This window comes from Malaya genurostris, chromosome 1 (assembly GCF_030247185.1).
Source record: "Malaya genurostris strain Urasoe2022 chromosome 1, Malgen_1.1, whole genome shotgun sequence".
NCBI lineage: Eukaryota > Metazoa > Arthropoda > Insecta > Diptera > Culicidae > Malaya > Malaya genurostris.
Window position 1 is genome coordinate 24355415 of NC_080570.1, and position 108371 is coordinate 24463785.

The 108371-nt window shown below is 37.6% G+C and overlaps 2 protein-coding genes and 1 long non-coding RNA gene across 3 annotated transcripts; 1 reads left to right on the forward strand and 2 right to left on the reverse strand.

The window, feature by feature from the left end:
• Window positions 1-2845: 2845 nt before the first annotated feature.
• On the forward strand, window positions 2846-67151 carry LOC131435087 (uncharacterized). The gene is made up of 7 exons (XM_058602600.1): window positions 2846-3568; window positions 21581-22442; window positions 59987-60314; window positions 60373-60518; window positions 60594-61383; window positions 61598-61685; window positions 66103-67151. The coding sequence occupies exons 2-7, from the start codon at window positions 22361-22363 to the stop codon at window positions 66268-66270; spliced, it is 1602 nt and encodes a 533-aa protein (XP_058458583.1). The 5' UTR covers window positions 2846-3568; window positions 21581-22360; the 3' UTR covers window positions 66271-67151.
• LOC131435171 (uncharacterized) lies at window positions 42383-43236 on the reverse strand. Its single transcript, XR_009230465.1, has 3 exons — window positions 43135-43236; window positions 42648-43080; window positions 42383-42588 (listed from the first exon to the last, which is right to left on the reverse strand). It is a non-coding gene; the product is annotated as an uncharacterized LOC131435171 (long non-coding RNA).
• A 3950-nt stretch (window positions 67152-71101) lies between the features above and the next one.
• LOC131435074 (scavenger receptor class B member 1-like) lies at window positions 71102-103951 on the reverse strand. The gene is made up of 9 exons (XM_058602575.1): window positions 103573-103951; window positions 96222-96372; window positions 80979-81070; window positions 80405-80911; window positions 79935-80209; window positions 79598-79878; window positions 79409-79527; window positions 79226-79348; window positions 71102-71854 (listed from the first exon to the last, which is right to left on the reverse strand). Exons 2-9 carry the CDS (start codon window positions 96262-96264, stop codon window positions 71561-71563), a joined length of 1734 nt encoding a protein of 577 aa, XP_058458558.1. The 5' UTR covers window positions 96265-96372; window positions 103573-103951; the 3' UTR covers window positions 71102-71560.
• Window positions 103952-108371: the final 4420 nt, after the last annotated feature.

Below are 108371 nucleotides of genomic sequence, written 5' to 3' on the forward strand. Positions count from 1 at the left end.
CAATACTATATCAAGTGGTGGTCGCTTGGAGTAGTGTGTCAATCGCAAATTAACATACATGTCAGGCACCAATCATACACTTATTCCTCATGAATGACATTTGAGCATGTTCGTTTCCATTCTAAAGCACAACACGGAGTTTATCATTCCGGTTTTTGCAGACACAACACCGTTTGTGTTGAGCGACTCACCCTTGAAATACGCGATCTCACTAACAAAAAATACAACCTGTTGCTACAAATGGTTTTTACAACTTTTAGACTGATCTTGCGAATAGTAACAAAAAAAAGAGTTCTTGCGTTAAACTCAAATTTAGAGTAGGAGTTACTCAATATCATTGATGATAACTACTCAATTTTTGACGTTTCCATGTATCATTTGAAAATGAGTAACTAGTACTCGAACTCTGAGTAACTTTTTCTAAGCGTGTAGACTGCTATCTATATTGTATACAACATTTTCAATCCGGTAGAAGATACTACAAGAACTCGAGTCTCTCAATGCATGAACCGTGAGAGAATTTTGCTACATTTCGTCGCTCCACTTCATACTCTGAGTATTTCACGAGTAAAAATTACAGTCTGATAATGATCGTTGCTGTGTAGAATTTCCCAAAAGAGAATCGTAAGTTGACAATTATCGCAGAAAATCGAATCGATGATTCAACTTGATGATTCTAATACTAGGTGCAATATTTTTAAAACCCTTGTGTTTAGCATTTACATACATGTTCATAGACACAACTTATACAAAAGTTGAATGCACATAGTTAGAATAAGCGGCAATAGTAAAATGATTCTATCGCCATTATCAACTACCTGTATAGAATCGGATCGCGAAACGGGAATTAGCGACCGTTTGTTGCTTCAGAGAGGATCCCCATAGCAGCGAGCTAACCTTTGATTCTCAGAAATGTCATCGAGAAAAATTCGCTCTTGCACTGGTGTTAAATGAGCCATGCCGGGTTTTTGTTGTTGCGATGATATCCGTCTCTCTTTGATGGCACTGATTCAATCGTGTGAAGAGTTACCAGTGAGCGTTCTTTGATACGATAAAAGCCATCCTTGATTTCAGTAAGTATTTTTTAAAGTATATCTATAAAATTTTCGCCTTTCTCATATAGAAAGGCTATGCAATCACTGTGAAAACAAACGAATTAGTAAGTAATATATAAGAAAAGCATCATTACACCACTAGGTAGATTTTCACTTAAGTTTTCGCAATTAAATTTATTACAACTAAGTATTCCTAGAATTTCGAAATTTTGCTTTGCCGAGCCGTAATTGGTTTTTGAAATGTATAAATGGCTACTGTTGCGTGCCACGGGGGTTCGTTGCAAAGTTTCACAAAGAATCTGACAATGCAACTTAAAATTATAAAACTATAGCCAAACCAACCGAAATTTGATAAAGTTTACATAATTTTTCTGTATTGCTTGCGCACTGCTGTTTCGTACGGTGTGAGAAATGCACGGTGGGTTCGGTGGCACTTAATTGTGAGCAAAATAGCAAGCAAAGGTTGTGTTTTGTGTTGAAATAACAATGAATTGAATGCAATAAAATGGGTATTGTAAGATTCGTTCATTTTCTAACAAACTGTCGTTTATAATGGCAGTAACGTGCAACTCTGCTGAGCTCAATGCATTGATTTTGTTGAAGCAATAATGCTTTGTTGTATAATATCATAATATAATAAGTATTACTTCAGATTGTAGCAATTCATTACAGCAAATCTAAAAATTCAACCTAGACAGGCTACTGCATGAAATGTAACATTCATGGTGCCAGCATCAGAGTTCAAATGTATATACACGTTTCTGGAAAATGTATCATTATACTGAATAGAGGATCAGAACATAATTTATTTGGTAAAATTATTTTCCTTGTTTAGGAAGATGTAAGTACACAATCTATTCTGTAGAAGGAGAATCTGCGCTTGCTACTAAACTCAGGCATATACATTGTTAGCATGTTAGTCAATACATATTAATATTGAAGTTGTTAATATAGATCAAGAAGAGAAAAGGGTCAAAGGTAATTTCCATGTGGTACACCAGAGTTTGAAGATATAAGAGTCAGAAGTTCGTCCCAATTGCTAACTCTTTCCATTTGTAATCTCAGCTCGGATAGAAATTACAATAAAAACATTCGCTCCGAAACTTTTGTCCCGTGTTCCATTACTAGATCGCCGACATACCGGTAGTGCAATGCATGACACCGCCATCCAGCAGCTCTCATGTGAATGTGAATGTGTTCGAGGGGGGCAACGCCGATTGATCTTACTATACTTCGCACGTGAGAAAAAGCCGGAAGACTTTGGTTTGATTCACCGGGCAGACTCCGGCGTTCGAGCGAGCGCGCGGCATGTGAAAAGGGAAATGTAAAAAATGCAAGTTACAAAGCAAGCAACAACAACAAAAAAACGTGCTCTCGATGCTCATAACTTCGAAACCCGGGGAGCTACCGCGCAGAAGCATAATCGAGTGCAGTTTTAAAGCGAGCAGCGGGAAGAGACTTAGTGCTCTTATGAGTTCGCACGTTTCGCGCGCATATTATGGAGGCGGCAATACTGCTGCTGTTGATGATGACGATGATGATGATGATGGCATTGACGATACCCCAATGACAGCAACGTCGATGCTGTTGAGAAGGAAGGAGACAAAACAGAGAGTGAGAGCATAAGTCAAATCAAAACAGACGACCAACAAAAAAAAGGAAGGCAAAACTTTTGCTTACGCGCTGTGTTCGGGCCTAAGAAGGGGGGTTTTGTGTTGTCTGGGGTCTCCGTTTGTCGGTTGGGTTAGCTTCTGGGACCGCGATCGACACCGTCAGTCAGTTGTGATCCACGGAGCAACAGGCAGCAACCGATCGGTAGTTCGGCGAGTCCGCGTTCGTTCAGCTGAGAACTTTCGATTTCATCGAGTTGATCAAAACAACGGCGGAACTTTACTGTGATCTAAACAGTTTCCGAGAAACCGAGAAACGAGATTCACTGTTCGAATTGTTCGTCGCGTTACCGGAGGTTCCGGAAGTGTGATCATATATGACAACATTAGACTAGTGGAAACTTCGGGTGTACCGGAGGCTGGACACAGGTTCGATTCAATACCCGTTCGTCGAACGTCCGCCCAGTGTGAAAGTACTTGATTTTATTTTTGGCCAACAGGAAAGGAACAAAATCATGAATGTTTAAGTGGTAATTGGCCTTAATTTGACCTCGGCACCGGAAAATGTGCTAAATTCTGGGCCATAACTTCCGTGAGCGTCGATCAATCCTCCAGAAGACTCTACAAGGCCGCCCTTTGCCTTCGAGGGGGGGGGTTGGGAACAACAGCAACCGAAGAAAGAAGAAGTAGTAGTAGTAGAAATGATCGGTTTGGTCCAATTCAGTAGTGAAAGTCGCTAAAATTAAGCCACGAACAAGTGCTGCAAAGACTTCTTGGTGTCAACGGAACCAGACCGGGAGAAGTCGTGAAAAGTAGACCCGAGGACGGTACCATTTTCCTGTAATTTGGATTAATGTGAAACGATTGGTTTGAAGCCGACTGCCCCGACTGTTGATTGGTTCGGTAAGTAGATGGAACGATGCGGTTTGTAATTTACCCTAAAGGATGGTGTAATAAGTTCGAAGATTGTAAAAGTCCTCAACTGGCTTAGGTCAATTTTGACCTAACTGCTTTCATGATTCAACATCAATGTAATTTTGATTGTACATTTTGTTTTTCAATATCCGATGATCGGCTATATTCCACAGTTTGCTTGCCAAACGGAAAACTTTTTTCCGAAACTAAACTCGTTCCCGAGTTGTCTAGTAAGATTCAAGATCCACTACTAGATTCGATTCAGAACGGCTGTTTAGTGTATTTATTAAGGCCCTTTGCGATAAAACATTGTTAAGTTGCATTACCAGAAAACTAATTGAAGGCTATGTTGTTTATGCTAGAGTGCCTAAAACCAGAGTGACGACTTCTCATCCGTAATGTTGGCAACAATTCAAAACATTCCATTAGCTTTACATTGAATTGACAAGTCGTTTGTTCGTTTGGAACTGGTAGCTGTCATTCCAAACGAACAGCTGTCGCCACTCTGATTATAGTCACTCTAGTTTATGCTATGCCATTTAAAAAAAAACTCTGGCATCACTGTTCTGAATCCACATTCTTCTGTGTTTATTCTAGAATGTCCCCTATATTTGCTGCAGCAGGATAAAATTTTAATGTATCATAAATTCTAAGGATATTGCACAGCAGGAGAAAATCGATCGATTTTTGACCTTGTTTATTCCACCAATGCGCTAACTGTTGGATTCTGGATACTAGTAGAGCTATCTATTTTCTTGAACATTGTCCTATTTCTGCTTTCGAACTTATTGTCATTTTCATTAGTTTATTTTAAATTGGACTATTTATCAAAAGCTTGGCAATATTTCTCATTTTTTATTATTGTTTGGAACACAATACTTTGAGAAAACTTCATATCTTCATGTGTATATATTTATATTTATCTTTATAAGTTGGCACTTTATAACACAAACGTACATATTAGGCAGCTAATATTTTGTTCAGTTTCCAACAGTTCTTTTTCCAAAAGCTGAATCAAACTACTCACCTTTTGAGCCCTGGAAGGGATCCTGTTGGTTTTAATTTCCCTTGACTAAAGTGAAGCGTTCTTCAGATGGCGTGATGAGTGTCAAACAAAACAAGTGGTAATCGGATGTCAAGTCAAGTCTGGAATTTCTCCTCCGCTGTTATTCAAATATATCAGTTTTTGTCCAAAGCATGTGGCCAAGCGTTGTCATGATGAAAAATTACGAACTCGTTAAGGGTCCCGGTTTGACGGTTCAATGCATTGAACAATGGACTTACAATGGACAGTTATCGTATGTTCCAAGCCTCAACCTCAAAGTCAGTTCATGAAGTTCATGAAGTTCATGTTTCACATGTAGCGGTGGATTGTTTACATTAGAGTCACTATGCAACATATCTGGAAAGATCATAATTTTTAAATTGTGATTCAATCGACGCAATAATTTCTGAATATAATGAAAAAATCGTAATTATTTTTATCAACGATCCATAAATAACACTTGTGTCATACATTGCGTAGAAATACGACTCACCTTACTATGCAGTATTTTTAAAAAAAATTTGATCGTTGAGTTTTGTTGTTGAGAAAGTTTTTGATCGTGAATATCTTTTGTGGTATCTGATGTACTAACATATTTTTTGTTACATGCCACCGGAAATATAATCACCAATTTATGATAACATTTTTAGTTGTATGCTTTCATCACAAATAACTTAAAATTAAAGTTTTCTGAAATGATTGATATCAACAAGTATCAAAGAAGAAAACTCGTGACACCTTTCTCGTACCTGTTTAGGTATGAGAGATTAACACTTGATATATATCGTTCAATCTAGCCTGCGTAGTTAAATGAGCAGTAACATAAAGCTGTTCCAGTTCCAGTATCAATAATTCAGATCAATAGTGAATTAATTGCGGGACGTTCGCAGAGCTAATTCCGCTGAAAACAAGAGTGATGCGTCATCCTGCTGCTGGTCGTTTGCATTAGAGCAAACCACAACGACAAGTGTACTACGATGGGTAACATAATGCAAAATCAGCCCTTCTAATGGCTTTAAATGTTGTCTGAAGAATGGTACACAATTATGCGAACAATGAATTCTTCAAAACTGAAACCAGTCATTTCGCTGGAAGGCATTTCGCCGTAAGCCGTTTCACCGAATGTCGAAAGAGTCATTCTGTCGAATGCTATTTAGCTTAAAGTCATTTCGCAAAGAGGGTCTTTTAACCGAAAATCATTTCGCCGAGAGCCATTTCGAAAGGGTCATTCTGACGAATTCTTCATTAGTCTAAATATCACAATCGTACTTCTGAAATAATCTGAATGAGACTTGAATAATTTTTATAGGGTTGTTCATGACCTTAGAACGGAATTCTGAAAAAAAAAACATGTTGAGATTATTAGTGTATCTACCAGGCAATTGTGTGCGGTATTTTTCGATAACTGAGTGCCTACTTCAGCAATAAGGTGTGAAGGCAAAATACTTGACCTATTTGAAGGATTTTCAATAATTTTCGCGTTTCAAATGAATTACTACACACAAACCAACTCGCACCCTCTCATTCTGCTACTAACTCAGAAGGCGATAGCACCCAATCGAAGTCGTTCTATTGACCAAATGTCATCATAGACACACGGGAGGCATGAGATTGGAACTTGTAAGCACTTAGTTATCTCATCTTTTGACGACGAATTTTCCGTAATACTCGGAATACTCGATAATAACTTCGTTTGTGTCGAAAAACTGTTACTGAATTTAAAAAAAACCTATTTCTATTAAAAATGGGTACAAAGCTTGTTTTCTAATACCAGATTTTATATTTACGGCTGCTTTATTGACAAGAAATTAACAGGGAAGATGAAGTGTAACCGAATGAAGTTGATAGGACCAATTCGACATTAAATCGAAATTAACCGCGCACTTTTAACCACCTTTCCCTAAATAAATTAATTATGAAATATAAATGCCAAAAGCATGCTCACCAAAATAGCAGCACTCTGCTTTTGAGAAATTCGGGCAACTGACAGAAGCCAGGCAAAATTCCGGCAACTGTCAAAATTTTGTAGACGAAATTGAGTCGTTCTCAAGATCGATCTTCCTTCTTTTTCTACAACCGGTTGATTCGGAAATCTGTCGGAATTGAGTGAGAAGATGCGGATTGAATTGTCAATTCGTCTTCTTCTTCTTTTCCGATTTCGCACGTTTTCGTGCTGATTTTCAGTTTATTTTTAAATGAAAACATTACATAACTGAATAAATAAATTTAAATCTTCATGTTTTTCGGATATACAGAACTAGTAAATAACCAGTTCTTCTTAGAATTCCAACATAAACTGTTGAAATTCGCTGGAAATTAACAAAACGGCCTACCTTAGTCAGCATCATCGATTTCTCTAGCTGGAGTGTAGTGAAATGGCTTAAGTCGCCTAAATTTTACACTAACACATTCATAAAATGAGCGAATATTCAATGACTTTTATAATGTCACTGTCAATCGGGTTGATCGAGCAGCCAATTCAAGCGAAAATTCTAGCACTGAACCGATCGAGCACTTAAAAATCATGCAGTCGAGTAAGAATTCATTACGCATTCCGTCATTTCGATAATGTGGGCAAAAGCGCTTAGAATAAAGAACCGATTTTCAACGGATCTGCCAGTTTTGTATGGCTGAAATCCGGCAGAAACAGAACCGTTAATAATCGCCAATCGAAGTTCTCTACCGGAACAGGTTGTTGCATTGTTGCCATTCTCTTTTCAGAATTCTGCTAACATTCCGGTAAAACATTCTGGTAGACGCTACCAGGTGTCTGGGGGGGAATCTGCCAGATGTATGCAAGCGGGACTGCGCATCTGACTTGATACAGGCAGAGAAAAAAATGTAAAAATAACCAAATTTGGGTTTCACACAACGAATTTTTGATATTGATATAAAATCTTAATAATTTTTTACCCAGTTTCTTTTATTGAAATCTGAGTATAAAATTACCCATATTTTAACATATATGGACAGTACCCACTTTTGAAAAAGGGTCTTTAACCTATTAAATAAGTTTTTCCAGTTTTGTACTCATTTACGGGTACTTTCATTCAACCGTGTATGGGAAATGTGATGGCATTAGCGGCCCTTACACGAGCATTAAAAATGTCATTTTAAATGATGACGAGGTAATGATGTATTTCAAATTTGTTAGAAATCTCGTCATTAGCGGCTTACACGAGTCATTAAAAATGTCATTACTAAAAAATAATATCATTTTAATGAACGTGTAATGGTGCAGTAATGACGAGATTTCTAACAAATTTGAAATACATCATTACTTAGTCATCATTTAAAATGACATTTTAATGCTCGTGTAAGGGCCGCTATTCAATAGCGACCATTACACGAGACAATAGTATTGTCAATACAAGGAGTATTGACAATACTTTTGATCGTGTAGTGGAAATCTCATAGAATTGACGAAAATATTGTCAAAACTGCTCATCAATCCTACAATACTTTCTTTCCAGAGAGGAAACAGTTAGATATGTACAATGACCTCTTCTCTCAATGTTTCAATATCCAGTTGCAATGTTGAAAGCTCCAAACGCTTGATTTTTTCAAAAAACGCGGACTCAATATAGTAGTATTGACACGTGTAAGGGCCGCTAATGGCGTAGCTGAACCACAGATAACAGATAAAGCAAAGTCTTGGCATTACATTCCTTTTGTGGAATTTGGCCTTTCTGTTTCAACAGACTTCGTAGCCGATTCTTAGTGTACAGAATCATTGCATGGCTAGTACTACGGATCCTACTGGCACTAAGAATCCTTCCAGGTCGGGGCTCGAACATACGACAACTGGCTTGTAAGACCAGCGTCCTATGCATTGAATCGCCAACCCGGGACAGATAACAGATATACAGGCTAAAACAATATTTTTCAAAATCCTGTTTAAATTTCAAATTTTCTATACGTTGGAAACAATATTGCCACCTACTCGACTGTTTACCGCGACCTTTCAAAACTTTTCACTACGTTCCGGAACGATAACAAAATCCTCCTGCCTGTTACAGAAATATTCCAACTACAACAATTTTAACACTTATCACACGGTTTCCCTAAGTTTTGAAGACAACTTTTATCCATGTCGCATAAATCACTCGAGAATTCGATCGAAATAAAAAAAAAACAAACTTGTCATTTTAAACAACAGCCAAACAAAAATCTAGCGTGAAGTGAATGTTGCCCCCAAAATTCTGTCTCATGTGAAAGCGGCACCCAAGTCGTAGTGGCACCTCGTGTCGATCGTGCTGACATCTGCAGATTGAGCAAATATTACACACAATCTCACAGGGTTTTTATTTGAATCATATTCCTGTCAAAAATTTCCTGTCCGTACTCTAACCGTAACCCTGTAGTAAATTTGTCTGGAAACCCCCTCCCCAAGGCACGTTGCATTAGCATAGCAGTGTGGCCTTCGGCAGTACAAAGCAAACACAGATATCGAAATTTGACAAGCTCCGACCTAGCATCTGATTCAACGAAATCGAATTATCACCCCCGCTGCAACTAATTCCCGCCCGACCAATCGCTTAAAAATTTCACTTTTCAGTCAGTGATCGGACAGCTAACTGCACCTGTGCCGTCACCGCCGGCAGCAGAATTTGTCTCGATCTCGAATCAGGCGAAAACGCAAAATCACTCAATCCCATCAGCCGAGTCCCCCTGTCTTCTTCTCCTCCTTCGTTTGTCCGCACCAGCCCCCACCGACGGACGGTGTTGATTCAAAGAGATTAATCCGCCCTTGGATTGCATCTTTCTTATCCGCGTTCCGCTCGTCGTCGTCGTCAACGGACAACTCAATCACTGAGTCGGTTTTCATTGCGATTGAAAATTTAATTCGACAATTACCGGTCACGGTTAATTCAAGCAACAAGACGCTCGGGTGCGCGAGCCAAGTAATTTCGCTACCTGTCACAATTTGGTGGACGGAGCCGGGTTACCCCCGTTACCCGGGAGGCAGGATGGCAGGATCTCTGCAGGCGAGTTTAGTCCTCTGCAGTCCAGAGTCGAACGCAGTCAACTCATCTGTGACGGAACGATTTCTTTTATCTTCAAACATATTTTTATGATGATAGCATCAAGCGGTCCGACGTTTGCTGCGGCCAGGAGCAACCCCCGAACCGGAACTCGGAGACTAATTCCACTGCTTCTTTTTTTCATATTTCAATTATTATTTGCAACAAATTACGACCGATGCTGTGCTGTCTGCCATCGAAGGCAACAGAAATGAACTGCCACCATTGAGCAAAGATAATAATGGCATCATGATTGCGTCGTCGACGGTCGTTTTGGGATGGTCATTGTGAGACTACGTACTCTATTCGGTCTTGCATTCCCTGGCATACGAGTCAAGCTATGTCGGACCATCACAGCTTCATATTGTATAGTATTCCAGCAATGCGTTGTTGGGGCACAAATTGAAAGTGAAATGAACCGTATGCGCTGACGACGGACGGTCCGGATCCTTCGAGAACCGAAAGGGTGAGGGAGAGTCGCTTGATTGTCATGAGACGTTACTCAATAGGTCATTGTTATCTAGACACGACGACGACGACAGACAGCAGACGGAAGTTGAGGGTCGCACGATGATCGTCTTGGAAGGCCACCTCGACAGGTTGTTGTACACATGTTTGTTTAGAGCGCGGCGGTGATTATCGATTTCTGCGGTGTCCACTTCAGTCAATAGAATCCGTATTGTATTGCTGCAGCGAAAGCGTATGCGGTAATAATACGCCAAAACCGTCGCCACCGCCGCCGAACCAGACACTGGAGAAAGGGTGGTTTGCCCAATTTTATCCGGCTTTTCATTACTCCCAGTCGGTTCAATCCCACATGGCCACAAGTGAATCGGCTGAAGCTTTTGGCCCCAACCATTATTCGCTTAAAGCCAGCGTTAGATCGAAACAATGTGCTGCTTGTTCAATGATGCATTAAATTGCGGCTAGTTAGGCAGGCAATTTCTTCCAAGTCACGTATTATCCGGTTTGCGTCGATGCGTGGTGCCGCAGTTCCCGCTGCTGTCTTCGGCTGTCGACGCCGGAATCCGGAGACGACATGTTTCTGTCACGCACAGTACTATGATACTTCTATTAAAAATTATGAAGCGCAAAGGAGGGTATCGATTTTCACGCTGTGTCATGTTTGGATGACGGTATTGGCCGATTGTACTCGGCTGATCTTGGTTCCAAACAATTGAAAAAAAAAACACTTTTTAGGATGCTTCCTAGCATAAAATGTATGTCGTTTTCGCTAATACTATGTTCACACTATGATTTGAAACGTGTTTTAACTTTGATTTCGCGTTTTAGGCAAAATAACATGATTTACTTTTACGTTCTTCTTCTTCTTCTTCTTCTTCTGTTAGTGACTTTAACAGTCACTTTTTGATGGACAGGTGACAGAGACCATATGTCCACTTTTACGTTTCTCTATAAATAACATGATATCATTGTCAGTCAAGCACAACCCTGCTAGAATTTTCCGTCACGTTTCGACTATGCCAATTGACAAGCTGTTCGACAACAGCACATTTCCATCAAAGTAGCCATGTAATCATAATAAAACAAAACTGGTTTCATTAAGAGATGACTTTTTTTTTGTCATTTGCTGTTCAAAAATATTTATTTCACCTAAATGGCCAACGTTTTGCAGCAACAAACCTTCGAAACGTCGGCAATTAGTGTGTAGAACGGTAACATCATCCTGGAGAAATACCTGGCTTTTGATTATTTTCCGGATGTTGTCAACGTACTTTTTTCGTTTTTTACCTCACGAATAGAACAGAAGGCTCGTGGATAACAATCTTACTGATTATTTCTAGTTCTCGGCGTGTCTTTAATAACTTGGATGGTTTGGAAGCGAGAGCGCAGATTCTTTCAATTAATAACAATAGGACCAAATTTGCAGTTTCTGTAAATAGTCATATATTTTGTACCCAGAGGGCAAGCCCCCCTTCCGAAATCTGAAAGTTTAAGAAAAATTATGGGGCTGTTGGTCCTGTAGATTACACCGTAAAATAGTGAGGTTTTGAGAGTTACGTGATGGTCAAAATTCCACTGCCGATAAAGCACGCAGCTGCAGGCCCTACTAAGCAGAACAAAGTCAAAACCACATAAAATGGAGGATGAAACTAGGGTCAAATAAACGACAATACTAATAATACATAAAATAGTAGTTTGGTTTTTAACGTTACGACGTTTTTTAACAGTTCGGCTGAAAAGTTCGTATCGTTTAATAGAAATACAAATTTTTTTGCCAAAATTCGTTTCTATTATTCAACATAATTGCCATCAGAGGCGATACAGCGATTATAGCGATCTTCCAACTTTTCGATACCATTTTTGTAGTACGATTTGTCCTTTGCCTCAAAATAGGCCTCAGTTTCAGCGATTACCTCTTCATTGCTTCTAAATTTTTTACCAGTGAGCATTCTCTTGAGGTCTGAGAACAGGAAAAAGTCACTGGGGGCCAAATCTGGAGAATACGGTGGATGAGGGAGCAATTCGAAGCCCAATTCGTTCAATTTCAGCATGGTTTTCATCGACTTGTGACACGGTGCATTGTCTTGATGAAACAAAACTTTTTTCTTCTTCAAATGAGGCCGTTTTTTTTAAAGTTCGTCCTTCAAACGCTCTAATAACGCTATATAATAGTCACTGTTGATGATTTTTCCCTTTTAAAGGTAGTCGATGAAAATTATACCATGCGAATCCCAAAATACAGATGCCATAACCTTACCGGCCGATTGTTGAGTCTTTCCACGCTTTGGGTTCGGTTCATCGCGTGCAGTCCACTCAGCTGACTGTCGATTGGACTCCGGAGTGAAGTGATGGAGCCATGTTTCGTCCATTGTTATATATCGATGAAAAAAATCGGTTTTATTTCGATATAACAGCTCCAAACACTGCTCAGAATCATCAATTCGTTGTTGTTTTTGATCGATTGTGAGCTCACGCGGCACCCATTTTGCACAAAGCTTTCTCATATCCAAATATTCGTGAATAATATGTCCAATACGTTCCTTTGATATCTTTAGGGTGTCAGCTATCTCGATCAACTTCACTTTACGGTCATTGAAAATCATTTTGTGGATTTTTTTCACGTTTTCATCGATAACAGCCTCTTTCGGACGTCCACTGCGTTCATCGTCTTCGGTGCTCATATGACCAGTACGAAATTTTGCAAACCACTTACGAATTGTTGCTTCGCCCGGTGCAGAGTCTGGATAACACTCATCAAACCATTTTTTGGTATCGGCGGCACTTTTTTCATCAAAAGTAGTGTTTCATTTCCTTTTTTCCATTTTTTTCACAATAACAAAAGTAGCTTCACTCAAAATGCAATATCTCACAAACTAATAATCAGACAGCTGTCAAATTTATACACGTATCTTTTGAAGGTTGGTACTAACTGAAAATGGTATGGATTTAATTCTAGTGGCGCCCTCTCATAGAAACGATACGAACTTTTCAGCCGATCTGTTAGCGCCTATCGGAGTCAACGCCTGAGTAACGGTACTATGGAAATTTGTGTTTTGCTCCGATTACAGAGGTCATTCGCTTCTTCGGGCTAGAAATAACTTTCTGATCCTATGAGCGGGGTTGGGAATCGAACCCGAAGAGGTTGCGTGATTGACATCGACTTGCCCATTACGCTATATCCGTCACCAATATGGAAAAATGTTCCGTTTGACGAAGCGTTTCACTCGATATTATCGTGAGATGGAAAGCGTTATGTTAAGTTAAAGAATCTAGAAAGCGTTGCATACGATTGAAATTGAAAATTTGTTGAATAGAGGGTTCAAAATCATATGAGTTATTTTGTGGAAATTACGAATGTTGAAAACCGTTATAAGGGTTAGATTCTTGTTGAAAATCGAGTTATGGTGCGTTACTTTTGAGGAAGTTATAAACGTTACGAAGAGTTACATGCGTTACATTTTTGTAAGTTATAGGCGTTACGAAGCGTTAATTTGTGTAAGTTAAAGGCGTTACGAAGCGTTACATGTGTGACTTTTTTTTAAATCATAGGCGTTACGAAGCATTACATGTGTTACTTTTTTGTAAGTTATATGCATTATGGAGCGTTACGAAGTGTTACATATTTGTAAGTTATAGACGTTACGAACCGTTACATTCGTTACTTTTTTGTGAATCGTAGGAGTAACGAAGCGTTACATGCGTTACTTTTTTGTAAGTTATAGATGTTACGAAGCGTTTCATGCGTTACTTTTTTGTGAATCATAGGCATTACGAAGCGTTACATGCGTTTTTTGTAAGTTATCGGCGTTACAAAACGTTATATGCGTTACATTTTTGTAAGTTATAGACGTTACGAAACGTTACATGCGTAACTTTTTTTGTGAATCATATGCGTTACGAAGTATTACATGCCCGAATTGTAATTGAATTTCTCATTGAATCGGCAGACGGATCCATCGATTAATTGACCATTTGTTGCACAGACGCTTATGGGAGTTTAACATAAGCGTTGACCGATGCGACAGTCGATTTAGTAAACAGACTTAACCTTGTACAAATCGGTTAAGATGGTACAGCTATCAAGCTGTACCCGAATAATATGCCTATAGAACACAGTTGAATGTGTTACTCATCTTAGTCGCAAAACTAATCGGTCGATTTTCGTCGGTCAACTGGTCCTTTTAAGAACTGTCAAATTTTCTACGGGGCAGTTGCAGTCAGAGATGCCAAGTCTGCAGTTTTGTTGGCATACTTTTCAGTGAAATAGAAGCCCGCAGAAAATTTTTCGAATTTACAGACTTTTGCAATCCTGTGTATTTGAAATTTTTACCTTGCATCTCTGGATGCTGCTATGATCACACTTTTGATTTAGCATACTTCCATACTGTGCAGCTCGATTTGGTGTTCGAACTGTACAATAATGCGGTGAATAGGATTGCAAATGAGTGAGCTGCGGTTCTTTTAAAAATAGATGTGAGCTGTCAACTCACTTTAATAATTCGATTCACTATAACAGCTCAGGAGCAAATTGGCCATCTCTATATTGGATCAGTATTTGATAAACACTCATGACATAAGGATTGCCGAAGGCATCCACATCCACTTCCTGAAGTTCCACTCCGACCGACCAACCGATTCCGATCTGATCGTTGTCAGTGAATCTCTGATCAACCCAAAATTCCATCCAAATTATGTATGCTTAAATGATCATTTAGCGCAGCAGCGACCTCCGGCGGCAATTCCATAGCTCTTTCACTTCATCCGATCTCGTCTGATCCATCTGGTTTCGGAAAACAAATTGTAGTTAGGCAAATCACATCCAAAACCACGTGTGATGTCGTTTGTCATGCGGACACGCTCGAATCAAATTAATCCCTTTATTGTGCATTTTAATGTAACAATTTCAACATTTTTCTATGGGAATCCGAAAATGGCAAACTATTTGTTAGCGGTCCGTTTCGTTTGTCGGACAGATGACGGCACGGGACGATGCTCTCTCTCTCTAACCTTAAAAACTTCCGTGCATCCGGACCCGATGATGTTGCGTGTCCGATGGTGTTTTGTTTACAGGCTGGGGTACTCGAAGCTCCCACATAAAATGATGAATAGCTTTTATCGCATAGCCATTTCTTCGCAAATCTATTGTTTCTTGATGGCACACTCGGAAAGTTCGGAACGCCCGGCAGTGGCACACAGATGCTTATCGGGGAATGCCTCCGGTTAGCATTAGCCAAGTGGATGTTTGAGTTTGAGTTTGAATTTCGTCGGATGGAAAACAAACCAGACAAGTGTTTTATGTAAGCCCGTTGATAGGTCGGTACTTCCTCTATTGTTATGATCAGATTAGTTAATCCGTGATCCGCCCATTTATCACCGCCGATAGTGATTTGCATTTTTTGACGGCAACCGTGTTGTGGCAATCTCTTCGGCTCGTCACACTGCACACTAATTTTCTCCTGTCACATTTGTTGGCCTACTAGATATGTGACAAGGGTTTCCGAATCGGTTGATAAATGACATGCTGATGACGGCTGACGGTCGAATTCGGTAACGATTAACGACAGCTCGAGTTTCTTTGAAGCAATGACAGAAATTGAAGAGTGGCATTTAGCATCAGCTTTCATGCCTTAACGATTTCACGATCTCTCGCGGTTAAAGATTGTTGATTTGTTTTACTTGAATGATTTTTTCAGACTACAGTAACCGTTCGAATGTTCATCTCTCAGCTTTTCTTATTAATCTGACTTATTTGGAAATCAGTGAAAAATCGAGTTCCCTTTCTATCAGCATTAGCTTGCCAGTCTAGCATTACTTCGCAGATAAGTTTATTGAAACAGATCACGTTTCACGAGGGTACGGTAACCAGGTGACTACAATGATCACAATTTCATTCACAATTTCTTCCCTGATAACAATCAGTTCTAGTTTCCATCAACATTACTCGCCTTTTCTTTAACAAGCTTCATTGCTTAACTTGAACGGACGGCAGACGAGAGGAAAAAATCGATAATGATTTATTGGTTCGATTGTGAAGAAAAAACAAACGCGAAGGGATAATACTTGTTTTGCCATGAGATTCATGTTTTGGAGTAAAATATAGGCCAAACAATGGTTTGATTTACATCGAATAATAAACGAGAAACACGAGAAGTTATCGTGCTGTAGGAGCATCAAACACTTCATGATTGAATAAGAGTACGATGCAAATGTTCGAAGTAATTAATCATAACATCTGTATTCGGTAGCATTCGAGTAATTCTAGAAGTGTATAACAAGTCATCTAACCTCCCATACTCAGATTTGGATGGAACTTGACACACGTCTTCGACTCAAGACTGATTTTTCAAAAGAGCATCTGTACTTTTTATCAGCTTTGTTCAAATCTTAGTAACTCAAAATTGTTATTGCAACTTATGGGTCCAAGAGACCTTTCATTTGAATATAAGCTCGTGAAAATCGGTTCAATCATCTCCGAGAAAATCGAGTACACATTTTTGTTACGAAAACGTCCCGCGCCCGATAGTAGTTTAAATTGGAGAAAATATTCTGTATTCTGTAAGTGAAGAGAGTTGCATTTTCAACTTTTCTTGTTATGCCACAAATAACATAAAATTGTTGTGAGTAACTGAAGAGTTAATTGCCGGAAGATCTACGAAGCGTAAGAGATGCGCACGGTTTTGTCTAAGCGGACAAATAATTCTGGTCTTAGAAACAATTTTCTATACCATGGATATAAAGAAAATACCGCAGAACTTTTAAAAATTCTCATAAAAAACCGCAAAACTAAGGAAAAACTGTTGTTGACAGATGTTTTAAAAATTGATGGAACATCAATATCTGGTCTTATTTCGAAATTTCCCCGAAAGTCCCAGAGTGTCGACCTTATTTTATTTTTTTGAAATAGCACTAGATCTCGATTTTTCATACGTTTTCAAGAATGAACCAGAAAACCGCACAACTTTCAAATTTCGCATAAAAAATCCGCGTAGCTTTTAAAAATTCGCATGGAAAACTGCATAACTTTGAAAATTTACATTAAAATACCGCAAAACTCTGATAATTTGTATAAAACCCAATAAAAAGAGACTTGAGGGGAAAATGGGGAATTTCGAACAACATTTTGATTCTGACTAATAACTCCGAAATACGTAATTTTTCCAAACGTTTTATATAAAGATTAAACTAGAAGTCACATGAACCGTTTAAGAACTTACCGAATACGAAAATTCGAATTCATTTCATAGTTATAATGATTATAAAATTAAATTAAATTTTGTCATTTTGAAGAATCATGGGGAGTTTTGAATCACTTTGCAAATAAGACAATTGGAACAAATATTCATGTAAAATGTGTTTTATGACTTTTTGATGAATCAACGTAAGATTTAAATGAAACAACTGTCGACAATTTATTCTTATTTACATACAACATTATTTAGAAACATAAAAAATACACTCAGTAGTAGCAAGCTAAATTGTATGAAATAGTCACCCCTGAGATAAGACCTGACAACTGGGGGAGGGACTGCTTTTGTTCCAAAATGGACCAGTTTCTGATTGGCTGATTTATATGTTGCTACCCGAGCATTGTGAAAAGAAACAACTTTTGAAGGGTACGCGAGCAATGATGCCAAGTAACAGATCGGCTGAAAAGTTCATATCGTTTCTATGAGAGGGCGCCACTAGAATTAAATCCATACCATTTTCAGTTAGTACCACCCTTCAAAAGATACGTGTATAAATTTGATAGCTGTCTGATTATTAGTTTGTGAGATATTGCATTTTGAGTGAAGCTACTTTTGTTATTGTGAAAAAAATGGAAAAAAAGGAATTTCGTGTGTTGATGAAACACTACTTTTTGATGAAAAAAAGTGCCGCCGATACCAAAAAATGGCTTGATGAGTTTTATCCAGACTCTGCACCGGGCGAAGCAACAATTCGTAAGTGGTTTGCAAAATTTCGTACTGGTCATATGAGCACCGAAGACGATGAACGCAGTGGACGTCCAAAAGAGGCTGTTACCGATGAAAACGTGAAAAAAATCCACAAAATGATTTTCAATGACCGTAAAGTGAAGTTGATCGAGATAGCTGACACCCTAAAGATATCAAAGGAACGTGTTGGACATATTATTCACGAATATTTGAGAATGCTTTGTGCAAAATGGGTGCCGCGTGAGCTCACAATCGATCAAAAACAACAACGAATTGATGATTCTGAGCAGTGTTTGGAGCTGTTATATCGAAATAAAACCGATTTTTTTCGTCGATATATAACAATGGACGAAACATGGCTCCATCACTTCACTCCGGAGTCCAATCGACAGTCAGCTGAGTGGACTGCACGCGATGAACCGAACCCAAAGCGTGGAAAGACTCAACAATCGGCCGGTAAGGTTATGGCGTCTGTATTTTGGGATTCGCATGGTATAATTTTCATCGACTACCTTGAAGATGGAAAAACCTTCAACAGTGACTATTATATAGCGTTATTAGAGCGTTTGAAGGACGAAATTTAAAAAAACGGCCTCATTTGAAGAAGAAAAAAGTTTTGTTTCATCAAGACAATGCACCGTGTCACAAGTCGATGAAAACCATGCTGAAATTGAACGAATTGGGCTTCGAATTGCTCCCTCATCCACCGTATTCTCCAGATTTGGCCCCCAGTGACTTTTTCCTGTTCTCAGACCTCAAGAGAATGCTCACTGGTAAAAAATTTAGAAGCAATGAAGAGGTAATCGCTGAAACTGAGGCCTATTTTGAGGCAAAGGACAAATCGTACTACAAAAATGGTATCGAAAAGTTGGAAGATCGCTATAATCGCTGTATCGCCTCTGATGGCAATTATGTTGAATAATAAAAACGAACTTTGGCAAAAAAATGTGTGTTTCTATTGAACGATACGAACTTTTCAGCCGAACTGTTATATAGAAAATCAGAAAACAAGTATAATTTTAGCTCACCAATGAAAATGAAAATTTTCAGAGAATATTTCACAATCAGCAATGTGTAATTAAAATCAGCATCAAACCGTTTTTCTTCTTAGTGAATTAAAGTGTAGTAAAAAAAGATTTGGTTAATTAATGTCAATTCGAAAGTTTACGAGAAGAATGAAGTGTTGTGGTCGCACTAAGCATTTCTATCCAAACTTGACTTTTTTCCGGTTTCCAAAAGATCTGGTAATACGTCAACAATGGATTTGATGTTGCGTTCAACAAGAATGAGATATTTCGTGTTTTGTCATAAAAGCAGGAATGAGTGTGGCGTAAGTCAATGAAATATAATAACTTGATATAATAACTTATTTTCCAAATGAAATTAAACATTAGATTATTTTACTAATGGTGACATAGCGAAGAATACGTTGAGGTGAAAAAGTTGACAACAATTGATTACTCTATCCTATGCCTGAATCCAAATTTACAAATTTAAACATTCTTTAATAAAACGATTTGTAGCTTTTCGTTTGAAGACAGAAGAGGATAAATACAACGCAAAAAAAAATTAAGAGTAGAAGTATGCTCAATTAATTATATTACGTTAATATAATTAATGCATTCATTGTTCATGTTTATTTTGAATCAAAGATCGAGTCTTAAAATTTAAATTGAATAAATATTTTTTTCTCAGTGTCAAGAAATTACAAAATCTGTAAATATGGCAACACGGTAGCCGATACGTAAACAGTTAGTTGGTATTTATTTTACAGGGCGAAAACGACGAGAAGGATGATTCGGAAGGAAGAATAAGAAGCCAGTTGTCAGGTCTTGCCTTAGAGTCACCCATGAATCAGAGAACCAAATGTCATCCGATCTTTTTTTTCAGAGTGTAAATAGTATGCACACACAATTATTTTAAATAAATCAATCTGTTTTACTCTACGCAAGAGTGTTAAAAACCCAATATAGTAGTTTTTATAGGACAATAAATATTTTGGAAGCTCAAAATAATCGTAGAGAAGACAAAACACGTCTGATTGGCTTGCTGCTAATGTTCAGTGTTATATAATGACAGATAAGATTTAAATATCTTATGGTTCGAGTAATGTAAGCAGTAATTTTTGTTTTTTTTTGTGGTTTGGTTGTCATATTTGACACTTACGATAAAATCAGTAACAAATGAAATCAATTTTATGCCATTCAGCAGTGTTTTCATGTCCGCTTTCAGTTTTAAATTTGTGCTGTTGTTTAAATGCTAACGGCAGTTTTTCTGTGGTAACTGTTTTAAAATTGCACCAGCTGTTAGTCTTACTGACTGGAAGATCCATCTGCAACAACCTATAGTGTGAACAGAATTCATTATCCTATAGTTCGGGTCCTGTCTCTAAAGAGAACAATTTCTTTATTCGCAATCCCATCTGATAATCTAGCGATTTCCAGTCTGTCTTTCGTTGAGTATTGATTAGAAGTTAAGCTTCACTCAAGCAAATTGAGTAGTAAAAATCATAAGGCAAATCTTATGATGCATCAAAAATCACCAAAATCATAATTTCATAAGATTAATATGAACAATATACCTCTGCAACATACATCTCATCTATCACTATAATAGTTTTCATACGAACAACATATGAACTCCACAATATATGAGAGAAGTTATGTTTGTTATAGAAATTTCGCACAATATTCCTAAAAAGTTCGTATGAATTTCATAAGGCGTTTTATTGGAATTCCAATTTTCGTGATTTCATAAGGCGGCCTTATGATTCGCTTACGATATTCTTGTGGCTAAAAACCATACGAAATCATTATGAAATTCCATATATTTTTTGCCTGAGTGTTAGCTAATAATTATTTCATAATGAATTGAGTCATATGAATCTTCAAGAGTTGTCGAACTCAGTAGCTTTTTTGTAAGTCCGGCAGCCCGGCAGCTTCATCTAGGCCCGTGCAGGTGGCAACCCTATACACACACAGACATTTTGCTTACTCGACGAACTGAGTCGAATGGTATATGATAGTCGGCCCTCTGGTCCTCGCTTCAAAAGTCGGTTCTCACTCCTTTCTATATGCGAAAGATAAAATGTACTATTCAAATAAACACGTTTTTCGAACGAACCTGATCTTAAGCATTTACTGCTTAGCGGTTCATGTTGAACTGTGAGGTGGCATTAGTAGTTCAACAGAAACTGTTAATGCACTAATGAGTTGAAAACGTGACGTAAATTTAAAAAAGGAACTAGTTTATATCGATGAATTCGAAAGAAAATTTCTGAAAGCAAACGATGTTCAATCGTGATAAAAGAAAAGATAAAACGACAGAAATGTTCTCGAAGACGAAACGTATAACAAATGACTAAAGTCATTCAAGAACCGATTCCCGGGTTTTCCCCACATTTTCAGATCCTTGTTTTTTTTAAGCGACTGTGTGCCTAACTTTCCAGCATCCCCACTATGAACTTATCACCAACTGCAAATCAGTACCGCAAATTGACTTTACTATTTGTTTTGTATTCTATTACTTTCAGCTTTCTAGCCACAAACCGACCGTCCGACCGACCAACCAACCAACAAGAAGCAAGTGTCACGGCAAGCCATTAACGTCGGGCTGTAGCGGGGGCAAAGTGAGATCCCCCAGCGAAAAAAAGTGACTAAAAATGCAAATTCTTCCGTGGAGACAGTGAACGGACGGAAATCGCAGTGCAAAAAAAAACATATAAATATATTCAAATCCCTCCGCACGCCGGGGCAAATTATTTCCATACATGACTTCATTTCGTACCGCTTAGGGTTGAGGTGAAGAAAAAAAAAGTGCGATCAGGGACACCGAAATCCGCTGACGATGGGAATCGCTCAAGATGCCGCCCGACTAAGCTGGCGGATTTGTATTATCCTAATCTGCTAAGGGTTATGCAGATCCGTTACAAAGAATACGAACCGCGAGAGAGAGAAACGACGAAACAGAATAGCAGCCTTCCGGGCAACAGTTGCCGTTTTTGGTACCAGATGTGAATTAGAATTAGCGGGCCCCACACTTTGGCACCCACAGCCAGCCAGCCGGAATGTGTCACCGGCATGTGAATAGGGTAAAGTGAAAAAAAAAGCAAACAGCAATAATAGGAAATAATTAATTCGAACGGATAAATCTAAATTGTCGAACGAACAAGTGAAAACTATTTCGGATCCGGGTGAGCAAAAATTGCTCCGGCATCGGTTCCTGCGGCGGGGGGATAAAACGGAACACGGCCTATCTCGGTCCGGGTACGAACCGAAACTTGCGGCAGCACGAGGAAACACGGTCGGGAAACATGCAAAATGAATACAACATGTGCATGACCATTCTGTTGCTGATCGTCGGTTCTGTACGAGCGGAGCACCTGTTATTCTCGGGTGAGTAATGCGTCGGTGTCCGGATCGGAGTGTTGTGAAAAATTGTAACCCGATTCGAGTCTCCGAATCGCAAACCACAACATTTGTTTATGAATTCTGTTCGGTAAAGTAGAGATCAGATTTTGTTTTCGAGAATTTATTGTTTGTGTACTCATATACAACGTTCCCAGGTATACTAGGATTTTTGACCTCTATACCGCAATTAGGTTTTGCACGAACATGACATAACCTCACAAAAATGAACAGAATGAACTTTTTTTGACAGTCGACGTGTACTTGTTTACAGTTTAAAAGTTCATCGTTCGAATGTAAAAATTGCAAGTCGCCTCACACTCAACAGATTCATACATATATCGCTCCTTGATGCTGGAAACACATACAGGGCAATCTTTTTAGTTATTTTCACTGTGGAATACGTTTTGAACAGGCACTTTTTCGTACTTTTTTCAATTTTTAACTTGCAGTCGCAAAACAAAACAAGTACACGGCAACTGTCAAAGATGAACTTTATTCATCGGCAGTTCATTTGTGTCGTCATCGTGCAAACCCTAATACAGATATGTTGTCCCAGAATTCACCGATAATTCACTTATGATATAGATAGTTACCGATTTTAGATATTTTTTCTGGGATAGGCATTAGAAACAGGGTTGCCACATTTAAATCTGCATTTTTCAGAAGAAAAATCTGTATCGGGAGCTCAAAAACCTGTATTGAAAATCTGTATATAGAAGTGATAAGAAATCGAAGCACAACGGAATGAAAGTCTTTAGAACCCAAATTTAAAGAAACCAAAACTTTTCTTAGTCTGAATTTTATGATGTTGTAGTTGAAAATACTCTGGAAGTTGTTTTTGCGTTTGGGCCTCTCGAAATAATAATTTGACGAAAAACTTTTAAAATCTAATCTGAAAGTGTGAACTTAATTAGATTATTTTCACTTTCGTTCATTATGTATAATGCAATCGGCAATCTTTCTTCTTTACTACCTTACGTTATGGCCGAGGCCGTCATCTTTTCATCTTATCAGAAGCAATTTTTGAAAGCATAAGCAATTACGCTACACTAGTTGTAAATCAAAGTAAGCATAAACAAATCTTTATTAGCAGATAGAACATCTGTGTTTAATGTCTTTAACATACTCTTTTACATTTAGTTTCATCGTCTTTTTAACACACAATCAGAATAATGTTTTCACTTTGAAAAAATAATCAATACCATTATTTAATATATTTTAACTTGATCTTTATTCAATTGTTAATCCTCGCTATCAAAAATCTGTACAAATCTGTATTTTTTCCCAATAATCTGTAATCTGCATGTACAGAATCTTGATCACAAATTTATCTGAAAAATCTGTAAAATGCAGATTAATCTGTATGTGTGGCAACCCTGATTAGAAAAGGCTGTCGTAGGAACTTTTTTTTGCTCACTTACCCGCATAACGTTTTGGCTACCTGGGCAGCCATGGCCACCAGATGGTTACAAAAATTGATTCAGTGACGGTTGTCAAATCCAATTTGACAAACAAAGCCGAGCGTTTTCATCCTCTCACCTTCGCTGAAAATGTCAAAGATTTCATTGTGGAAAAATCCTGGTGGATACGGTTGTATCGTTTGAGTTGTATATCTGGCAGCGGTGAGGCAGTCGGTCACCAGAATGTCTGCCAGCCATATTTTTCCAGCTGGCAGCGTTTAGTCAGCCATCTGGCAGCCATGCGTATGCGGGTAACTGAGCTTCAGTGACATTTTCCTGGCAGAGTTACCATATTTACAGATTTTTATTTGAAAACACAGATTTATTTTGCCTATTTTGACACACAGATTCTGTGTCACAGAACACATAGATTTCTCCAGATTTTTATGAATATTTCATAAGAATGGTATATTATCAAATTTCATGAGTTCATTCTGTGCCACCTATACTTCACATAAGTATTACAAGAAATATTATATGGATAAAATCACATACGTTTTCACGTAGCATTGAAGTGAGGATTTGTCTGAGTGTATTATATGAGCGATCTATAATAGAACTAAAACTGAAACAAACGTATCCGCAGACGTTCTAGTTTTATTTATTCGAACAGTTCTACTGTCAAATTTAAAACTGTTTTACGAAGCCGTTCTATTTTTGCTATATTTGAAACACGAGTAATGTATGATTCAGACGATCTTGCTTCTTCCGTCACCGTCACCGGAACGTCAGCCTCCGTCAAAATTAGTCAAATGAGTTTTCCCTTTGCGCATTCACACGATCCAGCAGAGATCCGGAACGTCAACGGCAAGCTCCGTCAACATTTCTCCGAAAGAATATTTGACGGAGTGCACTCAGGAAAAAATATATGGAATATCATAATGATTTCGTATGATTTTTAGCCACAAGAATATCGTAAGCGAATCATCAGACCGCCTTATGAAATCCCGAAAATTGGAATTCCAATAAAACGCCTTATGAAATTTATACGAAATTTTTAGGAACATTGTGCGAAATTTCTATGATAAACATAAGTTCTCTCATATATTATGTAGTTCATAAGTTGTTCGTCTAAAAAATATAATAAAGATAGATAAGATGTGTATTGCAGAGGTATATTTTTCATATTTATATTATGAAATTATTATTTTGGTGATTTTTGATGCATCATAAGATATGCCTTATGATTCTCACTACTCAATTTGCTTGAGTGTGTGATTATCGCACACATGCACGATTTATATGATTACGGTATTGAGCTGACGTTTGTTGTGTATGTATTCGGTGTCAAGATCCCACTCTAAACGAAATATACCACATAGAAGTAATAAAACTTATCAGTAGATTTGCAAAGTACGTTACGTTGTTGAGTGGAACTGATTGTTTTGTTTTTTCCTCTTTTTGAAATTTATGTATTAGATTAAAAGGTAGGAAAACAACAGATCGATTGGCGTCAAAAGCTCCCAGATTTTGTATTAGTGGAATAAAATTGTGCGAAACTAAGACCTTCAAATTCAGCGTGTAAGAAAATGACATGACGGACACGGATACCCTCTCAGCAGACCGTTCAATTTTGTTGGTTTTTAGCGCTTGTTGAACGACATATTGCACGAAACATTCATTCAATTTGCTGGAACAGTTTGTTGTTTTTATTTCTCTTGCAAAAATAGTGTGAAAATGAAGTGTTACCTTTACATAGAAAGAAAATTTGTTTTTATTCTACGTAAAGTAGAAGTATTGTGCAGGTATGTATTGTTAGTTTAAACAAATAAGTGGAAAAAACTTCAGAAATTCTGCACTAAAACTAGTCCAACGGGGCTCCAACTCCTCATGTTAAAAATGACTCAACAATGGACCTCTGTCTGACGGGTTTGTTGAACGAAAAAAATGGCATTCGGTTCAACGGTCTGTTTCAAAATCGGCAAACGAAGGTCTTGTGTTGGCCTCCCGTTGAACGATTGATTGGACTTTCATTGGACCAATGATCCAACGTATTGGACCAATGAAGGACCACCGTTGAACGTTTTTTTCTAAGTGGGTAGGAAACCGGATCGTGTGAATCAGAATGACGGTGACGGACGTTGACGTTCCGGTGACGGTGACGGAAGAAGCCGGACCGTCTGAATCGTACTTAAAACGTTGCTGGGGCTGGCAGTTTCTTTCATTATAATTTCCGGATTCAAACTTTAAAACTGACATAGGGTAACAACATGGCCACTTCATATATATATATATATATATATATATATATATATATATATATATATATATATATATATATATATATATATATATATATATATATATATATATATATATATATATATATAACTTTATGGATTTCATCGATGTTAAGTAAACCATGTTGCATCAAATTGAAGCTAATCACAAGATATAACAAGATTTGGTGGATATTACAATCAATATACAATCAATCCCAAAGTGGGCAAAAATACCAAAATACCCCAGTGATTTGAAACGACGAACTTAATTCAAGAACTGCTAAACCGTTGGTCCGATACACAAAATTCACAAAAATATGCTTCATAATTTGATTACGATAAAAAATTACAAAGCCTACTACGATAAAAGTTAACTTCAAATATTTTTTCCTCTTGAAAGATAACAAAATGGTGTCTGCTACAAAGCTTTAGAACTTCTTAAGAAAAAAAAAACTTTACCTAAGTGACTGTAGGTCTAACACAACAAATTTCGGATGTATAAAGCATTTTCGATTAAAACCCCCAACAAATTCGTGTTTTTTATGCTTACTATGTTCGAGAACAATTATTAAGAATATAAAATTACATTTTTTAAAGACTGCGCACGATTTTGACTTTCCCTTACAAAGTTATTTAACATCTTAACTTTTATACATAATAACTTCAACTACTCATAGGATGTAGGGTGGCAGACCAAAATGCAAGTACACATACTTTTTGGAGAGCCTCAATCCAGTAGTAAAAAGTTACGAAATGCGTAATGTGGCACTTTTAAAATGTATGAATAACGAAACATCGAGTATTTTTAGTCTGGCAACTGCATCTACACACTCATTGAAAGCAACTCAAAATTTATAAAACTATCATCTTGCAATCATTGGTGATTTCAATAGAAATTTCTGTTTTCGATTATGACAATTCTGTATAAAATGTTCAAAACGACGTATGTAACAATGAGAGATTCTCTTTGTTTACTTTCTCTTTTGGTTATTACGGCACTCTTAGCAATCCTTCTCTCCAATTATTTACCGATAATAATAACTAAAGCTATCATCTTTTAATCTGCTCTGGAGAAATTACCGAAAAAAGCAGGAATATTTCGCAATAATCGAAAGAGAAAGTAAACAAAGAGAAACTCTCAATGTTACATACGTCGTTTTGAACATTTCATACAGAATTGAGAAATCCGACATAGGTGTTCATAGTCATTCAATTTTCACTCCAAACAAGTAATTATATCTACTATGGGATTCAACGTTTTGTAATCACTTTTGTGCTTTTCCTTTAAGAAGAAAGGTGGGTGGGAAATGTTAGAGACATAACTGGAAGGTGTCAATACTAATAAAACAGACATGCCTATCCACCACTAGTTGGTTGTGTGAATTTTGCAAACTTTCAATGCTTCGCTCGCAGAATTCTAACGATATAGCACACACGAGAGCAGAAAATTACAGGGTGGTGTAGAGGACAAGACCGATGACATTAAAAATTCAATGTTTAAATTAATTTATAATAGAAATATCCACAACAAATCGTTTGTGGTCATCTATGATTTCTAAATATACGTTTGGAATCAATAAGACTTCAGTTTCAATAACTTACTTATCAAATCCGTCTCCCAAAAAAAAATATAAAGCAATTTGAAAGAATATTCACAGACCGAAAACCGCCATTTTGGATTATAGGAATTCTAAAACTATAAATTATTGATATCTGCTCGTTGAGCGTGAATCAAAGGTATCTATGATTCCTTCAAAAATTCACTTCACTCATAATCAAGGGTTTTTACACATAATTCACTCATAATCAAGGGTTTTTACACATAACTAAAATTGTTCACTCATAACCAAGGGTTTTTACACATAATTAAAATTAAATGAAACAATTTTTATTTAGACCCGGTTTTCCTCAACCACGAATCTTATCTACTCCAATTACTCTGTTTTATTAGCATATTAGTGTGGTAAGCCCACTGTGCTCAATCACTGGAAGTGTTTCTTATTTCTATGTAACGGTTTTGCACGATACGTTTTGTGATTCTGATTCGTTGGAATTTTGCGCGTATTAAAATGACACTTAATTTCACCTTAAGGCTCGTTCAATACCAAACATCTTAGGAAACTTTAATTTAGAATAATTTGTGGTTATCTCATACTAGTGAGATTTTTATTCTAAATTTCTGACCATATTTCCGATGGTGTGGGGAAAGAATTACGTTGATGTGTTAAATACAACAAGAAATATTCACGATTAAGTTCTGCCCATTCTTGTGCAGAATGAGTTTTGAAAAGGCAGTCCTTAGTAAAGTAAGACGTATTCACGTCAAAATCATTCAAATTGGGAATTTCATGTATTGAAATATAATTGTAAACGTGACATTTTATTGTGAGTGCAAAGAACCCAAAATATAGAAATATGAAACCTCCATTTTTTATGAAATTGAGTGGTGTGTCGCTCGTTTTTTCTTGTATCAGTTGATTTCTGTCGTTTGTTAATTGATATTTAGTAATAAAAAGAAGGATGTTTTTTTTGTAGGAAAATAAACCTGTCCCAAGTTTGGCCGAACAAACAAAACAATGCCATCATTTTGCGAAACGACATCCATTTGGGTTTGACAATCGACAAACGAGACCTAAGGGGCAACAACCGAACGATGAGACAAATATTACTCCAAAACGGAACGATTCCGACGAAAAAAAATACTAACGGACTGTGAACTTCGGTCGTTCCGAGATCTCCCCCTACGCTCCGTCCTTCAGGACCGAAGTAAGCTTCTGAAGTAAAATAACGTAATGCAGTAAATAACGATTATGAGATGTCCCCGCTTGCTCAGTCGGAGCTGAGTTTTTTTTTTCGCAGTGGGGTCATCACCGCTGGATGCAATTAAAAAAGTATAAGCAAACAAAAATGGCAGTGATTAGTGGTGGACAATACGGCCAACGTGGGAGTGACCAGAGGGTGAAAAAATGTTGCATAAGCATGGAGTTGTTTGGGGTGTTTTTGTTTGGTCTTGTTGAAGGTCTCCAAAATATGAGCAGTGGATAAATGGTAAAAACTAAACCGTATACAAACGTGGAACCGGATTACCTGGGTCGCAAAGTCAACTCCCTAATTGTTCTTTTTCTTTCGTCTCTAGGATCAACATGTTTTATGTTAGTCGTAATTATCGTTTCTTTGGTTTATTTTCAGAACAAGGATGCCAGTCCAAAAGTTTGAATGTCTGCATCCTTGAAACATTTTAATGTGGCTCTGAGCTGAGATGTGCAATTCGCTGCTGAATCATTTAAAGTGAGTTGACAGCTCACAGCTCTCATTAAAAACCGCAACTCATTCATTATGAGGAGGGAACACGAGCTACGAGCTGAACGAATTTTCGGCTCTTGAAAGGCGAGTTCTAAACAAGAAGAAATGTGTATACAAGCCATGAGCTTTTTTCCGTTCCTCCCACTCAGTAGGCTAATGTACAGTCAGGGATGTCAGCTTTGCAGATATTCAACAATAACGATTCGCAGATATTTGCTAGTATGACAATTTCAAAAAATTTTTAGCTTATGAGCTGATACATCGAATCGCTTTACTTTGGTGAGCTGATCGGTTCGAAGCTGTTTCGCACACCTCTAGTTGCTGAACTGTGAATTTTAGGACAGTTTACTGCCACTGTTTTCTTTCGCACAGAGTCAAAGTCGCAGTAGTCTGGTATTTTTTAAAGTTTGAAAAGCGGAAAAATGTTTCAACTCCGAGACCCAATCGATTTACCTTGAATAATTTATTTCATTTTTCTCTTACATGTGATTACCTTAGTGTAACAATTCATCAATACAAACTGAAACACCTGGAGGCGGCGTGAAAGGCATCGATTTACCCGTCACGCTCTACCATCTACTAATTTTCATACTAAAAATTAGAAGTGCAGCTTTTTTTTAGTTTCGTATTTAATCTTGAAGTGAATTGCCCTACGGATAAAATCTGTCTAATCAAAACAATAAAAAGTGTTTTAGTTTCCTTCATTAGTTTTTATTCGCTCATCTGACCTTTTTTGTCTTTCTTCTTTCATGTTACGTCTTCTTCGTCTTTGTTGGCTCTTTTGCCTTCTTTGTCTTCGTTGTTTTTTTGTCTTTTCTGTATTATTTGTCTTCTTTGTCTTCTTTGTCTTCTTTGTCTTCTTTGTCTTCTTTGTCTTCTTTGTCTTCTTTGTCTTCTTTGTCTTCTTTGTCTTCTTTGTCTTCTTTGTCTTCTTTGTCTTCTTTGTCTTCTTTGTCTTCTTTGTCTTCTTTGTCTTCTTTGTCTTCTTTGTCTTCTTTGTCTTCTTTGTCTTCTTTGTCTTCTTTGTCTTCTTTGTCTTCTTTGTCTTCTTTGTCTTCTTTGTCTTCTTTGTCTTCTTTGTCTTCTTTGTCTTCTTTGTCTTCTTTGTCTTCTTTGTCTTCTTTGTCTTCTTTGTCTTCTTTGTCTTCTTTGTCTTCTTTGTCTTCTTTGTCTTCTTTGTCTTCTTTGTCTTCTTTGTCTTCTTTGTCTTCTTTGTCTTCTTTGTCTTCTTTGTCTTCTTTGTCTTCTTTGTCTTCTTTGTCTTCTTTGTCTTCTTTGTCTTCTTTGTCTTCTTTGTCTTCTTTGTCTTCTTTGTCTTCTTTGTCTTCTTTGTCTTCTTTGTCTTCTTTGTCTTCTTTGTCTTCTTTGTCTTCTTTGTCTTCTTTGTCTTCTTTGTCTTCTTTGTCTTCTTTGTCTCCTTTGTCGTCTGCATCTTTGTCTTGTCTTTTTTTTGTCTTCATTGGTTTGTCTTTGTTTTTTATCTTTCATGGCTTTTTGTCTTCGTGGTAAACATCTTTGTCTTTTTTGTTTCTTTTTTGCTTGTCTTTGGCTTCTTTCTTTTTGGCTTTTTTTTGGGTATTTGGCTTTGTGTTTTTGTCTTTTTTGTGTCGTCTTTGTGTTTCTGTTGTTGAGTCTTTGTGTCTTTGTCATCATGTCACTGTTTTTGTGTCATGTGCCTTCGACTTTGTATCTCGTTTTTTTGTGTCTTTGTGTTCGATTTTTATGTCATCTTCCTTGACACTCTTTTTATCTTTGTCCTTGGTTTGAAACTCTTAAGTCTTTTTTTACGCGTTTTATGCGGTTTTTCTTCGCGGATTTTCGAGGCTACGCGGTTTCCTTGGGTTGTCTTTCTTTAGTTCCAAATCGATTTAAAAAAAGGTTTTCTAAGATATTTGGCATCAAAAAATATTGATTTTATCGATTTTATCGTTACTATCGTTGGATTAATTTATATCGTTGTAGCGTTATTATTTATTCTTTTTTAAGTCCTATTTATCATTGTTATCGTTCTTATTGCTGTTATCGTTGTAATTGTTGTTAACGTTATTATCGGTAATTTTGTTATTATCTTTGTTATTGTAGCTATTGCCGCAATCGTTGTTTTCGTTGTTATCTTTATTAACGATTTTATCGTTAATATCGATGAATTAATTATTATCGTTGTTATTGTTGTTATTGTTGTTATTGTTGTTATTGTTGTTAATGTTGTTATTGTTGTTATTGTTGTTATTGTTGTTATTGTTGTTATTGTTGTTATTGTTGTTAATGTTGTTATTGTTGTTATTGTTGTTATTGTTGTTATTGTTGTTATTGTTGTTATTGTTGTTATTGTTGTTATTGTTGTTATTGTTGTTATTGTTGTTATTGTTGTTATTGTTGTTATTGTTGTTATTGTTGTTATTGTTGTTATTGTTGTTATTGTTGTTATTGTTGTTATTGTTGTTATTGTTGTTATTGTTGTTATTGTTGTTATTGTTGTTATTGTTGTTATTGTTGTTATTGTTGTTATTGTTGTTATTGTTGTTATTGTTGTTATTGTTGTTATTGTTGTTATTGTTGTTATTGTTGTTATTGTTGTTATTGTTGTTATTGTTGTTATTGTTGTTATTGTTGTTATTGTTGTTATTGTTGTTATTGTTGTTATTGTTGTTATTGTTGTTATTGTTGTTATTGTTGTTATTGTTGTTATTGTTGTTATTGTTGTTATTGTTGTTATTGTTGTTATTGTTGTTATTGTTGTTATTGTTGTTATTGTTGTTATTGTTGTTATTGTTGTTATTATTGTTATTGTTGTTATTGTTGTTATTGTTGTTATTGTTGTTATTGTTGTTATTGTTGTTATTGTTGTTATTGTTGTTATTGTTGTTATTGTTGTTATTGTTGTTATTGTTGTTATTGTTGTTATTGTTGTTATTGTTGTTATTGTTGTTATTGTTGTTATTGTTGTTATTGTTGTTATTGTTGTTATTGTTGTTATTGTTGTTATTGTTGTTATTGTTGTTATTGTTGTTATTGTTGTTATTGTTGTTATTGTTGTTATTGTTGTTATTGTTGTTATTGTTGTTATTGTTGTTATTGTTGTTATTGTTGTTATTGTTGTTATTGTTGTTATTGTTGTTATCGTTGTTATCGTATTTTGTTTATGAAACACTTTGCATTCCTCAGTACAAGTTAAACACACATCAATGAAACTATCAACTTTGTTGAAGTGAACGATGCCACATTAAAGACTGTCCCAAAAAGTATTGAAGCAACAAAAAACCGCTGCCATTTCGCTATGGTTCAGAATCTGTCAATTTTTATGGCTGCGTCCTGTTGTTTACACTCTTCTCTAACCACTTGAAATAGAATAATTCTCTAACCACTTGTGCAGTTGTTTATTCGTTTTCATTAGTTTGTTTCGAAATGCGTGGACTTTCAGCAGAACAACGTCGAAAAATTGTGTACAAAGGTGCACAGAACGCGAACTGTCAGTGAGAAAGATAGCAAAAATGGAAGTAGTAAGTGAAAAAGCCGTGCGAAATACAATCAGGAAGTTCGGTGAGGATAACACCTTTGAGGATGAACCGAAAACGGGTCGAAAAAAAGGTCCCGCTAACCCTCAGTTGGATAAACATATACTGAAGGCGTTCGAGCAAAAGAAGGAGGTTTCAGTTCGGGATGTGGCCAAAAAAGTGGGCACTTCGAAGTCAAATGTTCTTCGTCCGAAACACGAGCATCGATCAGGCCGAGGGTTCGAAAGCTGTACAATACGATTCTTGCTGGAAATTTGAACTGCATAATCATGGACGACGAAACCTACGTGAAACTCGATTACAAATCCGTGCCGGGACCACAATATTATACGGTGCGAGAAGGGCAAGTGTTCGAGACATCAATTGAAGTGGAAAAATTTGGTAAGAAAGCTATGGTCTGGCAAGCAATTTGTAGCTGCGGTATGATTTCGAAACCCTTCACTGTTCATTGAAGCAGTCAGCGAAATATACATCAAGGAATGTTTACAAAAACGACTTCTACCCATGATTCGAAGCCACAAGGATCCTGTTGTCTTCTGGCCAGATCTTGCTTCTTGCCACTACTCGAAATCAACGGTAGAATGATATACTACCAAAAATGTCACTTTCGTCCCAAAAGACATGAATCCACCAAATTGCCCACAACTTCGACCAATTGAGGAATTTTGGGCATTAACGAAGGCACATCTTAGGAAACATGTCTCGGCAGCCGAAACCATTCAACAGTTCGAATAAGATTGGAAAAAAAGTGTCAAAACTTGTCGCCAAGAAGTCTGTACGGAATTTAATCATCGTTCGCAAGGAGGTGCGCCAGCTAGTCTACAATGCACAGTGGTCCGGATCCACAATTTAGGGGGACAAAAACATTTGTAGCTTAGCCTTATACTTTAGAGCTATGATGTCTTCGGAACAAATGATCAGTGAAAGATAAGCCATATTTTGAAGCATATGGTATTAGGGTGGTCCTAATTATTAGGGTGATCCAACAATTATTTTCCGTATGTGTTGAGATAGAGGACTGTATTCTTCGGCAAAATTGTAGGAAAACTTATATCAAGCAACTTTGCCGAAAACACTATTGTAGTATCTCTAACGGTTTTAGTGTTACAGCTATTTTAATAGATCAACTTAGGGTGTTCCTAAAAAAATCAGATTTTTTGCTCTAGCTTTCTTAATATTCACTTCTCGATTTTGGTGTCTTTGAATATCTTTTAGAGTTTGTTGAAACCAATTTTTTCATGACTAGCGCATTCAGGTAGCGTTTTTCTGAACCGAAGTTATGAGCAAAACTAGTTCAAAAACAGATAATTTTTAAACTGCTATATCTAACATTGGAGCAAACGAAAAAAAAATCGGTTTCTTTCATTTGATAGAAAATACTTTCGAGCATGTTTATAGAAAAAATGGCGGAGGAGATATTTTTTAAAATTTTTTAAATTGTGTTCAAACATTGGGTTTTTTCGTTGAAAAATGCTCTTTCATGTAAGACATTTATTAGCTATACATATTAAAATAAGGTATTGCTGTCTTCTAGCGTGTTAAAATTAAAAATGTGAATTCAGCTGCATAATCGGGAAGATGGAGTACACTCACGTTGATTGTTACTCTATTCGATAATGCTATTACGGGATCAGACGTTAATAGAAATCGTTTGAATACATCCTCTAGATTCACTAAACGATTGAATTTCTGCGGATGGAACTGCCTATACTTGCGAATTGATTTATTTCGACTCTCTTGCGCTTCCTTACTGTACATTATTTGCTATCTGTTTGGTTCCCTTGCGATTGATTGTTGAGCAAGAAGGCTGGATAATCTGGAACAACAATTATCCTTCATCTGTTTCCCTTTGCTGCCCAGAATAATAATCTTTCAAAAGGAAAACACGGAACTAACACGGAAGTGGACAAAGTAAATGCAGAAATTGCAGAGCTTTCTCCCACAGTACTGGGGAAAGTATTTGTATCAACGAAGCTAGTGTTCTGCCTGAACGATACGAAAGTGTTAAACGACATAACAGGCATACACTCCCAAGCTTGGTACATATGCAAGCGCTCAGGAAAAGCTCTGAATTTTTCAAGAACTGAAACAAGTGAGAAGAATCCAAACAAATATCAATTTGGAATTTCGCCTCTACACGCAATGATTCGATCTATGGAACTTTGGCTAAAAGTGAGTTATTGTTTGCACATTGAGAAACCGACATGGCGCGTGTCCCGACAAAATTAGCATGTCAAGGAGCAAGAGACAAACATACTAACGGCATTAAAAGAGCAGCTAGGGTTACGTATTAGCAAAGACATCATATTAACAAGATATCCAGCTCGCACATTTCCAGAATAAATCATTGGAAACATCCTTTTTTGCGAGCATGGTGTCCTCAGGTGAGTCTGCATCGAATCTCGTACATAGAAGTAGGGAAGAGAAATGTCAAATTCTTGCGCGCAAAAATAGCAGCCCTGCGCACCCACACAATTGACATGATATGTTGAATGTGATGCCGTGCGATGGCGTTCCTATACTGAAGATTGATTTCGCTCCAAGCAGACAGGGTCTGGCATTGGTGAACCATTACCTGGAGGCGGCAACTCGAATGATGGAAACTGGGCCCGTAGATTTTTCAAAGAATATAACACAGTAGCGTAAATCACCGAGTTAAATGGAAATATACTTGAACGGTTTTTTATAATCTTAACGTTGATAAACAGCAATGTGAAGATTTCGGTACCTGCTTTCCAGGAGTTTACTGAGCAAACAAGAATTCGTTTTGTGGAGCTGTATGGATGGTATGCTCTGTCGCCAACTGTGCATAAACTTCTGGTGCATGGGACTGCAATTATAAAACATGCTTTGCTTCCTATTTATATGTACAGTAAGGAAGCGCAAGAGAGTCGAAATAAATCAATTCGCAAGTATAGGCAGTTCCATCCGCAGAAACTCAATCGTTTTGTGAATCTGGAGGATGTATTCAAACGATTTCTTTTAACGTCTGATCCTGTAATAGCATTATCGAATAGAGTAACAACCAACGTGAGTGTACTCCATCTTCCCGATTATGCAGCTGAAATAACATTTTTAATTTTAACACGCTAGAAGACAGCAATACCTTATTTTAATATGTATAGCTAATAAATGTCTTACATGAAAGAGCATTTTTCAATGAAAAAACCCAATGTTTGAACACAATTTAAAAAATTTTAAAAAATATCTCCTCCGCCATTTTTTCTATAAACATGCTCGAAAGTATTTTCTATCAAATGAAAGAAACCGATTTTTTTTTCGTTTGCTCCAATGTTAGATATAGCAGTTTAAAAATTATCTGTTTTTGAACTAGTTTTGCTCATAACTTCGGTTCAGAAAACGCTACCTGAATGCGCTAGTCATGAAAAAATTGGTTTCAACAAACTCTAAAAGATATTCAAAGACACCAAAATCGAGAAGTGAATATTATGAAAGCTAGAGCAAAAAATCTGATTTTTTTAGGAACACCCTAAGTTGATCTATTAAAATAGCTGTAACACTAAAACCGTTAGAGATACTACAATAGTGTTTTCGGCAAAGTTGCTTGATATAAGTTTTCCTACAGTTTTGCAGAAGGATGCAGTCCTCTATCTCAACACATACGGAAAATAATTTTTGCATCACCCTAATAATTAGGACCACCCTAATACCATATGCTTCAAAATATGGCTTATCTTTCACTGATCATTTGTTCCGAAGACATCATAGCTCTAAAGTATAAGGCTAAGCCACAAATGTTTTTGTCCCCCTAAATTGTGGATCCGGACCACAGTGCAATGGCTAAGTGGCAAATGTTGAGAATAATATTCTGTTGTTGTAGTCTAATATTATCAGTATATCGAATAAAATTTGAATATCTAACACTCGTGAATTATTTACAGCGAAATCAAAGTGCGTTCATACATTCTGGGACAGTCTTTATAATATTAATTTAGATCATCCATCGAATACAATACAAAGCAAATCAAATCCTGATCCAACTGATCAAGTCTAACTACCCGGCAGCCAGCGTAACGAATGGAAACAAGAGCAAAGAAAGTGTGCGAAAATCAGTGAAAATACAATACAAAAAACAACAAACAAACTCGATATGATGCAACTGCCGAAGACGACTATGTAAAAATCGAAAAGAACTGTCATTGGCACGGTTAATTTCGGTTACTGTTGCTACTACTTCATCATAAAACCGATGCTGTAATCATGCTTGTTACTGCCTTTCGCAGCCTCCCTCCTCATCTTGATGATCTGTGCTGGTGATAATGATGGTGCTTGGAATAATCGACAACACACGACTGACCGACCGGTTTTGCGGGATGGGGGAAGGAAATCTCGAAGAATGCTTGATTACAGTGAGTCTCACGGTAGGCAAAGGGTAGCAGCATCTTTTGAATTATTGCTGTTCGATAAAGACCAAATGTATCGTCGAAGACCATGGATATCCGTTCCACCTCCGCTCAGTCGTAGTCACTCGATAATGATAAAGGGCTTATATTATTCATTCGACAGGCGAGAAAGTGCTTTTCCCGGAGCTTTTCGATATGGTCTATTGTGCAAAACCAACAAACTGGGACCAACACTATTCGATCATGTGTGCAAACAAACAGTCTAACGTGAAACCGGAAGTGATAAAACCCTCTCACTGATATATGCTCACTTCGAAAGTCATGCACGGTGCACAGGATTGAAAGTTAATAACCATGTTTCACGGCTCTCGTTTTGCCAGGGTCTTCGATCTGCTGCATCAACGGTTGTCAGTGGCTTAAAAGTTTCGAACCCACTGGGATCTCGCGTGAGTTTAACATAATTAATTGGAACTAATATTTTATGCATTAAACTGTCTTCGTCAACCCAAACCGGCTGCAGTAAAACATATCAATTAAAAGTCCGACGGCACCACGCACTTCGTACTTCGTGGTCCCATCCATCAACCCATGTTCGCCGATGGAACGATGAGTGGCGCAATGCCACTAATGAGAAGCAAATCCTCGTACCGGCAGCTGCATGTGCGGAGGGAATATGTTAATTAGTAACCCACTCGGTTACGGAACGCGTGTCACAAGCACGAGCCAAAAATTCCGAGACGGTAGAAAAAAAAAATAATAAAAGATTACATAAGAAATGGATGATTGACTGGTTAAAAAATATCTTTCAGCCTTCAGCCGCAAAGATTTGGCGCAGGACTTTTAGCGAGCGGAAACTTTGGACAGGCACTCAGAGAAAATTTTAAATTCCTTCAGGCAGGGTTGAAAAAAGCAAAAAAAAATGCGAAAAACACGATTTTCAGCAGTCTCTAGAAATGTCTTCAACAACAGCATGTCTGAAGCTTGTTTCAGATATCTGCACAAATCTGCAAATATGGCATCCCTGCTGACACTTGACATGACACTCGTGTGCAGAATTGCCTTGTTTTTTTTTTTTTCAAAAATCTGTCTCTGGGCTTATTCATTTTCAGTGAGCAAAATAAAAGGTCTCACCACCTACCGTATAAAGACCAAAACCGTAAAGATCTGGTGAAATCTGATAAAATCTGGGAATATTTGTAAAGTCTGGCAAAAGATCAGGTTAGTTAGAGTGTCTGGCGAAGCGAGAAAAATCTGGCATTTGTCAGATAAATCTTGGAACTTGGCAATGCTGCTCGTGTTATACAAGTTTGAACATACTATGATATCCTTAGAATAAAGTTACCAAGTTTCATGACAACCAATTAAATCATTGTGTCTTGTTATAAAACCCCAAAAAACTCTCAAATCTGACAGTTCGGTAGTTATTTTCATCATTTCTATGATAAGAACTTTTGCTCTAGAGCATGATTATTTTTGACAGTTCCATACACTGATAAAAATAGAGCCGGCTAAATCATGAGGAACAAAATTTTAATTTGATGTACTCTTTCGTATCAATCAAAGAATTAGTGATATATTATTTCTAAGTAGAGTTCTGCAAAATTTGTTCTGAAGCAGAGTTTCATTTCTCAGCGTTCTGTTCAGAATCCGAAAATTGAATTCAGAAGCATCGAAATCGAGATGTAAAAATAAAGTGAATTTCATCTGTTTTAAGTTCAGATTAAATTTGGAAAAAGCAAATTTGCTGTTAGATGCATTTCTGATTCATTTCATTGTGCACTTGAATTTTAGCGTGGTACAAAACCTTAAACGCTCAAGTCGTGCTTTTATTTGGACTTCGATCGTCGGGAGGAGAACTCAGTTTCAAAATTATGTCTCAGGAACTTAGTTCCAGAATACAGGTTTAGAATTCAAAACCTGCATGTTGGAACTGGATTCCGGAACTGAATTCAGTTTCGCAACTAATTCAAAAACTAAATTGCAATTGTATTCTGAGCCTGTTCTAAGTTCGGAATGTAGTTCTTGAACTCATGTCCAGTCTCTAATTCCTGAATTCTTCGAGTCGGGTCTTTTTAGAATCATTAACATATTCCCAAAGAACTATGCGTTTGTTTGGCCAACAACTAGCATAACCAATAAATTGTGTCAGTTTTTCGCCATTTGACAGGTTGCAATTCCGTACACATGGCAACTCTGTATTGCCTGAACCGGAAGCCGAATCTGGATAAAATCCTACATCAACGTGTGGAAACATAATACTTTTTATTTAAATTTGTGTTTGTGGAGATGGGTATATCGTAATAAAGCGTAGCATACGTTACGTTTCCAAGCGTTACGAAACGTTACATACGTTACGTTTTAGCCAGCTATAGGCGTTATGAAGCGTTACATTTATGTCAATTATAGGCGTTACTTTTTTGTCAGATATAAGCGCTACATGCGTTACTTTGTTGTAAATTATAGGCATTACGTAGCGTTACATTTTTGTCAATCATAGGCATTACGAAGCGTTACTTGCGTTACTTTTTAGTCAGATATAAGCGTTACGAAGCGTTACATGCGTTACATTTTTATAAGTTATAAACGTGGCATGCGTTACTTTATTGTAAGTTCCAAGCCTTTTGAAGCATTACATTTTTGTTAGTTACAGGTGTTACGAAGTGTTATATGCGTAATTTTTTTATTATGTTATATGCGTTATGAAGCGTTACATGCGTTGTAAATTATAGGCATTACGTTGTTGTAAATTATAGGCATTACGTAGCGTTACATTTTTGTCAATTATAGGCGTTAAGAAGCGTTACATGCGTTACTTTTTTGTCAATTATAGACGTTACGAAGCGTTACATGCGTTATTTTTTACAAGTAGCAGGTGTTACGAAGCGTTACACCCGTTATTTTTGGCAAATATTTATGTTACGAAGCGTTGCATGCGTCAGGGCTTAAAATTGTCACGCATTCTCAATGACAGAATCCAATCCAACAGTCTCATTTTCAATATTTTACTGTCTCATTCGTAAATGACCGAAACCAGAACAAACGAAGAGAGACGAAGCATTTTCGATTATCATTGAAAAAAGGGGAGAGTTAAATTCTCAACGTCACTTTTTCCTCTATGACAAGACGAAATCAAACTAACGTCTTTAGGGAGCATCGGAAGAATTCCAATTCTCATTCTTTCATAGATGTATTGAAAATCTGTGATATGACAAATCGAAGTAATTACATCACAGAGCCTTTTTGGAAACCAGAACTACTACAGATTCGAGAACCAACAGGTAAACGTCATTGTGAAACCTTTTTCTGTCATTTTCGATTCTCACAGCTTCGGTTGAATATCGACGGATTTTCACTGCAAATGACTGAAAGGGTAAATGAACGAAAAAGCACGATTTTGAAATTACTGTCCCGCTCATATCATTGACTGGACATGGATTTCGTCTCATAGTTTGCAAGCGAAACTGAGAGTGACAGTAATTTCTTGTCTTTTCCGTCTATTTTGTGTCAATGAAATTACCTTTTATTAGCTTTGACATGCGTTATTTTTTGGTAAGTTGTATATGCGTTTTTTTGTTAGTTATATTTAAACGAGCCGTGGCTTGCGTTAAATTTTTTGTTAGTTATAAATGTTACCTGCATTACTTTTTTTGCAAATGGTGATGTTACGAATCGTTATTTTGTTTGTGGATGATAGGTGTTACTATGAATTCCATCAGTTATATGGTAGAAAGCATTACATACGTTACTTTTTGATAAGTTTTGGGTATTACGAAGCGTTTCATGCGTTACTTTTTTGTAAACTATAGGTTTTATGAAGTGTTACATTTTTGTAGGTTGAAGGTGTTATAAAACGTTACGTGCTAGGAAGTGTTTCAACTATTACCTTTTTTTTAAATTTACTTCCATGTAAGCATTGTACCCGTTATTTTTCGAGTAGCAAGTGTCATTAAGCGGTACACACAATACTTTTTTTTTACAAGTCATAGGTGCTACGAAACGTTTCATGCGTCGCAAAGCATTTCTTGCGCTAGTTTTGATAAATTAAATTCGATAATTTCAAACATTAGAAATGTCGCAAACGCTAGTTCACCATACTTTTAGTGTTCCTGTTGAATCCCATGATAACTAACCAAAATTTGGGCTCGATCGGTGAAACTGTAGACTTTAATAATCGGTGAAATTCAACGAGAAAGAAATCTTTCGGGGATCGCAAAACAATCCAACATTTGTAGAAAAAGTTAATAAAGAAAAATCGACCCTAAGTGACAAGCCATGTTCTTAAACTTACCGTGAGAACCTAAGAAGTCATGAAAATTGTTTTTATGTTTACATAAAATAGGATCGCTCATATCTTTTAAACTATATATTTCGAAGACATCGAAAGTCCAGTTTCACACATTAAAAAGTTAGACTTTTTTAGTCTTTACTGTGAGTTTTGGAACATGACTTCCCGAATAGAAATGAACTGCACCAAAACAGTAATATTAACTGTAACAGTACAGTAAAAATACATTATTTTACAACAAAATGCATTGTAAACCGAACACCGAAGAAACAATGAAATTTAACGTTTTAACCTCAATTTTTACTGTAAAATCGGTTTTTACAGTAAAAAAGGGGGGTGGTTATGTATCTTTACATTAAAAAAATCAAATTTTTCCATACATTTTTCTTTCAAAAACTATAACGTTTAATGTTAATTTGCAATTTGAATAAGATGTGACTTTTTATAATCTCTTGGATTCTGATGTAAATTTATTGTTCTTTCAACAAAAAGCATTGTAGTAACACTGAGCAAACCATGTTGCAACCGTATCAGATTTTATTTACCATAATATTCCATATATGGAAAATGTTTGAACAGTAGTTCATTTACTGGGTCAACATAGAAAAAACAGTTAAATTTAATTTTCAAACAATGTATTTTACTGTAATTTTGTTATTCTGCATACAATATGTACTGTTTTTACTATATAAGGACAATGAAAAGTATTCTATTAGTTCAATATAAATAAATTCAATAACTTGCCAAGTATTTTATTTCTCTTGAAACGGTAATTAAACGATATAGCACTTTAAAAATATTTTGAATGTCTTCAAAACCTGCTAGTTTCGAATGTTACGATTGGATGCGTAGATTGCTGCCTTCCTCAAATTAGCTATTATTTCTGCGAGTGCTCTATTGATTACTGCGCGATTAGCTTCAAGAGAGATGATCGAAAAATTACTCATTCCTTTATGTAAACCTACTCTCTCTTGAGCTTTTTCTGAAATGGTGTGATTGAAACAATAAAAAAAAAATGATTGAGCATTTCTATTTGCTTACTGTAGATAAATTGCAGCTTAGCTTCGTCTATTGCCGGTCTTATTAATTTATCTGTAGATTGTGCGTATTTGCGACCAGTAACCGACATTTCTCGCAAGGCTTCAGCTCCGTACATCAGCAAAGCCAGATTCTGCACAAACTGTCCAACGCTCTTCGATTCTCTGTCTATATCTTCCAGTTGCTTCACGGTTACGATAATATTTGGATCAGTCGTAAAAGTCTTTTTCAGACAGGAAAACATCGTTCCAGAACAATCAAAGGATCATTCAATTTACCAGATCGATTGGATGAACAAGCTTGATTCGGTAGCGGAGTATATATGGTGAAACGATTTGGTTTTACTGATTGAGGCAGTGCTGAGGTCGTAGCAAAGCCACTAAAATCACTAGATCCAACTAGATTGCTGCTCCCTGCTGCTTCTTTTTATTTCCACCTTCAAACAAACATATCGTTAGTTTTTGTCCGTCCTTTTTATAACTATACATACCAACACTATTCTTTTGATCAGTTTTTTTGCTACGCTTAGGCATTTTACGCTTAATTAAAGAACAATAAATGCTTGAACGCGACAGGATATCGTAAAATCTTTCTTTCAATTCAAGGTTATAATGTGTGAAGTCATGTACACTGTTAATTGTTTTGGAAAAAACACAGTCGAGTTCAATAACGTAACAACATTTTATATTGTTCAAAATTTGTCTTTTATTTATTTAATAAACTATAATATCAGAGCTAATATTTGCATTTCGATGCATTCATTGCATTAAATAAAAATCATCTTAAAAATTCACAGAAGGTCAGGTGAGTTGACATACGTAATAATATTTTTTCAGCTGCTTTAGCAGTTGAGTGGAAATTCAAGAAAAAAAATTAAGTATACTTAAAAAAATAAAATGATGTATTTACGAAGATTCGTTTGGCGGTATCGGAAAAAACTTATATTTTCCAACAATTGCCATTTTTCTATGATTGTGAATTACTTAATATCCTAAGCTTTAATAAAAAACTATGGAAAATAATGTAACAGTAAGTTTTATTCTAAGACTGTTGGTTACACATTGCTTGAAGTTGAATCTTTACAATAAAAAACAATAATTACCATGGTATATATTGTTCTTTACGCGTTTGTAAAATAAAAGTCAATGTAAATTTCTATTCGGGTTGTCACTTATAAAGAATCTTCATACTAAGCTGAGTAACTATCGTAAAGACTGTTGCTATTCTATATCCTGACATATATTTCCATTCTCCTTTTTTCATTCTATCGCTACTTTAATAATCTTTTTTTCCCCTGACTTTACTGTTCTAATTCTAATGTTTTTCGAATATGAAGAATAAAGGAAGGAAAATAAGACTTTCGAAGAGAGTCCAAAATGTGTAAAAAGAACCGAAGAATCAGAGGCAGAAGTCTTCTGAGCATAGATTTCTCTTGAATATTGCTGAAATTTGAAATAGCTCTCTTTTTTTTTTTTTTCATAAATACGTTTATTTCATAGGCAATATACATAAGTTTTTCTTCGCCGTGGCATCCACAATACATAGTAGTTTAAACCTAATACATTTCGAATATCATATTAGTATGTTGGTGCTCATTAGTTAATCTAAACACTGTTTTTATCAAGCGAGTTGCTATTTTAATTACATTAAATAAAATACATTTATTTTGTACATGATCTTATAACTATTTCAGGATTGTTTGTATCAGTTCACCACTTATATTCAATATCCTATAGTTGGCTATTGGTTGAACTCATGGAAGAGAAAACAGTTTAACATAAAATAAAATTTAAATTGGAACTCCAATGGATTTAATGAAATGATAAAGAAGTTTCATGTATGGAAGGTCACGACAAGCAAGAATGTCGCGAACTGGGACATTGGATAGTCTACCTTGGGTACGCAAGGAATTTATTAGTTGAGATCTGACATCACGAAACTCCACGCATGTCCAAACAACATGGTCAATATCGCGGTAACCTTCGCCGCAAGCACAATGATTAGTCTCGGAAAGTCCAATTCGAAGGAGATGTGCATCTAACGTGTAGTGATTGGACATGAGTCTGGACATCACACGAATGAAATCTCTACTCACATCCAATCCCCTGAACCATGCCTTTGTCGATATTTTAGGAATAATTGAGTGCATCCACCGACCCAGATCATCTTTATCCCAAGAAGCTTGCCAGCTGGCAAGTGTTCTTTGGCGAGACGCGCTATAGAATTCGTTGAAAGCAATCGGTCTCTCATAAATTTCACCCTCAATAGCACCACGTTTGGCTAAAATATCGGCTCTTTCATTGCCTGGAATGGAGCAATGAGCCGGAACCCAAACTATTGTGATTAGATAATTATTATTCAATATGTCGTTCAGACACTGTTTTATTTTACCCAAGAAAAACGGTTCATTTTTGCCAGCAGCGTTTGAGCGAATGGCTTCAATTGCACTCAGACTATCTGTGAAGAGGAAATAATGGTTTGGAGATAATGTGACGATTACATTCAAGCTATAATGAACTGCTGCTAACTCTGCTATATAAACAGATGCAGGTTCTTGAAGCTTGAATGAGGCCGAAACATTATTGTTGAACATACCAAACCCTGTCGCTTCTTCCATTCGCGATCCGTCCGTGTAAAACATTTTCTCAGAGTTAATATGCCTGAACTTACTTGAAAATATTTTTGGGATTTCCATAGAGCGTAGGTGGTCCGGGATTCCACGCACTTCGCGCTGCATGGATGTGTCGAAAAATAAAGTTGAGTCAGGTACATTTAGGAGGCTGACACGGATAGGAATATATCTTGAAGGGTTGATTTCCTGTGACATATGGTTAAAATATACTGTCATGAATTTTGTTTGAGATCGAAGCTCGACTAGTCGTTCGAAATTATTAATTACCATGGGATTCAGCACATCACATCTTATTAGCAGGCGAGATGAAAGCTCCCAAAATCGATCTTTTAATGGAAGAACTCCCGCCAGAACTTCAAGACTCATTGTATGTGTCGAATGCATGCAGCCTAAAGCAATTCGCAAACAACGGTACTGAATTCGCTCAAGTTTGATAATATGAGAATTTGCAGCGGAACGAAAACAAACGCATCCATATTCCATCACTGAAAGTATCGTTGTCTGATACAATTTTATTAGATCTTCCGGATGAGCACCCCACCAAGACCCTGTTATTGTTCGAAGAAAATTTACTCTTTGTTGGCATTTCGTTATCAGATACCTAATGTGTCCTCCCCACGTGCATTTGGAATCAAACCACACCCCGAGGTATTTGAAAGTCAAAACCTGTTCGATAATTCTTCCCATCATATGAAGCTGAAGTTGCGCGGGATCATGCTTTTTTGAAAAGACGACCAGCTCTGTTTTCTCCGCAGAGAATTCGATACCAAGATGAACAGCCCAAACGGACAATTTATCTAAGGTATCTTGCAATGGTTTTTGCAGATCAATAGCTTTGGATCCAGTAACTGAAACCACGCCATCATCTGCCAATTGTCTTAGTGTACATGGGGTTACTAGACAGCTGTCAATGTCATTCACGTAAAAATTATAGAGGAGCGGACTGAGGCATGAGCCTTGCGGGAGACCCATGTAGCTAATTCTGATTGTTGCCAAATCGCCATGTGAAAAATGCATGCGTTTCTCTGACAAAAGGTTGTGCAAATAATTATTTATAACCGCTGGGAGTCCATGTTGGTGGAGCTTGTCTGAAAGAACATCAATGGAAACTGAATCAAATGCTCCTTTAATGTCTAAAAATACAGATGCCATTTGTTGCTTTTGAGCGAAGGCAATTTGGATGTCAGACGAAAGTAATGCAAGGCAATCATTCGTCCCTTTATTTCTACGGAAGCCAAACTGAGTATCTGACAACAAACCGTTCGTCTCGACCCAAGTGTCGAGACGTCGTAGAATAATTTTTTCGAACAATTTTCTGATGCAGGACAACATCGCAATGGGTCTATATGAGTTGTGATTGGAAGCTGGTTTCCCCGGCTTTTGAATGGCGATAACTTTCACTTGTCTCCAGTCAGGTGGAACAATATTTTGCTCAAGAAACTTGTTGAACAATTCCAACAAACGTCTTTTTGCGAGGTCGGGCAGATTCTTCACCAAGTTGAATTTAATTCTGTCCAATCCAGGAGCGTTATTGTTACAAGACATGAGTGCTATGGAAAATTCCATCATTGAAAAGGGGCTATCAATGGAATCATCATTTGAAGAAGACTCCCTAACAATGCTATGCGTAGGAACGGAATCTGGACAAACTTTCCTCGCAAAATCAAATATCCATCGATTCGAGTACTCCTCACTCTCATTTCCTACGTTACGATTCCTCATTCGTCTGGCCGTATTCCAAAGAGTGCTCATTGAGGTTTCTCTTGACAAACCTTCCACAAAATGTCTCTAATAGCTGCATTTCTTAACCCGAAGTATGTTCTTGTACTTGGTTTCTAAAACCAAGAATTTTTCAAAATTCTGAGGAGTTCCTCCTCCTCGTTTTAAAAACGTCTTGAAAGCATTTTGTTTCGCGTGTTTAGCATCTGAGCACTCTTTGTCCCACCAAGGATTTGGAGGTCTTCTGTTAGACGATGGACCAAGAAATCGTTTGGTTTGGGCTTGTTCTGCGGCCTCCAGAATCGAACAAACGAGGAAGTCATATTCTTCAAGTGGGGGAAGCTCTTCCATTGAAGTTAAGACACTTGAAATATTACTTTGGTATTTAATCCAGTCAATATTTTTTGTCAAATCATATGGAATATTAACTGAATTAGCAATGCCTTTGTTACTGCTAATTGAGATGATGATTGGTAAATGATCGCTACCATGTAAATCAGGAAATACTTTCCAGGTGCAATCTAGTCGAATTGAAGTCGAACAAAGAGATAAATCTAATGCACTTGGACGTGCAGGAGGTCTTGGGATCCGTGTCATGCTACCCATATTTAGTACCGTCATGCTAAAATTGTCGCAAATATTATATATTAGAGATGATCTGCTATCATTGTAAACGGAACCCCACATCATTCCGTGCGAATTGAAATCTCCTAAAATCAAACGTGGAGCAGGAAGGGCTTCGACAATTTCATTAAGCTGTCGTTGTCCAACTTGAGCTCTTGGAGGAATATATACCGAAGCAATGCAAATGTCCTTTCCTTTAATGTTTATTTGACAAGCAACAACTTCTATACTAGAAGTCGAAGGAATGTTTAATCTATAAAAGGAATAACATTTCTTAATTCCTAAAAGCACTCCACCATACGGGGAGTCTCTGTCGAGACGTATAATGTTAAAGTCATTAAAATTTAAGGCTATGTTTGATGTAAGCCATGTTTCGCACAAAGCAAATACATCACATTTTTGACTATGCAACAAAACTTTAAATGAATCAAGTTTTGGCATGATGCTTCGACAATTCCACTGCAGGACAGTGATTGAATCATTTGCGGCGGATGATAAATTATCCATCAAATGATACAAAACCTGAAAGAGCTGGCCATTGAGCTGATAACTGTTTCAAAAAAGTTCTAGCTATTGGAAGGAATGCTGTTATGATGGTCTTTAGAGGTTCAGAAATATTGAATGCAGCGAAAATCCATTCTACAATTTCCGAAAATTTCAGTAATCCTGTTGGTGAATGTGAAATGGAGCCCACTGGATTATTGTCTTTTCTTGAGCTAGTTCCTGGATTGGTTTGTGAATTTGACAAACCAGGAGGCACAGTTTTTGGTTTTAAATTTGGCTTTTTAGCTTTAACACGGGGATCTTTTTTTGAAGGTATAATTTTAGGTGTCTTTTTTGGTATTTTGTGGTTTGTTAATCTCCTCTTAACAGACCCTTGAGGAGTGACAAACGAGGTATCTTCACTATTTCCGTCAGAGTCAGATTCCTCTGGCTCCGCAAGATTTGAAAAACCGTTTTCGGTTTCCAAAGGGGAGACATGTATGACCGTTTTGAGCATTTCTGCATATGTGCGCTTAGACCGTGCTTTTAAAGAAAGCTTCATTTTGTCTTTACGCAGCTTAAATGCAGCGCACACTGAAAGATCATCATGAGGGCTTTCCCCACAATAAACACATTTTTCAACATCTTTATCGCAAAGGTTATCCTTATGAGGCCCTTGACATTTGATACATTTGGACTTATTACTACAGTAAGTAGCTGTATGTCCGAATTTTTTACAGTTCGTGCAATTCATAACATGCGGTACGAAAAGCCGAACAGGAAGACGAATTTTATCGATATAGACATGGCTAGGCAATGCAGATCCGGCAAATGTTACGCGAAACGAATCTGAGGGACGATAAGACTTTTTTCCATCGACAATAGATGCTGAGTACAATTGTTTGCACTCGAGTATCTTAACTCCCTCAAGCATGGAGTTTTTAAAACGGCCAACTCCATTTTTAAGTAAATCATCTGCTGTCAGACTTGCTTCAGTCACAACACCGTCAATTTCTACCTCCTTCGATGGAATGTAAACTCGATATTCAATAGCAAATAATTTACAGGTTACAATATCGTTTGCCTGTTTCAAGTCGTTAACTACAACTCGAATTTTATCTCTATTAACCTTACAGATTTCTTTAACTTCAGAGAAATGTGATGTCAAATCCTTTGTAATTTGCATCAAGTTTAAAATCTTTTCTTTTTTTCGAAGATAGACTATCCATGGCCCAGTGGTACCCTGTGGATAATGTTTAGCCCTCGGAGTATTTAAACTTTTACTAGTATCCGGAATCGGATTCGGATGATCTTCCATGAGATCATCCATTACATTAAATTTTTTTTGTAAATTAATAATACCAAAATAAAAACTTATGTTTAGTAAAATTTCAGATATAAGAAATAAAAAATAAATTAAATTAAATCTACCTTGTAGCTGATGTCTCTGTTCCTTTATCGTGAAGAACGACGTGAAGCTCTTCCAACGATTTCCAATTGGCAGTCTTTTGCTGTTTCCAATTGGCAGTCTTCTGTCGTTTACTGCTATCTCAGTTGCTCTGCCGTCGTTGTGAACACCACTGCACTTGCTGTACCTGACCCCAGGTACAGTGCTTTTGCTCTTGGTGGCGATCAAATGCGATGCTTGCAGTGTAGCACCTCGCGATATATGCCGTCTCTTTTGATCCTACGCAGCGTACAAATTCTGGTACCTGGTAGATCAGCACTGGGTTGCTTTAGCACCTCTGTGCCTTTGCACCCCTTCGTCTTCGCACCTTTATGCGATGGCACCTCTGTGACTCGTCACTTCTATGCTCTCGCACCTCTGTGTCTCTACACCTCTGTGCGTATGAACGGGATGGCCTTCGTTGCTAGCTTTCCAGTCGGGAAACGCCCCGAATATTGCGTTTGCTATGGGCAGTTTAACTACCTGAAGCTTAGAATTGTCTCGGTAGCAGCCGTTAACTCACGAGCCAGTACAATCGAAACACAACCTCTTCGCTTGAATGGTTTTTACTGAATGAAATAGCTCTCTTGTCTTGTAACAATAATGCTCCTGGGATCGACAGAATTAAATTACACTTAGTGCAAAGTTTTCCTGACGTCGCAAATAGACTCTTGTTGGAAATATTCAACAAATTTCTACAGCACTTTGGACGGAATTGAATGATTTATTTCAATTTTCAGTTCCTCATACTATCACACAGATTACAATAAACTTCAGAATAAATACTCTCAGACTCCCACGGAACCAGTGACCTGTCATTAGTAGTGCACCGATTAAAACTCAACACACGCTTCGTCACGATCTTTTTCTTCTTCTATTGATTAAACTAATTTATAGCCGAAGTGGTTGTCATTCCTACCGAGCTACCGAGATTCGATAATTGCTCTTATCGCACATCTCGAACTGGGTTAGCGCCTCCGAAAATCTTCAAAAGGAAGCAAATGAAAACAAACTGAAACAATCAATCAATCATTCGAATGAACACCAATCATTTCGTTGCCGCACCGTCGCCGCTCACCTTCAGTGGCAAACGGCAGCTTCATCATCACTCTAAGGGGGGCTTGGGTCGGCTCCGCATTCCCCTTTCCTTTCCATCAACCGACCGCAAAGCGTTTAATCGAATGTGCGAAAGATGATCCGAAGCAACATTCCGTCTTCTTGTGCGGTCGACTGGTGCTGCAGAAGAGAGAAAGAGACAACGAGGGAATCTGAGCAACTGATCTCGTAGCAAATTGCGTGTAATAGCGTAACAATTCAATCGGAGGTCCGAGCTCCAACTGAAACAATGAGTACGAAGACTTTGCGAATTTATTTCTGCTTTTATTTTGTTATGGTCGTCAGGTGGTATCATGTTCGTTCGCCGACACCCGGTCAGTGTTGTACCGATTGGTTGGAAAATTTGAATATAATTGTTACTGCTTCGGAACTGGCGCAGTGGTTTTCCACTACTAACCTACTGTGGCTGTCTCTCCGGGTCTTATGGAAATGTTATGTGAATATCGATTTGAGTGCATGAAGAAATTTGCTTTTAAATGAACACGCTGCTCAATTTGGGCACTTTCGTTTATTACGCTGTGCTACAACTGGTGTTACATCGAATGCAGAACGTTGTTACATTTGGTGATTATAAAGACTTACGATCCAGCCCTGCATCGGTTGGTTTAGCATCGAATGTAAACAAACAATGACGATGAATGTGTACCGCATTATGACTTTCGTTTCAATGTTTATTCGTTAAGTTGATAAAAGGACTGAAACAACACAACACGATATTTACAAGATCAGAACAGCAGTCATTCAAGTTGCAATAAAAACAAATCCCGATCCATTCAATAATATCAAATATTTACCTATTTCTACCCCGTTTATTATGTCGACGATTTTATCGTGCATATCGGAAAATAGAATTTTGACAGACTGATGCACGTGGTTTCAATCACACTTGTTCTATGTTACTCTGAAGTGAGTACACTTCCACTCACTTTCGCCAAATGTGGAACTAGTATATAGTGAATAAAGCCAGATTTACTTGTCCTAATGATAATTACCAATAATGTTTAAGCATGATCAAACATGTTTACAATTTTCGTCGAAAATTTTCAAATTAACCTTCGACGGAACAGAATTTCCCCCTTACGGTGAGAAAATCAGGGCCAGAGTTGCAATTTGTCAGTCACGTCGAATGATCCTGACAGACTGACTAAAATTATCGTCAACTGTAAGCTTTAAGATTTTTCTCGCTTCGCCAGAGACTCTAACTAAACAGATCTTTTGCCAGATTTTACAAATTTTACCCGATTTCTCAAATTTTGTCAGATCTCACGAAATCTTTACGGGTTTTGACCTTTGGGAGACCTTTTTTTTTAGCTCACTGAAAATGAAGCCCGGTCAAAATTCCCTTGAAAATAGTACACCCAGATAAATTTTTGAGTCAGAGACAGAGTTTTGAAAAAAATAATATCTGTAATATCGTTTGCTCTTGTGTCGGTCATTTACGAATGAGACAATAAAATATTGAAAATGAGACTGTTGGATTGGATTCTGTCATTGAGAATGCGTGACAATTTTAAGCCCTGACGCATGCAACGCTTCGTAACATCAATATTTGCCAAAAAATAACGGGTGTAACACTTCGTAATGCCTTTAACTTACAAAAAAAGTAACCCATGTAACGCTTCGTAACGCATATATCTGTCAAAAAAGTAACGCTTCCTAACACTTACGACTTGCTAATGAGTAACGCATGTAAAACCTCGTAACGTCTATAACTTCAAAAAGTGTAATGCGTGTAACGCTTCGTAACGCTTAATACTCATTAAAATGTAATGCATATAACGCTTCGCAATACATGTAACTAAAAAATGTAACGCTTCAGAATGCTTGGAACTTACAAAACAGTAACGCTTATAACTGACAAAAATGTAACGCGTGTAACGCCTATATCTGACAAAAAAGTAACGCATGTAACGCTTCGTAACGCCTGTAACTTACAAAAAAGTAACGCATGTAACGCTTCGTAACGTCTATAATTGACAAAAAGTAACACATGTAACGCTTCTTAATGCCTATAATTGACAAAATTGTAACGCATGTAACGCTTCGTAAGGCCTATAGCTTTTACAATTATAACACATGTAACGCTTCGTAACGCCTGCAAATGACAAAAATGTAACGCATGTAACACTTATAACTAACAAAAAACTACCGCATGTAATGCTTCGTAACGCCTATAACTGACAAAAATGTAACGCTTCGTAATGCCTACAATTGACAAAAAAGTAACTCATGTAACGCTTCGTAACGCTTATATCTGACTAAAAAGTAACGCAAGTAACGCTTTGTAACGTCTATAATTGACATAAATGTAACGCTTCGTAAGGCTTGGAAACGTAACGCATGTTACGCTTTATTACGAAAGACCCATCTCCACAAACTCAAATTCAAATGAAAAGTATTATGTTTCCATATGTTGATGTAGGTTTTATCCAGATTTGGCTTACGGTTCCGGAAATACAGGGTTGCCATGTGTACGGAATTGAAACTGCTCATATAGAGCGGTGATGAAAGAAAAATAGTTCTAAGTTTGGCCCAAAACTGGCTCAATTTATTGGTTATGCTAGTTGTTGGTCAAACAAACCGATTCCAGCTATACCGGCTCCCAGCTCCCTGTTCCGAAAGTATCGTAAATTGTGGTCAAAAACACAAAACCGGAATCTTTTCTCAGAGTAATTCGGATTCCTATTAACTTGGGTCAAAACTGCTGAAAGTATAAAAGTTTATGCTATTGAGGGGTTAGCTAAATTTTGTGCTAGGGCACATAACCGTTTTTATTATTTTTGGGTTTCGTCTTTGACTCATCGGTGCAGAGCAGAGTTTAGCACTAAGCAGTTCAATTTGAACTGCTCTGCACTGATGAGTCAAAGACGAAACGTAAAAATAATAAAGTTTATGCTAGTTTATGCCCCAACAATTTTTTTGTTTTTATTCGATATACAAAGAAAAGATTTTTGAAGGGGCTGGGGTCTACTAGGAGATTGATAGTACCTATTAGCTCTCTCCGGACAGTACCAGCCTAGATGCCGTGTGGAATCCGGCGGAAAAAAAATGAACTAAGAATAGATCCACTGGGTTCCTGCTTCCATGTCGTAAAAGGCGACAATTGCAGGAGTTTCTTTTTCCTTTCAGTTATCAGATATTTTCAATGTTTCACCTCTGATTACTCTATTTTACTAAATTATCTCTTCATTCAACCTATCAATTTCCGTCTAGCTTCGGAGAAAAGTTTTATTTGGAATGTTTTCTTCTTCCATATTATTGATTGTCTTTCAGAATTATAAATTGAATTGATATCTATTGCGCAAATCCGTTGATATTACAAAGTTAATAACAGAGATAACATATATCGGTATATTGAATACATAGTAAAAAACAGTTGATAATAATATTTCAAACAATAAATTTATATTTTTCTCGGTAGCCGGCTACCCAGATCAACCAATATAATCAATTAATAATTTTAATAAATAATTAGAATAACAAATCGGAAATAATAAAGAATCCAGACGCGTGAGAAATCTGTTGATCTCTATTTGGTGATTTAAAATGATTTTATAACAACTGTTTAGAATATGTCAATGCAATGAATCAACTATTTTGTCTTAATTCTATTCACTCGTTTATTTTATATCACGTAATTTCATTTATAAAAAATAGGGAAGTTTTTATTCTTTACGCGGTAGTATTGCAAATTCTTCTTCAGTTTCCTCGAATAAGAGCTGTGAATCAAGACTTCTCGGGACTTCTATATAGGATATTGTTGAAACGTTCACTCGGGAGCCAGTGAGTTTAGTGGTGCATCCGAGCATCTTGAAACCGGAACATACTGAGTCGCGCGCGAATAATACCAACACTGAAATTTTTACTAACAAATATCTTTCTCCCGGGACACTTGTGGAGTGCGCAGTATATACGGCCTCTAGTAACAACAAGTGTTGGACTAACATCCCTTCCCATTCCTTAGACGATCTACGTTCGGGCCTGGCCGGCGCCGGTACTGATCAAAGAATTCTGAGATTACCAGAAGATGTACAGTGAAGGATGATTTACCAGTCCCAGGTCGGATCATCTAGAAACTCCCTGTACAATTTCAGCTAATCCCGATCAGTAACGGAGTAGCAACCAGGGGTGGTCGCTCAAGCTCAATATACAAAGAAAAGATTTTTGAAGAATTGCTTAGTAATATCACAGATAACAGGTATACAGGCTCGAACTAAATTTTTCAAAATCCTGCGTAAATTTTAAATTTACTATACGTTGGAAACACTTCTGCCACCTACTCGACTGTTTACCGCGATCTTTTAAAACGTTCCACCACGTTCCGGAACGATAACACAACCCCCTGCCTGTTGTAGAAATATTCCAACTACAACAATTTCAACACTTATCACACGATTAACCTAAGTGTTAAAGGCAACTTTTTTCCATGTCGCATAAATCACACGAGAATTCGATAGGAATACAACAAAAACAAACTTGTCATTTTAACCAATAGGCCAACAAAAATCTAGCGTGAAGTGAATGTAGCACCCAAAATATTCTGTCTCATGTGAAAGCCGCATCCAAATCGTGGTGGCACCTCGTTTCGATCGTGGTGACATCTGCAAGTGTTCGCCACGCTGATTGAGCAAATTTTACACACAGTTCATATGTGAGCATGTATATCTTGTGGTAATATTTCAATTTTCCCTTAATACTGAAATTGTATATCATGCATTTTACCCAAAACTTAATTCTTGTTGAACCAGTATATTATAATTGTTGAAAAATGTTTGTAACCGGAGTTTCGTGAAACTTTCGCATACAATAATATGAAATGGTATAATAAAGAATCATTATGGCTTGATCACGACTTAATGGTAGTAATCTCGTAGTGTTATTGTGAATTAATGGTAGCAATCTTGGTTTAATTCATGATTAATACACCCATTACATCGTTGACATCACGTTCATGCATTAGATTAAACACATTCATTGGCCGATCATCGCGGGAGTAACTTAACTACTCCTCGGTCGTTCATTTTCGCAAACAACCGTCACTATCTACTTCCTTGTTTGACGATGATATCCATCGTAACAGCTACTTGGCATAATTACTCCACTCGGTTCCCCCACAGGTAGCATGAAGTACGATCGTATTGCACGATCTTTTGCGATCATCGTTATGATCTCTATCTATTCGAGCCATCACATTGCCCCCCAGCCTTGTGTTAAGAAGCAACCACGCGGTTCCACTTCATTACATCACATCGTAATATAACGTCCATAATCTGTCGGAATGGAACGAAACGGAACGGGAAGTAACCTGTGTGGTGAGTATGTCTCTTGATAGGGGCGCTCCGATCGGCAGCATAAACCATCAACCTGTCATTATATATGGAAGGAAGCATGCCCCAGCCTACTAATCGTTTAGCGTAAAATTCCACCGCCGGTAGCCAATTGAGAAATTCACTTTTCCTTTCCGCTCAACGAGTGAGTCTGTCTGTCTTGCTGTCACTGCTGCCGCTGTTACTGCTGTCTTTCTGAACAGTCCAGAAGGAGGCAACAAGTGTGAGTGTGTGGAGGGTTTCTTAGTTTCTATGGCACGGCGGCACACGCGTGATTCAAGTACTCGGCAATAAGCAAACCATAAATCTTCGATACTGTCTCCAATCCTCTCGGAGTCTGCATTAGCGCCCTGTGGACGGACAACACACCGAGTCGTGCCATGCTAATTTATTTGAAGCATTGCACTCGTAGATGTATTTATTTATGTATGTAACTATGTTCAACCTTTCGATATGCGACTATCAATTGACTCGTACGTACCGAAGGAAGCAGGGCGATTATTGATGATCGCAGTAACCGCAAAATAGCGGAAGGTAGGTGGTCCTGTTGTGGAAGCTTTGGTTAGTTTAATTTCTGAAACTATTAACGCAAGCCCACTGAATATTTCATGAACCGACTGAAAATTGCTTCAACTAATACAGAAGAGCCAGCTTCCAAGATACCACAAAAATAATAAAATACCCTGGAGCCTTGAAAAATAATTAATATAATTAAACAGATTAATTGAGCGACATTTAAAGTAAATTGAATTAAATATGGGCAGCATTCAAAAAGAGAAAAGAGTTCAGAGTTGAAAATGAGTTTATAGAACACAATGAAACTGTAATACCCAGAAACGTTAATGCATTACAAGCGTATAATTATAAGTAGGTACATGCTTTGTCGTAAGTTATAGGTGTTACGAAGCATTACATGTCTTACTTTTTCGTAAGTTGCAAGCGTTACATTTTTGTTCATTATAGGCGTTACGGAGTGTTACATGCGTTACATTTTGATAAATTATGGGCGTTACAAAGTATTACTTGAGTTACTTTTTTGTAAGTCATAGGCGTTACGAAGTGTTACATGCGCTGCGTTTCTGTAAATTATAGACGTTACGAAGCGTTACATGCGTTACTTTTTTCTAAGCGATAGGCGTTACAAAGCGTTACCTACGTAACGTTTCTGTAAATTATAGACGTTACGAAGCGTTACATGCGCTACATTTTTTCAGTTATAAGCGTTACTTTTTTGTAAGTCATAAGTTTTACATGCGTTACGTTTGTGTGAATCATAGGCGTTACGAAACGTTACATGTGTTATTTTTTTCTAAATGATAGGCGTAACGAAGCGTTACATGCGTTACATTTTTGTGAGTCATAGACGTTACGAAACGTTACATGCGTTACATTTATGTGAGTCATAGACGTTACGAAGCGTTACATGAGTTACTTTTTTAGTAAATGATGGGTGTTACGAAGCGTTACATGCGTTACTTTTTCCTTAGTGATAGGCATTACGAAGCGTTACATGTATTACTGTATTGTAAGTTATAGGCGTTATGAAGCGTCACATGTGTTACTTTTTTCCAAATGATAAGCGTTACGAAGTGTTACATGCGTTACATTTTTGTGAGTCATAGGCGTTACGAAGCGTTACATGCGTCACATTTTTGTGTGTCGTAGGCGTTACGACTGCATTATATTTTTCTGAGTCATAGATGTTACGAAGTGTTACATGCGTTACTTTTTTCTAAATGATAGGCATTACGAAGCGTTACATGCTTTACTTTTTACTAAGTGATAGTCATTGCGAAGCGTTACATGCGTTACATTTTTAAAAGTTTTAAGCGTTTCGACGCGTCACACGCGTTACGTTGTTGTAAATTATAGGCATTACGAAGCGTTACATGCGCTATATTTTTTTCAGTTATAAACGTTACGTTACGTTACGTTTTTGTAAATTGTTGGCGTTACGAAACGTAACATGCGTTACTTTTGTGTGATTCATAGGTGATACGAAGTGTTACATACATAACATTTTTGTACGTTATAGGCGTTACGAAGCGTTGCATGCGTCACATTTTGATAAGCTATAGTCTTTACGAACCGTTATATACGTTACTTTTGATAAGTTATTGGCGCATCGCAGAGTTACATTTTTGTTTGTCACAAATGTTACGAAGCGTTACATTTCTGTCAGTTATAGGCGTTACGAAGCGTCTGATTTTTTTGAGAGTTCGAAACTCCGGTTTTTCTTGGATTCCTGGGATTCCTTGCAATATTTGGACTCTGAAATTTTCCGTTCATTGGATTATTTTAACTCTAGCGACTCGTTTTGCACTCTTTGAGTTTTGGACTCTCTGGGTCTTTAGACTCTTCGAAAGCTTTTGATTTATAGGACATTTACCACCTTTTTGTTTTGATGAGCTCTGATTTTTCGAACTTTGTGAGCTTCATAGAATCTTTGGGTTCCTTAGAATAACTGGAATCTTAGGATCCGAGATTCCTCCGCTACTAGACTTCTCGTATCTTTTGGACCGTCTGCACTGTTCAGACTCTTGGAACTTTGATCTTTTTTTAACTTATTGAAATCCTTTGGTATTTTCAAATTATTTTTATTCCATGAACTTTCATTTCTTCAGATTCTTCGCACTCGATTGGCTCTTCCATGAAAGTGGACCTTTTTCATTTTCATTTCATCTCCAAACTTCTGTACTCTTGCGAATCTTTATATGGTTCGCTTCTCGGGTCGATTCTGTACGGTTCTGCAAGCGATGAATCGGTTAAGAAGTCTGTTGAAGCAGACGGTCCTCAAAAAGGATTGTAAATACTAAGGCTTTTTTTGTATGAAATTTTAGAGTCTTTGGTCTCTTCAAATTCGTCGAACCTTAGGAAATCTCAATGGTCTCTTTGAAGTCTTGAGATTCTTTGGAACTTTTATCGTGAATACGACTTACTTTACTGTGGGGCGTCTTTTCAAAATTAGCCATATGGAAGAATGGGCAGAACTTAATCGTGAATATCTCGACTTGTATTAATGGCAGCAACATAATTCTTTCACTATTTCATCAAAAATATAATCAGGAATTTAGGATAATATTTTGAACAGTGCGAGATAACCACAAACAAGATGTGCGAAGATCGTTTGAGAAAAATGTACCGATATGTGCCAAATATCGTAGAGAATTCCACAATTTGGTCCTTCTAAAAGGCAGAAATGTATCCTGTACAGTATCTTGATAGTTTGTTCCAATGAAATATGCAAATCCGAAATGAGATAATCGACGTCAAAAGTTTCACAACTCTCACAGTCGATCAGCTATTCAGTTCACGACATCCAGTTATATCTCTGACATTACACACCAGTACTTTTTTCACTCTCAAGACGCTTTTGACTCTTTACATTCTACAGACTCTGATTTCTTCAAAGTATACAGACTGCTTTGACTCTTTAGACTCCTCAAAATCACTGGAATCAAAGATTTCTTGGAACTCCAGACTCTTATATATTCATTACCTTGGTTATTTCTCGGACAATCTGAACTCTTAGGAGGAATCTCTCGATTCATTTTACTCTTCGGACTCATAGGAGTCTAGGACTCTTTATCTCGAAAGGACATTTGGCATAAATAAAAGTACAAAGTTCAAAGAGATAAAATCTTTGTATTTTGTACTTTTTTATGCCAAATGTCCTTTCGAGATAGCAACAGATCTCCACGTTTTATCCTAGAGACTCGATTTTTTTCAAACTCAAACTATCACTGGAATGATTTTTTTTCGAGATGACACTAGACGTAATTCCGAATTTTCTGGTTAAGCATAGTTACCACAAGGTACTAACCAACGTCCATTGTTATTCACATTGTTCTTCAATAATGTTGCTTTGACCTTGGAAGCTGGATTAAATCAGTAGAGGCCAATTTTCCTTCTCTCATTATTATCAACATACAATTGAAATTACCCTTGAATCAACAAATTTCTGATAAGTGCTTCCAATCAATATTTCCTTTAGATTGCGGAATCCGTACCTCTCGTAGACAACCGCGAAGCAGCAGCCAAAACAGCAACCACCACAACAACAACGACTGGAGTAACTACTACAACCGAAGTACGTCACAGCAGCAAGGAGACGGCCAATCCGAGCAGCTGGAAGCTAGCGAATCGGACGGACCGAGTAGGAATCCCAAGATAATGCACGGAACACCGACCCTGGAAGGGCAGTACCCGTGGCAGGTTTCACTCGAACTGCTTCATCCCTCGTACGGATTTATCGGGCACTGGTGCGGTGGTGTTTTGATCGACCGGAACTGGGTCCTTTCGGCGGCACACTGCATTCACAAGTGAGTATTCGGATTTAAATAGTTCCGTAAATCACCTAACCAACAACACAATTCTCAGTGATCTGTTCAATCTTCCACTGCCTGCCTTGTGGACCGTGGTTCTAGGAGAATACGACAGGTCTCGGGAGTCCGGTTACGAGCAACGAATTCCAGTAGACAAAATAGTTCTGCACGAAAAGTACCACAACTTCAAGCATGATCTTGGTGAGTACCCCGGCCAAATGCTGTGTCATCGCAAAAAGGCCACACATAAATTCTAATTAGTACAACTCTTTTCAGTGCTCCTCAAACTGAACAGGCCGGCCAACATGGCACCGAACGCTCGGGTGAAGAAAATATGCCTACCGTTCGCGGACATCAAAGTCAACAGCGTTGCGTACGATCCGCGGCCGGAACTGGACCGCACGAGAACAAAAGCCAACGGTGGTACGCTCTTCTTCTACGACTATCTCGGGCGGCCACCGGAGTCCGCTGGTGATGTCACTGCCGGAGGGAGCACCGAAGACGATGAAACCCGAGGGGAAGTGGGCACGGAGCCCAACTTTCCGGAACCACTCTGGGAACGGGACGATAATTATCTGCGACGGTTGCGGCTGCTAGGCGAAAGTCCCGAACGGCCGCGAACCGCGCAGCTTGTTGTAAATCGATTGGTACGGGAACAATTGCATCGAAAAAGCAATTCAACAGCAACTGCTGCACACAGAAGGTCGTTCCGCCGGGGACGACGGTTATACCAATCCTCGGAATCCGATGATGACGACGATAACGGCGGTGAATATTATGGTACGGATGGGAATCGCCGTGGGACCCGCCACGGTGCCAAACGACGACGGAACGATAAATTTGCCCACGGGGGTTTCTACCGACGGGATCACTATCGGAACGAGTTCGTCGATGAAGATGACGACAATGGCAGTAGTAGCAGCACCAACAGCGCTGGAATCAGTGCCATTCCTGATACGACCCAGTACGTGGACTGCCTGGCAACAGGTTGGGGCAAATCGACAATCGATGATGAATTAACTGACATCCTGCTGCAGACGAAGGCCCCCATCCAGAATAGTAAAAAGTATTGCTTTTCTCGTTCTTTTATTGCTGCTCAGTGCACCGAATCCCGAATGGTGTGATCAGGGTGCCATGCGGAATGCTCTAACGACAATTGCTAGTTTTCGTTTTCGACCTTTTCTCCCATCGAAATATATTTATGGCTTATTCGTTCGTTGGGGACATTTTTTTTTATTTTTCACACTATTATTCTGTTTCTGTTTTCGTTGTTCCCGTAGATGTGAAAAGGCGTACGGAGATTTCATCCGACTACATCGTGGCCATCTCTGTGCGGGGAATCTCGACGGAACCGGCGGAACTTGTGTGGTAAATATGACAACTAGGATATGGTGTTGGCTGTAGATTTGTATTGATATCACGATCTGAATTGGCACCATAATTGTCAATGTCGGATATGAGCGGACAAAAAGGGTTGATTGATGTAAAAACCTATTATTCAAATAATTTGACAGGAAAGCACAAATGTTGGGAGTGCATAAATCTCCTGTTTCGGCCATGCTGAAAATTCTTTAATTGGACTTTGAGTCTTGTTCAAGCGTTTTATTATCGTTTACGGCTGTGTTTTTCATAATTCAATGGATTCTCGGTAGCTGGCTGCCCAGAGTAATCAACACGTGAGAATATTATTGGAATATTTACTAACAAACTACTCTGATTCATGTGAGATAGCAGCGGATTTCTAGTAGCAACATTTATAGAACATGATCGACATGAACAACAACGATCATGTTATATAAATATTGCTACTAGAAATTCGCTGTTTTTTCACATGGATCAGAGTAGTTTTCAATAATATTCTCACGTGTTGATTACTCTGGGCAGCCGGCTACCGAAAATTCATTAAAATTTGATGGTGTTATGTATCTAAATGTACACTTTCCTGGAAATATGGTACATGAGAAATTTTCTAGTTTCGTAAAACTCCTAACATACAACTGTCGAGAGCGCTGCTTCGAAACCACATTCTTTAAATAAACTCGACTGACTATTCATTGCAGTCATACGAACTAATTGTGCAGATAACATTAGTCACCAAGAAAACGAAAACTTGCACACGTTGTCCCAAAACCACTCATCGAAGTTCCAAGGCGTCTAAGCTTATGAGAAATCTGACTTGGTTATCTAGAAAACCCGAAACTTACTTAGACCATACATTTTTTTTCAACTTTCTAGGCCCTTAGTTGATCCCGCGAAAACTAAACAGAAAACCATTTAGAAATCTTCACGCTATGACTACTCTCGCCCCGAGGACAACGACCAAAAAATATTCACGCAGTCAGGGTTGCCACATTTAAATCTGTACTTTTCCGGAGAAAAATCTGTAAATTTATGTCGGGGGATAAAAAATCTGTATTGCAAATCTGTATATGAAAATGATAACAAATCGAAGCACAACGAAATGGAAAAGTCATCTGAACCAAATTTAAAGAAACCAAAATATTTCTTCGTCTGAATTTTATTCTGATGTTGTTGAAAAAACGTTGGAAGTAATTCTTGTGTTTGAGTGTCTCGAAATGATTTGAAATCCAATCTAAAAATGACAATTTTTTCTGATCGAAACCATCAGTACTGGAAAAAGCGCTGATTTCTAAAACATTGCTTGATTTATTTCAAGAACTCATATTCAAATGAAGCGTGTTATTATTCCGTATGACATTTAATTTGAGCGAGACTCAACTTTAGAGGTCCGTAAATACAGGTTGATGAGTGTTGAAAATTTCAAATCGTCATTAGAAGGAAAGATGTAACAAAAAATAGACAAATCTACTCTACTTGGTTTAAAAAGGTTTAAATTTCAAAAAAAGGTTTGTTAGTTCGTTTCCATAAAAACTTGGTTTTACCGATTCCTAAACCGAACGCACATAAATTTACCGGAGATGACTAGGCCCATGTTCACATGGAATGGATTCAAATGAAAGGTTTCATCCGAATCCGACTTCTGGTTCCGGAAATACAGAATTTTGAATACTCAGAATTTCAAACAGTTATACACGTTTATGTTTCTTCATTGACTTCCATTAGAGTTGAAGGAATACTTGTCCTTTTTAGGCCCTTTTGAATTTGTGAATGTTTTCAAATCTTGTTCAAAAGAAATACCAATAAGCTTTAATGGATAATACACTTTTATGCCATCAACCAAACAGCAAATGGAATCAAAATTTATGACACTTAGGCTATGAACCATTTCGCGGTTAATCTTAACTTTTGGTTAAAATCTGACACTTGAGTGATTGTTTTGTGTCGAATAATTAAATTTAACTAAAACTGCGACCCATTTCACAGTTGGAAGGATGGAAAGTTATTTGGGTTTATTTTGCACTGGAAATAATTTTGACTAAAGAATTGATATTAGAATTTTCTTTGCAAGATTTTTTTCAGTGTTGGAAAATAACCATCGATCTGTCAAAAATAACCATGCTTTCGAGCAGGGTTATTTTTGATAAAATCAAAATAACTACTATAGTGTCAGATTTCAACCAAAAGTTCAAATTAACCACGAAATGCTTCACAGCCTTAATATTCAATTGTCTTGACACTTGCAGTCGAATTGTCAGACAAGTGAATATAAACTAATCGAAATACTTAAAATTTAATATATAATTCAAGTCAAAACCTTGTTACCGATATCCTGACTAGTAGAAAGAAGGTTTTCCCATTTCAAATCCCATTAATTGGTGCTAAATGAAAGCGGCAAGCATCCAACGAAATACACCTGAAAGGTCGATACTTGTCACATACTACTTCAACTCTTGAAGCCAACTTGAACGAGACAGCAGCCAGCCATAGCCTACTGTGTTCGATATGTTCGGTTTGAAAATTCGATCACAAAACCGTATACAAAGAGGTCAAGGTGGAAACCTCTTCTGTTCAGTCAATTGTTCTCAGATCATTAATATTTTTGCATCTACTGCTCCGTAGTTCGAAATAATCTTGTGATTTTACATCGTATAGGCTAACTGCATATCTCGAAATAGCGATTGAAGCGACACCTTGTGAGGGCTGGCGTCGTCAGCGCGGTACTCTGCAACTAAGACAAGACCTGACATCTGGGGGGGCTGCTTTTGTTCCAAAATGGACCAGTTTCTGATTGGCTGATTTTGATGTTGCTACCTGCACATTGTGAAAAAAAAACTTTTGCAGGGTACGCGAGCAATGATGCCAGGTATAAAGATAATCAGAAAACAAGTTTATTAAAATGTATAATTTTAGCTCACCAATGAAAATGAAAATTTTCGGAGAATGTTTCACTTTTTTTCAATCTCATTGGTAATAAATGTTTATAGTGGCAGCACTGTGTAATTAAAATAAGCATCAAGCCGTTCTTGTTTTTAGTGAATTAAATTTTACTTTTACGAGAAGAATGAACTGTTGTGTTCCACACTGTGGTCGCACTAAGCATTTCTATCCAAGCCTGACTTTTTCCGGTTTCCAAATGATCCGGTAATACGTCAACAATGGATTCGATTTTGCGTTCAACATGAGATAGCTCGTGTTTTGTCATCAAAGCTCAATTAATTGTTTTTAAGCATTAATATATAATAAAGAAATGCATTCACCAAAACAATTTTCATGTTTATTTCAAATCAAAAACCGAGTCTATAAATAAATATTTTTTTCCTAGCAGAGTTTTTAAAAAATTTGTGAATATGGCTACACTGTAGCCGATACGTTGGTATTTATTCCACAGGGCGAAAATGACGAGAAGGATGATTCGGAAGGAAGAATAAGAAGCCAGTTGTCAGGTCTTGTCTTAGCTCTGCAATATCCTTAACCATAGTTTTACAAGCTAAACTCGACTATTTTAATTACTTTTACGTAATTTTAATCAAATAAAGTATGAGCACGGTTATTGAAAATCTCTTTCAAACCGTAAAAATCCTTTGTTTTCGTCATAAATCGTTGAGCAAGGGAATAAAATTAGTTCGGAGGGAAGCTCGAGGAGTGAAATGACAAAGGGTGTCTCCAGGAAACTGTTTCACGCGGCTAAAACGTTTTTTTTAGGTATCTCTACTTCTTCTCGATTAAGGAAACTCGCGTACAAAAAACGATTAACCACATTTATTCATACTACATACACACATACATACACTCTTGCATCAATGTTTCTGCCTTCTTCTATAAAAGGTAATTGAATGAAATGGCTGAACTAACAATAACAAACTTAGACTCGTTTGAAAGCTACACTGAAAATAATTGGCTCGCTAGCATAATGTGCAAAGTGTTTGACCTATCACTACTTGTAGAATACATGAAATTCATGAAAGTATACATAAAATGAGTGCAAAAACTGTTGACATTAAATGGAAATCATGCTACGATAAAATATATCTTTATTTCTAGATTCTAAAAAATACATCACATCCATAGGATGTGATGTTTTTATGCGTTTTTTTATGCGGATTTCAGAAAATACGCCATTTTATTGAACGGATTTCCAAAGTCACGCATTCTTTCAATGCGAATTTTCCAAGTTATGCGGTTTTTTAACGTCGAGATCTGGTGCTATCCCGAAATCGTTTTTAAGTCGCACAGTTTACACACTTAGAAAATTCAATAGAATACTATGAGAAAGTAGTGCCGACGACGTAGTACCCAAAGTCAATAGTCAGTACCCAGATGTCATTATGACCAACTGAAAAAATCACCACCGATCTCAAAACATTTCCCGACTCCACCAACTAATCTAATTACTAATGGTAATTACATTACCATCTCTCCACAGGGTGACTCGGGAGGTCCGCTGCAGTGCCGCATCACCAAGCATGGCCCCTGGATTCTAGTCGGAATAACTTCGTTCGGGTCGGGATGTGCATTCAAGGACTATCCGGACGTGTACACCAAGATCTCGTTCTACCGCCAGTGGATCATGGACACCATACAGGCCAACTAGGCGGACGGAGCCGGAGGCAAACGAGGCAGACAGTCAAGACGGAATCGATCAATCCGAAACAATCGTCCAACATTTGTGGACTTTGTCGTTCGTCGTTTGTTGTGCAGTCAATTGAAAACGTTTGGTTTTCAGAAGTTGAAATGTGAGAAACAAGACAAACAAAAATAAAAATTGTGATATTACTTTTACATCGAAGGAACGGCGGTCGAATTCGACAATTTTCATTAAAATATTCCGTTCAGGAGTAAAGTAAAGGATTCCTACTATTAACTATAACCCAACTATCGAACGCATGTAGAAACCCTCGTGGACAGAGCCTAGAAAAAGCTAACATAATACCATAAGCTTCCCATAGCATGCTCTACGCCAACCGACACACCAAGAATAATCAGTTAACTAAACCCCTCGGTTCGGTTTCGATTCGTTCACGTATTTATTTGTGTTCATAACAGTTTTTCTCCGTACTGCCATTTTCAATCCCCAACGGAAGCTCGTGGTTTCAGCATGCACCCGACCCCGCCGGTACTTTTCAGTTCCGCGTTTTTTTTTTTTCTTCCGTTGACTGTTACCGCCGGTTTTTACACACTGGACGTTTATTTGTTTTTATTGAGTTTTTTTATGACACACACCCGCTTGAAATTATTTGCTAGTTATTTGTAGTTATTATATTTGGTGTAAAAAAAGAGTTGTTAGTAGCAGTTTTTTTAGCGACCGGACGAGAATGTTAATTGTTGGTGCAGGATGAAAGTTTAGTCTATTGCGGTAAGATTTTGCTGAGTTACCTGAATTCAATTAGCTTTTAGAATCACGGAACGGAGTTTCAGCTGAGGTGAACCATTGTAAAATTTTGATTTCAGTATGCTTTCGTATAAGCACTGTGATTAGTAAAATTGTTGACAGAATGTCGGCTAAACATTTTTTTCTATCCGAAACATTCCATCATCAGCGGTCCTATAAACGGCCACCACTTCACTAATCCTCAATTTAAAAAAAAAGTCTCCGTTGTTCGGGCAATCATTTAGGTTTCACACGAATATGACATAACCTTACAAAATGAATGAACATCATTTAACACAGCTGGAGAAGGGTTTGTTCACATGTTGATTCAAATTTTCTAATACGTATTATTAGGTTTTGCACGAACATGACAAAACCTCACAAAAAAGAACCAAATGAACCAATGTTAGCAGCTATCAGTGGTTTGTTTATGTGTTCATTGTGATTTGAATTCATGTTAATGAATATGTAAACAAATTGCTGATAGCTGTCAAAAGATGAGCTTGATTTATCGGCAGTTCATTCGTGTCGTCATCGTACAAAACCTAATTTAAAATGTAAATAAACCACGAGTACATATCAAACACTACCTGTATTCAACACGAATTCATTTGTATTGTCATCTTGTAAAACCTAATTGTGTGATGCTTCATTTGGCATCGGAGAAGCCAGGTAAAATTTCAAGTATCTTCAGACAGGCTTGCAAAAGTGTGTGTATGTGTGTCTAAAAAAATGTCTGCGGGCTTTCATTTTTCTATAAAGTATAACACACAAAACTAACTTGGCGCAAAAAAAAAATAGGCAGCAATCGAGAAGTCTGTAAATTTGGACAAAAGTCGCGGCGAAAAACTTGAATTCCTAAAGTCTGCAAGATAGTCGGCAACAAAATATGTCTGGAGCACTTTATAAGTCACGCGTTTTTTTTATAACGGTCAATAAACTTCCACTATCGAAATAAATTGCAGGCGAGCTATGAAAAATAAAGCAGAGCAGCATTCATAGGTATGATCAGCTTAAAAATGCACAAATGGTTTACGGTGATATTTTCGAGTTTTCTATTCAAAAGCAGCCCTGCGTATCGCCATAATTGGGAACAATTTTTATAAGTGTTATGTTATCGTCCCGTTTTGAATTCAAGCAAAATGGGTACCAAATGGTTACCAAAATTCAATTGTATAAAAACAGTTCTTCGAGATACCAGCAAGTCGGATTTAAGGAGTTTTCTTCTTTTCACAACGTCACTTGTTAAAAACATTTGATGAATTATTTTTTTTCATTTTCCGCTCTGTATTTCTGTAGCCGGAAGTTAGATCTATATCAAACTCAAATATTGTCTGTTGAACTATAAGCACAAACGAAATTCAGTCACGATCTTTTTTTTGACGCACATCTACGGTCCTCCATGAAACTGGCAACAATGGTGATAAACTGGTTGCACTGTTGAGTTCCCATCATCACATTTATAACACAAATGTCAAACCGTGAGAACCTTTCGATTCGTTAGCTCATTTGTATATACACTGAGGTCTTTTTTATGCGGTTTTTTACGCGACTTTTTTATGCGAATTTTCAGAGTTATGCGTTTTTTTTATGCGAAGTTTCAGAGTTATGCGGATTTTTTTATGCGAAGTTTCAGAGTTATGCGGTTTTTTTATGCGGTACGTAAATTCGCATAAAAAAAGACTTCAGTGTATTGAGATTTTATGGTACACAAAATATATCAGAATCTACGGTTGACGAGTATATGCAAGAAATGAACATGATGACCTGGCTTTGGATGCCCATTTTTCGTGCTTTTCCGTTTTTTCGTTTTGCTTATCTTGTTGGTTATTTTTAACAATTGTCTTTTTATATTATAGTATCGAAATGAGTGACAATGTTGACATTTGATTCTGCCCTACTCATGGCACACATTAATCGAAATGATAACAATGCAATTAATCGGATCAGGGTCATTTCGCCGAAAGTCGTTTCGCCGAAAGGGTCATTTCGCCGATAGAGTAACGTTGCCGAATCGTACTACTTCCATAATATCGTCTTGAAATTGAAGTGATACAGAAGAATTATAGATGATACACCGTTACCAAAAATCGTACATCTAAAAGAGTTTAAATGAAAAAAAACGTCTATTGCGGCTTCGCTTTGTGTCAAGATTCAACATTATTAGTAGTTCGAGGCAGATCGTTTTTTTGTATTTTCATATACAGACCATAACTGGGGTGAGAAAATTGGTGGGCATCGTTTTACTGATTTTCCAAACTTCTTTCGACCCAGAACGTATGTTTCCTCTGCATATTTAATCAACGGCTCCATTTCTGTTGGAGCAGTTAGATCGAATGCTCGAGGAATCAAGTCAAATGGCACAAAAGGTAAAGCTCGCAGCCTTTTTGAAAATAGTGCAGCATTTTTGTTCGAGAAACGGTTTTCGGCGAAATGACCCTTTCGGCGAAACGACTTTCGGCGAAATGACCCTTTCGGCGAAACGACCTATTCGACGAAACGACTTTCGGCAAAATGACGTTCGGCGAAACGACTTTCGGCGAAATGACCCGCTCCCAATTAATCTCGCGCTCCATTAAGCGGTGAGTCCGGTCATTTTAGAATGTACCGGGTACGAACCATATTTTTTAAAATTATTGTAGGCACATACACGTCTTTATTATTTATCTTTGCTATAAGGCCTTTCATTTGAATCTAAGTTTGCGAAAGTCGGTCAAAAAGCGTGCATACTTTTTCGGTATAGGAAACTTGCGAGCGATTTTTTTTAAATTATTGAATCAAAACTTCATTCATTCATTTCAAAAATCATAGTAGAAGTGAAGAAAAATTTTTTACTCTGAGGTGTTAATGTTGATCTTAATTTATTGTGCGAAAACTAACATTTATTTTTAATGGATACTTGCTTCATACCATTATTCAAATGCCCGAAAATAACGAATAAAGTATCCAAAATATATGGAACTTGATCGCCTAACATTCTAGTATACGATAAATCAACATTTGACTGGTTTCTGTTTGAAAAATGTTGGTCCAAAAAAGCTTAAGCCTACCACAGTTTACACATTTATGAAGATTTTCCATGTTTACTTCTATTGCTCCGGGTTTACTTCTATTGCTGATATCTATTTGTACTATTGAATAAATAAAAAATCGTCGATATGAAAATTTTCTTGGTTTCTTGGTTCCATTTTACATTTGCAGGTGTCGCTACCGGTAATTCAGATTTGTGGCAATGTGCCAATTGATTATCGAACATATAAAAACCAGTGTTCTTTTCAACCACCGCTCCTGTTTGAGAATGTAAATGTCAAAACCAATCAGCGCAACTAATAATGAATTGAAAATTAAATGCCTGAAAATATCATATTAAATGCTAATCGTCCAGGAATTGTTGGAAGCGGCGGCATCCTGTTTTCTCAAAGGAAAAATTAAATTGATGAATTTTGCTACAACCCCTAACCACTGAACGTAAATTAATTGCAACAAGGATATCCGAACCCACATCCATGTTGAATAGAAAATCCGCACGCATGTGGCACCCGATTGATAGTATTTTCGTTTGACATATTGCTAATTTACCCGTCAGTAGTTCACAGACAAAACGGACTGGGCCTTTTCGGTGTCGAGCGCAATTGCGACCAAATTTTCACGGGAATTCTCCTAAATAAATTGCATTCAGTGTCAGTTTTGCGTGTCAGTTGATTCTAAGGATACCTCATTACCCGGATTATTCGATTCCATTGGTCTGTGGGTCAATCACGTAGTATACCTGTGATGCGGAGCGCAGCGGATGCAACCGTTGCATGCATCCGGTTGTCAGCCATAAATCATCGGTTGTCTTCCCCGATGCCAGAACCATTTTTCTTGGTTTGCAAATCGTTATAATTTACTGAAAGTTAACACCAGGGCCGCATCAGAACCGATTTCAACGGCAAGCAACAGGTATTCAATTAGTCCAAACGGAATGTGATGGTGGTATTGAAAAAATTTCTAATTATAAGCGACGTACTGAATTACTATGGGAGTTTTCTCTCTATAGACACATTACACATAATGAATTTTAATACATGCATTTAATTATATTGCTCATACTGTCATGGAACGGAAACGTTTAGAGTAGCGTCTATTTTATACCCGACCAGCTGGTTTATTATAACACCTTTTATCCTTAAGTATCGAAAGAATTCCGCTCGCTGAAACCGTGTTTGTTGTTAGGTACTGCCCCAGAAGCGTACAATAAAGTAGAATTCATAGCTTATCGTTTTAATAGGAATCACAGTTTTAAACTATTTTAAGGATGGTCCCAATTCAGCAACATACAGGAAATAAATACATAAATTTTCAATTTCAATGAATGGATGAAGCTGCTCACTGTCACGATCGAATTTCAGCTGCAAGCCCGTAAAGCTAGGTCTTAACTATCACAATGACTAAGTTATTCTATAAGAATAGTGTGTGTTCACAGATCTCACCCACCGGGCAAAATCGTTAAGATTCCTCCGCCCGCAATCCGCTACGCCTCGTTCTCTATCAGCAGTGCCTCCCGACGGATTTCACCATCGCCATACTTTTCTAGCTCCTTCCGCAACGGATACGGTATCATGTTGACCGTGGAGTATCGGATCGACTTGCGCGGGTCGTACTCGAGTGTTGCATGGCGCGAACAGAGCAACATCAGCGCCGTGGTGGCGAGCAGCGAAACCCCCAGCAACCACAGCAGATACACAAACCCATTCTGCAGGTACGGTGCAATGTCGAACAGCAGGTGCAGACACATCACGATGTCCGGTGTAAGCTTCTCGACCGCCTGTAATTTGGGGTAGAAAAAAAATAGGGTAACAGAGGTATTTTGGCCCACTTTAGGATTGATTTTATTTTGGCCCACTTTGTAAAAATATCCACCAAATGTTGTAATATTTTTGAAAAACCCTTCCGCAATAGGTTATTTAATGTGATTAGCTTGAAATGGATCCAACATGGGTTACTTAACATCGATTAAATCCATAAAGTTTGTTAGGTGGGCCAAAATATATGAAGTGGCCAAAATACCTCTGTTACCCTAGTATGGCGATTGAAATTAAAACTGGCATTTTGCATTCTTGATTCTAACGGAAATTCAGCTGGAATGAAACATTCGGTGCTAGAATAATTTAAACCGAGTTATTTACTGCAAGTGAGCGTAAATTAAACTCAATAATGTTCTCAGATCCAGACTTAGGGAAACCTCCTCGTATCCGTATTCCGGTAGCAATTTAATTAGGAGAAAAAAGATTCAATTCCGCAAATATCTTCAAATCGTTGTCGTTTAGAACCTGATACGCTAGACGTACTTGGGTTACCGTATTGTTATTATTAACCAAGTATGCATTATTTCATTACGATAATATGAATGAAAAACGTGCTTAATCCACCTAGCAATGAGATAATACCTTTTTTTTTTATCAATCCGCATGTGTTTTTTTGCATGAATATTCTTCGATGTTTTAGTTCTCATAACATTATTTTAATTACCGTCATTTTAAGCGGCAATTTGAGATTTAAATTACTCATTCTGTAATGTCGAAACTGCAAATCGGATCAAATTTGAATATAAACGTATGACAATCGATTGAACATTCCATGATGTGTCGAAGTATGTTTCACTTTAGAGTTTGCGGTTATTTAAGGGGAACTTCCAGAGCAGGTATACAGGAACCAGCATAACCCAAACCGATTCGTATGGCCATATGACGAATAAATTGCAATAGTTTTGAGTCCAGCTTTAAAGTTTAAGGGATTGATATTTTCTAAAAAAAAAAAATAATTAATTTTGTCTTTGTCGATTTTGCTTTTTTTGAGAAAACGATTGAGCTTTGAGAAACGATTCGATACTGGAACCAGAATTCGAAAATCGGTGTAGCCGAAGTCAGATAAATTCACCTGAGTAGCTGTATAGTTTACATTTGTTTCAAAATGTTTCGAAATCAGTGTAAACATCTTTGAGAAATCGTAGTAAGAATTAAATTCTTGGTGCCTTCCGAATCGAAAACTGAATTTCCACTAAAACTGAGATAAGTTTATTTGGTTATCGACTATCCAAATCTGCAAACCCGATAAACCTGATTAATTTATGTGAAATAGACATTTTTATACTAATCACCCTAATTCTCAAACTATTTTGGCAAAACCGTTCCAGCAAACTGAACCAATATTTCGTGAACACCCCCATTGAACATAACTCAAAATTGAGTGACACATCACTCAAATTCATTAAAAGTGCACGTACTCTAAACTTGAGTTACCACCTATCTACTGATTTTTGAGTTAAGGGACGAAATTGTCAAAACTTGAGTAATTTTTACTCAAAATAAGAAAAAAATATTTTGTTAAAAATTTGATTAAGTTCAACTCAAAATTTGAGTTCCTTGCTATCAAAATGAAGAAATTTTTCTTCGTTTGTTTCATATACAAAGTTATTCTTCTTTCTTTTGAATGCGCAAAAAAAAGGATTCAAAACCGTTTCCTTTTGAACGATTTGGAGTCAAAAATGAATTATTTTGATATCCTTATGTTGGGCTTTTAACTAAGCATAATTGAAACCACGAAACATCGATCATTGACGTTGATTCATGTTTTCAAAACCGGATCTTGATACGGTAATGGAAAACGACGTATTCTTGCATTCTTTATTTCGATAAGAATATTCCGAGAATGAAAACGCTCTGAAGTGCAAGAAGTATTTTTTTCACTCAAATGTTTAAAAACTCAACGCTTACTCTAATGTATGAAAAAATGCGAGAGAACTCATGGCAACGAGTTTACTTTACTCAAATCCATACTCAAAAATTTGCATATTGTACCAGTTTATGAATTTGAGTAATCGCAACTCAAAACAATGAGTTATGTTCAAAGAGCGTGTACTGTGGTTGTGTTAAATGCGCAGGCAACTTTTTACATGCATTTTAGGAGCATTTATAATATACGCACCCATTTTATACCAGACGCAGAGTTGCCAGGTTATTTTTTCAAAAATCTGTCAAAACTCAAAAATTTATCTGGATTTGTCTGGGTCTACTAAATACAAGGAAATTTTTGCCGGGCTTCATTTTCAGTGAGCAAAAAAAAGGTCTCCCCACCTATCGTATAGAGGCTAAAACCGTAAAAATCTAGTAAGATCTGACTAAATCTAGGAAAAAATGAAAAGTCTGGAAAAATTTGGGAAATCTGGCAAAAGATCTGGTTAGTTTGAGTGTCTGGCGAAACGAGGAAAATCTGGCATTCGCCAGACAAATCTGGCAACATGGCAACGCTGACCAGACGGCGCTTTTGGTGTCACGGGTTGCTCAACTACAGTACTATTACACTGGGGAACCTTAGAGTGCCTATAACCAGAGTGACGACTTCTCATCCGTAATGTTGGCAACAATTCAAAACATTCCATTGGCTTTACATTGAATTGACAGGTCGTTTGCTCGTTTGTAACTGGAAGATGTCATTCCAAACGAACAGCTGGCGTCACTCTGATTATAGTCACTCTAGGGAACCTATGTTTATTTTATTATGTTTTGACGCACACTGACGTTCCGGTGACAGAAGTTGACGCACCATCAGAACTTAGCCGAATGCCCTAAGTTGAACTTCAAAATCGTTTACTTTCGTAATATTCAATGTCAATATTCAAAAATAACTAGCGCCTCTATTGCACCATTGAGTTGAGTCATTGGAAAAGACGTCATAAAAACAATTTCTCAAGTTGTTTATCAAACATTAGGATCTTTTTAATGTAGGACAAACATTTGCTATTCATTGCCGGTGCCGTAGGTTGGGATTTCCCTAAAACAGCTTTCGGTAAGCGGATCAAAATAATGGACAAGTACTACTTAGTAAATAAATAATAATTCATTAATGAACGATGACAATCCATGACGAACAGCCCAATCTGTCCCGCATTAAACCAGACTAGGAAAAAGTAATTCTCCGCAATTCTAAAATTCACAAGCGAAAAGCTTTACGATTCTTACACTAATGATTCAGGCCCAAAATTAAATATTTATTTAAAACTGATTTCACTCGAGTTCTGAAGGTTCCCCTCGTATTCAGCGTAAACCAAACTCAAATTCATGAAAAAGAATGTTTGTTCGTGAAACCTGACCTGGATATTAGTTCCACGTTTTCCAAGCGAGAGCCACAAAACTTTCCGCTTCTAGTTATTGCACTGAAGTGCTTGCATTATAGAAAAATTGTTAAAAAAAATAACTACTTCATTTAAAAAAAAGTACTAATTTCAATAACGTTGGATGTTAATTATAGATATTCGGTTTTTCCTGATTTTATTTGATTTATTTCAATCTTGAAAAATATTCAACTTTTTCTAAATGTGTATTTTTTAAGAGTGCCGTTCCGATTCCCTGTAAATACTTCTTGTTTGAATAATTTACAGTATACGAGTTTTAAGTCGATTTTCTATTTTTATGGGTCTCAGCCTTGAGTCGAATGGCTCTTTCCATCAAGGTAAAGGACTATTCACACATATCCGGTCCGGTTCAGTGCCGGCACGACACCGTGCACGGATACTGATATTATAGGACTATTCACACATTTCAGTTCCGTGACGGTTCAGTGAAAGTGCCTTCAGTGCGCCGTCAGTGTTCTTTTTTATCGGTACCCTTCCGTTCCGTTTCCGTGTTGTTTCCGTTCCGGCACAGCCAATGCAATGACATACCGACTTCAGTGAAAATGAAAAATATCGGTGACGACGAATTTGAGTTTGCCGGACGGACGCGACACTGACGGCGAGCTGCACTGAAACGGCACTGTGCCGGATAGGTGTGAATGCGCGCATAGAAAACGAATGAAATAATATCAGTATCCGTGCACGGTGTCGTGCCGGCACTGAACCGGACCAGATATGTGTAAATAGTCCTTATTTCATTCGTTTTCTATGCACGCATTTACACCTATCCGGCACCGTGCCGTTTCAGTGCAGCTCGCCGTCAGTGTCGCGTCCGTCCGGCAAACTCAAATTGGTCGTCACCGATATTTTTTTATTTTCACTGAAGTCGGTATGTCATTGCATTGGCTGTGCCGGAACGGAAACAGCACGGAAACGGAACGGAAGGGTTCCGATAAAAAAGAAAACTGACGGCGCACTGAAGGCACTTTCACTGAACCGTCACGGAACTGAAATGTGTGAATAGTCCTTAAAAAACAAATTTTTCATACAGACGTGTCCCATACAGACTCTTATAGTAATAGACCGGCGAATACTTCTTAGGAAATCAAACGAGCCGTCAAATCAATCAAGTCAAATGTTATATCATGACTCCCTAAGAAGGAAAAGTTCACCAGTCTGTTACTGTGGGAGTCTGTAGTGTCTCAAGTTTCATCTAAAGTAAGTCGATCGTAATTTTGTCGCAATTTTTTATGTGAATTTTTGTAGATTGTGAAGCTATCTATTTTTTAGAACATTTCACCTAAATTTTGGGTTCCGTTCAGTATTCCAATTTGATGTAAAGTAACTGTAAATAGTTTTCATGAGGCTCTTGCAAAAATATACTGAAAAGTGAGTTATATTTACTCACTAGTAAGTAAGCTTATTGAACGAAACTCTCGCTGTTGAGTGAAGTACATCGTGTCTCAGAGTTTTGAGGATTATTCCAATCTTTAATGTTATTTTCAAAAAGCAACAGTCATTGCGAAGCAAACAACAACAATTATAATGAATGAAATATTCCCCTGAAAAACTTGAACTTCGTTTACCGGATAGTTTAAAGACTAGTTGCCATTCCAAAAGCAACAAAAAAAGATTTATTCTCAATCGGAATATTAAAAAGAAAAATATTGAAATTCTAACTGAAAATAATCAATGCTTTTCCCCCTATTCTAATTTCCAAAAGTATATTCTTCGATCATTCGAATTCCAACTACAAATATATAAAAATTCACCGAAGAATAATCATGTATCAGATGGATTTTGACAGCTTCATTCGGAAACATCATCGTTTGAACTGCAGCGCTACCTACATGTCGAGCTGGGGTTGGAAGGCCAATACTTTAAGTAAAACTTTAAAATCGTTTACTTACATAATAATTAAAGTCAATAATCGAAAACAACTAGCACCGATATTGCATCTGAGTCATTGGCAAAGACGTCATAAAAACAGTTGCTCAAGTTGTTTATCAAACATGACCGTGTCCTACATTAAGTAAGACAAACATTTGCTATTCGTTGGTCGGTTGGGATTTCCCTAAGACAGCTTCTTTTGGTAGGCGAAACAAACTACCGGGTAAGTATTTATCAAATGATAAATAATCCAGTAATGACAATCCATGACAAACAAAAAAAAAGGAAAAAGTAATATCCACAAGCGAGAAACATTATGATTCGTACAATAACGATTCAGCCCAGAAATAATAATACCAATTCAACCAAAGTTGCTGTAAAGTTGTGATAATTTTAACTTTTTGTTAAAAATCAGACTGGTAGTGATTTTCTTCGCTGTCAATTATAACCCTATAGGTTTGTTTCTGACAGTTCATAAGTTATTTTCGGACACTGAACATATCTTGCAAAAAGTGCAGTTTCCAGAACATTTTCTAAAAACTAATTCGAGCCAAATCGGTTCGATTATCAGAACGATTGTGTACGAAATCGGCCCGAAAAAGTTAGCCGATGTGTGCCGAATGTCACTTGAAGTAAAAGACACTTTCATCAGACTTCGTATCAATTAATTTTATAGGGTTCTACTTCTACCCAATTTTGGGTAAAACACCGTTTTATGAAACTGAGTAGCTACAAGTACGCGTGTAGCAAGTCTCAATGTCCCGCTTGTGAGAAATTCTGGCAGCCGGCAGAAACCTGGCAAGATTCTGGCAGCTGTCAGAATTTTGCAGGTCAAATACTGGTTTATTGAGAGAGTGCCAAAGGCATGTTATTACCTTTCATTTATACTTCTAATGGAAAAAAATAAAACCAAAGGCGCTAAAAATGTAGAGCGATTCAAAACGGTTCTACCAGTCTTGTATGGCAAGAACCCGGCAGGAACAGAACCGTTAATAACCACTAGGCGACACATGGATTGAAAGTTTTATATTTGATTGATTTTTTGTGAATTATTCAAGAATTTTTTCATACTTACAAGAATCGATAGGAAAATAGAACAACACGGCGGAATGCGAAAATTTCAAGTAGACTTATGATCCAGATTTATCTGGAAAATGCCAGATTTTTCTCGCTTCGACAGACACTCGAACCTATCAGATCTATTTACAGATTTCATCAGGTTTTGCTAGATCTCTCCAGATCTTTATGCTTTTGGCCTCTAGACGATAGGTGGTGAGACCTGTTTTTTGTGCTCACTGAAAATAGAGTCCGGTCATAAGTTCCTTGTACAAAGTTAGGCACAGACAAATCCAGATAAATTTTCGAGTCAGAGACAGATTTTTGAAAAAATAACATGGCAGAGAAATTTTTCCCGGTACGAAACTACAGACTCTCATAGTAACAGACCGGCGAATACCTCTTAGGGAGCCAAACGAACCGTCAAACTCCCATTTGACGGTTCGTTTGGCTCCCCAAGATGTATTCGCCGGTCTGTTACTATGAGAGTCTGTATACGAAACTAATGACTCTGCAGAGTGGATGTACACGGAACCGCAAAACAACCTAATTTTAATTATTTTCCACCCAATTTTGGGGTTCCATTTAATAGCTTAATTTTAGGTAAAGTGGTTCTAGGTAGTTTCCGTGAGCCACGAGTAAAAAATACTTTAAGATGAGTTAAATCTAGTCAATGGTAAGTTATATTTACTCTACAGTTGAGTCGTATTGACTCAATTTTAGGTTGATACGGTTTACTTGATTTTAGCCTATTGAACGAAACTCTCGCTGGTTTTGACAACAATGTAGGAAGCGAATGAAAGAAAAGATTCAAACGAACTCTAAATTAAGTAAAAAGAAATCAAAAACTAGTTAGTTTTTATTTCGCGTGTAAGGAAAAATCCCGGTTGATTTTTCAATAAGGCAGTGTGGAAAAATTCTATAGAACCAGAATATTCACCTCGATTTTCATCGCTTCACATTCGACGAACCGAAATGTGAAATCTCGAAAATAGAATCTTTACTTTAGTCAATACAATATCGGTAGAAAAGCAGAATTTAACGAAACAAATTGACAATTTATTAAAAATGCTCGCTTACCACTTCAGCCCAAATCAGTGGAATCACTCGGTTATGGAACGGCCGCAGTTCTGTGTTGAAACTGACATTGACAAGTAAACTGATCTGAAGTCGAATCTTCGCTTGCATAGGAATTCCCAGTTGCTGCAACCAAAAGAATACATTAGTAGGGCCCTTTTCATTCGATATGTTGCTGCAACTTACCGGTTGCATAATAATAATCGCTTCATGCTTCTCCTTTTCCGGTTTCAGTCCATCGACTCCTTCCACCAGAACTGGATCTCCATTGTAGAAGTGTGGCAAAGATACGGCCACGGGTATGTCTACGGGAATTGTTTTTAGCGGATTACAATCGTACGCTTCAAAAGAAGATCGCAAAACAATAATACTCACTGTACCAACAGGGACCCAAGTCTCCCAGACCTTTGGGCAGACATTTACCGTTCCGGCAGTAGCATGAACTGTATGGATCATCCATCGAACTCTCGAAGGCATTCGCCTGAATCGCAAACCAGTAGGCCTGGATACCGTCGTGTTCGCCTTCCCGCTCGAAAGCGATTGGAAGCGTTCGGCAGAAAGCCTTCCGGTATACCCTGAATACTTCAGTCTTGGAAATGTTGCGCGGGAACACCGTCCCGTCGTATGAACCCTGCAAGGTATTGCATGGAGTGTTTCTGGAAGAAGAAATAGATGAAGTAGTCTACAAAAAAAAAACAAATATTAGGCATACCTTCGACTCGCATCCCAGTGATCCTTTCCGACGTAGCCCCAGTGGGCTAGACCAGGCGATCCGTTCCACAAATCGATCGAATAGTTCCGAATGATCTCATCTACCTCTTCCTTCTCTTCCTCGGCTACAATTTGCAACACATCTCCGGCAAAGTAGTCGTCCTCCACGAGATCCATTTCGTCACTGTCGACATCGGCGACGACCTTAGCCTTACGCAGGTTCTGCACCGATTCGGGGAGATTTATGGTGACCGTATCGTAACCATCGTCGAACATCTATTCCGAATGGGACAGGGGGAAACACGGTTAAACTAATGGGTTATGGGTTAGTTTTGTGAGGTCGAGAGAAAGAGAGAAAGAAAGAGAGCTTGGATGAGAATATACCGAGAGTTTCGAAGAGAAACACCGATTTCGGGCGACGTTGGACGAATGATACCGTGATGATGCAATGCTGTCTGTGAAAACACTTACTCGATCGAGAATTCCGATTCGTTTGAAGTTTATAATATCCGGCAGAAGCGTCGAGGCAAGTTTGACCAACGGATCGTCGTACCCCCAGAGTAGATCGTGAACGCTGATGTTCAGAAATGGACGCATACCGATCGGTTTGAGTGCGGCTGCTACGGCCAGCGCAGCCCACGTCGACATTTGATATGCTGCACTGGATACTCCCAGCAGTGCGATGTTTGGCATTATGATCAAATCACTCCGAGGATCACTAACCGAACGCTCCAGGATAAACTTTTGCCGCCGGACGGGTGTAAAACTTAGGGTTCCATTCGCGTTGAAAGTTGAGTTGTGATTTTCCAGATATTCTTGGTACACGTAAGGACCGACCTCCACCAACCGGAGCTTTTCCTCACCACGCAGAAAGGCATCGGCATTGGTCACGTTGAACACATAGATACTGATGAACACATCCAACGGTGGCTTTTTCCACAGTCGGTGCAGATAGGAACCTTCGTACATCGATAGCATCTGAAATTAGGAAATACTAATCTCGACATCTCGTTCGGTGGGAAATCCCCAGTTGCACAAAACTTACATTTGTCACTATCAAATCCGTTGGGTTGAGCACGACAACGGTGCAACCCATCGCGATGAAGATCAGCCCCAGAAAACCGAACTTGATGATTCCTTGAAAGAGAGGGAAAAAAAGAAAACAAACAAAACGTACATCAGTAAACCGGTACCGGAGCCGTTGAACAGTTATTAGTCACCGCGGTCGCGATCGCGATCGCGTGAACCAAAATCGTTTGTTTTGTTTATTTATGTTTTGTTTGTACTCATCACACCAGAAGATCCGAAGATCGCGTGCAGTCAATGTCACATTTGCGATCATTAAACCTACGACAACAATGAGCGGTTTTGTTCGTTCGTAAAACTTGTATCGATAGTTGGAACTTTGACCCAACCATTTCCAAGCCCTGCAGCGTCCGTCCACGTACGGAGAAGGTGCACGCACCCGTAACCTTCACAAAAGTTGACGCGCGGCATGGATGGGATTCCCTCCATTGTACGACATGCGTAAACATAAATTAGTCCTGTTAGTGGAAACGAGTTAATTATAAGCTGTTTCTTCCGAGTATTCACACGGTTGGGCGGTACCGATTATCACCCCCCGCGATCCCAGAAAGGAAGCCGGACTACGCATTGCATCATGCAGGGAACTCACTCTCGCGAGCGAATCCCGAATGGTTAACCAGTTTGTAAACAAACTGACCGACGGCTGCAGGACACATTTGTCTAGATCAATCGTATTGGCGAAAGAGAGAGAGAGGGCGAAAGTGTATAGGGCAGGGCCACCTACAGGTGACAGCAAAAGGTCATCAAGCTGTCAAATTTGACAGCTTCAACTCGTTGCTTACGCTTGTTTGAAATTTATATCTGGGTCACAGGACGCTTACATGCTTGTCGCTGACCTTTACGAATTTGCAAGGTTTCATCTGCTACAGTTCAGGAACACCAACCGGATCGATCTCGTGCAAGATTGGTATTAAATGAGAAACGAAAACACGGAATAATTTATGAGAATCCCCTGTCAAAAAAATAAACGCCGATCGTTCAACTTGGCAAATCTCAAGGACACTATTCATAGCAATTTAACATCTTCTGACCGGTGACAAATGTCGACAGCAGCACCGAGACCCATTCGTAGCTGAAATTAATGTACGGTTAGACTAATTTGTTGTCTCGCACCAAAACGTAAACAAACGAGCAAAAATAATGAAAAAAACGAACAGTCGGCAATTCAATCTTTGCGGATGGTAGTCGGTACGTAACTGTTTCTTTCGAGCGGTCACGCGTGGTTTACCGTAGCAGCATCCGCTAATGACGGAAGCGTTTTTTTTTCGAGATGACATATCTCGGAACTCGGAACAACCCCTCGGCGGCGGGTGCTAAAAAAACCGCACACGCGACATTGAACCTCAGATGTCTGATCAGCCGCCACCAGAACCGCGGATGAGTTACGATGCGCAGGTTTCCCTTCACAAGCGCAGCATTCTGCATTGACAGCTATACGACTAATGCGATAGACAACGGTGTCCGAACGTGTCGCGACTAACTGATGTGAACCGTTGCAGGTTGCAGAATACACAACAATCTCCGGTATGCGAAAGTATGCGCGTAAGTACTGCAATCTGGCGGCAGCCGCGACTACGCAGTTCGAAGGTCAACCACCGATTAGATCTAGAAGCAAATGCCGTACAAAAAATTCACCACTCGAATTCATGAGTGTACTTTGATGTTTTTTTTTTCTTCCGGTGAAGTGCAATCAATTTCTGCAAGTGGATTGGAAATTGTTGAGTTGAGCTGTGACGATCCGTAAGCTAGTTAATTATGTGTTTAATTGGTGATTCACCCCTGACAGGCGACGGTTGGCGTGTTTTCCATCCTTTTATTGGTTGAACCGCTCCAATCCGAGAGGGGGTCCGGGGGGTTGTTATCCTTCGCTAAAAGTTTTCCTGTGCCTCTAGAATGCGGAGGAGCATACGTACGTACGAGCGAGAGCGATCGCTCGGTACAGTTTCACTACTGACTACCGGTCGTCGTTTGTAGGTGATCCAGATTCTACTCGCGGAGGGTCGACCTGTAATCTAATGAGATGGATAGCCGTAAAGTAATTGAGCTGTTGCTGCCGGAGGCAGTTCAAGTTTACAGTCTGACATTTCTTCAAAGTTCACGCGTTCGGGTGGATTCAGAATAATTCCAAACTTAATTTACCTGTCATAACACCGTGTGTCGTGGATTGCTTGGATTTGCCCCTTATCGAGCCAAAAGTGACAGTGAAACGCTTTCCGATGATTGCTCCACTGGTTCGAAAGTTCAAAACAGAGCAATCCATGACCGACCCCTTTCGTGTTTCGCTTTTCAAGCAGATTGAATCAAGTGAGTCAATTTAAAGGATGGGTATTTTTGTTTTGCATTCTACTCGATTTCAACTGATTAGCGTTGAATCTCCTAATCCGGTATGGAGATGAATGATACAATAGACTCATCCATCTTAAAACCGGTTGCTTACGACGCCCTCACTGCGATCTTACCCTCATCTAAACCGTGTACTATCCGTTTGTTGTCGATAAGAGCATCTTCAGCAACTCAAAAGTTTATAGGGCAGATGCATAATAGAATTGATCGTTCCAATTGTATGTATTCGAACAGTTCAATAAGGAGTGTATCGAAAATAAGCTATCCACAAGTTTTTCTTTCAAATTATCATAAAAAACGATATTTTATTCAAACTAAAAATTGAAGATCTTGAAGGCCCTCTTCACGATTTCCCAGTAACGTTCGATGGGTCGAAGCTGAGGGCTTTTCTCAACGAAATTTATACCCTTTTCCGCAAGCCAATTGAGCGTGGTTTTGACATAGTGAGCCGACGCTAAATCCGGCCAAAACAGTAGAGCTGTACTATGCTTCTTATATAAAGGCAGCAATCTCTTCTGGAGACACTCAGATCGATAGATTTCTGCATTTTTAGTTCCAGTAGTGTAAAAAATGATTGACTTCAAATTACAGGAACATATTGCTTGCCGTAACAGTACCATCCGACCGAATTTCTTCTCTTGATTTCGCCTCTTGATGCGCTGGATCATTCCGACACTCGTTCCTGCTCGTATTTACATTGATTTGTTCTTCATGATTAGAGATACCACTTTCTGGTCCAGTTTCGGGTTGGAAGAACCGGATTTTCTGCCTCTTTCTGGTAGCTCACCCAAAGAATAGTGTTCCCCAAACTTATTAATAATGATTTTAACACTGGCATGATGCATTCCAAACCGCTTCGCCATTTTTCGCAAAGTAAAACCCTTCTTACTTAGCCATGTGTCGAGAACCTTAATTTTCACTTCCTTTTCAATACGCGACATTTTGAAAACGCAGAATTTCAACCGCACAAACAAGTAAACAAACGAAAGCTGACAGCCAAACGCACAGCATACTGTGATCTGAGCATAAAAAAACCATCACAAATACATGCGTACGACACAAATGTATGTGGAAAGCTTATTCTCGATACACTCCTTAGCTGGTATACGCTACCGTTATACACCACATGTGCAGGTCGGGATGAATTCAGGATCCAATCACAATTGGTGAAAAAAATTTAATTATTTTATCACAGTTGTCTGCAGTTTTTGCAATGCAGTGAATGGAAGCGGGATGTCGAAACTGAGTTCTAGAACTAAATTCTGAATTGTTAAATTGTTCACTGAATTCGAGACCAGGATTCTGGTCCGGCACTGAATTTTGACCCTGAATCCTAGCACTGAACTCTAGACCTGGATTCGCAGCTGAATTTTAGTTACAGGGTTCCGGTCCAGGATTCATATTTTAAATTTGAATTCAGAATTTAACTTAGAAATTCTGTTCTGGAATCTAGATTCGGAGTTTAGTTCAAAAATCCTCAGAATCTAGTTCCTGAATTCAGTTACACTTCTGGAATTGTAAAAATTTTAGAACCAAAGACTTTTAATCTGGTCTAGAACTCTAAACATGGACTCATTAGAACTGAATTATGAAAATACAACTAAATTTTGGATCTGAGTTCTGTTTCTGGGAGCTCCATAGCTTGAGATAGGTTGAGAATTCTGGTTCTGAATTTTGGAACTGCATTCTAAATTTGAATTATGGACTGGAATTTTGATCTGAGCCTCAATTTCAGTTCCAAAAATTCAGTTTTTGAAAAATCAGATCCAAAGCCCAGGTCTAGAAACCAGATCCTGATATCAGATTCGGAATTCGGATCCGAAATCCCGGTTTGGAATCAAGTTCTGAAATATCAGTCGCAGAACTCTGGCACTTGATTCTGGCCTTGGATTCTGGACGAGGAACTGAATTTTAGATTTGTCTTCTGGAAATGAAATGAAATCTGGTCTGGAATTCTGAATTTCCGAACTGAACCATAGATTCGCATTCTGAACCTAGATTCTGGCCTGAACTGAACGGGTCTGCGCAGGCTGGAATGAATGGAGAATTTCACCTTCTTTAAATATCAAGCATGTTTGAAAGCCGCCCTTTAACTAATATCACACACTATTAGTAGACAGCCGTAACCGTTTAATTTTCTTTCTAGCGTGTACAAAATAAAACAAAGCCCGCATCGCTCGTTTTGTGTTCTCTTCTTCCACGTTGCACGTACCGGTGTTGTGCATATTGTCATACTATATGGTGATTTGAAAACTTTGACACTCATCACCCTGTAACTGCGGAACCGGAAGTCGGATCCGGATAAAATTTCACGGTAGCTTTTGAGACAATGTGAGCTTTAATTTTAACTAAGGTTTGTGAAAATCGGTTCAAGCATCGCAGAGAAATTCAAGTGAGTTCTATTTTTAGAGTGTTTTCTTCACCACCTTCGGTGCTTCTGGGACAGGAAAAGGGGGGACCAGTAGTGCCGAACCAAGTTTTTATGCCCACAAGTTAACAAGCTCTGCAAACCGTAAGAATTCATCAGACAGTTTTATGGGATTTGACCATCGTTCGTGAAAAAATACCAACGAAATTGCTGGTTTTCCACTTATTACTTATGAGTGTCCACTGTTTCTCTAATTTTCACATATTACAATGAAACTCCAAGACCGGATATCGGATCCAAATTATTTGAATCTTAGTTTGTGAGCTTTTGTAGAACGACATATATTTTGCCTCAAAACAAGTCTCAGCTTCAGCGATAATATCTTCATTCGTGCGAAATTTTCTACCGGTGAGGATTTTTTCCAGGTCTGCGAACAGCCAGTAGTCGCTGGGTTTTGCCATCGTTTTGATTGACTTGTGACACGGGGCGTTGTCTTGATGAAACAATTTTTTTTCTTTGACATATGCGGTCGTTTCTTTGCGAATTTTAGCCTTCAAATGCTTCAATAACGCTATATAATATCCACTGTTAATGGTATTTCCTTTCTCAAAATAGTCGATAAATATTACACCACGCACATCCCAAAATACCGAGCCTATAACCTTTTCAGCCTATTGTTGTGCTTTCGGGCGCTTTGGACCCCTTTGATTCACCAGGTTGCTGTCCACTCAGATGACGATCTTTTTGTGCTTCCGGAGTGAAGTGATGAATCCATGTCTCATCCATTGTGACATATCGACGCAAAAACGTTTATTAGAAAGGATTTTTCTCTCCAACAGATGAATACGAACAGATATTTTCATTAGCTCGACCGGTTAGGCTCGGGTTTAGAAAAAAACATCCATCGGGTTTGAGTCGGGTACGGTAGATGGTTTTGGGGTACGGCTCGAGTTCGGGTTTAAAATATGTGTTCAGAGAAGATCGGGTTTAGGGTAATCGAACCAGGAACCCGGGGAATATTTTTTTCCATTTTTATCGGATACAATTTTAATGACTTTTCCCAACAAAGCCTGTAAGATTCGAAGAAGCATTTCAAGTAACAACATTTCTTTCCGTTCCGTGTGGGGCTGTCGCTGACTAACGATTTCTGGAATTACTAGAAGTTGTACATGGAATGATGAATCGTCAACAGCAAACTCAGAAAGCAGAAGTGTTCAGAATAAATTGATGCAAATCCGTTTCGTGTTATGACTCGATTGGGCTTTTCACTACTAGGTACGCTTATATACACGTAACTCTGAAACCGGAACTCGGATCCAGTTTGAGATCATCGTGAATACTTCAAAATAGACCGTGAAACATAGTTCTGCGTCTATCATGAACTTAAAAAAAACACTTCAATGCGTTATACCTACTTCGAAACTAAAAGAAAATGTTTTCGCCAGTTCGAAGTTTACACTCGAATCGATAACTAATTAACACCTTCAATTATTACGTCAATGCTCATCAGATGCCACGAGTGAAATTACATGACAGCTGGAACCAAACCGACGGAAAACAACAGAGTTGGAGGAACATACGGGATCCGTTGGTTACCTAGGTGAGACTTTTACTGTCGCCAAAGATCAAAGCCGACTTTGTTTGTAGACGGAATGATATTCAATTTGTAAGCCGTCAATATTAGATATTTTTCACGACGCTTTTCGCACTCTCGATTCATTCACACGCATTAGAATCTTGTTGTGAACCAAAACGAAATTTGACAGTTTAGATCGATTGGCAATGCCGTAATTCGTCTGTTTACTCAATTTGTCTCACGTGCAAACTTCAAAACCAATCAAAACCGAGAAAAATGTTCACGTGCTTGCCCATTAGCATAAACGTATGAACGCTGACTAAACATCCCACTTGACAACCAAACAAAAACCGATTTCCGAGTTCTGTTTTATTGTCGGGTCATCGAGTATTCGTCATCGTTCAGAATGCTTTCTTCGGTTCCATTCCAATCTTGTCGGCGAATCGATTTGTTTGTTCATAATAATAATAGTAATAAAAACAAGACAGCGCTGTTTACGCAACCTCGGGATTCCTGTCGGGCACGGGTAAAAAGTCCCCATGCTGTTTGTTTACCGGTGGTCAATAAAGGTGACAGCTGGCAGCAGTCCAGGTAAAGTACGGTACGGAGAATCGGAGCCGCGCGCGCACACAATAGCAATAGGGTTTGCGTGCGCAGTGGTCCTCACGACCTTCGCCGCGGTGACGTCCGATTGTTATTGCCTATCGCTGTCACTTTCACTCTTTCCCTTTTCATAAGTTTTCCCCTCGAGCAGTCAGTCAGTCATAATGAAGCACGGAATGATTGGACTGCAAATAAATCCACCGCGTACTAAAATCAACGATAATAAAACTGCAGTCACTATAACTGAGTGCAATCGCATTAGACAAAAGAATCAGGAAATAGTAGGAAAAGTACTACCCACTTCGAGACTGATGAGTTTAATGAGTTTAAAGATAATCTGTATTTGACCCATCATTTCTCATCTCGGGTGCTGCTCACTCAGAAAAACCCGGGCCGGCTGAATACGCCTGTATTGTAATTAGAATCTATCGAACCATTAGCTTCCTGCCTTTGGATTACACACGAACAGCTGACTGCACGCGGATTGCGTATAGCTTTCGCTCGACGCCCTGTTTTTTATCATTCAGAGTGAAAAAAAAAGTTCGTCGCCCATTGACCCGCCCGCCAGTTGAAGTCGCTTCCTATGCTGGTTTCTCACGTTGCTGCGGCTGTTGGGTCGGGGATTGTTAAATGTTGTTTGCGCTCATTATTACCTACACTGACGTGAGACAGTGCACGTAAGGGGTTTATTTTTTTTTTGTTTGCTCTCGCACTAGAACTGGAACCACTCTACCCAAATCCGGCGTGTTTCACGCAACGCACCGACCAAATCAAGCGAGTCACCGCTTGCTAAGTGTTTTTGATAGCTGTGGCCTTGCATTTGCTGTCGACTGTCACAAGTGGACAGCACACAACAACAAACCGGCCGCGGCGGTCGTTGATGCGTGTTTTTATTGCGCTTTTTCCATTTCTTGACGCCAGATGATCGCCGATCTGAAAGCATACACGCCACAGAAAGCAGGATCTACGGCGTGTGCCATCGTCAGTAAGTCATACATGGTGTAACCGCGCTGACAGGTAGGCGTGGACATGATCTGTTCCGGAATACGGCACGTTTTGCGGAAACGAACGAACAGTTACAAACGTGCCACTCGGCCGATGGTAGTATTAAGATTTATTGCGCGGGAGGAGTTTGTCAATTAAATAAGTGTCTCTACTTATCCTATGTTTCATCAATCAAACTGTACAATTTGTCAAGTGCGTCTGACTGACAACTGCTAAGCTTAGCAAGCCTTGAAATAAAATGTTTCAAAATGATTAATGTATCGACGATAATGTTTTATAATGGCTAAAAAGCCACATTTCCTTCTTTGGTAATTTTCTCCACTACTTCGTTTCCATGTTTAACTTCCAGCTTTGGTACACACTTGAAACTTCATTTTGATCTTGGCGAAAAAAAAGATGCCGAAAACGAACCATGAAGTGATAATTTACTGAAATTTCGGTAAAAAATACTAGGTTTATCATTCCCGATTTCTTGGCAGTTCAAAATGTTACACACAGAGGTCTTTTTAATGCGGTTGTTTTATGTTAAATGTTTTATGTTTTATGTTAAATGTTGTTTGCGCTTGCGAAACATAAACTTCTTTTTCAAAAACCGAATACAAGTAATACTCCAGACAGAGTGTCAGCTAAAATCGAAGACGATATGCTGGCTTACTGGACTTCCCTTACGGAGACGATGGTTTTGAAGAAGTAAGCGATCTATCAGCTGAAAAGCAACGCTCTGATTGGTCAATCGATGCAAAAGCGAAAATGTAGGGAGGCACGCGAATCTATAAATATAAGCGAAGTTATAGCCTATCTTTTCAGTACCACGTGTAACATGTCAGAAGAAGGTTGCTACCTGATAACAAGACACAAAGCGCTATAAATCGATTTGAAGCTCTAATAGGTTTGGTTTGACCTTGTGTCATGCGAGTATGGATGAAATGCTTTGTTATGTCATTTTCACCTGTATCTGCATGTATTCCAGGGTAAATTTGAAGTGCTTAGAATTAATTAAGGATTTCCTAAGTTACGCGGATTTCCGGAGTTGTGCGGAGTTCTGCACCTCCCCCACGTAAAAAAACTCAGTGTACTGACATTCGGTTTATTAAATTACCGTGTCCAGGGATGCCAGGTTCACAGATTTTCAATTTTCTGCACAGATTTTAAAAATGACACAGATTTTCACAGTTTTCTGGAAATGATCACAGATTTTCACAGATTCTGGAACAAATCACAGATTTTCACAGAATTTTGAAATCGAGCAAAGTTTAGCACCAAAAAGTACAGAGCGGTTGAGGAAAAGGTACAGAGCATGTTGGTAGTGAGACCTTTTTTTGCTCACCAAATTGTTTTTGATCTGCTATTATGGTACGTAAAACGAGCACAGATTTTCACAGACAGGTTTTTGGCTTGACAGATTTTTGAAAAAATGACCTGGCATCCCTGACCGTGTCTACCAGTAATAGGTCGTTTTACCGAAAACAGTAAATCAGCAATATCAATTTACCGAAATAGCGACAAACAGCTAATTTACCGTACTCCCAGTATTTGGCCGAGATTCAGAGAAAAAAAAACAGTAGGTGTGTAATTGATGGAAATGGGTCAAGGTCATTTCACCGAAAGCCGTTTCTTCAAAAACCGATTCCTCGAAATGGGCATTTAATCGAAGGTTCATTTCGCCGATAGGTTCACTTCAAACGTGTACCGTTCCCCTGAAAGGTACACAGAAAGAAATAACACGACATGTAAATCAATAGTAGCATGGAATAGATACGGGTTGAATCGAAATTTTGATTGAAAACCTTCATCGATGCAAAACTAAATTGGATTGCATTGAATTTTCAATGAATATAACTGTATCTTTCAGTTAACGATTAGTTTTGCGATTAAATTTCATTGAAACCTACAGAATTGTAATGTAGCTTTATGTTTAATTGCCTGCTCCAAATATATGCATAAAAATATATGTAAATTCACAAAATATTTTTATCTGTGTACATTTCACCGGAAGGCTCTTTTTGACGAATGCTATTCCGCCGAACCATGCAATAGTGCTCTCACTCTAACTGATATTTTACGATTCCCGGAATGGAATTTTCAGGTAAGCTAGTGGAATACATTAATTGAAAAGCTTCCGAGCGTTTGCTTTGGTAATTAATCTAGGAAATTCTAGGCGGAATTTTTTTTAACAGAAGTGTCAAATGCTACTTTTCTGTAAGCTGAACGCAAAGAGTTAGATTTACTGGCAACGGCTTCACTACCCGCTTGTACGCGGCTGCCCCCCCCCCCACGATTGGCTATTTCTACCAGAAATTTTTATAAATTCCTTCTCAGTTTTCGCGATATATTTTTTGCAGTAGATCTTACGCTTCAGGCTTGCCAAAAAATTCTCGATGGGACGCAGCTGGGAGGGTTCTTTAAAGGCGCACACTTCGGAACGGAGCTGCTACACTGTTTTTTTTTTCATCACGGTTAGAGTTCGACTGATGGAGCTGTCAAATCTTGTCTGCTACCTCAAGGGTTACTATGATTGATGCTGCATGGGTAGTTTCGTCAATGCGGATGACAAATTGGCAAAATTTGTCGATTATTTACACTTTCAAAACAACTGTCAGACAATAGACATTATTGATCAAATTTTATATGTTGTCTTTTTGGATATACTGTTCGGGTATTACGAAAAATGAGGCATCAAGAACATGACGTCGCTACGACTCCCAACTGTACATAACTTTTCGTTATTCGTGACATTGCGACGTGGAACCGCGCGTGGGATCCCATTGCCATCAAAATGTTAAGAAACAGGGTGTGCGAGCACAATCATCTCCGGCACGATTTAACAATCAGCACTGATAATTAAATGTGACCCTCCCCGGGGGCAAGCAGTCGCAAGTCGTACATACCCAGATACCGTAATGAATGCACGTGATACCCATCCCTTTTATTGCTTCTGGCCGCTATCGCTAAATACAGTACAACTAGTGATCATCCTTGAAGAGACACCGCCCGGGGCCCAACGGAGTCAACAGTTCACACGTGCGGGTATAATTCTTTTCGATTTCCTGGGCCTTCCTTACAACAGAAAATCCTTCTTTTAATCGTTTTCCAGTATTTCGTACCCGCAGGGCAACGAAAACAAAGCCGTGAGTGCAACTAAGAACATCACCGGGAAGATAGAAAACACACCACTAATAAGATTGACAAAAGGGTCAACTGCCATAAAATTAATTCGATTTCCTGCTGCCACAATTCCCCTTGCTAAGCCTTGCGCCTTACCGGTGGATCCCTTTAATTACCGCAATCAACAGTTCAGCTGAAAGTGGCAAACAGGGTCAGATGTACGATGAGGGATATTTGTTTTTCGCAAATTTAACAAAACAAACAAGATATTGTTTAATGTTCCGATTGAGTAATCAATCAGAATATGAATGATTCAGCGTTTCTCCGAACCAGGTTTAATAAATATTCGAATGCAAAAAAACTTAACATGTTTCATGTGGCCATTCTGACTATCTGCCACGGATTAAAAAATTGTTGTTGTCATTTTTAATTTTACAGAAAAATATTCGTCTTTCCAGAGTTATCCCGGACTAAAAATTTATTTTCTTTAAATACCTCTAAATATTGATTAATTGAAAAGCATTGGAAAACAGATCGGCTTTTTATCTCAGTGTCTCCGAAATACTTTTTTTTCACCTAATACACGCAGAGAAATGTAGCATGTTAAAAAAACCAAACTGTTAGTAGAATTGTAAATTTGATTTATGATGATTTCTAGCTAGAATATAGTTGTTTAGAACTAATTTCTCCTTCAACATCAACAATGTTCTTTTTTTGAATATTTGTTCAGACTGATTTTATTGTTGAAATAAACTAACTATTTATTACATTTCCACCAAAGTTTAGCTGATGTTATCGGCAATATTTGTGTTGATTCAGACTTGTTATACTTTCATTTCAAGAGAAAAAAATACAGGGTGTGTGTAAGAAATACGACCGATCATAATGACCCTCATCAGCAGATCTAAATTTGGAAAAATAGGCAAATACACTGAGGTCTTTTTTTATGCGGTCTTTTTTTATGCGGTTTTTTTTTACGCGAATTTTCAGAGTTATGCGGTTTTTTTTATGCGAAGTTTCAGAGTTACGCGGTTTTTTTTTATGCGAATTTTCAGAGTTATGCGGTTTGCCCTTCTGCGGTCTTTTTTTATGCGAAGTTTCAGAGTTATGCGGTTTTTTTTATGCGAATTTTCAGAGTTATGCGGTTTTTTTTTATGCGAATTTTCAGAGTTATGCGGTTTTTTTTATGCGGTTTTTTTTTATGCGGTACGTGAATTCGCATAAAAAAAGACTTCACTGTAATTGTGAAACACTATTTAGGATTCTAAAGCTAATTTTAGGAAGTTAGAATCATTCGTTCTGACTTTAAATAGCCAAACTAACGGGTGGATAATGTCAGAACTAGTTCTTTTGAACCATACGTGAACGGCCTATTTCAAAACTTAACGGACGGAAAGTTATTTGGGTTCATTTTCCACTGGAAATAATTTCAACTGCAGAATTATTATTAGAATTTTCATTGCAAGACTTTTTTCAGTGTCGGAAAATAATCATCGATCTGTCAAAAATAACCATGCTCTCGAGCAGGGTTATTTTTGACAACATAAAATTAACCGCTCGAGTGTCAGATTTTAACCAATAGATAAAATTAACCGCGGAATGGTTCACAGCCTAAGTTAAATGTTTCGGAATCGATTGGGTGTTAAATTATATCAATCCATCAACAAGTTATTAATTATGACAGAAAACGGTTGTTTTTGACACCTTTAATTGACTTTGGTTCAATTTATATATGATCTTATTTGTGTTACTGGCTAAGTTTACTGTTTAAATGAACCGTATTAGTTCTACTTCTTATAAACCGAGCAAATAAACTAGAGCATTTTTCTCCGGTGGATAAGAATTTTGTGCGTTTTATAAGTAAAACTTTATCTGCTTCTTTCATTTACTAGAGAGTTTTCAACAATTCAAGTGTATGTATTGATAATTAATATTATTTTGGAAAATTGCATAACATTACATTACAAATTTTCTTTACAAAAAGACGAAAGAGTAATATAACAGACATAACTGGAGGACGTGAATACGATACGAATCAGATTTGCATATTTCAGTGAAAGAAACTGTCAGAACTCTGTACGGAATTAATATCTGGCATTCAGTAGGACTAAATTGTGGAATTCTCTACGATATTAAACACTGTTCGACTTCTCGAACGCAAAGCATTCAAATGATGGCTTTATTCGCACTCGTTTGGCACACAAAGCTAATCAAATTATTCTAGATTTGCACTAAACTGGTGTGTTTTTTTGTCATTCGAAGCCATTAGAAGAGCTGACTTTTCGTTGTATGTTGCTCCAATACAAACGATCAGCAGCAGGATGAAGCAATCAATCTTCTATGAAGGGAAACTGGCTCTTCGAACGTCCCGCAATTGTTTCGATACTAAACTGAATTCTTGATACGGGAACTGAGCTCTGGACCAGAACCAATCGGAATGATAGATTTACATACCTTATGATCAAAAATGAACCGGAATTTTGTTAAAAAACGTAAAATTTCGATTTTTAATAAATTTCTTTATTATCGCCTTCAAAGTACTCTCCTCCTGCGGCAATACATGCATGCCGAAGCTTGATCCAATTTTCCATACAAATTTTATAGGCCGGCCTTTGTTCACGCAGCGAATTCTCTTTTATGGTCTCTATGATTTAAAAACGCGTTTCCCGCAATGGCAATTTGAGTCTGGGGAAGAGGATAAAGTCACGCGGGGCCATATCTGGAGAGTACGGTGCTTGGTTGATGATATTGGTTGAGTTTTTGGCCAAAAACTGCGACACAACCAACGCCAAAAAAGCTGAATTTCAGGTAATGCGCCGGCTCACACAGCGCATTACCTGAAATTCAGCTTTTTTGGCACCAGCCGAGAAGCGACGCGTTTCAAACCCAAAACATCAGTTAAAATGTGTTCGGCTGATCCATAAGAGATACGCAACAACACAGAAATCTCTCTAATCGATACAGAACGATTTTGCAACACGATTTGCTTCGCCGATTCAATGTTTTCTTCAGTAACAGATGTTGTTGGGCGGCCAGATATCTCATCATGATCCAAGCTTGTACGACCACCTTTGAAGCGTTTATACCACTCGTATGCCTGTGTTTTTCCTAGACACGATTTACCAAAGGTCTTGTCTAACATTTTCAACGTTTCGGAACACTTGAATTCATTTGCAACACAAAATTTGATGCACGTACGTTGTTCTAAATTTTCATCCATTATAAAAATCGCCACACGAACATTTTTCAACTTCTTTGTATAGACGCCAAACAAAAACTAATCGTACGATATGCGTCAAAATTTGACAGAATGTGTATACAAGTGTTGCCAACGTTGAGAGAATAAAAGTTTACCGATTGGACAAGCGCGGGAATTTTAAAATGAAATTTCCGGTTCTTTTTTGATCATAAGGTATTACGAAAATTTCGTATAGTTTTTTGGGAATATATTAACAGTTCTAAAAAAAAAACGATTTATAGAATTCGAAAGGACCTGAGTTCAAGGCTCAAAATTCTGTAGCAATTTAATTCTAGAACTGAATTTAGCTCCGAAATCCAGTACCAGAAGTCAGTTCCCGCATGCAGGCTCTGAATTCTGTAGCTGAATTCTAAAACAGAACAAAATTCTAAAGCTGAAATTTAGTTCAGAATTTAGGTTGTCCAGATTAGATGAAACCCAAATCTGGTTATTTAAAAAAAAAATTTTCTCTGCGTGTACTTCCTCAATTAAAGAAAATCCCTTTCTTGCACTGATTGATATCTCCGGCTGGACGTCATACACTGATAAAAATGTGTACGATCAATTCATATGTACGATCAATTCATATGTAAATTTACATAGAACAAATCGCCACCTACCCAGTTACAACAGAAAAATATTACCACCTACCCAGTCACCATCGCGATCCCCAGTAGGACGTCATAGTGACGTACGACACCCTGAAGAATGACAATCATTTTTAGGCAGCTTAACATTTGATTTATGACGCTATGCCCCTCACATTTAACCAGCATAGCTTTTTAATGGACTCAAACACATGAACACTAATAAAAACGTACATTTTTAGTACATATTAAATTGAAAGCTGTCGTTCCGTAGACTTAGCAGAAAAAGTGACCCCATCGTATTGAGGTGTTAAGTACGATATAGTGGAATGAAAATCTAAACGAATAAATCTTGTTATACTCCGAGGAATACTTACGTTTTTGCCCGGCATCCAACGGAAAAACCGGAGTGGTTGTCATTGTTTTGCCTTATCGACGGTGTGCGTACGGCCTACTAGTTTTCTCGATCTCCCGTTCAGCGATTGCAATCAAAGCACGCTATTTCAAGCTATCATCATGCGGTAATTGCTGCAAATTAAACAATATAGATTCTGTTAGACTAAAAAAAGAAAAGAGCGTCGCAACTAATGCAATATGAATACAGGTGCATGAGAAAAAACAAATAATCTGCTCTTCCGAAGTCCCCTGATCATCTTCCGACACGCAGGAATACAGACTTTTAACTGAGCTTAATTTCGCTACCCTCTACTAGTAGATTGGTTACAAGTATCATAACGGAAATAGTATCAACTTTTTATTCATCATACACGAATTGGAAAATTGGAAAACCTTCATTCAGCGTACCTGACAACACGATTCAATTTTTTATTCTTATTAGCTTTAATGAGTTGTTAAGTTGTTGCTGTTTAATGTTAAGTTCCTGCACTCTATTGGGCGAAACATATATCAAGTATATTTTTTTGCATAATGCACTCGAATAAAAATTAACGTTCGATTCATTTGAAAAAAAATCACTTAAAATGGTTTCAAATGTCAAACCAGTTGTTTTCAAAGAATGGCGAATCTAACATTGACAGCAAATGGAGAATAACGTCGATGAACGTTTCGACTGTGGTTTAAAATCCTATTTAGAAATTATCGTATATTCTCAGATCAATTTTTGATCAGTTGATGAACTGTTGGTTTATCTTTAAAAGTCATGCAAATTTTATCACTTTCCTTCTTTATCCACTGAATACATCAACATTAAAAGAGTTTGTTTACTTTAAAGTTTCCTGTGTGAATCATGGAGTTTCGCCCTTGTGCGTTTCTCGTGAAATTGACTCGTTTTCTGCGGGAAATTTTATCGTCTCATTTACTATTTCTAGTAGTAAAAGGGACGGAAACCATATAAAATAAATAAAATAAATAGTTTCGCACTTTCTTACTAGCAATTGAAATATCGCCCTGTTTGTTGACATGGAACACGAAGGGCGAAACTTACGTAAACAAATGGAATGACAGTTTCGCCCTTTATAGTTCTCTGTATTACTAAGATTGAGATTTTAAGAGAATACGAATTTTTAGTCAAAATTTTAGAATTTTGAAGCATTTCCCCAACTTTAGCCTTGTGAGATTTATTTCCAACCCGTAGACAACTTGACAGCTCCCATACATCGAGAATATAAGTAAAAGTTTTGGTTCTCTGGTTCCACAATGACGGAATGGAATAACATTTAGAATTAACGTATCTATTTTTTGACAATCAGCGGTTTAAATTTTTATTTTTAAATAAGTAAAATAAATTTTGCTAGCATTTCTTGACAATAATAAAATTATTACGATGATAAGTTACTATGGTTTAGTATAAGTATAATTTTTCTCTTTTCATCAATAGAAGGTTCAAAAGTAGTTCATCACATTTCAATGAACAATGAACGTGAAGTAATTTATTCTACTGAATCTTGAAGAACAGTACTACTAATTTGCAAACCAAGATTAAATCTATGGTTAACTTATCTTTATCCGAGCCGTTAGAAGATCATCCAATGACAACAAATACTCCTACAAATGGCTACTAATTCATTGCGGGTTCATTGATACGACTAAATACGTTAGGTACTTTTTAGTCACAAACCACATTTCAAAAAACACCTTATTTCTAACTGTATCAATTACTACTAATAGTTATCTTTTCAGAACAAAGAGAACACGTTCGGAAGAGTGAATTAAAAGATAGAAAAATTACAAAATACGCATGTTTGTAGATTTATGTTTGTGAGTCACAATATGAAAATTACGCTCCTTTTGAATATATTGCTGGAACCATACACAGTAACCGTAAATAACGTAACGAAGTACTGGTTTCTTTTGTAAACTTTTTGTTTCGTAATTCATTGCACCCGTGTTGTTTAGGTACACTAGCGCCGTCCTGAATTTAGTGGAACACATGTGAAACAGGCTCATTTCTGTCAAGTTGTGTATGGATTGTTTATTTCATACAAAAATTAAAAAAATTCTCTCTACGCCGAGATTCAGCAATAAAATTTAAGTGTGTGGGCTGCTATTGAACGTCGGTGTGCACGGAAAATAAAAACTACCTATTATTTGACTTTCTATTTAATTTCGAGTTCTTTTGAATCTTTTCTTTTTTCTTTTCGCTCCTTCCATTGTTGCCAAAATACAAAGAGCAAAACCACCCACCAGCGAGAGTTTCATTCAATAAGCTAAAATTAAGTAAACCGTATCAACCTGAAATTGAGTCAATACGACTCAACTGTAGAGTAAATATAACTAACCATTGAGTAGATATAACTCATCTTTAGGTATTTTTTGCACGTGCCATACGGAAACTACCTAGAATCACTTTACCTAAAATTAGGTTATTAAACGGAACTCCCAATTTGGGTAGAATGTACTGATCAGCGGTTCCGTGTGTCGATTTGTACACTGCTGAAAATCAACACTTTTTTCAACTTGTGTTGCTGCAGACCCTGTCAGCTTGGAGCGAAATCAATCTCCAGTACAGCAACGCCATCGCACGGCAGCACATTCAACATATCATGTCAATTGTATGAATGCGCAGTGCTGCTATTTTGGCGCCCACGAATTTGACATTTCTCTCCCTTACTTCTATGTACGAGATTCGATACGAACTCACCTAAGGGCGACATGCTCGCAAAAAAGGATGTTGCCAATGATTTGTTCGGGAAATATGAGAGCTGGATATCTTGATAATATGATGTCATTGGTTGCTGTAAATACGTTTTATGTTCCTAGGTGCAATAAGAAATCAATTACACTTCATTTGTGCTTTAAAAATTGAATGCATAAATCTGAAGTATGTCGTCATACGACAAGTGCGAGTGTCATTATATTTCAATCTTATGTGTGAACATATTGATACCGAATGATTCGAACATAAGACTAAAGTGTGTAACTTTATGACATAAGTTATTGTCAAAACATGTTAGTTTGAAGTGTCACCATAGTGATGTACATCAATAATTTTTATTTCCTCCCACAATTGCGGTAATATTAAGTGTCAAACAAATAATAAATAAGTAGCAAGAACCTAAATAATTGAACTAATTGAACAAAATTTTTCATCAAATATTTCATTAAATTGCCGATGAATTTGAATGAAAATCGATTCAGCAAGTGATTGTATTTGTTTATTTTCTCATCTCAACTCTGTTTAGGACGTGAATACGAACATAACTGACAAGCTTCTTTCACACTTCCGAATATCAATAATCGTTAGTTGTGGTTGATTTTGTGAATTTGGCAACTTTTACTGCTTCGCTTCCAGAATTGTAATAGTGCATTTATACTAAAGTATGAACTGAATTGAAGACCTAATTCGGAGTCTGGGATTGACTAGGAGTTCGGTTTGCCATGTTAATTGCAGGTTCGAGATTCAGATCAAAAACTCAGTTCAAGAATTAGATTTAGATTTCTGGAAAGGAACTCTGAATCCAATTTAATTCTTGAACTGAATACTGAACTTGAATTCCGAACCTGAATTAAGCCATTGAATTCAGATCCAAAATCTAGTTCCAGAACCCAAATACCGAATTCAATTCCAGCATGAATTCTGGAAAGGAACTAAATTTCAAAATTCTGGAAAGGAACTAAATTTCAAAATTCTGGTTCCACAATTTCATCAAGAAAGCAGCTCCAGAAATCTAGTTCCATAATCTAGAATTTAGTTCCAGAGTCTAAAGTTATTTATGGATATCTCAAATTGCTAATCAGATTTCTGGTGGCATGGAGAAAGAATTATTTTCTTGCGTTTAGTACAACTCAAGATCATACCCCAGCAATCGAAGAATAATTTTAAAAATACACAAAAAAAACTGTCACTTGCTAAATCAGTCTTTTGAACAAAAATACGAGAAAATTTTTCATTCTAATTTGCATGATTCAAATAATGCTAATGTTTGTGTTTTCAGTTGGAAGGCCAAACAGAATCGTTCAATACATTTAGGGGATTTGTGTTTCACAATGATGGTGATAATCATCGTTTAACAACAAATAGAATCTAAAATTAAATCTGTAACTTCGATGCAATAAACTATATTTAGCAAATTATTTTAACCTTTGTATTCACATGATAACATTTTTTTAATTAGTTTTCATGGTTTTAATATAAAAAAGTACTCTATGTTACATGAGAATTAAGTGTAAGCTAAAATTAGTTTATATAACTTGTCTGACAATAACATTGTAAGTGTCAAGCTAATTGAATGTTAAGTGTCATACAATTAAAATCAATCTGCTGTCAATGTTTCAATGTGATTTCATTTGAATAAAATTTGAAGTGATTTACAAAATGAAGTAATTTCAAATGCGGCAAAATAAAGTGTAAAACACTTTCGTCCAACGTGTCGATTTTTATCAGTGTAGGTTATGCTAGTTTGCGTCTGAACAAAGCTCCCTGCTTCTATTAAATGAAAAGATTTTCTAAAAATTCTACACTAATACTCATGATAGCATGAGTAATATGAGAAAGGTACCCCACATTACCCCACTAGATGGATTAAAACAGGGTTTTTTAAAAAAGCACATTAAAAATAATTGTTTTGTCAAATTGAGACTAATAGCAAACCCTATCATAATATAATTATGAAAGGGTAAAAAGTGTTCCGACATTTATATCTAAACATAGAACTCGAGCTAAAAAATCCGGAATGTAAGCACTATGAATGTTGTAATCTTAAATGTTTCCTAGTTTTAAGATTTTTAGCCTCGAATAACAATTAACCGAGAATTTTTTTTTTTATTTTTAATAACTATTTATTGGAATATGAGTTAAAATTAAATTATTAAGATTTAAATTGGGTGTTCAGCCACAAGTGGTGACTTTTCAGCCCTGTTATATATATATATATATATATATATATATATATATATATATATATATATATATATATATATATATATATATATATATATATATATATATATATATATATATATATATATATATATATATATATATATGATTTGGTTATTACCATGAAGACATCATTTGCTTCCGCAATTCTGAGATTTTTGTGTAGGGAAAATTCTAAACCTACTTGTATTGTGTAATGGGGAAAAGGAACTTATATACTAACTTACTAACTAATACAGAGAGCGAATCGATTCAATTGAAGATTGCATCGATTTTTGTCGGAATTTGCTTATAATATTATGTGACATTACATCTAATGGTTCTATATTTGTGAGTCTGTGTAACTCATTTGTACTAAACCAGGGAGGACGCTTCAGAATCATTTTCAGAATTTTATTCTGAATCCTTTGAAGCGTTTTCTTCCTGGTGGAATTAACCGAGAATTTGATTATCTCGAGTGTTAGTTGAACTTTTCCACTTCCCTACTTTTCGCATAGTTCAGAAGCGCTGCAGTATTCTATTCACTTCTTATGACAATTATAAAATTGCGATTTGGGAAGATGGATCATAAAATAAAGCACCCTTCCAGTATTATTTACGGTAGTTCTATTTTACTGGATTGTTGTTAACAGTTCTTTTTACAATCACTTACATAAATACAATCACAAATTCCGAGCGACCGAACATACACTAAAGCCATCACCAGCAAATTTTCATTCAGTGATGCAACATTTCAAAACTGCGTTTTTTCGTTTTCTAAAGGGTGATTTTTTAAGAGCTTGAGAACTTTTTTAAACAATAAAACGCATAAAATTTGCAAAATCTCATCGGTTCTTTATTTTAAACGTTAGATTGGTACATGACATTTACTTTTTGAAGATAATTTCATTTAAATGTTGACCGCGGCTGCGTCTTAGGTGGTCCATTCGGAAAGTCCAATTTTGGGCAACTTTTTCGAGCATTTCGGCCGGAATAGCCCGAATTTCTTCGGAAATGTTGTCTTCCAAAGCTGGAATAGTTACTGGCTTATTTCTGTAGACTTTAGACTTGACGTAGCCCCACAAAAAATAGTCTAAAGGCGTCAAATCGCATGATCTTGGTGGCCAACTTACCGGTCCATTTCTTGAGATGAATTGTTCTCCGAAGTTTTCCCTCAAAATGGCCATAGAATCGCGAGCTGTGTGGCATGTAGCGCCATCTTGTTGAAACCACATGTCAACCAAGTTCAGTTCTTCCATTTTTGGCAACAAAAAGTTTGTTAGCATCGAACGATAGCGATCGCCATTCACTGTAACGTTGCGTCCAACAGCATCTTTGAAAAAATACGGTCCAATGATTCCACCAGCGTACAAACCACACCAAACAGTGCATTTTTCGGGATGCATGGGCAGTTCTTGAACGGCTTCTGGTTGCTCTTCACTCCAAATGCGGCAATTTTGCTTATTTACGTAGCCATTCAACCAGAAATGAGCCTCATCGCTGAACAAAATTTGTCGATAAAAAAGCGGATTTTCCGAATGGACCACCTAAGACGCAGCCGCGGTCAACATTCAAATGAAATTATCTTCAAAAAGTAAATGTCATGTACCAATCTAACGTTTAAAATAAAGAACCGATGAGATTTTGCAAATTTTATGCGTTTTATTGTTTAAAAAAGTTCTCAAGCTCTTAAAAAATCACCCTTTACAATGGTGCTACAACGACATAGAGCAGAGAAAGAAAGAGAGAGATACTTCGAATGACCCCCAAATTCGAGTGAGTGTAGTCAGTCGGGGCTACAGCAGCAGTGGTGTAGTGCAGTGCTAGGAACAACAAAAACAAAAACGACACGAAATGCAAACATTTAGGCCGGTGGTGACATTCAAATTCATAGCCTCCCTCGATCAACCACTTTTAAGATGATTGATGTTTTTTTTCACGCAGCGCAAAGAATGCCTTCAATCTAATTGGCCCCCACTAAAGTATTCAAACGGGTATCTAAATCTTGGTTGTTTTACATTAATAGTATAAAAAAGCTATCAATAGAAGTATTAAAAAGATACCAACTACAAACATTATAACTTTAGAACATAAAATTCAAAACTAATATTGACAAATCAAATAATTGGTCTAGTACAAATTGGAAGTATACTCCGAAAACATTACCTACTTCGATCTTGACAGAGAAACTTCATAAATATTGCTACCATTCGTCTTGGAAAACTTTATAAATATGCAGTATGTGCAATTGTAATGTTGGTATTCCCAACTCTAATCTGATATCTGATCTTAAAAAGGCTAGAATCATAACAAGTTTTTTAGTCAAAGGGTTTTCAATATCTAATTCGTGGAATCAAAGTTTATCAGATTGATTAAAATTGCACATACTCAGTTGGTATTCAATTACTTACCGCTTCAAATGAATCGAATATGTGCCAGCAGTTTTCGCATCGATATCTGTTTTCCGCGATCTGAGAAAGGGGTTTTCCAACTTTTTTCAATACAAACAATAGGCGGTAAACAGTCCACACGCGCCACAAATTACAACTGATTCCGTACACCGGTAAAAACTAAACTATCGTAAACGACTCTTCCACCAAAATCTTCGTAAGTCTTTCGTTGCACCCTTGCTTGCCGTTTTATATCCTTTGGATCTTAAGTTCCGCTTTCCGCACTCATAACACTAAAAAAAACCGCGAGACGTTCAACTCATTAGTACGGTAAGCACAGAACGACACAATGCACCCACCACTACGCACCAACGAGGATCGTGATCCTCATCACTAGGAATCAACCGAGAAAATAGAGGTACAGCATCACTAGCACTTCGGTTTATATATGAAGCTTCTAGCAGCAGCAACCGTGCACTCGCATACTAAGCTAGGAAGAAAGAACGAATGATAAAAAAACACATCTACAAAAAAAAGAATACATCCGATTAAGTCGGAACCGGGCTACAACTTCTACTTCAAAGATCATCATCTTGATCAACGCTCGGTGAGAATCAACCACGCGTTCGTTCCTCTCTGCTAGCTCTGCTAGGTGGTGAGCGGCTACAGCAATCGCATCAGAGAGAGAGAGAGCGAGCGGAAGAGAGAAAGAAACGGAGATCGATTGTGAGCGAACGTGGATAACACGATCATGTCAACCACCCTTATCACGTTCGTTGAAGTTTCGGTGGGGACCGCGCGCCTCCATTCGGCCGAGAGAACAATTCTCCCAGTGAAATTCTCTTCCTTCTACCGGGTGAAATTACCATAGGAACGAAATCGGAGAAGCAATCATCAGAGCGGAGAGACTTCATTCTAATCAACCGGTGATCGACGGAGCGCGTGAGAACAGACGAACTCTCCCACAGCGTCCCCCCCTCCCTCAGTACAGTCTCAGTCAGATAGATAGTGCAATAAATTTAATACCCGGAGGACGACGAGTCGTCGGTGGAACATAGTCGCTGAGTTGGCGCCCGATGCAATAAATATTGCATTGATTTGTTTGCTGTTTTATGTATTTTTTCACTTTTCTTTTCTGTATACTATTTACGGTTACTCCATACACTATTCTAGGATAAATTCGAACAGGCAGCTGCTGTTAATTACTGCTTGTACTTGTTATGTTTATTAGTTCTAGTGGACGAAGTACAGTAGTTTTATGTCAAATCATTGTTCGCGCTCGTTGCACTTGGAGCGCCGTTGCAACAATGTTGAAAGGTTACATTCGCTAATGGGATTGGGGGTGGTTTTAGTTCCAACGTCGTCTAGTTGCTGATTCCTACATTCAGCCATCATTATATTATTGTTAGGTGAGGTTTTCAGATCATTCTGTCAACTTTTCGCATCAAGTTTCGCTTATTCGCATCGCATGTACTGTTTTCCTACACAAGACTCATTTTTTCTAAGAAACAAATGTGTCTAATGATCAAAGCAACCGATGCTTGATTCACAACATGACTTTGAAGCAATTCATTACTCTGCTGTTTTTCTATTACCTAAGTCGGCTGTGAAATTTGTCGAAAGAGTATAACCAGAGTACAGAATAAAGAGAGTTTCGACAGGTTCGTATGCACATAACAAAATTGCGTGTTCTGAGCTACTATTCATTTATCTATCGCTTCAAATGAATCCAATATATGTTCAAAAACTTTCCCATCTGTTTTGCGCTTTCTAAGGAAATGTTTTCCTAGCATCTATCAAGACACAATGAGTGAAAATGTTAAAACAGTTCACACGTGCGGGCCAAGGCGCTACAATAGTAAAATTCAGACGTACTTCACAAGCTAGATTGTATAAATGTGGAATCAGCCCGGCCATACGAAATTTTTCCGATTGTTCCTGTAACTGATGTGTTTACTTGAAATATTCAATGATATAATTTTAGCATTGTTTGCCTTAAAAACTAAACTGAACTCATCAGTAAACATCAATTATCTTGAAACGAGAAACCTTCATTAACGGTCCACTAGCGCAAGAGACAAACAAACAAACAAAATATAAAAGCGCAACTAAAGTGTAAAGGTTTTAATAAAGTTTCCTCCGCGTGGATGTAACATTTCAAAAGGGTATTAAATAATTGGGTTCCATTCAATCATCGCATCGATTTGCAGTTCAAATCTACACACTTAAAAATTTTTACATGTTATTAGATGCACATAAATGGAGCGTCGCAGTTCACGCAAATTTACGTGGAAGAACATTTAATATTGTGTTTAAAACTCCATACATGAAATTCATTGAAATTTTAAAAAAAGAATACTGAGAGCAACCGTCGCGACTTGAACTGAGAATCATTGGATCACAAGTACGTCTGTTAATCGACCGAGCCACAGAAGCATGCATCTGCTTGGCTGGTAAAAGGTGCATTTGAATTCATACAGTCGCACCTGCTAGCAGAACGCAAGTTACAGTCGAAACCAGTAAAATTCAAGCTCATCTAACATTAAGTCATTACAAATAAAAATTTCCGTCATTTGACAAATTAGTTCTGTATGAATTACATCGTATGAGGGATTAAGTCACCTGTAATATTCAAATTTTTTTGGAGTGTAAGTTTGAAATATTCATACACCAGATAAAGTTTAAAATGTCGTTTTATTGTGAACAGATAGCACATAAAATCTATTTTTTTTTTACTTGGACCCCAATTTTCAAAACGTGTTTTTGTTTTGTTTACATGGTTTTGAGATAGAAACATGCCGGAATACCCATATTTCCATCTCTTTCACCTCACTCTTAAGATTCGTTTTTTGTATGTACTTGCGAGATTGACGAATATCAAATGAAGTCGAATAAAAAAAGAAAAAACAAAGAAAGGGAGAAATAAACAAGACACGTACGGTGAAATAATGACGCTTTCGCCTGGACAATTTTGACAGCTGCCGGAATGCAGCCAGTCTTCTGACGGTTGCCAGAATTCCTCACAAGCGGGTGCTCGCTTATGTACGCTTGAAAATACTTATTCAAAAATGAGTAAGATCCCATTCATCTACAGAAAAAATAGGGAACAGCTCTAATTTAGAGTAACTCAAATTTCAGTTCTTTCACTGAAAACAATGTTTGGGTAAAATCTACTCATTTACTGAGCGATGTTTTATTTGTACATGGGAAAAAAAATTGAGCAATTATCAGATAATAAAAAATGGCGCCTGTTGCTACGAATGGTTATTACGACTTTTATACCGATCTCTCGATTAGTTACCTAAAAACGAGACTCAAATTCAGAATAAGAGTTACTCATTATCATTGATGGTAACTGGTCAATTGCTGACGTTTCCATGTATCATTTGAAAATGAGTAACTAGTACTCAAACTCTGAGTAACTTTTTTTAAGCGTGTAAGGAATTCTGGTAGGCAACAGAAGCTTGACAGGAATCCGGCCGCTATTAAAATAGCGCATGCAGAATAGTGGCCCTGTCTTGTTGGACATGCTTTGTAAACTCGTTCCCACATTATCAGAATTGAATGAATTCCGAATAAACTCCAATGGAACAACCAATTTCGAATGAATTTCGCCTCCAACCGGTTGGTTTGGAAATCCATCGAAATTGAGTGAGAAGATGCGGACTGGATTGGCAATTAGTTTTCTTCTTAATCTTTCCCGATTTTGCATGTTTTCGTGCTGATTTTCAGTTTATTTCTTAATAAAAAATTTTTATAACTGAATATATAAATTTAAATCTTCAAGTTTTTCGGATATACAAAACTAGTAAATTACCAGTTCTTCTAAGAACTCCAGCATAAACTGTAAAAATATCTTCCCAGCAATCTTACTATGAGATGAAGATTTGGTTTTTGATTTCATGAGATGAAAATGTTTGTATCCTGCTTGCTAGTGCAAAAGACAGAATTCGACGTGAACATTTCAAAAGGGCCTTAAAACAATGGACAGATTCTCTTTGTTTACTTTCTCTTTCGATTATATCTGCGTTATTACGCAATTGTTACATGTATGATACTATTACAAAGCTAGAGATATTTTCTTTCATTCTATGTACAAATTTGGTAAGTGAACGTCAAAATTAAGGTGTTATTAACAGAAGAGAAAGTAAACAAAGAGAATCTCTTATTGGTTTATGTGCCCTTATGAAATGTTCACGTCGAATTCTCATGAGAAAAAATTAAGACAGAAAAGGCAGCGGACATTTCGATCCGTTTCGAAACGGTTCTGCCGGTCTTCGATGGCAAGCATCCTGTAGAAACAGAACCGTTAATATGGAGCACTCAAAAAAAATTAGTTACGTAAAAAGTCATGTTAATACTTTCCACCCTACTTTTACGTAGGTTTTGATGGACTGTCATATAGAAGCTGTTTATACAATAAATCCAGTAAAAGTTACGTGATTCATAGATTAAATGTAGCGTATTGTTCATATCACATTTACCTACCAGTTCATATTATATTTAGATATTGGAGAATTGTTGTTTTAAATATTGGTTGAAGTCACATGGAGATTTTCTCAGATTTCATTATAAATCAATTGGATTCTTACCATGAACAAATAAACGTTTATTTTAGAAACATAACAGTTCGGCTGAAAAGTTCGTATCGTTTAATAGAAACACACATTTTTTTGCCAAAATTCGTTTTCATTATTCAACATAATTGCCATCAGAGGCGATACAGCGATTATAGCGATCTTCCAACTTTTCGATACCATTTTTGTAGTACGATTTGTCCTTTGCCTCAAAATAGGCCTCAGTTTCAGCGATTACCTCTT

Coding starts and splice junctions, on each gene's coding strand:
- LOC131435074 (XM_058602575.1), bottom strand. CDS start 96,264: ATGACAACCACTCCGGTTTTTCCGTTGGATGCCGGGCAAAAAC. Junction 81,071..96,221: donor GTTGGATGCCGGGCAAAAAC/GTAAGTATTCCT, acceptor CTCTCTTTCAAG/GAATCATCAAGTTCGGTTTT. Junction 79,879..79,934: donor CACTGGGATGCGAGTCGAAG/GTATGCCTAATA, acceptor TTCTTCTTCCAG/AAACACTCCATGCAATACCT.
- LOC131435087 (XM_058602600.1), top strand. CDS start 22,361: ATGCAAAATGAATACAACATGTGCATGACCATTCTGTTGCTGATCGTC. Junction 60,315..60,372: donor GCGGCACACTGCATTCACAA/GTGAGTATTCGG, acceptor CACAATTCTCAG/TGATCTGTTCAATCTTCCAC. Junction 61,686..66,102: donor GAACCGGCGGAACTTGTGTG/GTAAATATGACA, acceptor ATCTCTCCACAG/GGTGACTCGGGAGGTCCGCT.